Source organism: Dermacentor variabilis, chromosome 6, assembly GCF_050947875.1.
Source record: "Dermacentor variabilis isolate Ectoservices chromosome 6, ASM5094787v1, whole genome shotgun sequence".
Classification (NCBI taxonomy): domain Eukaryota; kingdom Metazoa; phylum Arthropoda; class Arachnida; order Ixodida; family Ixodidae; genus Dermacentor; species Dermacentor variabilis.
This window is the reverse complement of record NC_134573.1, coordinates 61,879,373-62,023,551: the sequence shown is the minus strand read 5'-3', so window position 1 is coordinate 62,023,551 and position 144,179 is coordinate 61,879,373.

Here is a 144,179-nt window from a genome sequence, read left to right as displayed (position 1 = left end):
TTGAAACACGTTGACGGGCGGCTTGGTTTGAATCCCTGATAGAATGTGTAGGCGCTACTGAAAAAGGGCGTAGAAAGAAGCAGACACACATAGACAGCACTGCCTCCGTGTATCTGTTTCTTTCTACGTGCTCGTTGAGTCACGCTTGCCATTTTTTTCATTGTTATTTAGTTAGCAAGCGAATGTTTACGAGTTTATACGTCCGATAAAACTACTATCCATACTTGTTACAGCTATCTGCTGATTTACTATCGCAGCCGGTGCTTCGGCTATGCGCCGGAACTGCCATTTCTTTTTCTTTTTAACGACGAAGGCATTTGTGGCGACTTAGCCCCACTTTTTCATACGGGTTACGTGTCTTTCTATCCTCTTCCTTGGACCGATCCTCGATATCGGGCAGTATCAATTAGACTTTTACGTCGTCAATCACGTGAAATATATTACTTGTAATCAATTACGTTTTTTGGTTATTTTTAAGTGAATAATTATTTTGTTATCTAGGTAACGCTCACGGTAGTGCAGTTTCTTTTTTTCAACCATCAGTTACACGTATCAAGTTACATTTTCTGACAAAACAAATTCAATATTGGACAAAGCTTTGGGTGCTTAAATTTAGGGGAATTAGTTCACCAATATGTGCGAAGAAAAGAGGTTTAGGAAAAATTTATGGAAAAAAAAAGCCCGTGCATATGCTACCCCATTTCCAGAACGGCATCCTGCAGCTTTCCTTTCTCTCTATCTCTCTCCCTGCAGATACGATAAGATCACCGGAGCATGGCAGCGTTGCACATTTGCTAATCTGTCTTGGAAGTCCAACCTCAGCTTTTCACATACAATACATATCGCACAGCCTTTTTTTGGAAGCGTTTTTAAGGGTCGTTGATAGATAGTAGGAGCTGGTACTCTTCAATTTTTTACTGCTTTATGCATTCTATGCCAACTTGATGTCTAGAGATGCCTCTTCCTTTAAACGCATATGTTTATATCTGTTTTACATATACGTGACACATATATGCCTACTTATAGAGTTGCAACATAGAGAGTATTATAGGGGCTAATAATAGACAGTTTTATTATAAACTAGATCAGAGATTTGGTCAGCTTTTCACTTAACGTTAACGTCTGCTGGCATCATTTTCAACTACAATTATATACGGGCTAGCGAGTAAAGGGCACTGCAAAGAGGTCTACCAGATATTGGCCAACAATTCAAACAGCGTTTCTACATAGCGATGCCCACTTCGCATGTTGATTCTTGTAGAAAATCACGTACGGGCAATTTTTGTTTTATTCACTGGACCTGCGTAGATCGCCTTTTCTTAGTCCCGATAACAATAAAACGCATCGTTTCATACACGACATATAGCATGGTGGCACTGAGTAACCACGGTCTTTTAAGCAAGGTGTACGTGCTTTACAACGCAGCCCTTCGCTCCAGCGCGCACAATGAGTGAGTTTTTTTGTATCTGCAGATGTCTCGTCGTCCCCCTTCAAAAAATAAAGAGGCAATAATATCGAAGAAAATCCGAAAGAAATTTTAGTGAAGATAAATAACGCCTCAAAGGGTGCAGAGGCCACACTGCAAAAGCCAAGCCAGCTCGTTTATTTACAGTAATAGTGCTAGGACGGAGGAGAAAACAGGGTAGGAAGTAACGTTAGAGTAATCGGTTACTTTAGCAATTGTTCAGTTCTTCTTGTGCCGCAGGTTTTGGTAATGGTAATCCTTAATATCATTGTAGAGACGTCATTGAGATCGTTTGCTTTATTTGGGTACTGAGTAAGGGTTTGGTGATCGCACACCTTCAAGAACAATGAGCCGGAGACCATAGGTTCTACTGCCTATTCATCATTCTTCGCACGCTTCTAATATGCAGTTTTAATACGCACAGTTCTAATAGACATAGATCACCTGATATAGTGTATACATAGATTAGGGCTTCAGCGTACTACATGTGTATTGTTTATCTTTCTTGGGTGACCGCTTTTGACCGGCTAACATATGCTATGCGTATTTCGCTCAGCGCCGGACACGCCTTTACGTATAGGAAGTTTCTCGAATGTTATCGATGGTTGTACCCGTTGTCCGTTGTCACCGAACATAGTGTTATCTGATTGTATACGCGAAGCGAGGTCTGCAGAACTTTCTGGAAGATACGGGGTTCAGAGGTTTTGATGGAACCTTCGACACGTCATGCATAAAAGCCCACGCGCTGGACTCGCAGCGCGTGGACTTTTATGGATTATTTATGGAATTTGGACGATTGCAGCATATATCCGCCACTATCATTCTGAGTGGGTGTTGTTTTAGGGGGACAAGTTGTACATTGAAGGGTTAGTTTCATGACGCGCATTTACAACACCATATTGTTGCTCAACGTCAGTACAACGCGACACTATGACCACTCATTTAGGAACGTGCGTCGATACCAATACTAAAGTCGTTAGCTGCTGAAGGAGGCGGTTGTCGCGCACTCCTGTATTAAAGGGGCCACTGCTGGTTGCCAGTTTGGGATAAGAGTAAAGCAGTGATTCTCGGCAGTTAAATGATGAGTCAGCTTAACTGTAAGTAGAATTAGACCCATGTACGCAGTCGCATTAAGGGAAGTACCGTCGAGTACGACTGCCATCCTTCGAGAATGGCAATTTAGCTGTGACAATAGTGCGCCGTGTGGCCGCTTCTAATAAAGCGCGCTTTACGAAAAAAATAGTGGTTTATTTCTGATCCTTGCGATCAAACGTCAACAATGTAAAAGGTAAAAGCAATAGTTTTGCGTCCTAATGGCTTATGCTTCAGATCAGCTACGCCAGTAGCAGGCGCACTAATTCGAGGAGTGAACTAGGCCTAATCCCATTGGATCTGTGCAATCGACTTGGGCTCAAACTGTGTTAGTGGCTCGTGAAGACTGAAGCGTGCGCATCCTGCAACGTATCAAAATTTCTCTACCATCACTCTCCCGTTCACGAGGAGGTAACTTCTCGAGAGAAAGCAACATTGTCGCTCAAACCTGCCTCACAATTTTCTACATCTCGGCGAACCTGTTGTCATTTGTTGAACTCAAAAAAAAAAAGCTAAACGAATAATCCCCGTATAATCAGGCAAGTTCATTATTTAGCGGTAGTGGTATCCATAGGACATAGTAACGACTGTACCCTTAAGATTTGTTTTTCTTTTTCGCTGTTAACGCCTTGCATCAGCTATTTGTGACTGGCTCAATATACAGCCGGCACATAGTTCGCTTGGTGTAAGAAAACAGCTTAAAGCGTAGCATATTTTTTCGTATTAAATGTACGTAAGGAAATGTTGCATCATTCGATAGTCAGTTATCAATGACAGTGTGGTAAATACTGAATAATTTGTTAGGTATGCATGTCAGATAACTTTTTCGCAAACAATTGGGGCCCTTGTCGTGACAGCGAAATTGAAGTAGTAACTACCCTACTTACGCGGTCCCTGCAGCAAACATTCCGCTAAATTAACCTCGGTTGCACCTAGAAGTCCTCCAAGAAGGCTGCGTCGAGTAATGTAAGGCAAAGTCAAGCGGAACAACTTTGTTCTTAGTGACACATTACTAGGACGAATAGACGAAAAGTAGTGCTATTCTCGCAATTTTTACTAAGCGCAGCAGCAATCACGTTGACCTTGCAAATTTCTGCAACTGGGGGATGAGCCCACGAGCGAATAAATAAGAAATAATAAATTCATATTTGGTATTTCTCTAGATAAGTGTAAATTACTAATTGCACACTTCCGCAAAACAATATATTATCTCCACTGCGTTGCCTCAGAAAATTTTTTTTCTTTTAGCTTGAAACATATGGGATATAGGCGAACGTAACTTTTATATCATGGTGCCAAATAACACCAATGTTACATTCCTACTTTGTTCAATTGCAGTAGAAAGAGTATACTGAAAGTGCAGATTTCAGCTAACGTATTCTTTCGTGGGCGTGAAAAAATTAACTTGAATACTTTCTCCAAGGGTACTATTTGCTAAATATCATGTTTGCGGTAGCTTTACTTTTGTCCACTAAGTGTCGGAAAAATAATTGGCTGTGCATCCTAACGCTCTTTCTTCATAAGAAACGAACTAGAAAGGACACAGGGTTCGATGTTAAGAGACAGCCGTAGCACAGATAGTTGCGGTCCTGTTCGTTTGTGGATAGCCTTGTGACACCATTCTTCAATTTATTCATTTACTGCTGCTAAGTAGTGCAAATCAAATGCTGTAAGCAGCAGCGAATGCCTTGCCATACTGGTAAGTAAATTAGCCTCCACGTGAAATAAAAGTGATGTTAATCAGGACTATCATTCCGACTGTATCAATGGAGAGAACGGGAGATCCGTGCCCAGCGCCAATGGAGCCAAAAGCCTAACAAAAACTGCACTCTTGCTACGTACAGAAAGCTCCATACTGGCTCTGCAATATTTGCATACGTTCCTCTTAATTTCGCAAAGGCAACTACACATATTGAGAAGGCTGTTGAACGACGCATAGAACAAAACATCGGCAGCAGACGTTTTTATTTTCAGATTTTGTTTTTTTGCCATTGAAGAATGATAGTATTCCTTTTTGCTCTGCAATATGCGTTGGCTAATCCACTATGTACCTTGATAGAGCACTAAGGTAGGGCTTTCTAACGGTCAATCTGCTAAGCGCGTTAGAGTCAAAGCTGGACTAAAAAGGCGCAACCGCAAAGGCACCTGTTTGTTTCTACAATTCCATGTTGTAAGGCTCCAAATATTCAAAGAATTATTAAAAGAACATTCATTTACAAGTTACAGGTACGTGTGGACAATGTGTAAAAAGCGTTAATTTTTCTGAAAGATTGCATGTTGCTTTATAGAATTGTCAGGTAGCATTCACGATTGATTGATTGACTCATTGAGTGATTGGTTGATTAACTGACATATTTATTACAAGGATGGCCTGCGGCCTAAGATGGGTGTAAGGGTGAAAGGAAAGATGTGTGCCTCTTTATCGAAGGACCGCATTGCGTTAATTCTTTTGGTGGCGCCTTCTTGCGGTGCGACCAAGTCTTCGTACGACTCCACCCTTAGATGTCGGGTGTGCTTGTCACTGAAGTTGTCTGGAGCATGACAGCAACCGATGAGATGCTTCATGTCGATGTTGATTACAAGGCTTTTGGGGAATATCACTTCCGTTCCTCTGCACTTGCTCAGAACTTCCGGTGCATTGAATGCTTTAGCTGTTGCCTTGAAGAAGAGAACCTGGGATCCTCTGCCAAGGCGGGTGCGAATGGGAGCAGTCATGCTAGGAGTGGACTCCCACAGTAGAGCCTTACTCTCGTCGTTCGGTTCAGGTCTGGCACAATGACGGATGACGGGGAGCAAGTAGTGCAGCATTGTAGTGAGTTGAGCTCACTACAATGCTGTGATGGCGGTCCTCTATAATTTCCTCACCTGCAGCTTCATGGGCCGCCCTGTTCCTCGCTCCCCTCATGCTGCTGGCTTGTGTCCAATATACGAGAAAGCACGCACGTTTATTATGCCGCTGGTGGCGGCAGGCTTGTTTAATGCGGTGCGCTATGGTAGTGGTGTAGGACCAGGAGTTCTGTTGCTTGAGGACCTCTTGACTCTCAGTGTACATGTGAATCGACGCGTCTGTGTGCCCATCACACAGTTGAATGACTTCTTCCAAGGCTTGCAGTTCAAGTTCGGTGGCTGTCATGTGAGCATAGCCGCTGTGGGTCACGGCACGTGCTTGCTGGCTTTCTGTGTAGTAAGCGTTAGCGTCATACCTTTTGCCGGATAAATCATAGTATTGTAATCCAGCATCCGCGTATATTTTTGCTCCTTGGTGATTATCTTGCGGGTGTGTAATTCTGTTTGTGGTCGGTGTTCCCTGCTTTTGCTTTTGACGTTCGTGACGATCGGTCTCGGTTCCGCAACCTTTATGTCATCCCAGGGTGGAAGGAGTATGCCTAGCTCTGGCACGTTCAGGTTCGTTCAATGCCATCTACTCAGTAGTCGCGAACCATTCCACGTGTTCTTCAATTTCGGTTTGTTTACGGTGCTTGAAATAGTGCGTTCGTCGGCGCCTGAACTACTTTACTACGCCATACAGAGGGAGGCATGGTATCGCGTTGATTGCGCGTCTCATCTGAATCGCATCTCATGTTCTGCGCGTGTGCGCCTGCGCAGAGAATAAACATGGTGACGCTCCTGCAGTTGGCAATTCCAATGCATGGGTGCCATAAGGAGCGTTTCCTCTTGGGTTGATTATATTAACTCTGGCTAAACGTTTCAGGCTAGCTAGTGTGATAATCACCGCAGTAGCTTAGTGGCTAACGCGTCGTACTAGTGAGCTCAAGGTCACGGCAGCCGAATTTTGAAGGGAGCGAAATGCAAGAAAATAAAAAAAGCACTCCTACACTGGTAATTAAGTTTGATCCATATAATTAGCCCACATGGTCAGTGGCGTAGCCAGAAATTTCGTTCGGGGGGGGGGGGGGGGGCGCTCACATTGCAGCTTGGCCTCCTCCTAAGAGGAAACATTAGGTCGGATGCTCCTATCTAAGTACATCTAGAAGGAGAATTCCTTTTTCTCGGCTACCATAGCACCAAATTTGATGAGGTTTGTTGCATTTAAAAGAAAAACTAAAATTCTAGTGACTGTTTGTTTTCAATTTTCGATTTGGGTCATCAATATTTTATTCAAAAGTGGCAATAATTGAAAATTTCCAGAAAACAAAACAATGAAGTTTACAACTCTGTAAATTAGCAAATGAAAATCAGCTGTAAATGAAAATTGATATCACAATTCTGTGATTTGCACATAACGGTACATCTACAGCGGACAAAATTGATATGTTACATATGAGTCTCAAAAAATTAAGTATTATGGAAATACGGCTCTTGCAGAACATTTGTATATAACATAACCAATTCATGTAAGATACAAATAGTCATATCGAACTTGTCTGCTTTGAATGGGGTAATGGATGCCGTTTACAGAACCGCTATATCTCTTTTTGATGCAGAGCTATTTGTAAACTCCGTCCTTCTATTTTTTTCGAAGTTTCAAATTTTTCAAAATATTTTAAACAAAGTTCCGGCCCTAAATCGAAATTCCGCTTGCAACAGACACTAGAATTTAACTTTCTCTCTCAAATGCAGCAAATTTCATTAAAAGCGATTCAGAAGTTATCTCAGAAAAGCGTTTCTGCGTTTTACATGTATCAGAATCAGCCGCGTCGGAGTTGGGCCCAAGAAGCTTCCTCTTAAACAATTTGCCTAGGGATCAAATACATGAATAATAACTGCATTGCTATTGCCAAAGATGCTGCAAACGAATTCTTGAATGCTACGCACTGTCAATACAAGTAAAATATGTATTTTTTCATAAAATATTACACTCGTATGTGCCAAAAATTGTGCCCAACATAACTGATGTCGATGTTTTCATGTTTTTGGTCTATTTAATAAGTAAAGAAAATAACACACGAGCTTTAGAACTACATCAGTTCGAAAGCAGCAAAGCAGTACGTGCCGCTGATATGAAAAATGTAAAGGCCATGAAATGAACAAGTTGAGGACAAATATGTTTATGAAATTTTGTCATTCAAGATCCTTGTTTACATTCTTGTACATATGCAACGGCCAGTGAAAAATATCAATGACGCGGTCACTTGTTCCAATGTATTACGCAGGAGCAGCTGTCAACGGTCATGTATCGTGAGTAATTCCACCGAAATTATAGTTGCAGTAGAGAGCACATATAAAAAGCAGGAATTCTGCAGAATATACGAGGGCGAGTCAAATAAAAGTGAGCCAATGCGAATATACGACAAACGGGGCACTTTATTCAAAAGTAGCCTCCATGAGCATTTAGACATTTGTCCCATTGAGCATCGAGTCGCGTGATTCCTGTCGCATAAAGCTCCTTGGGTTGCCCCTTCAAAACGTCTGCAACTGACTTTTACGTCATCGTCCGTGACGAATCTGGTTCCCTTGAGTTCTTTGTTCGGTTGCCCGAAAAAGTGAAAGTCGCAAGGCGACATATTTGAGCTGTATGGCGGAAATTGCAGCGTTTCCCACTTGAACTTCGCCAATTTTATATTAACCACATTAGCGACGTGGGGATGGCCACTGTCGTGGCACAATATGATCCCATTCGTCAATTTTTCACGTAGTTTGTTCTTTATTGCGACACGCAGCCGATCCGGCGTTTGACAATCTCAGAAACAATCGATAGCCTCTCAAGATTTAGCAAATTCTATCAGTAATGGCCCCTGACGATCGACAAGTAAAAGTCAACAACACCTTTCCGGCGGAGATGATGGCCTTTGCTTTCTTTGGGGGTGGTGAATTCGAATGTTTCCATCGTAAGCTTTGCCGTCGTGTTTCAAGCTCCTAGAAGTAGCACCATGGTTGATACCCGATAGCAATGGCAGACAAGAAATCGTCACCCTTATTGTGATACCGGATCAAATTAGTAAAGGCAGCGCCGAACTTCTCCGTATTCTGGTGGTGGTTAAAAATCTTGAGCATCTGGCCATTGCGCACACAAGAGCCGATAACCGAGATGTTCATGAATTATGGCGTGAACGGTGAAGGTGAAGCGAGCTGTGACTGATGTTCACACGCTCTGCCAGTTCATCGATGCTTATCCTCCGTTCTCGTGTCATCAGCTCATCAACCTTTGCAATTTTGTTAGGGGTGATTGCACGATGGCTTTGGCCTGGTCTGGGCTCGTCTTTATAACTTTCCCATCCTTCTTTGAACCGTTTGTTTTAACGCTTCACAGTGGCCGATGAAATGCAATGTTCAATGTACACGGCAGCCATACGGTGACTAATTTCTTTTTGGGAAACACCTTCAGCTGTCAAAAACCTCACGGCACCACGCTGTTCAACTTCTGGATCGTCCATTACGTCACGCAACCATGTTCAACCCAGTGTATGAGTGCATTAAAGAACATTTATCCTCACACCTGCGTGCCACTTTTGTATATGAGAGATGCCTGCGTGCTACGCGCTGGCCTTGCAGATATTGAACAGAACTATAATCGCGCGGTTGGGTAGGCTCACTTTCATTTGACTCCCCCGCATACATTTGAAATGCGAAGATACAATGGAATATACAAATGCAAAGATACAGCTTGAGAAAGGGCAAGAAATTGCCACTGGAAACAAAGTTCACTGCGCTCCAATAATCTCCAATAGTCTCCAATAAATCCAGGTATCTAAGAAAAAGTCACGGTATATAATGGGCCAAACAAGACAAATAAACATGTTGCGCAATCACAGGTTCGCGGAATCCCAGTTCCCGCCCCAATTCCATCCACTCCCCCCATGTAGCGCGCGCGACGGAAGGCGGCGCGCTTGCTCCCCGCTTTTCTCCTTTGCGCACACAAGACTGAGCCACCATCGTCGGCTCACTCATTCCCCCCCCACCCCCCACACGCTTTCACTCGCACATACAGCATGTGGCGCGCGGTGACGATGTTATCTCCCTTGGACTTTATGCGGAACATGAGGGCGCCGGCGACGGCAGGAATAGAATAGAATAGCGACGGCGACGGCAGTCTCCATAGAATTGCTATCGCAATAATGCAATAAGAGTATCTGGCAGCTGAAGCGTCCCTTGGCCCGTTACTTTCCGCAAGAGAAGTAACAAAAAATTGGAGGACGCTTAAGCTTCGCCTTCAATAGTGCAACGCGACAGCGTTCCCGTCGACCCGCCAAGGGGTGTAAGACAATGGGCTACGGCGCAGCGACTACGCGCCCCGCATCGGACGCGGTGAGCGTCGAGCAACGCAGCGTTCGGCGCGACAATGAAATGTGCGCCTGAGCAAGCGACGGACGCCTGAGCCTTAGAAACAGCTAGTTTCTAAGGCAACACCGCGTTCACTAGAGGCGCTTTTGTACCGCTTTGAAGCAACGAATCGTGGCTCAGTGGTAACGTCTCCGTCTCACGCTCCGGAGACCCTGGTTCGATTCCCACCCAGCCCATCTTGCAAGTTGCTTTTTTATTCATGCAGTGCCTGCTGGGATTTATCACTCACGGTCAACGCCGCCGACGCCGACGACACCGGCTTTTCTGCGACACGAGCTCCTTAACGCTGTCGCGTTAAAATAGACCTTTCACCATGAATCAATTCGCTGCACCGCAACGTTTCTTTTCCCTTTTGTGGGGTGGGGGAACCGTATTGAAAAAAAAACGCAAAGCACGTTGGTCACAATCGAATGCCTACTTTGAGCAACTAATGTGGCTATTAAAGGAATATCGAAGAAAACACGAGACGCTTGGTCCACCAAGAACCATGCGCATACTGCTCGGTATCCTACGCCGGCGAGACAAGACTTTCTGGAGAGGTTGCGCTCAAGCAAACGCCGTGCAATCCGTTGAGGCCCCACAGTGATGGCGGCGAGCGACCGTTGTTTTTTTTTCTCGTCTGCTGGCTAGAAAGCATCCAAAAATCTGCGAGGCCATAATGCACTTGGCCAGAGAAAACCGCACGCGCACCGAAGTTCGCCGCGCGGTGGACGGTGCAACACGAGAAAAACGCATGCGCTCTGGCTGGCTCTGGCAGCTCCCGGGTAGGGGAGCGAGAACAAAAAAACTGAAGAGACTCAATGTGTCCTCGCGATGAAAAGTCATAGTAGAAAAATAAATAAGAACATAGTTACCTTGGCTGGCTTTAGTATTGTCTTCACTGGATGCTTTGGCGCACGTGAAAAGAAATGTTGATATTTTTGATGTCACATGACGGCACGAATGAACCACCGGAACGCTTCGTCTCATCGGGCCTCGCTGCGGGCTTTGTCAACTTGTCTGATAGTGTGTTGATTTGGCTTGTCTCGTTGTATCGCTCGATCAACGCCTCCTATAATATACTATGCCTGGAACGTGAGCCGCAAACGCGCTGCCCTTCCCTCGCCTGTACTGTCCTCCTTTTTGTACGGTGGCGAGCGCCTCTTGCGGCCAGCCCTCGTAAACACGCCGGTGGCGCGGTTACCGGGAGCGACGTCGGCAGCCAAGCGGCTGGCGCATCATGAGCTTTCGGCTGCGGCGGCTGTGGTTGTCATGGGGACCGGTACGGTGGCGCGCGCCGTCCTGCGGCGCATGGTCGCAAGTCTCGGCAGAGAGCTCCCTATGGAAAAGAGAGCGACGTTCCAGGCATATAGTTATAGGAGGCGTTGGCTCGATGTACGACTTTGGAAAAGTTAGTGCACCTTTGGCGTCAAATATTTATGGGAACATTAAACTTACAAAGTTCCGCAATTGAAGATCTAAAACACACGTTTGGAAATGGCAATGCACCTTTCACATGAAAAGTTTTTGAAAACATTATACCCATAAAGTTTTGAAATTGACATCCACGCGCTCCGTAGTGTAGATTTCGCGGCCTCTACGAGATGCCGCGGCGAGCCCGTTCGCTATCACAACGTCCTTGAAACTTTGTGCTCGGATGGGGCTGCTTGCGTTATGTGACTCCCGGTGCATGGGCATTGCCGCGAAATCCAGCCCGAGTTCGGAAATTTCGCGGTGAAATGGCTTTTCGAGCATGAGAAGGACGTTCTAGACAAAATCCAGAATGATTTCCTGCGCCGGGGGTTGCTGCGCGCGGCCTGATAGTGATTGCAAACCGCCTTTTCTCGCAAGGCGCGGCAAACGCAAGACCCGGAGGTGCGATCTTGCTGCTCGTGTTATAGTACAGCGGAACGCGGGCGAGGTCCACGAGCGACGCAGCTATACTGGATATAGGCGGCGAGGAGTTACGGAGTCGCCATCTATCGGAAGCGCCTCGCTGGCGTAGTATGTGGGATCATGCGGCGCGCTCCTCATAGGTTTTGCTGTTAGCGCTCACTGAAAACACCACGCGCGAGCTCTCCCGGACATTTCTATAAGTACTTTCGAAACGAGAGAAGTTTCTTACTGTCTAAATAATAATCTTGGGCAAACTGAAAGCACACAATCGTTTACAGACGCTATCTCCTTACCGAATACGTACAGTGAACGCCACTGCGCGCGGTCGCCGCGATGGAGTCTCCCGAACCGGCTTCTCGCGTGAAAGGTAGGTAAACGCTGAGAGCAAACTATGTGAAATATGTTCTTATAGTGTTTGTATAACTAAATGGAGCGTAATAGAAGGAAGCCTCAATGCAGCGATCGCGCAGATTCGCAGCGACCGACTGCGCGTCTGCATGCTTGTCCGCGCACTGTTTCGCTCTCTCCGCGCGCGCGTTTTCGCACCGTGCCATGCGCTTTAGGCCGCAGAGTATGAGCATTTGACAGTATACAAGCAACCGTTGTTGCGTGGGCGCTATCAGAGCTGTTCAAAAATAATTTCATTGTAGAGACTTCGACGCCTACGGGGACTGTGATGTCCCGTCGCGACGATTCAATCTTTTTTTTTCTTCTAAATTCTTTGACCTTTCAATATTATTTCTTGAGTTGCGTCGCACTGTATGTTTATCGGTGTTCTCAGCGTGCAATTTCCCGCTGCTCCTTTTTTATAATCCAGTGCATTAATTCATAACACAAGCATGACCATATGCCATGCTTTTTTTTAAATGTGCTTCTTACCGCTGCCTTTCCACTCCACTGAACTTGCCAGTATCTATAGCATCGACAAGTTCATAGACCAAACCGTCATGACATTAGTCGGGCAACGGACTCGGGCGAGCGTCACAGTGCGCGTTTTCAGAACATCGCAGACCGGGCGACGTAGCAGAAATCTTCCTCGCGTCTGTGCTTCCTGCATACCCGAGTTGTAGCCGATGACTGTTTGCCGGTTTTATATTTCGCGAGCCAAGCTTCCCGCAGCCTCTTGTGCTGCGGCTACGTGTGAATAAGGCTGACACCGGCCTCCGTTACCTGCGTCCGGCCCTGCGGAACCGAGCAGTAGCCTACCATGTTGCGCGCCTTCAAAGGCAGCCACTACCTACTGTAGTGCTTTGAAGCGTTCTAAAGGAGACACTCGAAGCGGGAAAATTTCGCTACTAAATGAGGACCGCAGCGTACGAGGGAATTTAAACTCGTTTTCAGCTCGCTTCGGCGCGCCCGAAGCAGCCGACGCGGCCGATATATCCACGTGATCCCTCCTAGCACGTCACGCCGACGGTGGCTCCAGCTTTTCCAGTGGTGGAGCTCGAGGCCAATACGCTACGCCGGCGCAGAGCGGGCGCACGACAATCTGCAGCGTCACCGCGCAGCCAGCGTGACAGGCAACATTCGGCGCGCTTTGGCGTGCCAGACCAGGGTGCATCGCGCGCTGGCATGCGCTGGCTTCGCAGGCCGCGTTTCAGTTCGCGTGCAAAGAAGAGGTTGAGCTGAATTTTGCGCCTTTGCCAAATTAAAAAAAAAAGTGCTCGCTCATCACCGCGCCCGTTTGCGCATGCGCTACGGCAACAGTTCATCGCCCGTCCTGCTGTGAGCCGCGTTTAGTGCGATGAATAGCTGAATCTTTTCGGTTCGTCTCGCCGCAGTGATGGGCGATGTTATCTATGATCTAGTACGAATGGTGCTGCCAGTTTCGTGTCGTTTTCCGATATTGCCGGCGTCTCTGCTCTTCGCACTCCGCAATGTCTTTATGCTGTGTGCTCGAGTGTTCGACAACATTACGCATCTTTTTCTTCGCACTGTCGCAACGTGCGCAAGTTTACGAGAATATTCCAAAAGAAGGAGCCGTTGGATTTACGAAACACTGACATAGCCAACCGTGCCAGTTTAGGCCTCCTAGCTGCCCAGGTAAGTAACGTTTTCCACCTGCTGTGAACCTAATTAGCGTTCAACTTTGTGAACCAACCAGGCAAACTTGGAGCACGTTGTAAATATTTACTGGTGGCCATAAAGTAAAATTATCGACGTTTGATCAACTGCGTCATGGCTGCCTGTGACTACTGCGCCTCAATTTATTGCAGACGGGGTGACCCAAATTGTCTCGTTGCACGCCTGTCAAATTAAATGCGAAGCATTTCTTGGCGAAAATTTTCCACTTTGACAGTATCTATTTATAGCTAGCCGCCTACGTCTTGGTGCTCTCATGGCCGTTTCGTTAACATGGCACGTACCAAAATTAGCATTGTATGACAAGAGTGTGTAAATATGAACGATAAATGAGTGTATAAGTTTAAATATAAATGATCGGTCATGACATGAATATCATGACATGCGTGTCATGTAGGTCATGAAACACCTGCCTAAGTCTTGGTGCTCTCATGCTCGTTTCGTTAACTTGGTATTTACCACAATTGGCATACTATGACAAGGCTGTATGACGAAAGCAATTATAGCTCATTGCATGAATGTCATGACATGCCTGTCACGTAGGTCATAAAACAGCCGCCTACGTGTTGGTATGTACCAAAATTGGAATAGTAGGGCAAGACTGTATGAAGAGCATAAATGATTCGTCATAACATGAATGTCTTGACATGCGTCTCATGTAGGTCATGAAACAGCTCGTTAGGTTTTGGTGCTCTCATGGTCGTTTCGTTAACTTGGTATATACCACAATTGGCATACTATGACAAGAGTGTATGACAAAAGTAATTATAGGTCATTACATGAATGTCATGACATGCGTGTCACGTAGGTCATGAAACAGCTCCCTACGTCTTGGTGCTCTCATGGCCCTTTCGTTAACTTGGTATATACCCAATTGCCATAGTATGACAAGAGTGTATGACAAAAGTAATTGTAGGTCATTACATGACCAAGCGTGATGGACGAGCGTGATGGACTAGAATAAACGCGTTCCTCCATCTGCCTCGAGCTGCTGATGTACCAGTGTAGTATTTCGGAAATCCGGCATGCGTGTCACGTAGGTCATGAAACAGCCGCCTACGTCTTGTTACGTACGCAAATTGGCATACTATGGCAAGAGTGTATGACGAGCATAAATGATTCGTCATAACATAAATGTCTTGACATGCGTGTCATGTAGGTCATGAAACAGCTCACTACGTCTTGGTGCTCGCATGGTCCTTCCGTCAACTTGGTAGGCTCCCCGCGCACTGCTTCGCATAGCATCAATTCCCACAGGGAATGGGATCTGCCGGTGCGTTTTTTTCCTTCAAGTTCTGTTAACCGTTTAAGAATTTGCCGTATGTTTGTGTGTTCCCGCACGTTCAAGGTCAATTCACATGGTCGCGAAGGCGAGGGTGAAATGCTTTTCCAGACCAGTGAGCAGCGACCTCAATTATGACCGTGTGGTTTAAGCGTGGCTACATCTCGCGTGGCAAAACACTAGTTGATGAAAATTTCGGATCCAATACGTCGCGAATGGCATTATTTGAAAAACTACAGGCACTATCATTAGAATAGGAAAATGTGAAGTCAGAGGCTGTTTGCTTCCATCCACGAAACTGTGCAGGATTTCTAAAGTTTTCTCGTGGTGATGCGTGCAGTGATATGCCGTGATTGTATTACCGCATTTGACGCTGTCATGTCATAAAAGTTCTAATGCATAGCCACAAAAAACTATGACAATGTATATATAGTGTCACCTTTATAAGATTTCATCAGTAACTATTTTCTGCCTTTTCACTAAGATTATGCTTTAGCTATGGCTTCAGTACCAGAGAAATACTGCAGCTGGCACCAGTGTGGCGTTTGTGAATTATCTGAACATAATGTTGATTTTACCTTAATAGCGAAATAACAGATGTGCGTTGGTGCTAACGACACATCAAAATGCGGACGCATATGAGGACACATGTAATGTATTAATGACACATCACGTACTTCAATATCTGGTTCAACCCATTGCTCTGAATCGATGCATAGCTCTCAAGGATCACCAGTGCAATGGGTGCCGTTATATTACAGTGTAGCTATAGAACGAGGTATATAAATTCAGAGGGCTGTACTTGTAGCAGATTGTCACGCGATGTTGTGGCGAATATTGTCACTCACGCTTCATTTGTACTGCAGTGTGCTCTGTATATGCGATGTGCTGCGAGCTGGCTCAGTAGATGACTTGGCGCAACAGGCCTCGTGCGGCAAACTTCAATTTTTTTTCTTTTTTTTTTCCACGGAGAAGTTGGCCCCGCGAGATGTAAATGGCGCTGCCTCGCCTTGAAGCCGACATTGAAGAACTTACGGGCTTCTACGGCAGCTCCGCTACCATGAGTACCTTGGCACGTTCTTGGCAAATAGGTAGAGTCGTCATCCTTATGAACTTGAAATCGCGAGTTCGCGGCAAATAGCCTAGTCGGCTGTGCGGCGCCGCGAAGAGATGCCAAAACAAGAGGAAAGAACGCCATTCCGTATTCTTCTTGCACCCCCGTACCGATGTTTTATCCTAATCTTTGTAGTAGCGTGCCTGCAGACAAGAGCTATTCTATTTGAATTTCATATGGACCCACTGTATCTGTCGCATGTCCGGAAATAGTGAGCATGACGGCTCACGGACGAAGAGTGGCGACAAACACGGATGCTGGCGCCACGACAAGTGGCAGCAGTCAAACGACGACAAAAAACCTGCGGAGCTGACTTCATGACTGGTAAGTGCGGCTCTCTGGTGGGCGTCTTTGAACGTATCCTCGCTGACACGATGGCATGCGACCGTTTGCGTCGCAGCTCTAAACGGAAACGCTGGTCTGCAGTACGAAACGGATGTGCGTAGCAATTGCGTTTGATTCCTGGTTGCGCGGCGTTTTACGAGAGACGAATCACGCGTGAGCACGCTGCGTTTCTGCCACGGATCGAATTTCCCGGACGTTCGGCCAACATTTCTATCGGACCTTTTTTTTCGGTCGTCTGTGAGGAAAGGATCAGGCGAAGGAAGAGCTTTGCGACGTACGGATGGCGGGTAGCTTCTGGCAGTGAGAGAACGGTCTGTTCGTTAGACCGGGGATAAGTCCTTGTCGCATACCTTTTTGGGAAGATGGCGGGTAAGCGGGATAGATGAGGGTACGTGTTTGTTTGCAGGCGGCGCCAGTGTCTGGCCTATTGCCTGCTGGGACTTTTGTGAGGAGGAGCGTGTCGCCTGCTCGTTAGACCTTGGTCCTCCGGTCTGCTCGTGGTGGCTGGCTCGTGTTTCGCGACGCGGTCTGGGAGGCGGTGTTGTCTGCCGCCCAGTAAATGAGATCTAGAGCAGCACAGTACGTCTTCTCGTTGCCCCGCAGGCCGGCATGCCCGGAACATCAGACGATCCCATGGATACCCTCGAGTGAAAGACCTATGATTCTAGCGGCCTGTATGGGGAGTGTTTCGTTCAGGAATAGTCGACAGAACCTACGTGAGTGCTCATCGAGTCAAAAGTACCAGATTTAGTGCCATCATTCTCATCTAAAGTCTGCCGTGCAATCACTTGAACACTTTGTTCAAAACGAACGGGCCAGCATTTTTTCCATTAAGCAGAAACTTTTCAGCATCTTGCCGCAAACTCAGTGACACGTACTAAACTGACGAGCATGAATTTGGCAAGACGTTCATTGAAGAGCAGCACATACCCAGTGCACTCGTGGCGTAGCTCACTAAAAAGTTGGCGTGAAAGGTTGTCATGGAAACACGGCACATGCACAGTGCAGTTGCGGCTCAGCCAGCTAAAGCGTCGGCTTGCTGTGCTTAAGGAACCCTTGTGTGACACGTGGCTTCCGTTGCATTCCACCGCGATTTTCGACCAGCCACCACAAGCTAAGTAAGGGAAAGCCGACCAATCGCAGACGCCGGCACCCCCCTCTTCATCCGGTTATCGATTTTCAGTGCACTGGCTCTGCCCGAGCGAATCCCTCTCCACTTGAGCGTTCTCCTCGCCTCATGTCAGCCAATTAGATACGACAAGCCGCTCAGTGTAGACAATCTTATACGTTTTAAAGCAAACAAAAGTGACATTCTATGAACGAGGAGAGCGTTTGATTGGTCCCCAGGTGACCGCCCGGTGCTTGCGTCGGTGGTTACGCAAATTTGACGTCAGGTGATTGGAATAGAAACATATTGGAATAGTTTTACGTTATAGGGCCCCAGGTAGTTGGCGCTCGTCCTGTTGGTCAGTGTTTCTTTGTGCTCTTTTTTTGGCGCCATAATACTTCTAGCCACTTCTCCATGCTATCGAGGAAGCCCAGCTTCTGCCTTTTACTCGTCGCGGTCGTGGGAATTTGCATATTAGCTCCGAACGTTTGAGTGCGTTTCTGTATAAAGCAGGATGCTTTTCGAAATTATCCTTTACTGTCAAGGAATACTATGTCCAAAGCGCTTAACTACCCACGATGTACAGTAAGACGGGTTGCTGGTTGATCTTAATAGTGTGCCAGGATGCCACATTTACGCCTGGGTAGGAATCGTCTAAGTCTGCAATGCATATAGCCTTGCCTGCGTATTCCTCTCGGTGAGCCGCCTCAACAAACTGAACAGGCACTTTTTTCAGAGTGGCAGCTTGTAGTCGTACTTGCCTTGACACGGTGCTCTAAGTTTAGATGCGCACTGACGAGGAGCAAGCCGCTACGAATAAAAAGTTGTTTCAGAAGAGAGTTGTTTCAAACACCAGGTTTTTCAAACGCGCACAGCGTTCTGCAAAGGTGGCTGTCCACAGCATTTTACGAGCGTGATGGACTAGAATAAACGCGTTCCTCCATCTGCCTCGAGCTGCTGATGTACCAGTGTAGTATTTCGGAAATCCGGCAGCATTAGGTGCTGCCTTGTCCTAATCCTTAGCATTAGGAGGGACAGAACGTTGGGACGACCAATATGTGTTTTTAGACTACTAGTTGGTGTCCAAATCCACGCCTCAGCGATGGTTGCTTCTGAACGGCAGGAGCACATCTGGAAGGCTCTGATATTTCGTGCTATGCTCTTTACCTATATATTTCTGTATGCCGGAACTACGAAGCAACTGCAGTTCTGTATTGCTAGGGGGTTGCGAGGGCAGCCCTGAAATTTGTAGATAACAGAATAGAGATTGCGCCACTCGTCACCCGATAAGAACTATCTGCTTCAATTGAATAGAACCAGCGAGTGTTACAGCCGTCAGCAGAATTGTCGCATCTGGTAATCATACGCTTGTTAGGGCAAATTTAACTTGTATACCGCCTACACTTTCACGAGACCTTACGCGAGCAGCAATTTCTGCTCTGCAAGCTGTGCACTTCGCTTTGACAAGAGCATGAACGAAAAAGTAATGATATCGTCACATGAGCGCTGATTTTTTTGGAAGTGATTGCGAGTTTGGTTAGATCATTTGGCGGAAAGATGGCAAGAATTGTCGGGGTGCCTCTGCTAGCATTCAAAAATTTGCAATTTACCGTCAAGCTGCCGGCGCACTGTATCGTCTCGTTTTTTTACAGATAAGCGTTGTAATTTTATTTGAAATTCCGAAATGCCAAAAGCTTTATTTCATTCCGTTTGTTTTGGGCATTCAATGCCCATGCGCGAAGAGTCAACATGGCGCTTCCGTGAGTGGATGCCAGATCGACGGCAGTGAAGCATCAGGCATGACCGAAGAAAGAAGCAACGGATACATGCCTCCTGTGCTTAGCTTCGCGGACGAAGCAACCCCAAGTACAAGCCGAGACGATGCGGCCGCCTACACAACGTGAGCTTTACCGCTTGTGAATTTTTCATTGACTACGGTTACCCATAGACATAGGCCCAAATAATAGGCTTGAGCAACTGCATATTTGTTCTCACCTGTATTGGGCTTCATTGACAGCTAACCTGTACTTTTATATTGGTGTATTTCTTGGATTAGACGCGTCGATGCACAGGTGGCGCGAAAATATTACCGTGTTCAGCGCCAAGTCAGCCGTTTAGCGCTCAGAATTAGACTTGTCACAGCGTGCAGCGAATGCATTTAACAAAGAAAATATTCGTTTCTGTATGATTATTGTACTACCCACCTCCCCACCGGGTGCTCTAGTTTGAAGTCCCGGGTGCAAGTCCGGATGTTACCGCCGTATTTCGATGAAAGCGCACTGCAAAGAGGCTCGTGTTCACCAAAATGTAAGTGCTCGTTACAGAAGCCCCGGAGGTGAAAATATATATGCACTTCCTGCTGTAGAGTTCGTTTTATCAGGTCCCGATTCTCACGCGAGCAACCTAGGAATTCCTAGGTTTCAAGCGCATTGGGTCACTTGATTTGCCGAATTCTTAAGTACTTTCTGGACGACACGTCAAACTGCACAACAACGATGCAATTTGCCACCTAAAAAAACGTGTGACCAAACAGGTAGTTCCCGCAAAACAACTTGTTTTATAATACATGCCCTGTGGGCAGAAAGCCACAAGGTGCCTTGAAACGATTGCCAGTCAATTCGCCTGTGTTGCCTAAGGGCAGCCATTGCGTATTAGAGAGAAAACGCGTTGTTGCGCAAGTTGACCTTTTTCCCGCTAGTAGTAATTTTGGCGATGAAGCCACTTCCTGCTTTGTTCTTTTAAGGGTTCTTTTACCACCGAAAGTTAGATTACAGGGCCCTGAATCATTTTATAGACAAAACATTTGAGACTTTATACTACGGTGATAAAGCAGTGAAAAGTCGTGGTATTCTAGGTTACCCTTAACCATTTGTGAACAATTGCAGAAGTACGTCACGTTTCAGCTGTGCACGCTGTACATTGTACCCTTCATCGTTCATTCTTTAAGACGAAAGCACTAGATCTGCTTCAATGTCGCGCTGTAAAGTACAGTTGATTAAAGTACAGTTTATTAAGGTAGCTTTAATTAGGGCACTAGAACCCACAACCTGTAGCATGAAAAAACAAGTAACAAAACGTATCAACGCATTCGAATGAGAATGTCAAGTAATTTGACCGATGTGTCTTGAGTGCGTAGACTTGGGCCTTCACCCTCTATGGCGTATGCCAAAGTGACTTTTTCTTTTCGTGGTGTTCTGACAATAAATTTGATTCTTCAAGTAATTTTCATATAGGCAGCTGCGACTGGCATAGCAGAAGCAAACTTAGCATCGCTTGCAAAGAAATATTTATGAACTCCATCCACACTGATTCTCAATTCATTCAAATTCATTCTCTCCTTCTGAAGTGTTCAAATTAATACTTCGCTTAAAGACACAAATATGTTATGTGGTTAGAGCAAGTCAGTTATGCCCATAATTTCATATATTACCTAAAATATGATATATTCCTCATAGCACCGGCATCCATTAGTCATGAATCTAATTGGCGTGAAAACGTTACATTGACCAAGGTCATGCCGAATCGCATAGGCGGGTACAAAGGTGAATTTTTCTACTATGAGCGCCGGTTTGCACCACAATTGCAGAAAATAGACACACTCTAAATTCTATACTTCAACCTATTTGCAACAATTGTTGCATAGTTGCATGGTCATATATAGCGAAAGCATAGGCGAGTACTCTTGTACACGTCACTAGTTATTACAGCACAATCTTGATATGAGCTGTTGCAATGTGCAACGCTAGAATATAGAATAAAATTGGCCGAAATATAAGTGTAAATGATATTCGCTTTCAGAAATATGTAATACACTGATGCTACAAGCTCTTCTCGCTCCATTATAAATATGCATCTCATGTGTTACACCGAACAAGGAATTTTCTTTTTTTTTATTCGGCTTCATTTTAATGTAGTTTTTTGAGTAAGCGATTAAAGTTTCCGCATTTTGTAACATAGGTTAGTTTCGAGTCTGCCTACTTTAATTTTTTAACATATATTGGGTGTTTTGCAGGATGCATGTGCAGCATACACAACAGTTCTTTTCTTAATTTTTTACTTCTACATCCATGCTAATTCCAAGTGAGTTCTCGTTGCGCGAAAAGTAACGAATACAAAGCGATCAACAAGATGGTCATGCCAATTCAGGTGGGAAAACAGTGCTTAATAAAAATGAATAGAGACCTTGCTGCGTTATGTGTTGTTTTCCACATTCCCAACACTGCAGGATTTTGCATCTGAAAGTAAGAATTCAGTTCGGTTGGACTAATTATGCGATAAACTAAGGGACATAACTCTTTTTGTTTAAACAAAGAATGAAGTTATTATTCACACCCCAGTTAAGAAGGAAGCAGAGACAAGCAAGCATGCTTTATTGAATTCATCTTCATGTTGGCTTCACTCAATACTATGTACATTTCAATGACTATACCGACATGCTGGCCACAATTTTAGAGCAATGCCTTTTTGCGATAGTGAGTGGTGAGTGCAATGCACCATCACTCCGATCACTCATGAATATAAAAAGCCATTAGCATAGGAAAAGGTATCGCTACAAAGTCGCAGTCCTCAACTGTGAATACTGCCACATGCCAGAGATTCTGCAGCACGTATTTTACGACTTCCCTGACTACTTGTGAGAGCAGCACACTTTGCCATCTGTGCTCGCCAGCAGCAGGCAATGATTGTCAGAAGCGGCAATTCTAGGTCCTCACCATGACAGCATGGCAGGAATAATAGCCACGAGTGCTCTTCTGGACCCTTCGCAGAACACAGGATTGTACTTGAGGCTTTAGGGAGAGCATTCCATTATGGAATTACTGTACACATGCACATGATCCTCTATTTCTCAACATCTCTCAAGACATTCGTTGTCCCCTTTCCACCTGTCCTGTGCAAAGTAACGGACATGAACATACTAGTTCAGGCTCTCCTCTACGTGTAATTCCCATGAAAAAAATTTTCCCTCCCCACTTGTATGCTATCAGAACATAGTTATTTGGTACAAATATTTCTGCCTCTGTAGTAGCTGCTGCTCAAGGTGACATTGGGTATTAGATTATTAACACATTGCATTTAATGTAAACTCGCTCAATAGATTTCTGGCTCATAAGGCACTGTGAGTAGGTCATGTGTATGAAAATTAATTTGCCAGTAGTTCCTTAAGGTGCTCGCAACATGATAATTCAGCCTTTACAAAATACATAAATGGACATCTGCAGCTTTTCTCTAAAGGAAATTATTGACCAAGGTAAACTGCAAATCATTCAATGCAGCGCGCGTATACACCAATTTCGTAGTCAGTGGCGTATACACCAGTTTACATGTCATTCAAGACACTCAATTGCGCTCACGTAAAGACCAGATGCGCTAGCAGTGGGAAGTTTGAAAGCATGTTAGCTCGCGCCGATTCGGTGTCGCAGAAGATAACAATGCGAGGGCCATGAGGCCACCATCGTAGTGAATGAATGCTTTATTTTTCAACAGACCTAATACAGAGCCTGCTAGAAGAGCAGAGGATAAAGGCTTAAAATGCTTGACAAAGGCCTCTGACCCTTTACAATTTGGCCAGAGGTTTTAGGCAAAGATAACAGTCACGCTTACATAACAAACAAATAAACAAAAGAAAACACGAAAAAACACAGACAATATAACCATTTCACACTTCTATACGAACAGTGTCATCGTCTATGCATGTCTATATTACTTATATAATGTATGAAGTACATATACACATAAAACATACATTTCACGCGCGTGTTTTTTATTGTGCAACTATATTCATACAGCATACGAAGATGTTTGTACACACACATACGTATCGCACGCGTTTGTACATTTACACACACCAAAAAAATCAATTAGTTAGTGGATAGAGAACCACAGCAAACATTATTGCAAATAGTATTTTAACTTAGAAATAATTATAAAATTTTTTGTTACTTTTGAAAATAGTTCTACTGGTACTGAAATCCAGTTTTTCTTCGACGTTACTTATTACAACAGCTATCTGATATTCCATTTCCTGTCGCCCGTATTCAGTTCGTATTTCGGGAGTGCGTCATTTTTAGAATCTTAGAGAATAGCTACGGATTATTTCATCTTTTGTGCAGAGTTTGTTTTTGTGTAATAATTGCAATAGCTTGAAATAATATAACTGGTCTGCCCGCAGTAAACCGTGTTTTATAAATAGCGGAGCTGTTCTTAAATCTTGCACTTTACCATATTAATTTTCAAAAGACCGTAAAATCTTTTTCCAAGTATAACAAGCTTGTTCTAATTTGTTCTTGTGGTAGTACCCCTGACAAGTAAACCATATGTGAGTTTGGAATAGAAAAGAGAAAAATAAAGAGTTCGCTTTAGCCAATGTGGTATAAGGTGGGCTATCCTGTACAAACATCCAACTGTACTGGCTAAATCTGAAATGAGATAACTTATATGTGTAGTACAGCTTAGTTTGTCTTGAAACCATACCTCGAGAAATTTTTGTTTTTCAACATGTTTAATTAGGCTTTCTTCAAATTTAAGCATTGCATTTCTTTACAATGGTTTGTTTGTAGGACGAAATATGGTGTATTTAGTTTTCGGGGTATTTAATGTCAGCTTGTTCTGTTCTAGCCATCTGGATAGATGAAAAATATCTACATTGGCACCGTCTTCAACTGTTTCAAGTTTATGGGAGGAAAAAATCTATTTGTGTCGTCTGCATACATGATGATGTCAGAGGTACTAGGGATAGAGACAATATCATTAATAAAGACGATGAATAATAGTGACCCAAGTATGGAGCCCCCAGGGACGCCTTCTTTTATTATCATTTCCGTTGAAAATGCTCGGTTATTCTTTGTAAGTGGTAAACGATCAGATAAGTAGCTTCACAGAAAGTCAAGAGCAATGGCTCGGACTGCATACCTGGATGATTTGTTTAGTAATAAGTCGAATTGTATAGATTCAAAGGCTTTCCTGAGGTCTAGGAACAGGCCAAGCATATATTCCATATTTTCCATACTTTCGATGATTTTGTCTTAGATATTTACTAGAGCCTGCTCAGTTGATTTGTGCTTAGGAAAACCATATTGCTTTTCGGATATTAGCTGATGTTTTTCCTAGAATACGAGGAGTCTATCATAAATAACGGCATCAAAAATTTTTGACATTGTGTGAAGTACAGATATGGGACCCTTTATAGATCGCAGTGAATTTCTCCGTCTTTAAGTGGCTCGGAAAAATGCCTTTTTCCAGAGAAAGGTTAACCATGTGACTAAGTATCCCACAAATTAACGGCGCGAGCAATTTTGTTTCAGCTGGGCGTATTTCATCGATCCCTTGCGATAAAGTATTCTTTAATTGTTTTATTACATTTGGTATTTCACCGGGTCCGTAAGTGTAATGCAGATAGATTGACAGATTGTATTTGCATTGAGAGCGCCGTAACAGTCTTCTGTTTCACAAGAAGATACATAGGAACCGGCGTTAATAAAGTGAGTGTTCATAGCATCAGCCAATCTTTCCTCGCGCAGTGTTTCTCCATTTGTGGTAAGCTCCTCACAGACATTAGCAACTTTTTCCTTGAAGTCAGCCAGTTCACCACGACCCATATCTTTCTTTGGTCGTTGTAAATTCTTTCAATCGTTTTCTCGTAGTATTGGTGCTGTGCTTTTTTCAGATCGCACGTGAGGGCGTTTCCGTATTTTTGTAATGTTCGAATTTATCAGGCGCCCACGTCCTCACAACATCATAATATAACTTATTCTTTACTTTGATACAATAATATAAATCTGAGGTAACCCATGGCTTCCTTTGCTTTTTTTTTATTTCTAGAAGATATTTTTATTGGGTACGCAGCATCATAGCAAGTGCGAAGCAACTTTATGAATGCATCATACGCATCGTTCACACTTTCGTTGCAACGTCCGTCGTGCCAATAACTTCTTTAGATATATGAAAAAACGTTTCCCTCGGTTCATAATTTATTAGGCGCTCAGTTATCAGATATTTAGTTGGTCGGCTATTTTTTTCTGGAGCAAACGAAGCAAAAAATACAGGGAGGTGATCGCTTAAGTAATAGGACAGAACTCCAGTTTTTGATTCGCATGGGTTTTACATTCGAAGCACAAATATCTAGTACTGTTACTCTGTGCGTAGTAATCCTGGTTGGTTTTGTGATGTGGTTTGTTAAACCGCAAGTGGAAAAAATAAGTTCTATCTTTTTTGTATATCGGTCATCTGTAATGAAATCTACGTTGTTGTCACCCATAACGACACAAGGAGTATTAGGAGAAGTAGTGGTCTCAAGTAGCGCATCAAGAACTTCTAAGAATTTATTTTATGCCCCTGGGGGGGACGATAAAGCACACTAAGCAACAATTTGCTAATGCAAAGTCTCTACTTCAATCGCACGCCGCAGAAACGGCACGGGTCGCATGCGCGCGGATTTGCAAGGTTAATAAACAATGGATTTCCAACGGACCATTTGCGGCAGCATTTTCGTGGTCGAAACAGCTTACGTAACTTGAAAGTGAAATGACACGGCCCACGTCGTGCTACCGCTGAAGGACCAATGCCTAAAATGTGAAAAATGAAAAATGCATAAGCCGCGCCGCTTCATGTCACAAGCTGCAGTTTCACAGACGTACCTTGGAGGTCGCAGTCTTTCGTGGGTTGGCGGTGGTGTGGGCGACGTCGTTCCTAACGCGAAATGACATCGGTAGCGTCCCGTGCCCGTACGCTCTCGCGCAACGTGCAGCTCCTGTTCGTCAGCGGATGCTTCTAGGCACAAAGGAACTGGGGACATGACCGACATTCGCAAGGAATAATTCCATAGCTACTTTACCGCCTATCAAGGGGCAGGGCGTACCTCGTCGACCTCACGTGACATCCGGTTTCGAGCCTAACCGGGTACAGCCGGCCTGCGGGGAGACGCTTCTCCAGGGGCGGGATGAGTTTGGGTCCGTGGCGCCTCCATGCGGCGGCGGCACGAATGCAATGACACGTGACGGCCCGGCCGGGCTGAGCAGGCGCTGCCGCCACTTACGATTGTTTATTGGTAGTCACCACATTGACAGGGCCCGGCATTTTAACATCTGCACAGCAGTGACGGGGCCCCGCGCTTTAACATCTACATTGCATTGACGGGGCCCGGCAGATTAACATGTATACTACAGTGACGGGGACCAGCTGCTTTTAAGCTCCATTCTGTTATGCTCCATTTCGTTATACAAAAGCGGGCATATTAAGAATCATGACGCACTCCAGAACCGATACACCCAGCAGGCCACTGTTCAATCAAGTAAACATATTCCTGTTCGATCTTATGCGTGAGCATAAAACAACAAGCTACGTAAACAGTGTTGCGAAATCTAATCATTGTTTCCCTGTGTCCATATTTTTTGCATCATCACGTGCCTACCAGAAGCATTGCCGCTGGAAATTTCAACCTGCCTCCTGTACATAATGTATATGGCAAAAGACTACTTGAATTTGTTTGACTTAAAACATGGAACAACATACCCTCCAAAATAAGAAGCACAAAATTTCGGCAAAGCACTATTTATTAACTATACACCAGTCATTTTGTGTCTGTATTCTTGCTTGGCGTTCTATTCTTTGCGCTTTGATAATTTATGTAACTGGTGAGAATTTTAAAATTCCTTTTCTTTCTGTTTTTGATGTGCTAGTGTGTGGAATTCATCCCCTGTATTGATCCCCCTTTGCTAGTACCGAATGTCTATTATATTTCGGATATCCCGACCCGTCCACTAGCATGCGGCTATTGCGTCCAACAGTCTTTTGCATATGCACTGTTACACCTTCGATTATAATGATAAAGAAAGAGAAAAAAATCATTACAGCGGAAAGAGAACGCCATAAGCACATAAAAATGGCATGGCATATGTACGTGCTTGTGTAGCACCAGACAATGAATATTATCACGTTGTAGTGACGTATAAAGAACACAATAGCAATACCGGGAAGAAGCAACTAACATTTTTTAGGCGACACTGTGCCCACGAAAACAGGCTACAGTAAAAGAACGGCGACAGCGATCGTCAAAATCTGATCAGCGGGTCAAGCGCGTCGGCTTTCATACATCAGTGAACGGGTGTTCCAGAGTAATCGCTGGGACCCGCGTGTCTTCCACGAAGTTCTACACCATTCGCGTCGCGCATACATGCAACCGGATTACACAAGCTTTGGTGACAGACAGCGGATGGAACCATCGATAACATTTCAGAAACTTCCTTTACATGCAGGCGCGTCCTGCGCTGTACGGTAACATTTGTTAGGCGGTGAAACGTGGTCACCCGATAAAGACAAACATTTACACGTGTCAATATTGTACTGGATTAAGAAAAAGAAGCAGCCTGTAATTGCTCGCTTAGAAGAGCGATAAATATAAAGTGCGATGCAGCTGGAGAAATAATTATATTGAAGCATCCAACATTTTAGAAGAATAAGAAAACACTGAATCGTCGCGATGGCACAAGTCGCCCTAGGCGTCGAAGCCTAGATATAACGGAAATTATTTTTGAACACCTCTGATAGTTCCCATGTAACAATGGTTGCTTGCGTACTGTCAAATGCTCGTATACTGCCTCATAAAGCTCACGGCACGGTGCGAAAACCCCCTCGCAGTGGAAGCGAACCTTGCGCGCGGACATGCACGCAACCACGCAGTCGGTCACCGTGAACCCATGCGATCACTGCATTGAAGCTTCATTCTGCTTTGCTCCATTTGGCTACACAGACAACTCGCTATAAGAACATATTTCGCACAGTTTTCTCTCAGCGACTGGTACTTTTCACGCAAGAAACCGGTTCAGGAGAATCGATTGCGGCGACCGCGCGCAGTGTCCGAGCTTACTGCGCTTAGTAGGTAAAGAGATAGCGTCTGTAAACCGTTCTTTGCTTTCTGCTTGTCCAAGATTATTATTTTAAAGGTAAAATACTTCCGTCATTTTGAGAGTACTTGCAAAAATGTCCAGGAGCGTAGTATCTTTATTTAGCGCCTTTAGTCAAACCTATGCGGAGCACGCCGCGTTATCCCTCACACTACGCAAGTGAGGCGCTTCCCACTGATGGCGACTCCGTAAGTCCTCGCCCCCATAGTTGTATGAAATTCTATACTCGCCTCCAGTACCGACATCGTTATAGTGACAGCCCCGTCGCTACAGTGTTATTTGTAAAGTGACGGGCCTCGTCACTGTAGTCACTACCTTATTTATTATGTCCAGTAGTTTTTTTTTCTGTTTGCGTTGCCAAAATGTATACGACATGAAAACAAATCAGATCAAACACGTTGGGTTGTTGGGTGCACGAACAGTTACTGAGACATGACTGAGGAGGGTTAAGCTAATTACATCAATCGTTTTTCATCGCGGCCTTATCAGATGGAACGGCGGATAGACTGGATAGGCACGGTCTATAGGCAACGGTACGTACAGTGTCAGCAATTAAAACGCGATAGTCGAAGCGCATGGTCGTCGGCGCTTTCTGCACCGACTGTAAGTGCTGGGGACACTGAGCTGATGCGTCAGGGTATACAGTGAAAGCGAGAACACCAGCGAAGCATGGTGAGTGCATTTGGTCCCAAGGCGATCATCATCATCATCTACATCATCATCATCATCATCAGCTGCAGCAGCAGCAGCAGCAGCCTGGTTATGCACGCTGCAGGGCAAAGGCCTTTCCCACATTTCCCCAACTACCCCGGTCAAGTACAAATTGTGGCCATGTCTTCCTTGCAAACTTCTTCATCTCATCCGCCCACATAGCTTTCTGCCGCCCCCTGCTATGATTCCCTTCCCTTGGAATCCAGTGCGTAACCCTTAATGACCATCGGTTATCTTACCTCCTCATTACATGTCCTCCCCATGCCCTTTTCTTTTTCTTGATTTCAACTTAGGCGTCATTACCTCGCGTTTGTTCCCTCACCCAATCTGCTATTTCCTTATCCCTTACCGTTACAGGCATCATTATTCTTTCCATAGTTCGTTGCGTCGTCCTCAATTTAAGTAGAACCCTTTTCGTAAGCCTCCAGGTTTCTGCCCCGTACGTGAGTACTGGTAAGACACAGCTGTTATACACTTTTCTCTTGAGGGATAATGGGAACCTGCCGGTCATGAACTGAGAATGCTTGCCAAACGCACCCCAGCCCATTCTTATTCTTCTGATTATTTCATTCTCATGATCTGGATCCGTGGTCACTGACTGCCCTAAGTATATGTATTCCCTTACCACTTGCAGTGCCTCGCTACCTATCGTAAATTGCTGTTCTCTGAAGACCGTAGTCTTCCGTAAAGAGAGCAACGAAATCCCAATAAAGAAAGGCGCCAGGCAGGGAGTTACGATCTCTCCAATACTATTCACAGCTTGTTTACAGGAGGTATTCAGAGACCTGAATTGGGAAGAATTGGGGATAAGAGTTAATGTAGAATACCTTAGTAACGCGATTCGCTGTTGATATTGCCTTGCTTAGTGCCTCAGGGGATCAAGTGCAATTAATCAGCAGAAAACTAAAGCAATGTTTAACAGCCTCGGAAGAGAACAGCAATTTACGATAGGTAGCGAAGCACAGGAATGGGTAAGGGAATATATCTACTTAGGGCAGGTAGTGAGCGTGGATCCGGATCATGAGACTGAAATAATCAGAAGAATAAGAATGGTTTGAGGTGCCTTTGGCAGGTATTCTAAGATCATTGGCATCAGGTTGCCATTATCCGTCAAGAGAAAAGTGTATAACAGCTGTGTACTACCGATACTACCGTACGGGGCAGAAACCTCGAGGCTTACGAAAAGAGTTCTACTTAAATTGAGAATGACGCAACGAGCTATGGAAAAAAGACTGATGGGTGTAGCGTTAAGGGATAAGAAAAGAGCCGATTGGGTAAAGGAATAAACGCGAGTTTATGACAAATTAGTTGAAAACAAGAAAAATAAGTGGGCATGGGCAGGGCATATCATGAGGAGGGAAGATAACCGATGGTCATTTAGGGTTACGGACTGGATTCCAAAGGAATGGAAGCGTAGCTGGGGGCGGCAGAAAGTTAGGTGGGCGGTTGAGACTAAGAAGTTTGCAGGGACAACATGGCCACAATTAGCACATGACCGGGGTAGTTGGAGAAGTATGGGAGAGGCCGTTGCCCTGCAGTGGGCGTAACCAGGCTGCTGATGATGATGATGCTTTCGCAGCTGCGAAATTTCGGGAAATTGGGCTACGAAGGCGAACACTAAAATTTGTAGTCACCATTTTGCCGTCTTATCAGCGCATCAGTCTTCCTTTTAGGGTATATTTTCCTTCCTCGCGCTTCCCAAATCTTGTTGTGTCCGGCACATGACTGTTTGCCGGACACGCATTCATGGTCATTCATCAACTCAGAAAACGTGCCTACATTTTGCTTCATTCATCCATTGGCAGGACTCATCTTCTCTGCACCCTATACCAGCCTGGCAGTCACTGGCAACATTCCGACACCGGGACGGCGCAGCACTCCTGTCCTCGCTTGGCCGTCGCCATGGCCGCAGCATAGGATCTGAGTCGTGCCATCCAGCCGCCCGCTGGCGTGCTCGGGATGGTTCAACTGAAGAGAGCCGCATATGACACAGTTGCATCTGTGCGAAGCTTTGAGGCGGACATCAAACACGTTGCAGCCATCATGACACACATGCGCAAATACCTGCTGACGGCGAGCGCAAAGGCAGTGGGGTGTCGCCACCCACGGCTTTTGTTGGGCTAAGCTGTCTGAAATGGACCATTACTGACGATTGGCTTGTTTCTAAGACATTAGGAATGGCGAAGCATTGCAAATATAAATGTAATTACAATTGGCAGTAAACTGGAACTCACCGACACATGTACGATCGAAGAAGCAGCAATCAAGAAACAAGAACATGCAGACGTATTTGTTTTTGCCCATGATTTTATAGCGGAGCTCTTAGGGCGCCCGTTCTTGCGTCGGCGTTAGCGAGCGAACAAGCGCAGTGAAGGATGAGAGAGGGAACACTGAGCTCAGCGGAGCATGGAAGACGGCAATAGCGAAGACAGCACGAAGAGGAACGCGGAGGAGGAGGGTGCAGCGCAACCGGGAGGCCAAAAGCTGAGAATGAGGGTAAGGCGACAGCGTGAGAAGAAAATCGTAATGCCGCGCAAGACGGCCTCTGCGGCGACGACCGCTACGAGTTGGTGCCAGAGTAGCACGCCGTTGTCTGTTCATCGATGTCATGCGGAGAACGCGTCTACCGATACCATATATGGAAACAAAGTGCTGCATTAGCGGAGGTCTGTCGGCGGCGGCTGCTGTGAATCACGCCCACGTGTCACTCACACGCTGCCTCTCGCGATCTTCCGATTAGGTCAGTATTCACGCAACACTTCGTGCCATTTTCAATGTGCCGGTCGAGACAGATATACCGCAACAGCCAATATATCGCGAAATGAAAACTCGTATAGAGCTCGCATTACGGAGTAGCCTAAGCGACGGCGATTTTTTTCCTCCAAAATGAAATGGTACGACTTGTGCCGAACCCGAAGGCAGTACAATGTCTCGCAGCGTCTTTGTAGCGTTCGGATACGAGGGAATGACTGAGGAATGAGAACCGACCCTAAAGGCTGGGTTGCAGTTTAACACAGCTTCCCGAAGCATCAGCTTCCACGAGGCGAGAATGGGACAAACTGACACGCTGCCGCTCGTGACGCAAGGAAGAAATTAATTAGTGCTAGTGGCTGAACGGAAGCTAGAGCGCACACAAGCGCTTTAGCTCTTGCTAAGTGGGACGTGACATAGACGTGCCGGTCGTCCCAAAGAAGTGTAATGCAGTCAACCGCCTTGGTAGCAAAGTGCTTGAGCATCCGAAATCCTTCGTTTTACAGGCCACATTATTTTAATGGTCCCGCGGCGCAGAGCTTACACAAGAACAGGGAAAGTATTATTTCTTTCTTATACAGGTTTTTTCGTCCTAGAGGCGTTCGTTGAAGAAGTGATCGACTCTAGAGAAGTATGCGTACGGTTTGAACAGTCGCGCTGCTGTGTCTGCAGCGTCAGGTGTAACATCCAACCGGACCAATGGTAAAAGTCCTGACCTGCGCAGCCATTGGAGCCGAATAACGCAGGCTTAAGCATAGGTGTTATTGATCACAACCGCTGCACTTATTTTGGTAATCTTTGTAGTCTTCTGACAAACTCTTCGTCAATGCATGATTAACGAGTAAAACCACAGCAGTCTTCGTCAATGGCTTCCGTAATAGCAAAACCATTTTAGCGTAATATATCCCACGCGAAGCCCTTTAAGAGCACAGACGCGATATTGTAAATCATATTTGGCTTGAACGCGCTTTTTTGGGAGCCGAAAAAAAAAACTCACAACGTCGACGCCGTCCCTCATTTGCACGAAAAATCGCATTATATGAATGTCGGTGTGTAAGTGCGTTGCTGCCGTGGTACTTGCTGTGACCCATGTTGCGCCAGAAAATAAGGTTCATTAGAGAGCGGCATATACCCAGCGGGACACACCCAGCGGCCCCTTGGATACATACCGTGTATACATACCTACGGCGAACACAACATCCCGATGGCGCTAACCAAGCGATTACTTTGCCTTGTGCAGGGTATCATTGGTTTTGCCGCGATAACAGCCGGACGCACGCAGCTTGATCATCATTTCCTCCACTATGGGTTACAGCCTGTTCTTGACAATCTTCCGTTCAACCGCACGAGGTTGTCACCGTTCCTCAGCACTACGCTGCTGGCGACACCTTATGGCCCTCGTGATGTGACGTCATCTGGGACTCCCGGTATAAAAGAATCTACGCACCGATTTGACTTCTATGCGCACGGCGTACACAGCACTGCCATGGCGGGAACCAATCGATTACTTTGCCTTGCGCAGGTCAGTTATATTGGTATTTCATTTCATAGTGACAACCGTTGTATTATGACCCTGCCGTGCCCCACACAGTGTCTTGAAATAGCGTACAGCTGTGTCAACGTCTGCAGACTTCTGTTGTGTGGCGACGTTGAGCGAAACCCAGGGAACACTCTGGCGAAATTGCATGAACAACTGCTAGATGGGCAAGCTGGCCTTCCTAATGAGATGCGAGGACTAAATCTCAACTTGTAAAAATGGAGAATGCCATGAGCGGATTGCCTCGTATGTTTGTTCAGTTTGAAAGAAAGCTCTCTGAAACCTCAGCTTTGCCAGATCAGGCAAGTGAAATGCATTCATCACTCCGGTCGATAGAACATTCTCTAAGCATTCAGACTAAAAAGTTGGCAGACCTTTGGGATCGAAGCAAGCAGCCGAACCTTGCTATTCGTGGCATTCCGGAGGGTCCAAATAAAACAGAAGCATTACTCAAGGGAACAGCAGTTAAGGAAGTGGTCCGAGATAAAATGGAAGTGAAATGCGATTTGATAGGGCGTATCCACCGGCTTCATAAACATAGGGGAAAAAGCCTATCCTATTGTATTTACAACACTATAAGGAAAAGAAAATAATACTGGAAAATGCGAATAAACTTGAGGAGTCCATTATCTTCATTCATAAGGATCATTTGCAGTCACCAATAAAGAAACGCAAACTACATTGAAACATCGGAAACCGAGACAAGTAACAAGGAAGGAAAGCAAGCTTGATTCAGGATAAACTTGAAATTGACAGAGTCCTATATATCTGGGATGGCAATCAAAATATGAGGGTAAAATGACAGATCGCCGAAACTATCAGGCAGAAGCATGACGTGATACTGCCTCTGCATGTAAAACGATCCGCCTGTTAAATAGTAATGCCCTTAGCATTAAAAGTAAAACTGAGTTATTGTAATTACTGCTAATGCAGCATGATCTCCAGATTACTATTATAACAGAGACGTGGCTTCATACTTAAATATCTGATGACGTGTTTCCAACTTTTTATACGGTTTTCCGCAGGGATCGCTTAAGTAGGCATGGCGCACTAGCAGTACTTATTAGAAATGAAATAGGTGCTTCTGTACTGAATGACGTTGCCGAACTCGAATGCTTGTGAATCAAACTCTCTTTTTGTAGGCAGACCTTTATCCTCTACGCTTTAAACAGGCCTCCCGACGCCGCTCCAGAATGCTTAGCCAAACTACAGGTGCACATGCATCGGCATCAAAACAATATAATTTTGGCTCGCGATTTTAATCTCCCTGGTTTTAACTGGGATCGGTCTGATGCCGGAAATGACGCAAATGTTATCTTCGTCATAATCTTAGAGCACGATATTATACATGTCGTAAGCCAGCCCACTCGGCTGCATGGCTGTAGCAGTTCTCTTTTGGACTTAGTGTTCCTTCCGCACTGTATTGTTGAATACACTGTAGATACAGAACACGGACTATCTGACCACAAACTGTCAATCTTGCTATGCCGATTTCTTGCCATAAAGTACAAAAAGAAACTGCTGTACATTACTAAAAAGATTACTCACGAGCAGATGATGCGTCAAGCATTGATCACTTGGAAGCATGTTTTACGGATTTTGATAGCGGTGTTGTTGGTCTTTTCTGCAAACGTTTTGAGAGCATGTGCCGGTATTGCCTTGATAAGTTTGCCCCGAACAAACGAAAGCAGGTACACGAGGAAACGCCGTGGATTACGCGAGACATCATCCGTTAAAAACGCAAAGGGAAAAGATTAAAAAATAACCGCGCGCAACCTAACGTCATAGTACAATCCAACGGAAGCCTTGCAAGAGCATTGCATCATTCAAAGGAATATTACTTCAGCACAACGCTACAAAGCTTTAATAAAACCGACTTCACTAAATTTCGGAACTACTTGAGAGATAAAAAGAAAGCAGTTTCACAGATTTCTGCTGACGGCGTTATTATTAACGAACAAAAAGGCATTGCGGAACAATTCGATATATGCGTCAAGAGCGTACTTTCTGCTGCAACTGGTGGGCTTCCGCTGCCGCAGACACTGTAACTACAAATTTTTCAAATAGTATTAGTTACCCTGGAATTCTCTCAATGCTACTTAACTTGAAAACTAAGATTTCTTCTGGACCCAATAACACACCAAATGTTTGTCTTCGCCAATATGCCAGACCTCTCACAAAGTACCTTGTCTTCATATTTCCTGCTTTCTTGTCGTGTTCCAGTTTGACAAAGCACTTTAGCACAGCCCGTGCGGTGCCCATTTTTAAAAAAAGGTGGCCGGATACTTTTACAAAACTACCGCCCCATCTCACTAACGTCAAGTTGCTGTAAACAAATTGAGGATATTGCTACGGAGTATTGCAACAATACTGTTGCAAAATCCCTCCATGAATTTCTTGAGAAGAACCAAATTCTAACCAACTCTCAACCTGGTTTCAGAAAAGGATATTTTACTGTATCACAACTAGTCGTGGTCATTCACAGTTTTGTTTTTTCCATAGAAAATAACAACTTAATTCATTAAATTTTTCTGGATTTCAGTAAAGCTTCCGATAAGGTACCTGATTCCAAACTAATATTTAGGCTAAAAAACTATAGCATACCTGAAGTACTTGCTTCTTGTACATACGCGAGAAAAACGCATGCGCTCTGGCTGGCTCTGGCAACGCTCGGATTGCGAGAACAAGAAAATTTAAGATGTTCACAGTGTGCTTGCGAATAAAATTCAAAGTGAAAAATAAACAAGAACATAGTTACTTTTTCTGGCTTTAGTATCATCACATGGCTGCGTTGGTGCATGGCAAAAAAATGATAATCTTTTCTGTGGCGTGATGGCACAAACGAACAACCACAACACTTCATGTCATTAGACTTCGCAGCATACTTTGCAAACTTTATATTAGTACACTGCAGTCAACTTCTCTGATAGTGTGTTGATTTGGCCTGTCTCGTTGTATGGTCCGATGTAAGACTTTAGAAAAATCAATGAAACCTTGACGTCAGAAGTTTATAACAAAATTAAACCCCCAATGTTCCCGAATTGAAAATCTAAAGCGCAACCTTGGAAATGTGAATGCACCTTTTCCATAAAAAGTTTATGAGAAATTTATACCCTTAAAGTTTGGGAATTCAAATCCATGCGCTCCGTAGATTCCGCGTCTTCGGCGAGATGCCGCGACGAGCACGCTCCCCATCGAAACGCCCTCGAAAATTTGTGCTTAGAGGCGGCTCCTTGAGTTATGCGACTCCCGGTGCATGGGCGTTGCCACCAAATGCAGCCAGAGTTCGCAATGATGGCGCTGAAATGTGTTTTCCAGCAGGAAAAAGACATTTTAAACCAAATGCAGAACGATTTTCGTTAGCGCGGCTGTTTTGGTCGGTGGTGCATCAGAGAACGAAACGATTTCGATAGAGGGGGTAGGCTGAAGCCACATCACCACCCCTCCTATCCCCCCCCCCCTGGCTGCGCCACTGCACATGTAGTGTTTTTGTGGTGTCCTGGAAGAACAGAATATGACACAAATTGCGCAGCTATCCAAGAGGGCCCCAACCTCACAGCGACGTTGACTGGTCCCCCGGTAGTCCCGGGTTTTTTTTTTACTATTGCCAGTAAGTACAGTGTACAACTAGATTTCCCGAGGCACTACCGGAAGTGCCCGACGTTTTTGCTGAGGCGCGAATAAGAGCGGGTATGAGAGAGAAATTCGGGGCATTTTCTCCTTGAATATCTGAGTTTGCCTAGGCATTATGGAGAAGTTTCTTAGCGCGGGTAATATACTTTGGTTCCTAGGCGTGCCGGCATTCCGGAATGGGGTCGAGTTTGTTTACGTTTGGACGCTAGCTCCTGACGCGGTGAAGCAGTGGGACGGACGCCCCATATGATGATCACTGTGTCTGAAGGTACGTTGGACAGACATTATCGCGCCTGCGGCGCTGATGCTGAGTCAGTCATGCCGGGTTTAACCTTTGTCGCCCCTTTGCGCTTTATGTTCCATAAAAAACATCACTGATTTTCTAGGGGGAGAAGTACGATCCGTAGTAGAGGCCAGGCCAGTTCTCCTGGTGCAGTATCTTCGCTCTTGGGAGGCTTTTCCTATGGTCCTGTCCGCGACTTTTCAGGAGCATTTTTGAGTGGTCCCATTTGAGTGAAATAAACGCACGGCGCCTTCGCAACCGCGGTTAGACACCATTGCCTGATCAGCGGACTCGTGTGCATGTACCGAGGGGAAGCGACAGTCTCAGGATGTGCTTCTATTTCTTGTGTTTTCCTAAGTTGTGCGTCATGGCATACGTTATGACGCGATTTTCGAAATCTTTAAGGTTGATCCGCCACGTGATGGCGAAAAAGGAAACTGAACCAAATGTCCCTAATTCCTGCGCATGCGAATGGAGACAGGCTTGGACAAGCGACCATTACCAATCAAACGAGTTCAGAAATCATGATAGTCATAGCCCACATTGACACCTTTAAATATAATGAAGCCGACGATATCATGTTCGAGAAATGAAAACAAAAGAATCACGGATCCTATAAAATGCCTTAGTTAAGTCTACTCGGAGCATTGCTAGTGCTTCATGAGAACTGGAACAATGTTTCAATAATTTACGTGCGATGGGCATGTTTGTCTGTGTTGAGCGGCCTTTCAGACATCAAGTCCCGTGAGATCCAATAGAATCTACATTGTAAATTGTAGCCTGTTTCAAAATACACTTGCAGAAATTGTACAGTATAGATTAGAAAGTGTAATAGGCCTGTAGGTTTCAACAGTTCACAATATATGTCTGTCGGTGTATATTGGTATCAACAGTGTGTGGCTTCTAATGAATGGTGCAGGAGGAGTATTCAGATCAAGACCAATTCTGGAAAACTAGAGTAGTGCACGACAAAGTAAAGATCGAAAGGATATATATATATATATATATATATATATATATATATATATATATATATATATATATATATATATATATATATATATATATATATATAGATCCTGAAATGGGCCACTAAGACCAGAAGACCAGGCGTCATTTATATCAGTAGTTGGTCAATAGCTCCTTATGTTCCTCATTGAGTGAAAGCAACAGAATGACAGCACACTCTTGTTGAGTTAAATTGGTCACAAAGGATAGAAAACGTACTTCCAGATCCAGATATTCTTTATCAGAAGGGGCGTTAAACAAGGTTGTGCAGTAAGGCTCAAATTTGCACATAATTTCCTTAATGTTAGAGACTACCGAACCTTTTGAATAAATATCTGGTATCAGCCTGCTTTGTTCATTGCGGTATTCAGTGAACAAACATTCACGTTTGGCGTCTTCAGAATGCAAAGTTCAAAGGTCACGGGCAACATTATGACGTATTGTGTCCTATTCCTGGAGCACACATTTAGCAGTAGTAATTTGGTTCATATAAGAGCCAGGTGCCTCACATTTTAGGCTATAGAAGTTATAAAGACTTTAAGGTGTGCTATTTATTTTATTTATAATGTACTGCAGGCCCAAGCGGGCCCATGCAGGAGGGGTAAGATTACAAAGAATAATCGTACATGCAATCAGAAGAAAACACTGCTGCTTAAGAATGGTAAAGGTAGTATGCTCCACTCTTCAATAGTGCTGCGAAGAAGGAAAACTTCAAGCAATTAGTTCTTGTTCGATGGGGAGTTAAGTATTTAGAGGGGTCATGTCTCGTTTGTCTTCTGGTTAATGGTCGGTCATATGGAGGAGTATTGATCGAGAGTTTGTTATTTTTTGAGTAGAATTTTATTCCTTAGAATTTTTCCGCCATAGTTCTAATGTATGTATACCATGATCATGCTTGATAGTTGTTGGTGAGTCATTTACACGGTATTTGAAAAAAAATAAACCGAACTGCTTTCAACTGAGTCATTACCAATGGAATCATGTATTGTTTATTATGTGGGTCCCAGACGGTCCATGCATATTCCATATTCGGCCTGATGAGTGATTTTTAAGCATGAAGTTTAGTTTCTGGGGGCGCTTGTTTTAGATTATGACAAAGAATACAGTTTCCGAAATGATGCAGCACATACATTTGAAACAATAAATTCCAACTTAGCTTGTTAGTTATTCTCACGGAAAAATATATTTATTCTTATGCTTCAACGAGAGGATGAGTAGGAAAACTATAGGGAAACGCCCACCGACATCTTTTATTTTGTTATCTGCATGCATACTTATTTTCTTCATTCTGCTACATGTGCGATTCTTCGCACCATTAATAAATGTTACGAAAGTTAGTACTGAAAAGTTCTTCATCCTCTCAGCAAGCAATTTCATGAAACAAAATTCAGTAGTCTGCAAACAAACGTATTTCTAGTGGTTCAGTAATAGCGCCAACAATGGATGGATGGAAACAACTTTATTTTGAATCCGGCAAATTTGACGACCCGGGCTCACGTCTCCCATGAGGGTACTTCGAGGCCTTGCCTCGTCGCCGCCTCTCGGGCTTGCTGGACAGCCCACTCTTGTGTCTTGAGGTTGGAGCTGCGCAGAGCGGCGGCCCACTTCGACGCAAGAGCCTCCGGAGCTACTGCTATTGTAGCTCACGTAACCCGACACTCCCACAACATGTGTGACAGCGTCGCTCTAGTTTCCTGACATAATTTGCAAAGAGCAGTCGGGAATTGTGCGAGGAAAATGTGCTGCAATCGCGCCGGACTTGGGAATGTTTATGTTTGCAATTGTCGCCAGATGCCTGGGGACGCTTCAGCATGGGCTGAGGTGGGGGCAGCAACCGCTTGCCTAGCTGGTAGTGCTTGGTAACGTCATTGTACCTGACCAGTCGTTCTCGCGTGTTTTGAACCTGGAGTTCCGAACTCGAAGAGGCGGTCTCCGATTCTGCGCGGCGGGTCAGTTCTCGCGCAGAGCGGTTTGCTGCCTCGTTCGCGTTAATGAGGCCCTCATCGCGGGGGGGGGGGTGGCGACGTGCGCTGGAAACCATATGATCGCGGTGTTATCGAAGTGCTGTCGACCAGCTTTCCTTAGAATCTGGAGAGCTTCGGAGGAAATGCGCCCCCGCGCCTAGTTACGAACTGCGGATTGTGAGTCGCTAAAAACTACCTCGCAGAGGGGGTCGGTAAGCGCAAGCGCAATCGCTACCTCTTCTGCTGTTTCGGGGCATTCCGTTGCTACATTACACGCGTGCGTACGCCGGGAGCTAACGTCTACGACTACCGCCGTGAACCCGTCTTCTCGTGTGTATTCTGTGGCGTCTACAAAGCGCGTAGTCCTCTTTCCACCCAAGGAGCGCAGGATTGCCTTGGCACGGGCCTGGCGTCGGCCCCGATTAAATTCGGGGTGCATGTTTCGAGGAATAGGGGCGACAATCAGCGTGTCGCTGAGGTGCGGTGGAATGACCTTTTTCTGACCGTGTTGGACGTGGTAGTTGAAGCCGAGCTTCTGCAGGATGTACCGGCCCGTGACTGTCAGAGACATGCGTTCGAGTTGAGATGTTTTTTGCGCGTACACGATTTCCTCAAGCGTGTTGTATACCCCTAGCTGTAGCAGACAAGCAGTGCTTGTGGACTCCGGTAGGCCAAGGGCGATCTTGTAAGTCTTGCGTATGAGGGTGTTGATTTTCTCCCTTTCAGTGACATTCCAGTTGTGAAAGGCAGCCACATAAGTGATGTGACTGATTGCGAAAGAGTGTATGATGTGCATGACACTGTCCTCCTTAATGCCCGTGTGCTTCTTTGTAATGCGTTTGATAAGGCGGGTAGCCGCTGTAACCTTGCCTTCGATTTTGCGAATAGCTTCTATATTTGACCCGTTGGCTGTTATATGCATGCCTAGGATGCGTATCTTCGGGACTCGGGGAATGCAGGAGCCGTCTTGCGTATAGAGGATTATGTCGTCACATTGGTGCGATTCGGCTGTAGGCTTGGGCCGGCGGCGCGGGCGGTAGACGAGCAGCTCCGATTTCAGTGAAGATAGTCGGAGACCTGTGTCTTGTAGGTAGGTTTCGACTGCAGAGGCCGCTGCTTGTAAGGTGCATTCTATCTGACCGTCATGGCCCTTGTTGACCCACAGGGTGATGTCATCTGCATACAAGGCGTGATGGAGGCCATCGATCTCGTCGAGGTAGGCCGGGAGACCCACCATCACGAGGTTGAAAAGAAGCACGGATTTGACCGATCCTTGAGGAGTGCCGGTGCTTCCTAGTGTATGTTCGTCGCATGTCATGCTGCCGACGGCGAGGGTGACTGTGCGGCGCGACAGGATGTCTCTGACGTAGTTGTAGCTTCGCTCACCCAAGTTGAGCTTGTTTATGCGGCTCAGGATTGCTGCATGTGCTACATTGTCAAATGCCTTTTCCAGATCCAGGCCAAGGATGGCCCGGTTGCCACTAGTTGGGTCATTGATAATCTGGGGGTAGAGTGCGAGCATGACGGGAAGCCCACCATAGTGGGTGGGTAGGCTCCAGTGTCCTCGAGGTGGTGGTTGATGCGGGAGAGGAACGCGTGCTCCATCACCTTGCCACCGCAGGATGTGAGGGAAATGTGCCGCAAGTAATCGAGGCTGGACGGCTTGCCTGGCTTCGGTATCAGGACTGCTTTAGAGCGTTTCCACGCCTCTGGGATGCAACCTGCTCGCCAGCATTTGTTGATGTATGCCGTAAGAGCGGTTATCGAGGCATCATCGAGGTTTTTTAGTCTTGTTCGTAACCTTGTCGGGACCAGGTGCTGATTTGCCATTAAGGTCTTGGAGAGCTGCCCGGATGTCTGACTCGTGAAATTCTTCATCGAGTGTCACAGTTGTCTCTCCAGTGTAATCTCCGCGCTGAACATCGGGCCGTTGAGGGAAGTGCTTTGCTAGCAGGCGTGTAACGAGCTGGTGATCACTCGTGGTAGCCTGTTCCTTGTGCAAAAGGCGCTGCAGGTTTGCTCGCTGAGCGGACTTGCTCTGCGTTTCCCCCAAGAGGTGACGAAGGAGACGCCACGTGCTACCATTGTGGAGCTGCCCATCTACTGTGTTGCAGATGTCATACCACTGTTGGCGGCTTAAGGCCCGGCAATGTTCTACCATCTTGCGTTTAGTGACGTCTTGGCTTCCCAGAGGTGGGCTAGTCGGCTGTCGATCTTGTCAACCTGGACTTCGGGTGCGAGCGTCTGCGTCGCCTTGTTCATGTCGTCGTTGAGCGTCTCCATCCATGCCTCGATATCATCGATGTTCTCCTCACCTCTCTGTTCAACTCGCTGCTTTCGGAATTTGTCCCAGTCCGTCCTGAATAGCTTAGAAAAAGGGGGTGTACCCGCCTGAGGAAATCGTGTTTCTATGATCATGTGGTCACTACCGAGATCTTCGAAAGCATTGCACCACATTGCTTGAAGGATGTTACGGACCGCCGTCAGGTCTGGTGTCATGTCCCGTGCCGTAGAGGTGCCCGTGCGGGTCGGTGCCGTGGGATCGGTAATAAGAGTTTATTCGGCATCATGCAGGTCCTGCCACAGGCGTTGACCTTTGGCGGTAGTGTAGCCATAGCCCCAGGCCTCGTTCGGGGCGTTAAAATCTCCCCCCACCAGAAACGGGTTTGCGCCCGCCAATCCAAGCACCCCTCGGAACAGAGAGAGGAAACGAGCCCGTGAGTGAGCCGGATTACTATATACGTTGAGGAGAAATACACTGTCGTTGCTTGTTCTATTGGGAAGGAGCTCTACAAGCATGTTTTCCGCATGTGTGCCGCTTACACTGTGTTCTTGCACTACTATCCCTTTCCGAATTAAAATTGCAAGTCCGCGATCAACGGGAATCGGCAAGGCATGCACAGTGTAACCTGGAAGCTTCGTTACGGTACCTACTGTTTCTTGTATCATTATGATGTCGGGTTTGGGTTGCACGTGTCAGACGTATTGTTGCAGCAGTGGTTGATTCTTAGTGAAGCCCCGACAGTTCCACTGTCACACCACGAGCTCGTTAGTGGGGCTGGCCATCGATGTGCTGTATTTGTGCGTTACCTGAAATAGGGCTAGGGTGAATGACTGTAGGGCCCATGGTGGACATCATTTCCATGCATAGGCGAAAGCCTTTGTGAGTCTCGATTTTGTCTATATGGGTTTCAACCCTGTCTGTTCGAGCAGTGAGGTTATTGACCGCATCGCCGATGTTGCGGGTCCAAGTTTGAATTTCTGAAAGCAGCTTCCTCATTTATCTTGTTCTTTCCGCCAGCCATTTATCGTGACATGTGCTTTGCGCCAATCACTTACTGCTGATTCGAGGTTCTCGAGCAATTGAGGCTCGGAACTGGCCGCCGCGCGTTTCTTTGTGGGCGGCGCCGCACTGTCGTTACCGTTCGTAACGGGAGTCGGGACTAAAGCAGGTTTAGGTAAAGATGTCTGCTCCATCGACTGTTTAATCTCTCGAATTTCTTGGGTTAATTGTAGCACGACCGTGCGTAACTGTGCGTTTTCGCGCTGCATTGCTTCTAATGCCACATCCCTAGGGTCCCTCTTATAGGGTTCTGAGGCAGTAGCTCCCTGAGCCTTGCGTCTCAGCGAGCCCTTAACCGCATCTGCCCAGCTCACCTTGTCAGGTAGGTCCGAATCTTGCTGGCCGGCTTGCTTCGGACGCCGAGCGCTCGAACGGCCACGGCTCGGCCCAGGGGTTTTTCTGCGCACCCGGCTCCCAGACCTGCTCTGCCGGCGGGATGGAGGCCCCGCAGCCGAGCGAGACCGGGCCCGGCCTCGAGAGCGGGAGCGGGAGGCTGGTTGGAAATGGTCGTCGTAGTTCTGTTGCTGTAGCTCGAGGGCGGCGTCCGCCGCTGCCCTCTCTCGGTGTCCGCGTCGTTTCTTAACAAGATAGGAGTTCTTGAATGGAGCCTTGCAGGTCTTGTCCGCAGTGGGATGCGCTCCCCCACAAAGGTGACACCTTGGCGTGCATGTGTGATTGGGGTCTGGGTTCGAGGCTCCGCAGCCTCTAAACACATAATCTTGGGGGTTCGGGCAGACGTCCATGCGATGGCCGACGCGTCCGCACTGGTGGCACACGTCAATCTGCTTTGTGTACAAGGTATACCTGAGCATAGCACCCCCTTAGTACACCCACGTTGGTACTCGGCCACCATCGAAGGCGATGATGACCGACGTGGTCTTGCTGAGTCTTTTGGCCGCTAAGGCATTCGGGTTCCTCTTGTCGACGATATTGAGGAGAATGTCCTTCGCGTCTTCTTCGAGAGGAATGCCTCGGACGACTCCCTTGACTGTACAGTCGGGCTCAGTTTCATATGCCCGTACCTCGAACTGGTATCCCTCGACCTCAAAGCTGTCGAGTCGGCGGTACCGTTCTGCATTAGGAGAGTGAGGGGTACTCACAACGATGAAGTTTTGCTGCATATTTGGGCAGACAATGTCGTCCGTGGCGTCTTGTGGAGATACGTTTGATGCCCTATATAGGGCCGAAGCGAGGCGGACGACCCCGACTGTTGCAACGTTCAAGCCGCCCCGCGGCCTGATAACTACTTTGTGGTGATCACGTGGAAGGGTGGGCATCTTCCCTGCCTTCAGAACTTGCTGCTTGTGAGCGCGCGGGCCTCGCTGCGCCTTGTTCGTGCCTCCAACGCCGGTTTGGGAGGCTGATGCAATGTTAGGGTTAGCGCGCTTTCCCCAAGGAGAAAGTTGTTCGCGCGGGCCAATGGTGCACCATCCTGCTTCTTCGGAAATCTCGGTGGGTGAGATATCAGTTCCTTTAACTTGTTTTTCCATGGTGGCTTGAAGAAATTTGACGCGCAGCCGTAACTGCGGCTCATGTAGCGGCCGGATCACTAAGCTTAGCAGTAAGCTTAGCTCGGCGGTGCAGCGGCTCGGCAGAAATGGTCCAATAAAGCGGTGAAAAAGCAGTTCCTACCTTGAAGACGAATATCGGTAGAGTCAGGGTAACTTGCGGGAGGTGATGGTGCAAAATTACAGGGATATTGTGCAAAAGCACTGTGAAATCATTTACGAAAGACGGAGCCGGCGTTAAGTGCATCTGCGCCCTTCGGCTTCTTCTTCTTCCTCCCTAGCGCCAGCAATATCATTACCCAAATCAATAATAAGAGTCGTCGCAGTGCACTACTTTGTGGTGCTCCGGAAGTAACTGGCAAACGACGCGAGTGGTGACCATTAACATAAACCGACTGTGTGCGGCTTACTAAGTAGCCGGAAATCCAGTTTATTATGGTAGAGGGGATGTAATTTAGCTTTAAGGTTAACATTTGAGGTGAAACCTGGTCGAAGTCTTTTCGAAAGTAAGAAAAGAAAACGACGTCAATTTGACTAGAATTGTATATACCGCTTGCAAAGTTGTGAACTACTGTGGTTAGTTGTTACCTTAAAAAAGCCTATTCTAAAACCGTGTTGACTAGAAAAGGGAATGATGTTATCTGTTAAACACTTCATTATGGAATTTTACGACAATATGTTCAAGCATCTTCCGGCTCAAAGAAGTCAGAGATATAGGACGATAATTTGAAATCAGCGATGTGTCGCCTGTCTTGTGTATGGACACCACACGCACCATTCGCCAGCTAGCCGCTAGATCCGCAGATTTTATGGATGCGAGAAAATGGATGAAAGGAATGGGGCGAGCATTTCCGCGTAGCGACGCAGGAACGCATTTGGAAGACCACCAGGGACACGTGATGCTTCAGTCTTCACGTTAAGAAGCACAGCCCCAACACCTTGTTGTGATACAATATATCCGAGATTAGAGCACGATACAGGGGTGGTGACTGACTGTTTTAGAAGGGACGGAAGACACGCTGTGAAAATACAAATTAAAATTCTCCGCAATGATTTCCATGTCAACAATTGAAACACCATCGAGTTGTAAGTCGTCAACAGACTTTTCCTTGTGATGCAAAGTGTCCCCGAATAAATGAGGCGATTCTTTTTAAAAAATGGTAGGTTATGTTGAAAATACTGCCATTTGGAACTTTTCAACGCCTCATTAAACGCCGTTCGATTGGCTTTAACAACGAGTGTAGCTGGTGATCTTTTTTAAGGCGCTTAAGTTTTCTTTTTTAAGTGAGACGTCTCTGTTTATCCAGGGATTTGGTTTCTTATATTGTTAGTTTTGTTTGGCAGCAACTTATCCAGACAGTAAGCGCATATCTGTTTAAATTAATTCCAAAGCATATTAACATCTGAGCCTTGAAAGCTGCTGAATTTTAATTCGAACAATCCATGACACTCTCATCCTTGGCACGCGAAAGATCTTTTCCATCAACAATTTCAGAGAGTGCAATACAAGGTTTTCAAGACTACACGATAACAGCACCATTGCATTATCAAAAATACCGGGATTCCCAGAAAATGTATAATATTAAATTGTCCTAGAAGCAAAAGCAAGATACAGGATTGAAGACGATAAACCACAAACTCGCGTAGGCTCGCTTGCTACTTGTTGCACATCTACGTTAAGCATTATATCAAGCAAGGATCCAACAACTGAGCGCTGATATGTATCTTCAAATGGATAAGGCTACTCAAGAGAAGGTAAAATAAAATCGGCAACAATTATTACTTGTTTGCAAGAAAATTACCATAAACGCTCACTTAGATCTATCAGAGTGGCGGTTTAACATCCGGTGCTCTATAAGCCGCGGACAATAATACAACGCGCCCTGAACAGAGCAATTTCAAAATAACACATTCGTGATTATCTATTTCACGTAGTAGGCTTGTTCGAATGCCATATTTTATCGAGACAGCGACCCCGCCATCTCTAGTAGGTCGATCACGGCGAAAAACTTGATATGAGGGTGGAAAAACATCAACGTCATCAATGCCGTCTTGAAGCCAGGTCTCCGTGATTAGAACGTGAGCATCTTAATCTAACAAGATGACTTCCAGTTCTGTTGATTTGTTAACGACGCTACGCGCATTTATGTTAATAATTTTAAGTTAATTAATAGAAGGTCGTACAGTTCAGACCATCTTAGAGTTAGCATGAAAGAAAGGAACCTTTATTCTAGTTTGGGTGTCTTCATCCCACATGAACAGCTCCCAATTTACGCGCAGCTTATCGTTAATGAGTGAAATATTCTTTCATTGTTGTTTTTGATCCTTAGAACTTCGCCATAACAGTTTTTTTCTGCAGTGTCTCACGCGTGTAATCATTTTGGATGGATATTTTTGGCCCTTTAAGCTTGTGTGCGTTTTTAAACACTGCTTTCTTCTGATTATTGTCCAGAAAATGAATGGCATTCGATTTCAATCCCAATTGTACGAAGAATTGTCAGTACATATTCTTTGGAAACCTCCCAAGCAGAGAATAAAGGCATACCAGCAGACGAAAAAGCTTTATGTGTCAAACGCGCATGAGAAATAGTCTCCACAATTCACAAGCGAACAGTAGAGTTTCGAGAGCAGCCAGTTCGTCTGAAATATTAACGAATGTTTTTGCCAAACTGCGAGATGCGAATGCAATAATCATAAAAAGAAACATGTTCTGCTTTACAAGGTGTTCTAGGATATATAAGAACCCATGAAACATAAATGCAATCAAGTCGCGTGTGAGTGTTACCATATGTATGCATATAGGAGGGGAGGTGGCTTACTGTCCCTGTGTCAAGAAGCCCACTGTCCTAAATTATAACAGACAAAATTTTGGCACTATTATCACCAGGCTAGGCCCAGTACGGTCACTCGAATTACACACAGAATGGAAATCACCCATGGATGCAATGTTTTGGTCACAATGGATATTGTGATACCCTAGATATGTTTAAAAAAATGAAAGCGTCGCGGCGCGTAAAAAAAAGGCACACGCTTTTAGTAAGCACCATGGCAAACCATGCCACATAAAATCTGACTATCTAAATCGTCTCTCATTGTTAATAGAGAGGTTTAGCTTGTACGGTATTCGAGTAAACACAGTGTATTCTGCTTTGCTGCTGGTCTGAATATTCGCCAATGGCGTATTCGTGTTGTCGGAAATTCACGCCCACAGCAAAGTAAAATTCACCTAGTTACTGCAATATTAGCTGTTTTTGTCTGTTCGAGCACTGCGCGAGCAGGTGACCACCATGCAGGCCGCTTCCCTTTACACCTCCACCCCAAAGCCCCCACGCACCGTCCGCCTGCGTTTATACAACTATCGGATAAGCTAAACCTCTTAAATAATAAATGCTACAGCAGAATATGGTGCACTCTTCCTGAGATAGAAGAACCAGCCCGCATAAAGGCTGTTACGATCGCCCAGCGGGGGAAGCGCCCTTCCAGCCTCCCCTGCACTACGGCGACGAATCGTTTCTTAAGACTCACGATACGTGACCTCGGGCAGACCATCGACGACAACAAGCCGAGCCACGTTTGAGGGCTGCAGGGTTTACGTATTGCACTTGGTCGCCTACTACGACGTTGAGACTAGGGAACTGCTGTGAAAGCGCGTTATACGCCGCTTCGTTACGCTAGCTGCTAGGCTATATCAGAAGCCAAGACGCCTAATTGAAGTAAAACATGACACGCCTGCCCTCGAGAATCCCCTTCTTTCTCAAGGACAGTGAGGCGTGTGCGCCCAAGGTTCTCTGAAGGTTCTCTGACGTTCTCTGAAGAACGGTGCTAGAATGTGCTAGTGTGCTGTGGTGTGCTGACATGCTCTGATATGTGCACGCTAGAAAGATGTAGCTTGCTGACCTGGATCTCATGCTAGGGCAACGATGTACTGCGCTCCCTGCTCCGGCAAGTACAAGTATCCCTTGTTCTGTAGATAGGTCACATTATTCGATGTAAATAAACCTTGTTTTCCGTTCCTGATTCTCTCATCCTCGTAATCTGATAAAAAAGCGGTCCCCGTCATGTAAGCTCGGACGCGAGCGTGGGCTATGACGCCCCGGTTGCGTAGGGTACATAGCGATCCTTTTTGGGATGCCAGACTCTGAGCCCACGATAGCCTGCTCGTACAGCTGGTGAACAGTTGTGAGATTGACCCCACGGTCCGTGGACGTGGTGAGTGACAGGCATTCCGATCAAGTTGGGGGCCAGTTGGGATTGACTACCTCTCACAACTGAATGGATACGGCGGAGGACTGGTGACATGATGCTGCTTCTGTGGGTAAGCGTTTGGTTTTGGGTGCACGGTTCACCACGCTTCAATTTGTCTGGTCTAAGATATTTAAATCACTCGTGATTACTTGTATTCTGATTTGCATGGGTATCACACCCAGTATTGTGTGACAGCAGAGCCAACGCTTAAAGTAGCGACTATGCTCCTGTTGTGTTTGACGAGACTTGTGGTTGTGTGAGGAGCTCGAGATAGCCGCACAGGGGGATTTAACGGAAGCAAAAATTCGTAAAACTATTCTCTAAAGCGACAATGATTTGAAACTCATCGAACATCTAGGTGTAAGAATTCTAAGCAACAGACCAGAACACGAAGCAATTAGGCAAGCACAGGGCGAAATTATGCAAGAACTGGAATAAAGGAAGAAGCAACGGAAAAGGATTTCGCAGAAAAGTGATAGGCCCGACGAAAGGGAAGTAACGAGGCAGGTAAATACAGCATTGGGCAAGAAGATTCTAGGTTTGAAAAGGCGGCTTGAAAAATTTGTAGGTTGGACGCAGTGTCAGTGGGAGGAAGTCGATAGCAGATCTTTGTCGAAAGCCGAGCAAACGAGTAGGAGCCGTGAGGTGAGCAGCATGTTCATGGGTGAACTCCAAGTGCAAGCCGCTAACGATGCCCTAGTGCTAACATAGGCTGTTGAAAGCCGTAGTAAGAGCGACGACGTATTGTGTTAACAGAGTGCTGTAAAAACAGAGAGGCCAGATGTGAGCGAGCTGGCACAGTGGCCATTTGTGTGTCGCAGGTATCGTTAATCAAGTACAGAGTACTGCTGATTCGGTAGACACGACCACCCATGCCGAGATAACGGCACAGTAAGATGGACAAGCCGAAGTGCAGTACCTCCTGGACGATGGAGTTGTGAGCAGGTCACTAGGTTCCGAGCTGTGTAGCCCAATGGAAGACAGCTGCATTGTACGGGGATCAGTTAAGCTGTCCGTCAGTCGAGGCAACGAAAGAGAGGATTTAAGTCAAAATAATGCGAATGTGTGAGTAAGACAGAGATCTGCACCGAGGATATGCGTAACGGTCAGCGCGAAGCGCGAGCAGATAGTTCTGAAATGAACACTTGGATGAAGCGACGTAGAAAGAAGTGTGGGAAAGGTCGGCATGTGGTGAATAATGAAGCACAGCCAAAGAAAGTGGCAGAAATAAAAAGGCAGGTAGCGAAGGAAAGGAAAGGGGCGGTCATCCTTTACGGCGTTTGCGTATCAAGCACGTTCAAGCTACCGGTCCAAAAGAGACCGAGTAGCATGTGCGCGCGAAGGTGGACGAAGGGCACCGGCAATTGTGCTCCTCGTCGTTCCTTCTTTCTTTTCGGGGCGCAGCATGTAGTGCGAAATTCCGCAAGGCACCTGGACGAGATGAGGTGGTAGAGTGGCGCCACGTGGTCAGACGAGGTCATGGTGAAAGCTCGTCTCCAGGCAGCAAATTGGAAGGAGACTGTAACGTCTCGAAAGAACTGATAGGATTTAAAGCCTTTTATTTTTTTCTGGATAGCCAGAATAGCTATCGAGCCGCGACCATCCCGAGTATGGCTGAAAAATAGTTTTTGTATGATATTCTCGAAGCAACTGCCTAAAAGACGGTTTCCGCGGAAACAACAGTTTTGCTTGTTGATTTTCGAACATTTGAGAATTTTCGCGATTTGAGACTAGTGTTTTCTTCAGTATGTTGGTAGGAGCTTTATTCGTGTTTTCGTTTGAGAACCTCGGAAGTGTGAAAAATGTGTTTTGTGTGAAGCTTTAGTTTCTCGAAGTTTTAATAAATGTGCAGTTAGGACTTCTTAGTATCGTGAGTGGCTTCAAGGGTCGAGGCCGATGGTAAGACGCGTGTGTATCAATTATGCTTTGTTAAAAAGTGCAAGCTTTTCTTTTAAGGTTAAGCGCGCAGGTTCTCAGTAAGCGCATAATTTGCACTTTCACGCGTTGTTAGTTTTATGAGCGCGTGTGATACGCGAACTGAAAGAAATAGAATATGTTCACTGGGGCACCCGTATTTCTTGAGGGCGGCAGCCTTGTGACTATTCTAGTAAGCGTGCGTGGAACTAGTTAATATCAGACGCGTTTTTTAAAGGTTTCTTGGTATTGTGTAAGTTACACCAGTTCAGTTTAGTTGTTCTTTTAAGGTAGGTGTCTTTCATGAATTAAAGGAAAAAACATCAGTAAGCGTTAGGCAACGTCTGTATGAGGCGAAAGTATGCGTCAAGTTGTGACCACAAAGTTAGCGCGATTTTTTTTACGTAGTGGTACAGCTCACGAGGCTGTTCAGTGGCAACAGTAGGGGAGATAAGTATGCCACTGCGGTAGGGTATGAAATGGCTGTTCGTGAGGTTAGGCAGCTTAAGGTATGTTGAAGCATTTCTATTTGGAGCCCTCGGTTTCATTGTACGTATACATTTATTCTCGTGCAGCGTGACAGTCGGGATCGGTTGAACTGGAAGGGAGCGTGAGCGCTCGCTTTAGCCGCACAAGATTTTGGGGCCCGAATCGGCAGTCCCTACTCGAGCAAATTATATTGAAATTTTGGTAGGGAGCCTGATAGAAACAGCTGATTCCAGGTAGTTTCACGCGGTGTGGTGCAATGTTGCTGGGGTCGGCTCTGCCGTGCCGGTTGTGAGATGGTCGGAGGCATTGTGAGTTTGCAATTGTTGCAGAGAGCCAAGCCGTCTTCTTGGTCCCCAGTGATTCTCATCCTCACCAGCGGTTGTCAGAGTTGGTCAGTGGAGACTTTCTGGCCCCAGTAGGAGCTGTTACGATCCGCCATCAAGGGAAGCGACCTTCCAGCCTCTCCTGCCCTAATGCGACGAATCGTTCAGTGAGGCTAAGAATACGTAGCCTTTGGCAGGCCAAAGGCGATACCAAAGCGAGAAAGGCTTGATGCCTACGGGGTTGATGAATGGCACTTGGTCGCCGACTATGACGCTGAGACCAAGAAATTCTTATGAAAATGCGTTAGCCTTTTAGTTGCGGTCACGGCTACACCATACCAGGAGCCAAGACGTGCAAATGGGGTCAAGTGGGATATGCCTGTCGGCCGAGCATCGCATTCTTTCTCTGGGACAGCGAGCCGTGTCCGCCCGGAGGTGTTTTTCCAATGTCGTTGCATGAAGAAAGGTGCCAGAGTGTACTAGTGTGCTGTGGTCTGCTGAGGTGCTGTGATGAGTGCTCGCCAGAAAGACGTAGCCTTCTGACGTGTAGCTCATGCTACAAGAACGATGTACTGCGCTCCGTGCTCCGGCCAGTACAAGTATCCCTTGTTCTGTAAACAAGCTCGCGTCTCCTATGTAAATAAAGCTCGTTTTGCGTGTCTCATTCTCTCGTCCTCGTACTCTTCGGTAAAGAAGCAATCCTCGTGATGTAAGCTTGGACGGCGGTGTGTGTCCCTTATCCTTCATGTGACGCGCCAGCAGCGTAGGCCTGCTTCCTGTTACGAGACGCAATGGCGGCGTGGGCTTGAGAGCGACCCTCTGTGTGAAGCCAGACACCGAGGCCACGACCCCCGCCTCCTACAAAGCCCACAGCGTGCCCCACAAATACATGAAAGGCAGAGAGAAATGGCTACAATGCCTCCTGAGTCTCCTCACCACCATCAATATTCGATTCTTGAACGGCTACAAATTTAAAGTATATCTCCAAAACAGCAACCGGCGTAGCTGCATTTGTTTCTGGCCGGACCGAAGGTCAATTGCGTTGTCCATTCCAAAAGTAAGTTGCTGGGACGGCGGCATGGCGACTACAAGTGTTGTCTCGTTGGTGCATTGGGGTAGATGGAGTCGAATCCTCCCCGTACAAATTCTAGGATTCCTTGATCTCGAGATTCTACACTTCGTCGGATGGTTTGATGAACTTCGATGACGTGATTGTCTAGGGTCGCTTGTTGAGTAGGTTTATTCCCTCGTGTCAGTGTTGTCCGATGCAAGAGGCTTAGTTGCAGGTATGTTAGTGCCACCACAAACGTCTGCAGTGGCTACAGGAAGAAGTTGATGTGTATTAGGCGGTTCTACCTCTGAACTTTCCGAAGGAGTAATCCAACTGAGATTCTCCTGCTCCCTAGCCATTGGTTCAAGTGCCATGCGTGTTTCATTTTAACAGGGAACAATCACATCTGCAGTTATTGCCGTGTCGTCAGACATCACGGCAACGGTGCAATCACGTCCGATGCCTTGTCGACAGCGATGGCTTCGGATACCGCACCACATTGAAGGTCACCCGTTGCATCTAGGACCTCAATAGCATCCGTGATATGATCTTGCAAAAGATCATCAGGTGATCTTGTGAGATTCCGTAGTTTACCAGCGTACGTCAGAACACATTCTTCGGTCGAGTGTCCTAATCAGTGACAATCCTCGCATCGCGGTCCCGGGCAGTGTCGACAAGTGTGTCCGACTTTATAGCAACATAGGCATTATGGTGGCCTGCCAGGAATAAGTACAAAACTCTGTAGGTCATAGAGTCGGTAGAGGTGGAACGTCACTGACTCGAGTTCCATCCGCAAGTGATAGTGCGTCTGGATTAGGTGCGAATGCGTTCAAGGCGCAATAGCAACTTCATCCTCACTTGTGTAGGCTCGGGGTGTATAAAACACAGCGGCGGCCTCGAGCTAGAAATTACCCACAAGTGACTAGCTTGTTTTTTACCCAGCGCTGTCTTGAAAGTCACCATCTACACATGTGATATTTGCACTTGGCCGATGGAGTTTATGTTCTTGAGTTGAACAGAATTTCGGAGAGCACCTCTAAAGTCCAGTGCCGGGTACGGACGACCAGCAAGGTCGGTATGCAGAAAAACGTAGTCGGCGATGAGCTCATCAGTAGGCAGACGGGGCAGGACGATACGGTATTCATTACTGTTGGCAGAAACCTGTGCAGTACCTTGACGTGAAGCACTGAGCCCTTTTGGCGGAGAACATCAAGAACGTGACTGTTTATAACGGCATGTTCTTTTTCCCCTCAAAGCCACCGCTACCGTGGAAACTTGTCAAACCGCTTTTCCAGTTGTCGTAATAACCGTCACCTCCAAATTGAACTATCCCTGCATTATTTTTGTTGATTTCGACGTTTAGACGGAAATTTTTGTGCGTTTTTCGTACAGTACTTCACCTCTCGCCTTACAATATATTTAACGCCTACACCATAAGAATGTTTGGACCTCTAAGGGTGCTTTCTTGTCACACTGGTAACACCCTTAATTACCGTTTGGATATTACAAAATTTAATAAAAGACGACAACGGAGCTCTAACTAGACGTGCGATGACAAAACACGTAGTTAAAAAACTGCGTAATGGTTCGTACAGCCTTGGACGCACAGAAACCTCTGACAGGCGAGTTTCATATCTACCCACCATGGTTGCTCAGTGGCTACGATGTTGGGCTGGTGAGCACGAGATCGCAGAATCAAATTCCAACCACGGCGGCCGCATTTCGATGGAGACGAAATGCGAAATCACCCGTGTACTTCGATTTAGATGTACGTTAAAGAAACCCAGGTGGTCGAAATTTCCGGGGTCCTCCACTACGGTGTGCCTCTGAATCAGAAAGTGTTTCTGACACATAGAACCCAATGATTTAATTTTTTTTAGTTTCATGTCTCTCTCTGTGAAATTCTCTCGTCGAATATTTGGATGGGCCCAAGGCTGTGAAAACTTATACATAGTTTTTAACTACGCGATCGGACCTCTAGTTAGAGCTCCGTTGCCGGTTATTATAATTTAAGTTACAAGTGCATTATAATATAAGTTCCCAGTGCGACAAGAAAGCACCCCTAAGGGTGCAAACATTTTTACAGTGATAGAGCCGCTTCTGAACACCTGGGGTCGAATTGACAGCTTTTCGTTCGTAAGGGCTATTTTTCAGTCGCTAATCATCATCACTAGTAATATGTCCTACTTTACTATTGACTTGCGCGTACACCTCTAGATGAAGAATGTTTTGTGTATATGGGCCCTGTTTCGTTATAACAGCGAGCGCTCCGCAGCGCTAGCATAGATTGACGGCAAAAATCACTAGAGCACGTATTCCTCCCTCTTGTTTGCGCAAGTTTTCAGCCATCCCATATAACGAAGGGGAGAGTATGAGTGTATGATAAGCAGCTTTATATTTTTTACCACTATGTTCTTAAGTTAGTTCGAGGCTCGCGCAGTTCGCTTGCCGAAGAGCGTTGTTGTGCTGACGGATCCGCGATTCCACCGTATTTTCGTGGCGACTAACTGGATCGTTCACACATGCGTCCAACGTAGCTTTAGACACTTCGTTTAGAGAAATCAACTGGGCAGCTCGACTTCGGTAGCGTTACAACTTGGTGATTAGGCACGCTTGGTGGGGGAACCGGATTGATCACGCAAATTAAAATGGCAGCTGAATGATCCTCTGATACGATATCTTATGAGTAGAACGCGGGGACTTATGCACACTGAAACGAGCCTACCCGAACATTTGGAGGTCTTTATTACCAGTGGCAGCAGTATGCGATGACTATGAAAGATTGAGTTTGAAGTGTAATTCTAGATACCTGTCGCATTTAACCCGAAATATGACAGAGTTGTTAATCAGAGTTTCATGGTTTGCAACTGAATGAAATTAATTTGCGCTTGCTTCAGTTTAAGATCATTTGCAGCTTTCCAATCACCACACTGTATAGCAAGATGATCGTTGTATAAGATTATTCTTCAGTAAAGATTATTTGAATGAATATTAGTGTACGGATCAATATTATTGACTAACTTTGCCGTGAGAAAGCCTCCAATTTACGTCAGCCAATGCTGAGGCACCGTTATTAATAATAATACACATAAATTTGTGACATTACGCTAAAAAGATCTAATGCGAAATAAAGTAGCGGTGTCTAGTTCGTGGTAATTTCATTTTGAAAACAAATGACAATGCTCAATGGGGTGGAAAGCTTTAAAAATACAAGAAATATGTTGCCAATTTGGAAGTATTACTGTGGCTAGAATGCATGCCGGTTGTAAACTCATCTAACTTCGCATCGCAGGACAGCCTATTTTTTAACGACGTGCTGAATAAGAAAAAAAGAAACGGTTATAGTGAGAGAGAGAGAGAAAAAGAGCGAGAGAGAGAGAGAGAGAGAGAGAGAGAGAGAGAGAGAGAGAGAGAGAGAGAGAGAGAGAGAGAGAGAGAGAGAGAGAGAGAGAGAGAGAGAGAGAGAGAGAGAGAGAGAGAGAGGGCTCTTTATTCGAAAAAACAGAGAATTTTGCCGGTGCGCATATAATCGCTGGCATGCTACTCTGTATAGGGATGGGGAATGGGATTAAAAGATTCCAGAAAAGAGTGGGAGAAAAAAAGGATAAAAATAAATATGAAATGTCCTCGTGGCCCTGATACTAATATTTACAGGTGACATGGTGGGTAAATTTAGGCTTTCGTATAGGAAGGATGCAATTTTTAAAGCTTTCCTATTTGACCAATTTCTGTCAGGTATTGGAACAATAAATCCAAAACCCGTCGCTGTGTTGAAGGGCCGGGCAATGGACCTAAGATGCTCGGTAACGTTAACGGTTCGTGGCAAAGCATGTCCATTTGGTGCTCAAAAAATTGTCTCTCGTCGCGGTACGCGGGACATTCTAGTAATATGTGCTCAATTGTCTCTAAGTTGCGACAGTTATCACAGTATGGGTTAGTGGTAAGTCCTATGCCCTATGTCCTGTGCCTATGTTAGTGGTAAGTCATGTCCCGAAATGCTGGCATGGCCAGGTATCCACTGGAACTTTATGCAATGCCCAGCAATCTTAGCCCTGTGGTGAAGATAAGCAATGTCAAATGCTGCTGGTTGATTATTGCAGCGCTTGTGCCTGTTCCACATACTTTGTAGGGCTGCTTTTGAGTCTGTAAAAATTACCCATGTCTTTGGCGGCTGCTGTCGAAGTACATACACAAGGGCCTCCTTAATGTCATATAGCTCCGCTGAAGTAGATGACGTCGCTCGCTCAAGACGAAACGAGAATCATTGCCCTGTAGAGGGAACAAAAAGTCCGCATGATGAACGATGTGGAGTTGTAGAGCCATCTGTGAAAATGTACATCTGCCCAAAGCTAGATGTAGCACGGGTTCTGGAAATAACCTTTAATAAGTGAGTCGTCGTATGAATGACGTGGCGGAGGTGTATCCTAAGTGTCTCCTGCGAACATAGCACTTCCAGAGGCAGGCATCCAGCTTCTGCTACAGTCCCTGAGTGGGACGACCCCTTCGGAAGGCCAAGACATACGCGAAGGCAGTTTTTTCGTGCTGCCTCGAGTTTTCTCTTGCTTGTGGGAGATATTTTGTGCAGGATCGGGAGGTAATATCGTAGTGTTCCGTCGACGTAGGCCTTATGGAGGAGCACCATTGATCGACAGTTGCTGCCCCACAGTGATGCGGCTGAAAATCGGAATACGTGCGACGCCGAGGAAATCTTCTCACTCAGTTTATTTTTTCACTTGCGGTGACCATGTGAGGTTCCTATCGATCGTCACTCCAAGAATCCTTTGCGTCTTGCGTATGGAAGGGCACGACCACTCAACACTAGTGGGTATTTTTCCATACACCTCCGCGTGAAAGCCTTGTCAAAGCTTTTGTCGGGGGACAATTTCAGACCCTTCTGGAGTACTACAACGCCTCATGGATAACTGGGGAGGTTCCTGCGGAATGGAAGCTTGCAAAAGTCATTCCTATATTGAAACCAGCGAAGCAGCCAACAAATTACGCCTCCTTCAGACCCATATCTCTGCTTAGCTGCGCGGGAAAGCTATTCGAAAAAATGATCTACAAACGACTAAATTGGTTCCTGGAAACTGCAAAAGTTTACCCGGAGGAAATGAATGACTTCCGGCAAAATAGATACGCAATTGATAATGTCATTGCCTTGGTCTGATCAATTGAAGAGGAATTGGTCTCTGGAAACATACCTTCTGCATTATTTTTAGACGTTAAGGCAGCATATGATTCCATCTATCATAAAGCAATACTTGACGCTTTGGAAACCCTTGGTCTTGGAGGACGGCTCTATGCATGAATTGAAGACTATCTTCAAAGAGAGTACCCGCCGTGGTTGCTCAGTGGCTATGGTGTTGGGCTGCTGAGCACGAGGTCGCGGGATCAAATCCCGGCCACGGCGGCCGCATTTCGATGGGGGCGAAATGCGAAAACACCCGTGTGCTTAAATTTAGGTGCACGTTAAAGAACCCCAGGTGGCCAAAATTTCCGGAGTCCTCCACTATGGCGTGCCTCATAATCAGAAAGTGGTTTTGGCACGTAAAACCCCAAATATTATTATTATTATCTTCAAAGACGCCAACTTTTCATGTATACCCCGGATGGCCCCACGGCGCTTTATGCCGTCGAGAAGGGAGTGCCACAAGGAGCTGTGTTAAGCCCGGTGTCATTTAATTTAGTCCTCATCCATCTGAAAAGAAACCTGCCCCCTGGCGCTAAAAAATGACACTGTATCCGGACGGCATCTGCATTTGGAGTGCGGCGCGTTCCCGCAGTACCACCCAACACCACCTACAGAGAGCGCTAGCAAATATATCGGCCTACCTAAATGATTATACTTTTGTGTGTTTTAGTTGTGTGAGGCAATGACATGCTGAAGGAACTTGCACCAAATGCATGTTAATAAAGGTGAGGTCAAATTAACAGGCGCATTTCTCTTTTCGGCTTTGTAAACCAGAAATAAGTTAGGCACCACGCAATCTCCAGGCGATTGCCCGGCTGACAACGATTTTCAAGATATGCAACACAGTGCGAACACTCTTTTTATTATCTTACCATTCAGATTATATATACTAGAAGAAGCAGACAATTTTGTTATTTATAGGGTGCGTAATAAAGTCTCGTGATATTTCCACGGGTTTCATACAGGGAGTATCTCGGTTTTGATTGACAGGCAAACTCGTGCTAAACTCGTACATTGCGAAACCTCCTCCAAGTTCGACTCGGGAACATGGCGGCGGCAGCAGCACCCTGTGTCATTGCATCCAGCTGCAGGAAGTGTCAGTATGACCGTCCGGACCCGTTCACGTACGTGACCTACGTGGAGTTTTAGCGTCATTTTCGCCTGGCGAAGACATCAGTGATCTGGCTGTGGGACGAGCTAGGCGAAGACTCGTCTGTGGAGACAGCGTGGCGGGCTTCATTCGGTCACCGTCGAAGAGCAAGTCCTCTGCGCCCTCCGTTTCTACGGGACTGGGAGTTTTCAGGGAAGCGTCGGTGCTGACTGTTACATTGGACATCATCGAACTACTGTGAGACGCTGTGTCGGAGATGTGTCTGACGCGCTAATCGATGCTACAGTGCGTAAGCGGTGGCTGACTTTCCCGAAGAGTGCGGCTGAGCGGTCATACATAAAAGAATGCTTCCTACTTCGCGGGAACATTGCTAAGGTAGTCGGATGTGTCGACGGAACGTACGTAGGAATTAGGGCGCCCTCAATGTCAGCGTTACTGTGATTAGCAGTGAAGCAATGTCTAGACACGCCATATTGCCAACTTTTCACTTCTGTGTAGCCGACTTAATTTTGGGTTATCGACATTTCACATGCAGCTGCCTATAATACTGACTTTTTCGCTGGTTGCTGACTTTTTGCCGATTGTTCTACTTGTCTGTCAGGGTGCCTTCCAAATGGCTCACTTTCTTGGAAAAGTTTAATTAAGCATATATAGATAAATGGATATCACAAATTGGGTGAAGTATCCTATGAATGCTAATCTCATAAATAACTTGGGGTTCTTCATTGGTGAAGTTACTTAGTATACATAATGCTGAATTTTGGTCATGCGCCATCTATTGGCCGCACTATGAAATAGCGAGGCATCGCATGATTCAGTGCAGCGCAACATACCGATGTTGCTTCAAGCCGGTTGTGCCTATGGATTTGCGGCAAAATGAAAATGCATTGACATTTTTAGTGTGCTCGCTTGCATGAACAAAATACTTCAGGGTGTTTGCTCTGTTCACTGTTGGTGCATGTGCCAGAGGTACAGCGTATATTTCTTTCTTTCTTTTTTTGGGGGGGAAGCGTTATTTGGATGGACAAATAATATATTTTTGTCTCAAAATGGGTCTCTAATCCTTCAGCAGTAGAACAATGCGGATCCAATGTTCTGCAGAACTCGGTGTGCGTGAGGATGTCATGATCCACAAATGCAATATTACATATCGGGAGAAATCTGGTACAGATGCCAATGAAAAGTGGGTTGTTAACCCGCCATGATAAAAATAAAAATTTCAGAGCAAGTAGACCTTTTGTACAATTTTAGAGCAATGCTTATACGAAACGTAATACGCTTAAACGTGTAAAAGCTTGTCGCAATGCCAAAGTAGGACGAGCGACATGCAGCATATTTTGGCAGTCAGCATGCCTTGTAACTGCTATTTTTATTGTAAGCCTCGCTGCCACGCCTTTCCCTCCGGCACTCCCTTTACTGAAACGTTGCACTCTTTCCATTGCTGTCATCACGATTATGGTAACGACAGCAGTAAGGCTGGTTAATGCTTGCCCCTTTGATTTCTGTGAGTTTAGTGGCAAAGAATATGGCACGTTCATACACCTGTGCTGCTAGATTTAATGCTTGTGGTGATATTTAGAGCTAACTTGTGTTGGGACATTTCAAACATGTGCGCCATTGTGGCCTAATAACTAGGGCATTCGTGAGGTTGAAGACTATGTGTATTGGTATAGGAGCTTGAAGTTGAATCGCACAATTAGACGGGACACGCAGAAGAGAAATACACACAGCAGAACGCTCTGCTATGTGTGTTACTCTTCTTTGTGTGCTGTCGAATTGTTGCGCGACGTAACTTCAAATAGAACACCCTCCGTGGTTGCTCAGTGGCCATGGTGTTGGGCTGCTGAGCATCAGGTCGCGGGATCAAATCCCGGCCACGGCGGCTGCATTTCGATGGGGGCGAAATGCGAAAACACCCGTGTTCTTAGATTTAGGTGCACGTTAAAGAACCCCAGGTGGTCAAAATTTCCCGAGTCCTCCACTACGGCGTGCCTCATAATCAGAAAGTGGTTTTGGCACGTAAAACCCCAAATAATATTATTATATTCAAATAGAACACTGGGCTCATTTGCTGCATACCGAGGAAGTGCGAGCTATTCGTCAGCATGCCAGTGCCTTGCCACACAATTATGGAAGTCTGAAGGTCTGCAGACAAAGCTTTGCTTTCAAATGTACCTGTTCATCTTATACAAGCACTGATTCAACGAACCTTCATACAAAGATAGTGGTGAAATGAATGGCCTTTGAAAAATGTAATTTGTATATTGACATTGTTTACATAATAGCTGCCACACTGGACTCAACCATTGTACTGGACAGAGCAGTTTGTTTCCTATGTGAAGCACAAGCTTCAATTACATGCTGTGCAGATAACCAAGCTGAGTTTGTTTTGACGGGGTACACAACATTTACTGTAATCTGTTTTTGATTCTAAAGAAGTACCAAACACCACCTCTTCTTCAAGAACTTAATGGGAATATTTGGCGAGACGTTTTTGCAGCCCCTCATAACGGAAGTATGGCCAGCCAGCTTTGCTTGGATGCCTTTATAGATTTCTGTTCCTCATCATTGTGTGCTATCGCTGTGTGCTATCTGTGCAAGGCATTACGGGATTCTATAGTCATATACAACTTTAGGAGGCCGCAGTATCTTCACTTCAAAGGCAGGTGAACACAAGCCTGCACAAATGGGCACGCACTCTAGAATGACGTCGTGCCGCCGGACGCACTATACGCGCTCGTTGGAGAGGGACAATTTCTTTAGACGTGGAAGCAATCGGCTGCTGCGCTTTGCTCATCCGTGCTGTCTCCTGTCTTCTGAAGTTGTATCCGACTGTAGGGGGTGCCTCCTCTCGGGCAACACAAAAGGTCAAAGCGTACAATTATTTGGCCTACGAAACGGTACATCACAAGTGAGCTACGCATGGGCTTCAGCTGCGCGAAAATTAGTACATGAAAATATATGACATTGTTAACGAATATCTGCTATCGAACATGTATGTAATGGTACGTTTCAATTGGGGAGTGTTGCAATCATCTGCATAGTCTATAGGTGATAGCATTATTAAGCTCCTGCGGTGTTTCCTGTCTTTTCATTGTGACTTATACACAGAGCTCATCTTGTGGCTAATCAACACGCACTGTATTCTTACACATAGAAAGAACAAACAGCACAATGGCATGCATGCTGCATTAGTATTTCTTCATTTACCTGGTCCTAGAGTCGCACAGGTTGTCTTAAGTTTTTGCCCATTTTGAAGAGACACAAAGTGCATGTTACAAGTGTCCTAATATGCACAGCACAATGTTTAGTGCAATAATTTATTCATTCTCGTGATTGATAAGCAAAATAATAAACTCAAAGCTCCTTTATGAGGTGTCTTATGGGGGCTCGACTGGAGAGCAGTGAAGGCACCGATACTGCTGTTGCAGAATGGACTCAGGACCTTTGCCACACGTCCAAAGAGCACGTGCCGCCTGGCGCTCGCCTGCTGCCACCAGGCGGTTGACTGCCTCCAGCAGAATGTTTTGCTGCAAAAAACAAAAAGTGCATTGTTTGAATGAATCAACCGCATGTACACCATTAATTACAAAGACAAATCCTCATTGCACTGTTGGTACTAAGCTCCCTTAACTGTGGTAGCCTTTAGTGTAGTATGCATAATACAACAATATGTTGAGATAACGTTGCTTTATTTTTCATAACTGGGGTTGTATTTTTCTGAGCCAATTGTTATGTTGATTAGTGTGCCAGCAGCTGAGGTTTCCCCGCACCTTGACGAGTCTCTTCTGTCAGCGCCAGAAACCTACTTTTGTTCCCTGGAAAACAAATGCCTCTCCCTAAAATCCCATCTTATGCGAGCTGATTGCAGCCTATGCCTACAAACATCATATTTTGTCCCATAGCGGAATTTTGTACCATCCTCGGCTGCAGTTCTGTTTCCTTGACATCCATTCTGTCCAACTTATGTAATCGCCTGTTATGAATTGGCAACAAGTGATTGAAGACGTGCATGGCCTGCCCGCCGACTCCATTTTTTTCTTAATCTTAACTAGCATCTCAGTTGCCATGGTTTACTATGCCACTGTCTTCCTGCCTTAACGCTATCTTCAACAATTTTTGTTACTTTGCTTTCTGAACATTCCTCGACTTCTCTAGTTTCCTTAACTTCCAGGTTTATGTCCCATATTGCATACCCGCAGAATGCAATGAATCAAACTTTTTCAAGGATATCGGTAACGTGGCGATCGCGATTCGGCAACGCCTTCCATGGGCTGTTCGACCCATGAAATTTTTGTATAATTTTCCTGCTTTATATCAGTACCTGCAATTGATATTTCACCTGGTTAAAGTTGCTCTTCCCTAGATTCTGCGGGCTGATGGTCACTCATGAATTTTTTTTTATCTCACTAAGTTAGTGAAGGTTACCTTTATCTTTTCCATATTAGTCAACCTTCCAATGCTCACTCTAGGTCTAGACACATGACGCGCCGACATAGTCTTTTCTGCTGCAGGTGTTGCGAGTTCGCTTTCCGCCATGCTTCTGGCTATGGCATATGCCAACTGGTGGAGTGGCATGGCTTCGAAGCTCGAGCAAACACGATCACTCTAAAATTTTCGCGGGCCCACTTGCACGTAAAAGCGCGAACACTCATTGGTTCTCAATGCCTTTTTTACACTGCTGGACATTCAGTTCGTTGCTACGAAAATGGCTTAATCCGTGCACTACTATTATGCTAAATATGAAACAGTAGAAATATACTTATCTGCAATTTGTCGATGTCTCCTTCACTGTGTTGGTTGCGAGATCCATCGTCGGCGCCACCTCCTCGTCGCATCGTAGCTATATAGGCTGTCTTCCTTTTGCACGCACTATGTAATATTCGTGACGCTCGCAGTCACGCAGAGTGGAGGAACGGAGCGCACTCGCAGAAGCAGCACCGTACAAGTTGTTTCTTCAGCATAACGGCGTGAACAATAGTGCGCATTGCGATCTGTAAAATCGCCGAAGCTATTGGCAGTCTTTCGGGATGCACGGAAAGATTGCTCAAGGAGGAACAGAACTATCCAAGTGGCCATCGTCGAGTCTGATCACTACGTCGTGCACTGCAATTCGTTGTACAAGATTGTTTACACTGGGCCTCCGATGCTTAGCTGCCATGCTTGTCCGGTGAATGGATGTGATGACGACACAACAGCGTTCCCTCGTGGTATAATGCGAAGCGTACTAAATTATAAATTAGTCAAATACGCATTCAGTGTACATATTGTAAGTTTTATTATGTTTCTAAACCACGTTAATGTAACTAATAATATGGTACTAAAGGCATTTGTTTTATAACTTGCTTCTGCATGTGATGCACTCGGTGGAACAACAAACAAGTGAAAGAAGGCACGACCATGCACCGAGGATATGATCATGGGAGCCCCAGTTTTTCGGTCGCCCAGAAGGCGACGCCCAAGGAATGATAGCTATCCAGAGTGAATCTAGAACAACCACTGAAACTGGGGGCTTGTTGAAAGATAAACTGTGCCTCGGTACCATTTATGCATTCATCTTCGGGTGTCACCAGAGCTCGTGAAGATCCCGAGTTTCGCCAGACTCGGCGCATCCTGCATAGCACCCCAGTGCATTTGTTAACATCTGCAGGTACAGTGACAGCTCGCCGTTTGCTTAAGATGTATAATGCTAGCCGCTGATCAGTGAATTGAATTGAGTTCTAAGGTTTTACATGCTAAAACAACGATTTGATTATGAGGCACGCTGTAGTTGGGGATCCCGGAATAATTTTGACCACTTGAAGATCTTTAGTGTGCCCTCAATGCACGGGACACGGGATTTTTAGCCTTTCGCCCCCCCCCCCCCCCCCATGGAAATGCAGCCGCCGCCACCGGGTTTTCATCCCGCGACCTCGTGCTTAGCAACGCAACACCGAAGGCGCTAGGTCACCACGGCGGCTGCTCATCAGTGTCATAAAATAATGTCAGAACACAGCAAAACACGCAAGCCTTGTCCATGTAAACACCGTTGCAGCCCTCTCTCAGTACCGTTTGCGTTGAATGGGAAGGGATGAGGAGCGAGGAGAAAGTTGATATCAAGAAGGGACTGAGATAGGGGTACCCATGATCCCCACTGCTGTTTATGATGCACATGGTAAGGATGGAGAGGGTGCTAGAAGGACGTAATATCGGGTTTAAGCTCTCATGCAAACAGGCGGGTACAGTAGTAGAGCAGAAGCTTCCAGGTATATTTTAGCGCAAGACATTCTGCCGCTAGCTCAGAGGCAAAATAATTTTAAACATGTGGCTTATATCTGTGGAAAGGAAGGCAAAAATATAGGTTTGAAATTTAGCGTAAAAAATCGGATGTTCTTGAATTTAATGAAAACAGTGGACAGACAGTGGCGACACAAGACAGGGAAATACCTCGAGTAAAAAAATATAAATACCTTGTCATATGGATAACCGAAGGCAATAGATATATGGAAAAACAGGAAAGAACAATAACTGTAGAACGGAAGCGAAATGCAGCCATACTGAAGCACAGAGCGCTTTGGGGATACAATAGCTACGAAGTGCTCCGGGGTATGTGGAAAGGTGTAATGGTTCCGGTACTAACTTTTGGAAATGCGGTTGTTTGCTTGATAACAGGGATACGATCAGGACTCGATGGCAATTAAAGTTCAGTGGGACGCCTCGCATTGGACGCTCACGGGAAGACTATAAATGAAGCTGTGCAGGGTGATTTGGGCTGGACAATATTCGAAAAAATTGATTATAGAGAAAGACTGAGGAATATAGAAGAATGTATATAGGCTGGGATAGTGTTGAGGTATTTCTACAGAAAAAGCATTAGTTCACAGTGGAGGTAAAGAACTAGCATGCTTACCAGCATGTATACGTCCTGTATGATGACCTACATGGCAACAAGGAACGTCAAGGGGAATGCTATAGAGGCCAAGATAAACCCATGGGTCAAGATAAACCCATGAAAGAGAAACCTGCTATGAGTAACTACTTAAGAGGAAAAAAATTAAATCAGGAAAGAAACAGTTTACAACTCAAACGGAAGCTCATCAGTTTTTGAAACGACATCAGCATGCCTTAGAACACTCACTTATGAAGGGATATATAAGAAGGAAGAAGAAGCATGTGCTTGCTGAGGAAAACCTAGGGAAACGGTGGAGCATGTTTTATTATAATGTGAAAAATCTGCCTAGTGGTCGATTTAGGCTCCACTGGCCTACTTGAAGCCCTTGAATACAGCGAGAGCAGGGGGACAATAAACATGTGCGCAATACACATTAGTAAGAAGCAATCGCAAGGTTGGTGGAAGAAAAGTGGGGGAACGAAAAAAAATGGAGACGTACAAAAGCACAGTTCGCAATAGCGGATCAGAAAATTTGGTTGTGGGAGTTAATACTGTTTTCTATTTTTTTACTGTTTAAAATAGGTAGCACATTAGGCAGTATAACAGCAAAAGATTTGTGGCGCAAACAATAACCTTGTTCCAAAGGGGACGCCCATAACATCCATTCATTCATCCATGGACTGGACACGGGCGTTTTTGTATTCGCCTTCCATCGAAATTTCATCCCGCGACCTCGTGTTAGCAGCGGAACACCACAGCCACTCAGTCATGACGGTGGCTGCCCATCAGTGTATTCAGTTAATGTCAGAACTTTGCAGAACACGCAGATATTATCCATGAATGCACCGTTGCATCCCTGTCAGTCGCGCTGATATGAGCTACTATACACACCTCCTAAAACAGCGACAGAAAGAACGTAGTACAGGAGCGTTGTTATGCTGCCTCCTTATAATTCTTCGTATTCTCTTCATGCACACAATTAATGTGTTCCGTAAGGTGGACACGGATTAAGACTTTGCCAGTTGGACTCTTTAAATACAGATCGTGTTGTTTGCTCGCGGAAACGACGATGCCATTGTTGGCACCGTTGACACCGGAACAAGGTAGTTTGTTACGCTGCTTCATCGGAGGGACCTCGGCTTGCTGCCCATTTGGCATACCAGGCAAACAGTGCACCTTGGAAGCTGAATAATCGGTCAGCATAAATATACGTAAAAATACACCAATGTACGAAGTTACACTTATCTTACGCGAGTGTCTGCGAGTACGAGTTGCAGCCTTGGTGAGTAGCAACGTGCGTATGTTGATTGCGCGCCGTGTCGTCGCTTCTAGCTTCTTGTGTGTGTACTGTACGGAATGAAGAATGGTTTATTTCAAATGCACATGGACGAAACTGAACTGTGGAAGCAGTTTTCTTCATTTTAATGACTTAGTTAGCTTGAGGTCAGTCAGTCAGGTCAGCCAGCAGTAGACGCATGAGCTCGGCGATTGCGATAGGCTTAACGTCGGCGCAAAGCGATCGACATTGGCTCAAACTGTGTTTGTACATGGCAAGAGCTGAAGTTCAGGCAGCCGCCAAAGCAACTCCAGATGCCTCCCATCACCTGCTCCTCCACTCAGACAGTAACTGTTCGCGACAATAACTTCTAACCTACCGATTTATGCCGTTGCGATTTTGCACCAGTCACCGCAAGCTAAATAAGGGGAAGCGGACCAATCACCGACGCCGGCACTACCCTCCTCGTCCGGTTTTATATGTTCACTGCGCTCGCTCGTTCCCATGAAAACCCATAGACTTGAGCACGCTTCTCGCCTCTTGTCAGCCAATTAGAATAGAGAAACCGCTCAGTGTAGGCAATGTTATTGCTTTTGCAAGCGAACAAAGGTGACCTCCTAAGAAGGAGGTGAACGCTTGATCGGGCTGCTCGAACAACGCTGCGGGCCCCCGCCCGAAATTCGCGTCGGTGGTTACGTAAGTTTGATGTCAGAAGATTGGAATAAAGACAGATTGTAATAGTTATACGCTGTAGGGCCACAAGTGAACAAGAAAACGGTACTCAACAAAATAAATTCTAAAATACACAAGAAGCTTGCGACACAAGTGAACAAAAAAAAGGAACACAACAGAACGGTGTTGCGAAATAAGCAATAAAAGAGATTTTGATTGCAATCGAATTTGCTTAGAAACGCATCAATAATTTGACGGAATCAATAAACGAGGTACCGAAGCCGAAACGGATAGTGTCTTCGTGTGAAATCTTGATGGCTTGAAGACTGCAAATCCTACACTACCATATGTCAACACCAAGAACGCGTACTAAACACGCAGTAAGCATGGTTCTAACGCCGAAAATAGGGAAGTTGACGACATCTTCGGTCCACAGCGGGAGCTTTTTCGGCTACTTCGAACTAGATAACGTCGATTTGAGCAACGATATGAGCGTCGAAGAATAGCCGTTTGCTTTTGACCCGCAGCGCAAAGCAGCTGACGTACTCAAGCTCAACGCATTGTGCTGAGGCAAGACGAAGGAAATAACCGGTTATCAAGTCTGTCAAAACGATGGTTGTCAGCCGGTGTCTCGTGGAAAGAGAAGCCAGTTTCGTCGTTTGTGGGTGAAGTGGCGCTGTAGTATCTGACGTCAAAAACACAGAGTGGCCAGTAAAATGTCATACATTAGTGAACGTGAGTTGGACCTGCTGTGGTTGCTCAGAGGCTATGGTGTTGGGCTGCTGAGCACGAGGTCGCGAGATCGAATCCCGGCCATGGCGGCCTCATTTCGATGGGGGCGAAATGCGCTAAAAACACCCGTGTACATAGATTTAGGTGCACGTTAAAGAACCCCAGGTGTTCAAAATTTCTGGAGTACTCCACTGCGGCGTACCCCATAATCAGAAAATGGTTTTGGCACGTAAAACCCTATAATTTATTTTTAACGTGAGTTGGAAGTCTGAGCCAATGCTTGTAACTCCTTTTCAGGGAAGCTAATTAAGTTGCAGTCATATCGTTTGCCACAGATAAGCAAAGTGCAATACACTTATTTTCGAAATTTTTTAATAACGCAACTGGACATCGAGAAGTCGAAGGAGTTTGCCTTTAAGTCCTTTGTATGGACGATAGTAAAGGCCTAATAATAGGTTAACCGGATGAGCCCAGCAACTAGCCTATATGAATTCATGACGAGAATTCGTGTGACTAATAGAAAATGGGATCTTCTATTTAATGGCCAGCAGTACCCCTCTGCGCCTTTTTTGTGTATGGTCATGATGATAAATGGTGTAGGCTTTCTCAACTAGTAATTCATGATCCTCAATCATATGGCCCAACCCATTAGTGCTATAACGCTATAGTGCATTAGTGCTATATGGCACAACTTCATTAGTGCTATAGGACGTCCGATTCGCTATCATCAGGGCAGGAGGTTGCTTGAATGCATTTAGTCAAAAACTCGTCATGTCACTAAGTGATACTGATAACGAGTGAGCGTTGGACGATTTTGATGCGTTTTTGCTAACGCGTATGCTGTCCACAGCTGCTCTAGGTATCGCGTAAATAAGAAAGTTGCTTGAATGGTCGTAAATGTACGTCGCGTTGACAATTCTAGGACTATCACCCGCTAACGGAAAGGCTTTCGTTAGTGCGCTGGCGAATTCTAGCAATCTTTCCTGGATGCGCGTGTCGAAATTCAAAAATCTTCCTTTATTGACAAAATAGGTGCCTTTCAATTTTGGTGTGGAGGCCAAAATGTTTTGCTTAACCTTGGATAATGTCAGCTTTACAATTATTGGTTTACATTTATTCTTAATGAAATGATCCACAATATGTATTCGCCCAAATCGCGAACTATTCCTGGTGGGTTGAAGCTTGTGGGAAAAAAATTGCATTGTTTATTTACACACCGTTCAAGAATCCTTCGCAGTGTCTTTAATACATGAAAAAACGTTTCGAGTGGTGCATCCTGCTTTGGCGTCATCGCTTCGTCACGTCATGCTCCTTCACTGATTGGTGATGTCAAAGAAATTAGGGGCAATCGAAGTTAATTCCTAAGACCCGAGCAGAGCAAAAGCTGGCTCCGGAGTTGCAACGCTGTCACAGAAGAGTTTAATTTCCGACACAGTGGCATCCTGTGTTTCTTTAAAGCCCTCAATGGTAACATGGCAGTCTTTTGCTCGACATTGCCTTTGCATTCAATTTAAAGCAGGTCGTGCAGGGGCCGACACGTATTGCATCAGGGGCAAGCTCGTTTCTTGATCTTGTGATTATTAGCGATGCCATTGAGAGAATCGGTTTCTATATGGATATCATCCCAGGTATTTCTGACCACGAAGCACTGCTGTTCAAAAGCAACATGGTGCGGCTGCCTGCCCTTGAGTTATAAAACCGTTTCTCGACTTTAACAATGCCCTAGACGAAAGTATTTTAGATTTATTGGAGCAAGACTACGATCAATTCACCGAAAGACATGCGGCTGATCTGATGTCAATGACCTATGGGTGCACTTCAAGGCTATTGTACATAAATGTATCGCAAGAAACGTGCCGAAGAAATATGGTAAAATTATTCGCACTAGTCCACGCTTGAAATGATCCTGCTTAAACGTCGCATCAAGCGCCTAGGATCCACACGATTTAGAACAGGTCAGGTTTCTTTGCAGCCCCTTCGCATAGAGCTGCGCATGAAAATAAAACAATCCAAGTATAACTTTTTAATGCTTAAAGTCCATAAGTTCCGAACCACAGACCCCGCAAAATTTTCGACATACTTAAGACAGAAGGATCCAGTTAGTAAAATTCGTTCTGATCACAGGAAAATTAATGATGCGTATTGCATTGCATCACCTTGCGATGATTACTTTTCTGTAGTGTTTACTATGGATAGTACGTACACCCCAGAATTTCAGTCTTCATGCCTTATCTTGCCAGACTTACTAATATCTATCGAAGGAGTTGTTGCTGCCCTACTTAATTTAAACGCAAGAAAGGCTCCTCGACCAGATGCCATCCCAAATATATTTCTCTCCCGCTACGTAGGATGGTGTGCTAGATTACTTGTGGTCATTTACAATGAAAGCCTTTTAAATTGGGAAGTTTCAACTGATTGGAAGGTTGCGAACGTCGTCCCGATTCACAAATCTGGCGACAAACTTTGTGTAAGTGACTACAGGCCAGTTTCACTATTATGTACTTCGGGTAAGATTCTGGAGCATTTCATTTTCAAGCACTTCAGTTCTTTTTTAGAAAGAGGAAACTTATTTTCTAGTAGCCAACATGGGTTTTGGCGTCGCCCGTCCACTGTAACACAACTACCTAACACAACCAATGAATTCTTGGCATGCCTTGATAACGGTGACCCGCCGTGGTTGCTCACTGGCTATGGTGTTGGGCTGCTGAGCCCAAGGTCGCGGGATCAAACCCGGTCGCGGTGGCCGCATTTCGATGGGGGTGAAATGCGAAAACACCCGTGTACTTAGATTTAGGTGCACGTTAAAGAACCCCAGGTGGTCGAAAAATCCGGAGTCCTCCACTACGGCGTGCCTCATAATCAGAAAGTGGTTTTGGCACGTTAAACCTCATAATTTATTAATTTTTGATAACGGTGGGCAAAGAGACGCAATTTTTCTAGATTTCGCGAAGGCGTTCGATCGTGTTTCGCACCGTAAGCTCATGGTAAAACTCCCACATCTACTGAAAAATCAGCGTCTTGTTCAGTGGCTTGACTCCTACCTTTCTGAACGGCATGAGTGCGTCTAGATATCCGGTTCCGATTCTCCACCGGCTTCAGTTCTTTCGGGAGTCCCCCAAGGCTCCGTGCTTGGTCCACTTCTGTTCCTTATTTATTTAAAGGACTTGAGTTTTGATTCCCCATTGTGATGCCATTTTTTCGTTGACGTCTGCGTTGTCTACCTGCCTATTCAAAATGCTGAGGATCATAGTATACTAAACGATTACCTGTGAGAGGTTTCGAAGTAGTGTCTGTCCTGGCAAATGTCATTAAATACCTCAAAGTGTGCAAAAATGATAATTACACGCAAGAATCATGTTCATAATTACACATAGAAAATTAACGGCACAGCCATTTCTCATGTAAATGAACACAAATACCTGAGGGTTGTACTTAGCAGCAACTTAAGCTGGAGCTCGCATGTCGGGCATGTGGCTTCAAAGGCGTCACACAGGATTTTGCTGTTTAGAAAACGCCTAAAGCAATGCACAACAACAACAATATTAACATCATACAGTGCATTAGTACACCCATTGCAAAAATATGCAGACGTTCTTTAGGATCCGCATACCCAACTAGATATAAATCGCATCGAAGGCCTTAAAAAGACAGCACTAAGATGTATCTATAACGCATGTGGTAGACATGTGTCTGTCACTAATCTTCTAAGGCAATCTGAACTCCAGACGCTTCAATCCCGCCGCTAGTTACACCGTTAAAACTACTGTATGGTATTAATAATAAATTAACAAACAAAAATTTGACTCTTACATGGAACATAATACTTCTTGCTCAATACGCGGCAAACACAACTCGACAATAGTAGTGCCACGATGCCGAACTAAAGCTTACCAGCTTTCTCTCTTTCCAAAAACAATATCAGAATGGAACGGGCTTCCGCGGGACGTGGTCAGCTTCACAAACCAAGATTCCTTCTTATCTGCTGTCGCGTCTCTGTTATATACGCAGTGTGTTTGTTCATGCTTTTATTTTTGCATTTTTTTCAGAAACGCAAAATATTTTTTCTTGCCCCTGTGCCGCTTTTCTATTGTGTGCGCGCTCGCTTTGTTGCATAGCGTTGTACAGCGATGTGTGCTTGTTCCACTACTGCCTTGGCTACCAAATGGCGGCTGGCAGTATTTAATAAATAAATAAATGTTCATGCTGTATATTGATGTGTCGTTTAATCCCACGAACTATCTCAAGCACAGAAGCATGTGAAACTGATGTAGCTGCTTTGTCGGGTCGTGTATTCGCTTCCAAGTGGGCAGCAATAAATCGTACAGCCATATATCCTCAGGATAGGTCGCCGGACGTTGATAGACTGCGTCATTGGACTAACGGACCTGCCTAAGCAACACCGGTAATCGCGCAATCGTGCTAACGGGGTCGCGTGCAAGGGAGGACCTCTGAAGCAGCCTTTTATATACCGCGTTGATGTCTGTAGTGATAGCTGTCAATTACCCACTTTGCCAGACTGGTTGGTCGAGAGCAACTGCGGCTGGCCAAATGAAGTTCGCTCAAGTTGGCTGCATCAGCTTGTCCGCTTGAATTCCAAGGATCCGTTCGGAGGCCGTTTGGAAGGAAAGGGTTAGGAGCCGCAAGGAAGCGTAAACAGCGTAAGCAGCAACGGTAAGCCCACCATTGGGCTCACGTTGTCGTAATGATCCTATGTAGGGGACCAAGTAAACCTATGCTTCAGAATTTGGTCGTAATACCATTTGAAAGACTACCTTTCTGACAATATCTTTTAGAACGCTGAAAGCAAGGTGGAAGAAGAGCCCGACGTTGGGCAGAAGACGACAACGTGAGTCTTCTATGACAGTCGCCTAAAGGCGTGGTTGCTTAGTGGCTATGGTGGTGGGCTACTAAGCACGAGGTCGTGGGATCGCATCCCGGGCATGGCCGTGCACTTAGATTTAGGTGCACGTTAAAGAACCTCAGGTGGTGGAAATTTGCGGAGTGCTCCACTACGGCGCTCCGTAGGGGGGTACTCCGGTTTTTTAACAGTCGCCACAGTGACGCGAACTTCCTTCCTGTGGACCTTGCGCTGCTATGATCTCCAACCCATCACGTCGGACTATCGGAAAAGTTATTGTCGCGCTACGCCGGCCCTTGCCGGATCCTCCGCCAGGTGGCAGATGTAACATACAAAATCTCTCCGGGCATGAGTCCTGCTGTTCATGCCCAGCCATCACGTGGCGTCCTCCATGTTGGCTGCCTTAAACGCTGCCAGTCTTCGTCCACGCTAGATGCACCCTGACGGTGCTTTCACGCCGTAGGGACATATGTTACAACGTTGAAAGCAAGGGGGTAGAAGGACAGCACGAGCTGGGGATGAAGACGGCAACGCGAGTTACTACCCTGGCCTGCCTGTCTTTTGAATAAAGGTTGCCCATATAAATTGAGCCAAAGTTTTAAAAATTAAAGGCACTCGCACGCATGTTGAACCAAAAGCATAATGTTGGCACGGGCCTAGACTAACTCAGGCTATTTTTTATTTTCCCCTTAACTAAGAGATTAGTTATGTTTATTTAATCAACTTTTAAGAAAATGGCTGCAGATCCTAAGTGTGGTACGCAAATTGTAGAGTATCTTGAGAAACCTCTCAATAAATTTTTTTCATGACGATATATCTCACGTCTAGGCGAACAGGCCGCCATTGGAATCTGAACCTGGCAACGTTTAACGCTCGAACGTTATCTAGTGAGGCAAGTCTAGCAGTGCTATTGGAGGAATTATAGGGCGGTAAATGAGATATAATAGGGCTCAATAAGGTTAGGAAGACAGAAGGAACATATAAAGTGCAAAAAAGTGGGCAGGTCCTGTGCTACCGGAGCTTAGCGGAGAGACGGGAACTAGGAGTCCGATTCCGCATCAATAAGGATACAGCTGGTAACATACAGGAATTCTATAGCATTAAGGAGAGGGTTGCACGGCTTGTAAAACTTAAGACGTGCAAATTGAAGGTCGTACAGGTCTACACCCTTACATCCAGTCATGGTGACCAGGAAGTCGAAAGCTTCTATGAAGACGTGGAATCGGGGATGGGTAAAGTCAAAACAAAATACACCATACTGGTGGGCGACTTCAATGGCAGGGTAGCCAAGAAGCAGGCTGGATACCAGTCAGTGGGGGAATATGGCATGGGCTCTAGGAAGAGCAGGGGAGACTTATTAGCAGAGTTTGCAGAACAGAATAATATGCGGATAATGAATACCTTGTTCAGCAAGCAGGATAGCCGAAAGTGGACTTGGAGGAGCGCAAATGGCGAGACTAGAAATGAAATAGACCTTATACTCCGCGCAAACCTTGGTATCGTACAAGATATGGACGTGCATGGCAAGGTGCGCTTCAGTGACCATAGGATGGTAAAAACTTGAATTAGCCTAGACTTGAGGAGGGAAGGGAAGAAACTGGTACTTAACAAGCCGATCATTGAGTTCGCGGTAAGAGGAAAAATAGAGTGATTCCAAATTTATTTTTATTTTATTTTATTTACTTTGTGATATTGTCAATCTCATCAGGGATCTTTACAGGAGTGAGTTAGAAGGGTCTGCAGACATAGTAGTACAGTAGTAGTTTTCTACCGAGTACAAAAGGGCACTTGGCAAGAGTAGTTTCATGGACCTACGTTAACAGCAATAAGTATGGCAAAAACATAACGCACAAAGAGCTTATTTCAATTACATATGATGTTTTGCAAAGAGACAAAAAGGAAGAAGGATAAGCATATGGTTATACAATTGGTAGCACTATACATCATTTCACATCACACATTTCTAAAAACATCTGGTAATTATTACAATGATAAAGACAATGTTGATAAAATCATTTAGTAGTGATTGACAGTACAGTTGCGCCAACGATTTCAGCAAATTTGTCAACAGTGGGCTGTGCGACTAACGTCTGGGCTAAAGCATTCCAATCGCGAACTGCTCGCGGGAAGAACGAAAAGCTGAATGTATTGTTAGTGCAAGAATATTCTTGGAGTGTTAGGTGATGCTTGTGACGGGGCTTCTCTGGATGTGTTATAGGAAATATAGGTGTTAGAATCCACATGTACCTTATTTTTCAGGATGAGATACAAAAATTTGAGTCGGTACAGTATCGCACGACTGCTTAGTGTGTGAAGGTCGATTTCAGATAGCATCTGAGTAGGCCAGTCGGTGCGCCGAAATCGGTTACAGATAAACCGCGCGGCTTTTCGCTGGACAGCGTCAAGAGCGGTGATTTGATTTTGGGCAAAGGGAAACCACGCCACATTCGCATATTCTAAGATAGGGCATATTATTGTAACATAGGCCAAGAGATTGGCCTCCTTCGTAGAGTATCGCAGGGCCCGTTTTAGGAACATAAGCTTTCGCATCGCTTTGCTTGCTAAGGGCTCTACATGAGCCGACCATCCTAAGTCTGATGATATGATAACGCCCAAGTACTTGTACTGAGTGACAGTGGTAAGTATAGTATTATGACAGCCGTATGAAAAAGTAAGCTTGGATTTCTTTTTTGTTACTGACATTGAAACTGTTTTATCGAAGTTGATGGCCATTTGCCAGTCTTCACACCATTGGACTATCAAAGAAAAATCCTTCTTAAGACTAATTTGGTCTTGCCGGTTTGATACCTCTCTATACAGGAAGCAATCGTCTGCAAATAACCTAATTTTGGATTCCATCTGATTAGTTATGTCATTTATGAACAAAAGGAACAGGATAGGGGCCAAAATGAAACCCTGGGGTACACCAGAAAGTACCGGTACAGCTTCAGAAGCGTGGGAGCCTAACTGAATAAACTGACGGCGGTAGGATAAGTAATTCCTAATCCAACGAAAATTGGCCCATCTCCTAGTGTATTTTTAAGCTTTAGGAGTAGTTTAGCATGGCAGACACGGCGATAAGGCGGCACTTTCCATATCCTCTAGAGCAATGTTGGTGCCAACGACGGACACAGAGGCTCCCATCGGTGTGCCGAATACTTGCTTGGAATACTCCTTGTTAAAGCGAAGTACGCATTCTCAAGGCAAAATTTTAGGATGTTGCAAATGACGTGGGATTAGAATCGCGTGCGTTTGGGCAAAGAATAGTCAGCCTCGAGTAGTTTCCTGCAGCACTCGACCGTGTGGTCAACAGGCACACACATAAACATTGACTCTACGTCAAAGGAGATCATGACTTCGGCATCTTCAATGCAGGTGTTCTTATTGCCTCAATGAAGTGAGCGGAGTCTTTGACGAAAGTGGGCGTGAGCTCTGCAAGTGGCCTAAAAATACGGTGCAGGTAGCCGGACAGTTCATACAATGGCGAGCGTGTGTAATCCGCAATCGGCCATACCGGGACGTCCGGCTCGTGAATTTTCAGCAGTCCAAAGAGCGCGGGAGCCAATCCGTTGTGGCAGAGCAAACTGTAGTAGAGATTCTTTCATTCGGGAGGGGGACAAACTTGAAAACTTCAGTACGCAGATTCTGGAGCTCCGATTCCACCTTCTTCTTTGGATCCCTAGCCAGTTTGGCATAGGTCGACGTGTCCTGGAGCAGCTCATTTATCTTGTTGACGTAGTCCACACGGTCCAAAACCAGAATGGCATTTCCCTTGTCCGCGGGGAGGATGACTGTGTACTCGTTTTCTTGTAACCGTTTCAACGCGCTAGTTTCTGATGCCGGCAGGGTCGTAAAATTTGTCCTCGCAACCTTCGAGACGACCCCAATTGCACGCGAGCGAGCTTCTTCCCGTAGACTGGGCTCAACAAGTCGTACCACTTGTTCCACAGCGCAAGTCAGCTGGCGCACATTTGGTCGTGTGCCGATGTTATACTTAACGCCGCGGCTGAGCAGAGCATGCTCTCCCGGGTCGAGCCTTTATGAGGGTAAGTTCCGAACACCTAGTGTGCCCCAACTCTCGGCATTTCTTCGTAAAAGAATGGAGAACTTGGAATCCTGGCACGCTGACCTTTTTTTCCAGCGTGGCAGCAGCAGGAGTATTGTTGGCGCGAAGTAGAACACCGTGGAATTGGATGTGAAGCTGGTTTCGAGGTGACGTTGAGCAAAGATGTTCTCCAGGCGTTTGATTGTTGCCTTTGTTTCGAAAATTCGGCCTGTAGAAGGTGTTCCTCGGCTTTAGCAACAGTCCGCTTCCCCACGGCAGTCTTGACAAGGACCGGGGGCCGCAGGGACTGCGGAATGAGTCCATGAATCTTGCAGCGCATGTGGAACGGTCGCTGGCGTTGGAACGAGGCAAGTCTCGTTTTCAAATTGATGAACGGACGCATTTGCGGTATGGCTGCAGTCCCATGCTTCTCTCGAAGACCAACATAGTGAAGTGTTCGACGACAACTCGTCTGGCGAGGAAATCTAATGGTGCCAAAAAACGTGCACTCGCCAAAAATAAAATAAAAATAAAAAAATAAAGAACCGACGTTTCGGGCCCCGTACGGGTCTCTTGATCACAATCAAGATGTAAGCATCAGCGCGCAGCTATTTATGGGTGAAGTGGCGCAGTGTTCGGGCGTATATCTCGGGAAGATTACCCCACGTCCTGTTTATCGTGTGTCTAGTTGATTGGATGTAAAATTATTCTAAAAGCAAACGGGCAGATAAGCGTTTTTCTTTTGCGATGATGGCTGCCGAGTCCCAGTCAATTACGGGACTCGGTAGTCATCATCATCATCGGACTCGGCCTGGTCTGGTGTAGAATTCAGCTGGGCCAGACCCACGTCTATGCTGGCGCCGTCTACAGACCACCGCAAACCGAAGTCTCGTATCTCAAGTAGCTTGTAGAGTACATGTATCAACACATGCTGCGGAACGCCATAATAATGGGAGGAGATTTTAATCTTCCAGAGATTAACAGGGACTCACTGAGCCCATCCAATGTAACAAATAATACCTTGCTGAGCTTTCTGTTTACCTTCAACCTGACCCAATTAGTATCCAAGCCCACCCGTATCCAGGGCACTTCAAGTTCCATTTTAGACCTTATTTTCATAAGCGATTTCTTTCAAAAGAAGATAACAAAGTCGAAATTATTGAAGGACTACCGGATCATAACATGGTTTTTTGCACGCTCACCATTCCAAAACGAATCCGCCAACGTAACACTAGAAAGCGCGTGTACGCATTTAACAAAGCAGACGAAGACGCCATTATGACCTGCCTTGCACACGAGTACTACGACTTTAACAAGCTAATCTCAAAGGGTTCGGCCAACATCGACGAAATTTGGTTGCTGTTCAAAGCAAATGTTATGCACTGCTTAAGCCAATTTGTCCCACAAATACAAAAGAACACAAATAAGCACAACCCATGGATTACACGTGACGTAATTAATTTAAAACGTAGAATAAAAAGGTTGCGCAAACCTAACAAATTATGCCCAGTTCCAGACTTCTGCCAAAAACTAAACTTGTTAAACAGATTACTAAAGGAAGCAACAAAGGTAGGAAAACAGCGCTTCTGCTGTACAGCGCTTAGCAACTTTATCAAAGACTCACCCCAGAAATTCTGGCGTTATGTCAGGCAAAACGATAACCGTACAAAACCGTTATCACCGACAGAAGAAAAGAAACAAGCGGAAGCGTTTAACGCATTCTTCCATTCTGTATTTACCCCCGACAATGGCATTACGCATGCTTACAGGCCAAAAATATAAAGCACAAACACTGAGCGCTCCAGTCGTAACTGAAGCAGGCGTGTTCGCACTATTATTAAATTTAGACGACAAAAAGTGCAACGGTCCTGACGGAATCTCGAACTGTTTCCTGAAACGTTATGGCGAGCCTGTAAGCAAATCCTTATGCCTTATTTACAATAAATCAATCTCCGAACAATGTATCCCAGCAGAATGGAAAATTGCTAAAATAGTGCCCGTCTACAAATCGAGCACTATTTCTTGCCAGTCAAAATATAGGCCTATTTCTCTCACATGTACATGCTGTAAAATCTTGGAACATATTATCTTAATATCCGTTACACAGTTCATTGAGGGAAACAATGTCCTCCATCCATGCCAACATGGCTTCAGGACTGGTCTGTCTACCGTTACCGAACTCGTTGAGATATTACACGATTTCTCCAAAGCAATTAACGACCAGAAACTAATAGATGTTATTTACCGAGACTTCACAAAGGTCGGAATCGTCGGAATCGGAATCGGAATCGGTCGAGTGCTGCAGGAAACTACTCGAGGCTGACTATTCTTTGCCCAAACGCACGCGATTCTAATCCCACGTCATTTGCAACATCCTAAAATTTTGCCTTGAGAATGCGTACTTCGCTTTAACAAGGAGTATTCCAAGCAAGTATTCGGCACAGCGATGGGAGCCTCTGTGTCCGTCGTTGGCACCAACATTGCTCTAGAGGATATGGAAAGTGCCGCCTTATCTTCATTCGGGACGCGACCAAAGCTTTTTCTAAGATACGTGAACGACTGCTTCTGCATTATGTCTCGCCGGCATGCAACACATTTCCTCGACCTCCTAAATTCTTTTAAGCCGAGTATACAGTTCACGGCTGAAGAGGAAAACACTCGGCTAATTCCCTTCCTGGATGTCCTCATAGAGAGGACTTCAAGCGGCTTGAGGACTAGTGTCTACAGAAAGACAACGCACACGCGAAAGTACCTGAGCTTCGACTCGGCCCACCCAATTGGGCAAAAGCGATCCGTCGAAGCAGCACAATTCTCCCGGGCATTCCGCCTCTGCTCCAACCCCACAGAACGTAGGCAAGAGCTGCAGGTTGTTAAAAGGAACCTGTCGAACAATGGATACTCTCGACAACTGCGCAGAACGCAGGAGTGCAGAGCAGCGAAACCCCGCCGTGAAACGGCAAAAGAAATGGTGAAGCGCGCGGCAGCACCGTAGACATATAGAACAAGCGAAGCCCTTGCACGAATTTTTAAGGGCTACGGTGTTCAAATCGCCCACGTGCCTTTCCTTAAAATTGGCCAACAGCTTGTACGCGCAAAACACCCTTTGCAACAGACGGACTACCTGGGAGTGATAAACAACATACCTTGCAAGGAGTGTGACGTGTCATACATGGGCGAGAGCGGAAGTTTTAAACGGCGCTTGAAACAACACACGAATGAAGTCGCCAAGGGAAACAAAGCAGCGAACACCCTGGCGGAACATAACGAACTAACCAGAAACACCATTGACTGGGACTCGGCAGCCATCATCGCAAAAGAAAAACACTTATCTACCTGTTTGCTTTTAGAATAATTTTACATCCGATCAACTAGACACACGATAAACAGAACGCGGGGTAATCTTCCCGAGATTTACACAACACTGCGCAACCTCACCCATAAATAGCCGCGCGCTCATGCTTGCACCTTCATTATGACCAAGGGACCCGTACGGGGCCGGAAACGTGGGTTCTTTATTTTTATTTTATTCTTGGCGAGTGTGCGTTTTTGGAACCATTATATTCCCTCGCCAGACGAGGCCAAGAATAAAATAAAAATAAAGAACCCACGTTTCGGGCCCTTGATCACAATGAAGATGAAAGCACGAGCGCGCGACTATTTATGGGTGAGGTTGCGCAGTGTACGAGTGTAAATTTCAGGAAGATTACCCCGCGTCCTGTTTATCGTGTGTCTAGTAGATTGGATGTAAAATTATTCTAAAAGCAAACAGGTAGATAAGTGTTTTTTCTTTTGCGATGATGGCTGCCGGGTGCCAGTCAATGATGCGTCCGGTTAGTTCGTGATGTTGTACACTGATGGTGTTGATGACCGCAATCTATTTCAGCTTTATTTGGTATTCATAGGCCGGCAAAAATATAAGTGCTCTAGCTAATAAAACCATCTTCTTCATGCATTAGTAGATGCAAACTGGCAGTCTTTCAAGAACAACATGTTGGACATGGTTGGCGGGCATATCGCCTTTTGTTCCATTTCGCACGATAACAAAAATTCATAGTTGAGGTCGTCATTCCGCAGACTAAGAAATAAAATGACACAGCCTAATGAAACTGCCAAGCGCTCGTTGAACCCATAATCTTGGCCGAAGAAAAGGTATGTTTGAATTGTTACCGTTCAGATATATAACCCTGCTAAGGACGAATACATCACGTATGACATTCGCTACCTTTTACGTTCAAATTCAAGTCGGGCTTCGCAAACCATATCGCCTGATTGTGACTCGTGACCTATTAGTCTCCCGAAAAGTAGGAACACATTTTAATCTGATGCGCAGTGCTCGTCCAAGCTGAACAAATTTTCGTCTTCTTTACTAACTAAGTAAAATCTCGGGGAAAGCGGTAGTAACTGGGCCGTTAATCCTAAAAAGGGCGCTTTCGTCCCTCAAAGGACTAACTGCATGAATTTCCGTGCCGTGTGCAAATTTCTGAGAGTAAATGTTTAGTCTCAGGTCGGAAAGAGAGCAGCAGGAGGACGAACAGCAACAGTTACTTCCCGTGCACTTAGCTGTTTTCGCCCGTGTCATAGAGCGATGCGTCGAAAACGATATTGTCTATAAATCATGAATAGTTGGAAGTTCGTGCACATTCTATTGAGCTATATGCATAGCAGCACCTTGCTTCTTCGTGAGAAAATTGCGTTAAACTTAGAAGCTACAATATGAAGAGTCATGCCCTTTGTGCGCACACCATAAGTGAGCGTAAGTCATTGACAGACAGCTAGATTTTCTTGGTCAATAGCACCTAAGTTCCTTCCGTTCCAAGTACGTTGGGAACTGAAGTGATGTGTAACTGAAACGGGACAAGCTAATCGACAGAGAAATCGGCCTTCTCTGTCGTCTTGGGTGCCCCGTTTGAGCTCGCTACACGTATACATCGCGTAATGTTTCAGTTTAAATCACCCTATGAATGCTCGGGCTCATTTCTTTTCGCAGTCGCTTACGGTTGCGAGTGCACTCAACGTTACACTCTCACTGCATAGCATGCAGAAAATGCCAAGTCGCTTTTAGATTGCCGCACTTGCGTTCCGATGCTTAACTTCGTCTAAATATCCGTTTCTGTCAACCGATCACCGTGGTGAAGTGGTTAGAGTGCCTGACTTGAGTGCGTGAGATCGAATCCTACTTTTGGGCACGTTTCTAAATTTTTTTTTCAGCTTATTATTTTTCCACGAGAGTATAAATGCCTAATTTCATTTAGCCTAACTTTGCAGAGCATCGGAACGAATTACCGTTACTCCCTTGAGGAGCATCAGAAAAGGGCAACTGTTAGTCCTCGAAGGAGTAAGCGCATGGGGAGTAAGAGTTCATACTGTGTCAGTTAGTCCCCAAACGGAATAATGGTCGTGGCAAATCAGTTACTCCCCAAAAGGACTCACCTCCCAACACCTTTTAGACCTTTTTTTTTTCGAGTGTAAGATCAACAAAATATAGCCTCCGCTCCGGAAGTAGATATTCCCTGTATGAAACCTCTGAAAGTACAAACGTAATGTATTGGGTGCCTTATATATTAGCTTATAACGTTCTATATCTCTTATATATATATATATATATATATATATATATATATATATATATATATATATATATATATATATATATGTACATATATATATATATATATCTATATATATGTACATATATATATATATATATATATATATATATATATATATATATATATATATATATATATATATATATATATATATATATATGTATATATGTATATATGTATACGTATATATATAAAGTGTTCTACTTCTGCGACTATATTTATTCTGAATTATAAAATAATAAAAATGTTGACACTGTGTTACATATGTAGGCAATCGTTGTTAGCTGTGCAATCATCGGCAGATTGCGTGGTTGTTGAAGTTATTCTGGTTTTCAACGTTGGACAAAGAAATACGCCTGATAATTTGACCTGGTTCTTATTACCGTGCATTTGTTGTAAGTTCCTTGAGCATATCATTGCTTCACACAAATACAACTAACTAAACCATAATCATTTCTTTTTTTTTTCTCGATTAGCAGGTCGTTGGAAAATAGCTTGTCCTGGGATACCGAGTTGCTTGAGTTTAGAACCAGCTTGCATTCTATCAAGGATAATACCTCCCAAACTGGGAACACGTTCTTCATTTTGTAAAGCTTTCTACCGCATTGCCCATTGCCAGTTGCTTTCAAAATTAAGTTACTTCTAACTAGACTCTGCTAAATTATGTCGCATTAGATTTTTTTGGGATCATGGCACCGATATATGTTTTTAATATTATTAACGGTGCCTCAGCTTTGGCTGGCGTAACATTGGGGGTCCCTCACGGCAAAGTTGGTAAACATTAATGACCCATCCACTAATATTCCTTCACATATTATTCACTGAAAAATAACCTCATCCAATGATCACCTTCCTATACAGTGCTGGAAGTGAGAAGCTGCAAATGATTTTGATCTCAGGCAAGCCCAAGCTAATTTTATTCAGTTGCAAACCATCCAATTTTGATTAACAACTTTGTCATCATTATCAGCCTGGCATCACCAACTGCAGGGCAAAGACCTTTCCCATACTTCTCGAACTACCCCCGTCATGTGCTAATTGTGGCCATGTTGCCCCTGCCAACTTATTAATCCCATCCGCCCACCTAACTTTCTGCCGCCCCCTGTTACGCTTCGCTTTTTTTGGAATCCAGTCCGTAACCATTAATGGACATTGGCTATTTTCCCACCTTATTACATATCCATCCCATGCCCATTTCTTTTGCTTGATTTCAGCTAATATGTAATTACCTCCTGTTTGTTCCTTCACCCAATCTGCTCTTTTCTCATCCCCTAATGTTACACCCATCGTTCTTCTTACCATAGCTCGTTGTGTCGTTCTCAATTTAAGCAGAACCCTTTTCGTATGCCTCCAGGTTTCTTCCGCGTTGGTGAGTACTGGTAAGACACAGCTATTATACACTTGTCTCTTGAGGTATAATGGCAACTTGCTGTTCATGATATGAGAATGCCTGCCAAACGCACCCCAGCCCATTTTTATTCTTCTGATTATTTCCGTCTCATGATCCGGATCCGTCGTCACTTCCTGCCATAAGTAGATGTATTCCCTTACCACTTCCAGTGCCTCGGTGCCTATTGTAAATTGCTGTTCTCTTCCGAGACTGTTGAACATTACTTTAGTTTTCTGCAGATTAATTTTTAAACCCACTCTTCTGGCTTGCCTCTCCAGGTCAGTGAGCATGCATTGCAATTGGTCCCCTGAGTTACTAAGCAAGGCAATATCATCAGCGAATCGCAAGTTACTAACGTATTCTCCATTAACTTATATCCCAAATTCTTTTCAATCCAGGTATCTGAATACCTCCTGTTAAGAAGCTGTGAATAGCATTGGGGAGCTCGTATCTTCCTGCCTGACGCCTTTCTTTATTGGGATTTTGTTGCTTTCTTTATGGAGGACTACGGTGGCTGTGGAGCCGCTATAGATATCTTTCAGTATTTTTACATACGGCTCGTCTACACCCTGATTCCGTAATGCCTCCATGACTGCTGATGTATTGATAGAATCTAAAGCTTTCTCGTAATCAATGAAAGCTATATATAAGGGTTGGTTATATTCCGCACATTTCTCTATCACCTGATTGATAGTGTGAATATGGTCTATGTTTGAGTAGCCTTTACGGAATCCTGCCAGGTCCTTTGCTTGACAGAAGTTTAAGGTGTTCCTGATTCTATTTTTTCTTGCCTTAGTAAATAGTTTGTAGGCAACGGACAGTAAGCTGATAGGGCTATAATTTTTCACGTCCTTGGCGTCCCCTTTCTTATGGATTCGGATTATGTTAGCATCCTTCCAAGATTCCGGTACGCTCGAGGTCATGAGGTATTGCGTATGCAGGGTGGCCAGTTTCTCTAGAACAATCTGCCCACCATCCTTCAGCAAATCTGCTGTTAGCTGATCCTCCCCAGCTGCCTTCTCCCTTTGCATATATCCCAAGGCTTTCTTTATTCTTCCGGCGTTACCTGTGGGATTTCGAATTTCTCTAGACTATTTTCTCTTCCATTATCGTTGTGGGTGCCACTGATATTGTATAAATCTCTATAGAACTCCTCAGCCACTTGAACTATCTCATCCATATTAGTAATGATATTGCCGGCTTTTCTCTTAACGCATGCATCTGATTCTTTCCAATTCCTAGTTTCTTCTTCACTGTTTTTAGGCTTCCTCCATTTCTGAGAGCATGTTCAATTCTATCCATATTATACTTCCTTATGTGAGCTCTCTTACACTTGTTCATACACTTCGAAAGTTCTGCTCGTTCTATTCTAGCTGTAGGGTTAGAGGCTTTCATACATTGGCGTTTCTTGATCAGATCTTTCGTCTCCTGCGATAGTTTACTCGTATCCTGCCTAGCGGAGTTACCACCGACTTCCACTGCACACTGCAAGATGTGGACGTGCTCGGCAAGGTGCGCTGCAGTGACCACAGGATGGTAATCACTCGAATTAGCCTAGACCTCAGGAGGGAACGGAAGAAACTGGTACATAAGAAGCCGATCAATGAGTTAGCGGTAAGAGGGAAAATAGACGAATTCCAGATCAAGCTACCGAACAGGTATTCCGCTTTAACCAAGGAAGAGGACCTTAGTGTTGAAGTAATGAACGAAAATCTTGTGGGCATCATTAAGGAGTGTGCAATGGAAGTGATGGCTAAAAACTTGCGCAAACAAGAGGGAGGAATACGTGGGCTAGTGATTTTCGACGTCAGTCGAAGCTAGCGCCGTGGAACACTCGCTGTTCTAACGAAACAGGGCATATAGTCACAAAAAGTTCGTCATCTAAAGGCGTTCACGGCAGCCAATGGTAAATTAGGAGATATTACTAGTGAAGACGATCAGCGAATGAAAAACAGCACTTACGGACGAAAAGCTTTGTCAATGGGCCCCAGGAGTTTGGAAGCGGCTCTACACTGTAAGAATGTTTCCCCCCTTAATGGTGTTCTCTTGTCACAATCGTCAGGTTGCGTTAGGGCCTTGCAAAAAATTACAAACGCCAACAACGGAGCTCTAACTAGACGAGCGATGACGTAGCTAAAAACTATGTAATCATTTTGACAGCCTTGGGCCCACACAAATATCCGACAAGAGAATTTCACAGCGAGAGATATGAAACTTTCTTCTCAGATGTATCTGTGCGTCGAAGGCTGCACGAACCATCACGTAGTTTTTCAACTACGTCTTTTGTCATCGTATATCCAGTTAGAGCTTCGTTGTCATCCTCTATAAAACGTTGTAAGGCCCTAACGGTAGCTGTATTACCAGTGCGACAAGAAAACACCTTTAAGGCTGTAAACATTCTGACGGTGTAGTCGTTAAATACATTATAAGGGCTTAAGTACTGACCAAAAAGTGCATAATAATTGCCCGTTGAAACGCCGAAATCAACAAAAATAATGCGGCGATAACTCAATTTTGATGCCACGGTTATCACAACTGGAATAGCGGTTCAGCATATTTCCATGGTAGCGGTGGCCTTGAGGGGGAAAAGAAGAAGAAGATGCCGGTATAAACAGCCATGTTCTTGATGTTCTGCGCCACAAAGGATCAATGCTTCGGGCTAAGGTAGTGCACAATTATCTACCAGCATTAATGATTACCGTATCGTCCTATCACGTCTGCGCACCGGTGAACTTGTGGCCGACTCCATTTTCTTCATGCCGACCTCGCTGGTCGTCCGTACCAGGCGCAAGATTTTAGAGGTGTTCTCCGAAATTTTGTTGAACACAAGAACATAAACTTCATCGGCCAAGTTGAAATATCACATGCGTGGATGGTGACTTTTGGGACAGCACTAGGTAAACACTAGCTAGTCACTTGTGCATAATTTCTGGCTTGAGGAAGCCGCTGTGTATTGATGCACCCTAACCCTACAGAAGTGAGGATGAAGTTGCTGTGGCTGCTTGAACGCATGGACGATATTAACATACGTGAAGCGCTTCAGCTATTTGGGAAGATTACACTATATCTACAGAACCTTTGAGAATGTCCGTTATGGAACACATTTGCACACTTAATCGCGACGTCGTACTGTCACTTGTGGATCGAATTCGGGTCAGCGACCTTCCACATCTACTGGCTCTTTGTGATCTACATAGCTTTGCCCTTATTCCTGGAAGGTCACCATAATGCTTATGTTGTAACAACGTCCGACACACTTGTCGACACTGCCGGAGACCGCGACGAGAGTATTGTCCGCGGTTAGGGTACTCGTCCGAAGAATGTGTTGTCAGGTACGCCGGTTAACCACTGAATCGCACAAGACCACGTCATGATCTTTCGCAAGATCATGTCACAAATACTGCAGAGGTACTAAATGCAACGGGTGACCTTCAAGGTGCGGCGGTATCCGAAGCCAGCGCTGCCGACAAGGCATCTGATCGTGAGCGCACCGTTCCGGGGACGTCTGACGACCCGGCAGTAACTGCAGATATGATCTTTCTCTGTGAGAAGGAAACTCCCATGGCGCTTGAACCAACGGCTAGGGAGCAGGCAAATCTCAGTACGGTTACTCCTGGAAAATTTTCGGAGGCGGAACCACCTAGTCCACATCAGCTTCTTCCAGTAGCCACGGCAGGCGTTTCTGGCTGCACTAACATACATGCAACTAAGCGCCTTGCATCGTGCAACATTGATACGACTGAAGAAACGGTCTCAACAAGCAGCCCCAGAAAATCACATCGTCGCAGATAGTCATAGCATTCGAAGAAATGTAGTATTTCAAGATCAAGGAATCCTGGAATTGGTACGAAAGAGGATTCGACTCCACCTTCGCCAATGCACCAATGAGACAAAATTTGTAGTCTCCATGCCGCTGTCCCGGCAAATTATTTTTGAAAAGGTCAACGTATGTAACCTCCGGTCCCGCCAGAAACAAATGTAGCGACACCTGTTGCACTTTTGGAGATATTTTGAATTTGTAGCCGTTCAAGAATGCAATATTGATGGTGATGAGGAGACTGAGAAGGCATTGATGACATTTCGCTTTGCCTTTCATATATTTGTGTCGCACGATCTGGGCCTTGTAGGAGCCCGCGGTCGTGGCCGCGGAGTCTGGCTTCAATCAGAGGGTTGCTATCTAGCCTACGCCGTCGTTGCGTCTTGTATCGGGTAGCTGGACTACGTTACCGGCGCGTCGGCCGAAGGCTAAGCGGGCCCACGCCGTCGTCCGAGCATACATGACGAGGATTGCTTCTTTGCCGATGAATACCAGGACGAGAAAATGAGGAACCGAACAAGGGGTTTATACATAGGAGAGGCGAACTTATTTACAGAACAACAAGAGATACTTGTACTGGCCGGAGCATGGAGCGCAGTACATCGTTCTTGTAGCATGAGCCACAGGTCAGAAGGCTACATATTCCTGGTGAGCGCACATCAGAGCATGTCATCACACCATAGCACACTTGCACACTGTGGCACCTGGCATACTGGTTGGGGGAGCTGGGGTCGGTGATGAGTGTCAGGCCTGTCTCCTATATGTCCTGCCATAAAGCCTTCAATTTTGCTCTCTTAGAGGCTCCGTGCGAGTACATTCGTCTCCAGTACACCACTGTACTTTGTTGGGCATTTTTAATGAATACTGAAATTATATTACCCACGAAGTGTCCAAGCATATTTTAGAAGAAACTTTAGAAACATATTTTTGTGACCACGTGGACAGTGGCATTGCCATAAACTTCGCTCCTGGAGGGGCGGGGGGGGGGCGGTGCCTCACGTCGCAGCTGGGCCGCCTATATATAGAATTTTTTGAGGTATAAATAAATGAATAATAAGTCCATTGGCATTGCCAAAGATGCTGCAAACAAATTCTTGAACGCTACGTACTGTCAAGACTAGTGAAATATGTATTGTTCATGAAAGAATGTACTCGTATGTCCCAAAAATTGGGCCCGAAGTAACTGATATTAGTTCTTCGATGTTTTTGTCTATTTAATCAGTATATAAAATATTGTACGAACTTTAGTACTACGGAGTTCGAAACGAGCAAAGCAGTGCATACCACCAATATGAAAATACCAAAAGGACATGAAAACAACAAGTTGACAAAAATATTTTAATGAAAATTTGTCATTCAAAAACCTCGTTTACATATTTGTGCATATGCAACAGCTAGGGAAAAATCGCAATAGCGCTGTCCTTTGTTACAATTTTTTGCGCAGGAGCAGCTGTCACCGATCGTGCATTGTGATTGCACCGAAATTATTGTCTCAACAGAGAGCACATATAAAGAAGAGCGGTACTGAAATATATATGAGGGACAGGGAAATGAAAGTGAGCCAGTGCGAGTACATGGTAAACGGGATACTGTATTTAAGGTAGTCGCTATGAGCATTTAGACATTTGTCCCACTGACTAACGCGTCGCGGGACTCCGGTTTTATGAAACTCATTGGATTGCAACTTCAAAATGTCTGTAACTGACACTTTTACGTCATCGCCCAAGACCAATCAGGCACTTTGGAGCTGTTTTTTTCAATTTCCCTGTGATGTGGAAATCCCAAGGTGGCAATTATGGGTTGTATGGAGGATATTGCAGTCTTTCCCACTAGAAGTTTGCCAGTTTTGGGTTAACCACATCAATGACGTGAGGACTGGCATTGTCATGGAGCAAGATGACACCATTCGTCAATTTTCCACGTTGTTTGTTTTTGATTGCGACGCGCAGCTAATTTGGCGTCTCTCAATAACGAAAATGATTAATAATCTCTCCAGGTATAGCAAATTCGATCACTAATGGCCCCTGACAATAGAAAAATGTCAACAGCACAATTCTAGCAGTAATGACGGCGTTTCCTTTCTTTGGAGGGGGTGAATTCGAATATTTCCACTTTAAGCTTTGCCGCCGTGTTTCAGGCTCGTAGTAGTGGCACAATGATTCGTCCACGGTCATAGTTGCAGAGAAGACGTCATCACCCTCATTGTAATACCGGACCAGATGAGTCACGGCAGTGCCGAACCTCGCCGCCTTCTTCCGGTGGTTCAAAATCTTGGGCATCCATCCCACACAAGTGCCGATAACCGAGATTTTCATGAATTATGGCGTGAACCAAACTGTATATGATGACCACACGCTCTGCCTGTTCATTGATGCTCATCATCCGTTCTTGCCTAATCAGTTCATCAACCTTTGCAGTTGTGTTGGGGATGATTGAACGGTGGCATTGGTCTGGTCTTGGATCATCTTTGCAACAGTCACGTCCTTCTTTGAACTCTTTGCTCCAACGCTTCACAGTGGTCAATGCAATGCAATATTCAACGTAAGAAGCCGTCATACAGCTACGAATTTCTTCTTGGGAAACACGAGCGTTCCGCTGTCAAAAACATCAGGACACCTCGCTCTTCAACTTTTAAAGCGTCCATTATGTCACGCAACCATGTTCAGCCCAGTGTATGAGAGCATCGAAGAACATTTATACTCAGGTCTGCGTGTCATTTTGTAAGCGTGGGATGTCAGTGTGCTATGCGGGTTGTCAGTGTGCTAAGCGCATGCCTCGCAGATAATGACCCTAACCATTATTTCGCGGGCTTGTTTGACTCACTTTCATTTCACTCGCCCTCGTATATTAGAAATGCGAAGATACAGCTTGATAAAGGGCAAGAAAGTGTCACTGGAAACAAAGTTCACTTTACATATACAAAAAACCTCGCGCGATAAATCAAGGTATCTAAGAAAAGTCATTGTATATAATACGTCAAAGAAGGCAAATAAACATTTTGCGACATCAAAGATTCACAGATCACAGAATCCTACGTACCCCCCTTCACTCCCCCCGAGAATCGCGCCTTACGGATTGCACGATCCCCTTGCCCACACAAGACTGAGCCACCATCGTCGGCTCACCCATGCCACCACACCCCTCTACGCTTTCACACGCACATGCAGCATGCAGCGCGCGGTCAGGATCTTGTCGCCCTTGGATTTTACATGGAACATGAGGCAATGGCAACGGCAAGGATACGCCTGGAATGTCCACCTAATGCTATCGCAATAATATGATAAGGGTATCCGGCAACTGAAGCGTCCCGTGGCCCAATACATTCCGTAAAAGGAGGAGTAACAAAATAAAACTTCCACCATGCGGCAGTTCGCTGTGCCGCAGCGTCCTTTTTTTTCTTTTGTGGGGCAGGGGCATCGAAACGAAAAAAAAACGCGGAGGAAATGACGTTGGCCACAATCGATTGGCTACTTTTGGCACCTAACGAAGGAATATCGAAGAAAAGGTGAGACGCTCGGCCCTCACAGAACCCATAGGCATACTGCTCGGTATCCTACACCAGCGAGATTTTGCGGAGAGGCTGCGCTCAAGCGACCATGTTGCAATCCGTCTTCTCCCCACAGTGATCATTGTTTATTTTTGTCGTCTGCTAGCCAGAAAGCGTCCAAAAATTGGAGGATGCTTAAGCTTCGCCTTTAAGAGTGGAACGCGACAGCGTTCCCGTCGACTTGCAAACATGTGTAAGACAATGGGCTACGGCGCAGTGATCACTTACGAGGCGCCCCGCATCGGACGCGGTGAGCGTCGAGCAGCGCAGCGTTCGGCGCGGCAAAGAAACGTGCGCCTGAGCAAGCGGAACGAACCAAAGAACTCGGTGTCTCGGAGGGGGAAACGATGCACGCCAGCCAAACGTCCTGATCGGCACGGGTAGAGAGATAGACAGATAGTGATCTAAAGAAAGGCAGGACGCTTGATTCTGCAACCTGGAGGGAGCAAGGCGAAGCGTCGTCAGGGGAGAGGGAGTCCGGGCCGTGACGCGCCTCGCACCGGCCCCCGCACAGCCCCAATGCGCGCGTGGCGCGCCTCCTGTCGGGGCAGCGCCGTACATTGAGAGGAGGGGGTCTTCTGTGTTTGACGCAAGATGGCTCTGCGTGTGCGGAAAGCGCAGAAAAAATGTAGCGGAAACGCACTTCGCTACTCGTGTAACTGCGACTTCTGTAAGTTACGTGTTCATAATTACCGATATACACTGCAGTATGACTTTCTACGGCTCGTTTCTAAGGCAACACCGCATTCACTAGAGGCGCTTTGAAGCATCGAACCCGTGGCTGAGTGGTAGCGTCTCCGTCTCACACTCCGGCGACCCTGGTTCGATTCCCACCCAGCCCATCTTGCAAGTAGTTCTTTATTCTTAAAGTGCCTGCCGGGATGCACGGCAGGCACTTTAAGATTCTTAATGTGCCTGCACGGCCAACGCCGCCGACACCAGCTTTTCTGCGACACGAGCTCCTTAACGCTGTCGCGTTAAAACTCCGCGAGGCGAAAATCTACTCGTCCAGAGCAAGTCGAACGCGCACCTATGTGCGCCGCGCAGACATCTGGGCAACACGAGAAAAACGTATGCGTTCTGGCTGGCTCTCGCAGCACGTGGGTAGCGAGAACAGGAAAATTGAAGAGGCTCAACGTGTGCTCGCGAATAAAAGTCAAAGTAGAAAGATAAATAAGAACGTAGTTACCTATGGTGGCTTTATTGTCTTCACGTGGATGCTTTGGCGCAGGTGAAATATAAATGTTAATATTCTTTTCTGTGACATGGGGGCACAAACAACCACAACACTTTGATCAGACTGTACTGCATGGTTTTCTCAGCTTTAAAATACTACACCCTAGCCAGCTTGTCTGATAGTCTGTTATTTGGCCTGTCTCATTGCGCGCTCCGACGTACGACTGTAGAAAAACTTCCCCCGATTTCAAATGTTTATAACCTTAAAACCACAATGTTCCGGAATCGAAAATCTCAAGCACGACATTGGAAATGTCAATGCACCTTTCCCATCAAAAGTTTATAATATTGCACCGTTATAGTTCGGGAATTTAAATCCATGCGCTCCGTAGATTCCTCGGCTTCTGTGAGATGCCGCGACGAGCCCGCTCACCATCGAAACGCCCTTAAAATATTATGCTCGGATATGGCTCCTTGCGTTATGTGACTCCTGGTGCATGGGTGCTGCCACGAAATCCAGCCAGATTAGGCAATCATCGCGCCGAAATGTCTTTTCGAGCATGAAAAAGACATTCTAGACAAAAGTCAGAAAGTTTTGCGGGGGCGGGGTTTGTTCTGATTGGCGTTAAGCATTTTGGTTCCCATAATGCTGAAGCCTCATGATGTGCTTCTTTTCGTCGTGCTTTCTTTTTTTGTGCGTCATGACGTAGATCATGGCGCGATTTTCGAAATCTTTAAGGTTCATACGCGAGGTGGTGGCAAAAAAGGAAACTGAACGAAATCTCCCTAATTTCTGCGCATGCGAATGGAGACAGGCTTGGACAAGTGACCATTACCAATCAAACGATTTCTGAAATCATAATAGTCATTGCACAGTTTTACACCTTTATATATAATTAACTCGACGTTAGCATGTTCGAGAAATGAAAACAAAGGAATCACAGGTCATATAAAACTCCTTAGCTAAGTCTACTCGGAGCATTGCTAGTTGATCATGGGAACTGGAACAATGTTTCGGCATTTTACGTGCGATGGGTATATTTGACCGTGTTGAGAGGCCTTTCAGATATCAAGTGCGGTGAGAGCCAATAAGAATCTGCATTCCAAATTGTAGCCTGTTTCATAATACATTTGCGAAAACTGTATAGCCTAGATTAGACAGTGTAATAGGTCTTTAGGTTTGAACAGTGCACAGTATCTGTCTGTCGGTGTATATTGCAATCAACAGTGTGTAGCTTCTATTGAATTATTCAGGAGGAGTATTGACATCACAAGCAACTCTGAAAAACTAGCCTAACACATGACAAAGAATCTAAAGGCTTTATATATATATACATGTATCTTCAGAAATGACACCAAGACCAGGTGTCTGATATCGGTAGTTGTTCAATAGCTCAAATATAGTCCGGGTTGAGTGAAAGAAACACAATGACAGCGCACTCTCCTTGAGTTAAATGGGCCCCAAAGGACCCAATCCGTGCTACCAGATTATCACACTCTTTATCAGAAGGGTTGTTAAACAAGGTAGTGTCGTAAGCCTCAAATTCGTACATAATTTCCTTAGTATTAGAGATTAAGGAATCATTTAAATAAATTTCTGGTATCAGCCGGCTTACTGCATTGCGGTATTCATTAAACAACCGTTGACGTGTGGGTTCCTCAGAATGCAAACTTCGATGGCCACGCGAAAGAACATCGGCACCACTTTGGCCTGTTGAGTCACAATCCTGAAGCGCACATTTAGCAGTAGTAATTTCGTTCATATAAAAGCCAGGTGCCTTAGATTCTATGCCAAAGAGGTTATAGAGACTTTAAAGTGCTTTGTTCATTTTATTTATTTACACTGTACAGGAGGCCCATGCGCGCCCAAGCAGGAGTTGTGAAATTACAAAGAATAATCATACATGCATTCAGAAGAAAACGAACAAAACGTCGACACCTCGTGATTTAAATTATCAGATCAAAAATTAATGGGATCAGTTGAGTCGGTTCTCCTTAAGAATGATAATGGTTGTGCGTTCTGCTCTTCAAATGTACGGGGGAAAGGAACATTTGAAGGCATTAGTTCTTGTTTGGATGGAGTTAAGGATTCAGAGTGGTGATGTCTGGTTTGTCTTGTTGGCAATGGTCGGGCGTATGGAGCCGGATGGATCGAGAGTTTGTTATTTTAAGTAGAAAAAGCAGATTTCATCCCTGGAATTTTCCGCTGTAGTTGTAATGTCTGTATACCATGATCGTGCGTGATAGTTGTTCGCGAGTCAGTTATACGGTAGTTGAAAAAATAAACATAACTGATTTCAACTGAGTCGTTACCAATGAAATAATATTGCGTTTATTGTGTGGATCCCATACGGTCCACGCATATTCCATATTCGGCCTTATAAGTGATTTGTATGCATGAATTTTAGGTTCAGGGAAACCTGTTTTAGTTTATGTCGAAGTATACAGAGTTTCCGAAATGATGCAGCACATATATTTGACACATTAAATTTCCAACTTAGGTTGTTAGTTATTGTAACATCCAAATATTTATGTTCATATACTTCAACGAGAGGATGACTAGGAAGACTATAGGGAAACGCCCACCTACGTTTTTTTTCGGTTATCTGCATGTCTACTGTATTTTCTTCGTTCTGCTACATGTCCCATTCTTCGCAGCATGAATAAATGTTATGAAAGTTAATATGGAAAAGTTCTCCATCCTCTCTGAAAGCAATTTCATCAAACAAAATGCAGGCAGTCGTCTGCTAACAAACGTATTTCTAGTGGTTCAGTAATAGCGCCAACAATAGCATTATAAAAATCAAGAACAAGAGTGGCCCCAGTACTCTACCTTGTGGTATTCCGAAGTAACTGGCAAACGACACGAGTGGTGACCTATAACGTAAAGCGAATGTGTGTGGTTTGCTAACTAGCGGGAGTTCCAGTTTATTATGAAAGAGAGTATTTATCTTAGCTTGAAGATTAACTTTTGATGTGAAAGAAGATCATATGCTTTTCGGAAGTAAAAAAGAAGGAATGATGTCACAGCAGACTTGTCGATAACACTTGCAAAATTGTGAATTACTGTGGTTAGTTGATTGACCGTAGAAAATCCCTTTCTAAAACCATGTTGAATAGAGGAGAGAATGGGGTTATCTGTTAAATATATGTTCAAGCATCATACAGCTTACAGCGACCATATATTCAACGATATATCTTACAGCGACAATATGTTCGGGAACCTTACAGCTCGCAGAACTCAGAGATGTAGGACGATGATTTGAAATCAGTGATGTGTCCCCTTTCGTGGGTCTTGGCACAACACGCGCCGTTCACCAGTCAGCCTGTAGATCCGCAGATGATATGGATGTGCGAAAAATGCATGGAACAAATATGGCGAGCCTTTCAACATAGCGACGAAGGAACGCATTTGGGAGACCGTCAGGGCCAGGTGATGCTTCAGCCTTCAGGCTGAGAAGCATAGTCACAACACCTGGTAGTGTTAGAATATCTTCGAGATGAGAGCACGATACAGGGGTGGTGACTGACTGTTTCAGAAGGGACACAAAATGTGCCGTGAAAATATAAATGAAAATGTTCCGCAATGGCCTCCTTGGCAACAATTCGAACACCATCGGGTTGTATCTTGTCAACAGATTTTTTTATGGTGATTCAAAATGTCCCAGAATTTCTGAAGTGACTCTATTAAAAAGTTTGCCAGAATATGTTGAAAATAACGACATTTGAAGCGTTTCAGCGCCTCATTAGGCGCCGTTCGATAGGCTTTAACAATGTTTGACGCTGGTCATCATTTTTAAGGCGCTTAAGCTTTCTTTTTAAATGTAAGACGTCTCTCGTTATCAAGGGATTTGATTTTTTGATTTTGTTAGTTTTGTTTGGTACGAAATTATCCAGACAGTAAGTGCATGTCTGTTTGAATTGATTTCGAAGCATAATAATGTCTGAGCCTGGAAAGCTGTTGAATTTTTGTTCAATATTATCGACAACACTCCCATCCCTGGCACGAGAAAAACCTTTTAGGGAAACTATTTCAGAGGGAGCAATACAAGGTTGTCCAATGCCATTGCAATACCATAGCATGATCAGAAATACCGGGATTTACAGAAGCTGTATATTCTTCAATTGTCCTAGAAACAAAATAAAGATCTAGGATTGAAGAGTATAAACCACAAACTCGTGTAGGCTCGGTTACTACTTGTTGCACATCCAGGTTAAGGACAATATCAAACAAGGATCAAACATCTCAGACTTGATCAGTATTTGAATATAGATAAGGCCAATCAAAAGAAGGTAATTTAAAAATGGCAACAATTATTTATTGTCTGCAAGTAAATTACCGTAACCGATCGCTTAGATCTTTCTGAAATCGCGGTGGAACATGCGGTGCTCTATAAACCGTGGACAGTAATTAAGCGCGTCCTAAAGAGAACAATTTCAATGTAACACTTTCGTGATTGTCTATCTGACTTAGCAGTGATGTTCGAATGCCATATTTTAGCAAGACAGCAATGCCGCTGCCTCTAGTAGGACGCTCACGGCGAAAAACTTGATAGGAGGGTCACAAAAAGATGACAGTCATCAATGCCGCCTTGAAACCAGGTCCCCGTGATAGCAACAACATGGGGATCGTAATCTAACAAGATGGCTTCGAGTTCTATTGATTTGTTAACGACGCTAAGCGCATTTATGTTAAAAATTTCCAGTTGATTATTAGAAGGTCGTATAGGTCAGACCATTTTAGAATTGGCATGAAAGAAAGGAACCTTTATTCTCGTTTGGGTGTCATCGTCCCACATGAACAGCTCCCCATTTACTCGCACCTTGTCGTTAATGAGTGAAACATTCTTTACTTGTTGTTTTTTCATCATTAGATCTTGCCCATAACAGCTTTTTCTGCCGTGTGTCACACGAGTAATTATTTGGGATAGATATTTTTGTCCCTTTAAGCTTGTGGGCATTTTAAACACTGCTTGCTTCTCATTATATCCCTGAAAATGAAATTATTTCCATTTCAATCCAAATTGTACGAACAATTATCCGAGCGTATAGTTTGAAAAGCTTCCGAGGGGCGAATAAAGGCATACCAGCAACCAAAACAAGTTTTAACGCAATAGTATTAAGGAGCTCATGTCGCAGAAAAGCCGGTGTCGTCGTCGGCGTCGGCGGCGTTGGCGGTGAACGAAAAATGGCAGCAGGCAATTCATAAATAAAACAACTTGCAAGATGGGCTGGGTGGGAATCAAACTAGGGTCTCCGGAGTGTAAGACGGAGACGCTACCACGTAGCCATGAGTTCGATGCTTCAAAGCGAGACAAAGCCGTCTCTAGGGAATGTGGTGTTGCCTTGAAAACGAGCCGTAGAATGGTATACTGCGGTGTATGTCGGTCATTATGAGCAAGTAAATTACAGAAGTCGCAGTTAAACGGGTAGCGAAGTACGTTTCCACTACATTTCTTCTGCGCTTGGCGCGCACGCAGAGCCATCTTGCGGCAAACACAGAAGACCCCCTCCTCGCGATGTACGGCACTGCCCCGACAGGGGGCGCCGTACATTGCGACATTGCGACTGATGGCACCGTACATTTCTCGGGGACAGTGAGCCGTGTGCGCCTGGGACTATTTCAACAATGGCGTTCCGTGAAGAAAGGTGCCACAGTGTGCAAGTGTGCTATGGCGTGATGACATGCTCCGATGTGCGCTCACCAGGAATATGTAGCCTTCTGACCTGTGGCTCATGCTACAAGAACGATGTACTGAGCTCCATGCTCCGGCCAGTACAAGTATCTCTTGTTGTTCTGTAAATAAGTGCGCCTCTCCTATGTATAAACCCCTCGTTCCGTTCCTCATTTTCTCGTCCTCGTATTCTTCGGCAAAGAAGCAATCCTCGTCATGTATGCTCGGACGACGGCGTGGGCCCGCTTAGCCTTCGGCCGACGCGCCGGTAACGTAGTCCAGCTACCCGATACGAGACGCAACGACGGCGTAGGCTAGATAGCAACCCTCTGATTGAAGCCAGACTCCGCGGCCACGACCGCGGGCTCCTACAAGGCCCAGAGCGTGCGACACAAATATATGAAAGGCAAAGCGAAATGTCATAAATGCCTTCTCAGTCTCCTCATCACCATCAATATTGCATTCTTGAACGGCTACAAATTCAAAATATCTCCAAAAGTGCAACAGGTGTCGCTACATTTGTTTCTGGCGGGACCGGAGGTTACATACGTTGACCTTTTCAAAAATAATTTGCCGGGACAGCGGCATGGAGACTACAAATTTTGTCTCATTGGTGCATTGGCGAAGGTGGAGTCGAATCCTCTTTCGTACCAATTCCAGGATTCCTTGATCTCGAGATCCTACATTTCTTCGAATGCTATGACTATCTGCGATGATGTGATTTTCTGGGGCTGCTTGTTGAGACCGTTTCTTCAGTCGTATCAATGTTGCACGATGCAAGGCGCTTAGTTGCATGTATGTTAGTGCAGCCACAAACGCCTGCAGTGGCTACTGGAAGAAGCTAATCTGGACTAGGTGGTTCCGCCTCCGAAAATTTCGCATGAGTAACCCAACTGAGATTTGCCTGCTCCCTAGCCGTTGGTTCAAGCGCCATGGGTGTTTCCTTCTCGCAGAGAAAGATCATATCTGCAGTTACTGCCGTGTCGTCAGACGTCACCGGAACGGTGCGCTCACGATCAGATGCCTTGTCGGCAGCGTTGGCTTCGGATACCGCAGCACCTTGAAGGTCACCCGTTGCATCTAGTACCTCTGCAGTATTTGTGACATGATCTTGCGAAAAATCATCATGTGGTCTTGCGCGATTCAGTGGTTAACCGGCGTACCTGACAACACATTCTTCGGACGAGTATCCTAACCGCGGACAATACTCGCGTCGCAGTCTCCGGCAGTGTCGACAAGTGTGTCAAACGTTGTTACAACATAGGCATTAAGGTGACCTTCGAAGAATAAGGGCTAAGCTCTATAGATCACAAAGAGCCAGTAGATGTGGAAGGTCGCTGACCCGAATTCGATCCACAAGTGACAGTACGACGTCGCGATTAAGTGTGCAAATGTGTTCCATATCGGACATCCTCAAAGTTTCTGTAGATATTGTTTAATCTTCCCAAATAGCTGAAGCGCTTCACGTATGTTAATATCTTCCATGCGTTCAAGCAGCCATAGCAACTTCATCCTCACTTCTATAGGATTAGGGTGCATCAATACACAGCGGCTGCTTCAAGCCAGAAATTAAGCACAAGTGACTAGCTAGTGTTTACCTATTGCTGTGCCAAAAGTCACCATCCACGCATGTGATATTTCAACTTGGCCGATGAAGTTTATGTTCTTGTGTTCAACAAAATTTCGGAGAATACCTCTAAAGTCTTGCGCCCGGTACGGATGACCAGCGAGGTCGGCATGCAGAAAAACGGAGTCGGCGACAAGTTCACCAGTGCGCAGACGTGATAGGACGATACGGTAATCATTATTGCTGGTAGGTAATTGTGTACTATGTTAGCCTGAAGCATTGATCCTTTGTGGCGCAGAACATCAAGAACATGGCTGTTTATAACGGCATCTTCTTCTTCTTTTCCCCCTCAAGCCCAGCGCTTCAATGGAAATATGCTGAACCGCTATTCCAGTTGCGATAACCGTGGCGTCAAAATTGAGTTATCGCCGCATTATTTTTGTTGATTTCGGCCTTTCAACGGGCAATTATTATGCACATTTTGGTGAGTACTTAACCACTTATAGTGCATTTAACAACTACACTGTCAGAATGTTTACACCCTTAAAGCTGTTTTCTCGTCGCACTGGTAATACAGTTACCGTTAGGGCCTTACAACGTTTTATAGAGGATGACAACGGAGCTCTAACTGGATATAAGATGACAAAAGACGTAGTTGAAAAACTACGTGATGGTTTGTGCAGCCTTGGACGCACAGATACATCTGGGAAGAAAGTTTCATATCTCTCGCTGTGAAATTCTCTTGTCGGATATTTGTGTGGGCCCAAGGCTGTCAAAATGATTACATAGTTTTTAGCTACGTCATCGCTCGTCTAGTTAGAGCTCCGTTGTCGGCGTTTATAATTTTTTGCAAGGCCCTAACGCGACCTGACGATTGTGCCAAGAAAACACCATTAAGGGTGGAAACATTCTTACAGTGTTGAGCCGCTTCCATACTCCTGGGGCCCATTGATAAAGGTTTTCGTCCGTAAGTGCTGTTTTTCATTCGCTGATCGTCTTCACTAGTAATATCTCCTAATTTACCATTGGCTGCCGCGAACGCCTTTAGATGAAGAACGTTTTGTGAACATGGGCCCTATTTCGTATGAACAGTGAGGGTTCCACGACGGTAGCTTCGACTGATGTCGAAAATCACTAGCGCACGTATTCTTCCCTCGTGTTTGCGCAAGTTTTTAGCCATCACTTCCATTGTACACTCCTTAATGATGCCCACAAGATTTTCGTTCACTGCTTCAACACTAAGGTCCTCTTCCTGAGTTAAAGCGAAATACATGTTCTGTAGCTTGATCTGGAATTCGTCTATTTTCCCTCTTACCGCTAACTCATTGATCGGCTTCTTAAGTACCAGTTTCTTCCGTTCCCTCCTCAGGTCTAGGGTAATTCGAGTTCTTACCATCCCGTGGTCACTGCAGCGCACCTTGCCGAGCATTTCCACATCCTGCAGTCTGCAATGGAAGTCGGTGGTAATTCAATAGGCAGGATACGAGTAAACTATGGCAGGAGACGAAAGATCTGATCATGAAACGCAAATGTAGGAAAGCCTCTAAACCTACACCTAGAATAGAACTGGCAGAACTTTCGAAGTTAATCAACAAGTGTAAGACAGCTCACATAAGGAAGTATAATATGGATAGAATTGAACATGCTCTCAGAAACGGAGGAAGCCTAAAAACAGTGAAGAAGAAACTAGAAATTGGCAAGAATCAGATGTATGCGTTAAGAGACAAAGCCGGCAATATCATTACTAATACGGATGAGATAGTTCAAGTGGCTGAGGAGTTCTATAGAGATTTATACAATATGAGTGGCACCCACAACGATAATGGAAGAGAAAATAGTCTAGAGAAATTCAAAATCCCACAGGCAACGCCGGAAGAAGTAAAAAAAGCCTTGGGATATATGCAAAGGGGGAAGGCAGCTGGGGAGGATCAGGTAACAGCAGATTTGCTGAAGGATGGTGGGCAGATTGTTCTAGAGACACTGGCCACCCTGCATACGCAATACCTCATCACCTCGAGCGTACCGGAATCTTGGAAGAACGCTAACATAATCCGAATCCATTAGAAAGGGGACGCCAAGGACGTGAAAAATTATAGACCTATCAGCTTACTGTCCGTTGCCTACAAACTATTTACTAAGGCAATCACAAATAGAATCAGGAACACGTTAGACTTCTGTCAAGCAAAGGACCTGGCAGGATTCCGTAAAGGCTACTCAACCATAGGCTATATTCACACTATCAATCAGGTGATAGAGAAATGTGCGGAATATAAACAACCCTTATATGTAGCTTTCATTGATTACGAGAAAGCGTTTGATTCTGTCAAAACCTCAGCAGTCATGGAGGCATTACGGAATCAGGGTGTAGACGAGCCGTATGTAAAAATACTGAAAGATATCTATAGTGGCTCCACAGCCACCGTAAACCTCCATAAAGAAAGCAACAAAATCCCAATAAGGAAAGGCGTCAGCCAGGGAGATACGATATCTCCAATGCTATTCACAGCGTGTTTACAGGAGGTATTCAGAGACCTGGATTGGGAAGAATTGGGGATAAAAGTTAATGGAGAATATCTTAGTAACTTGCGATTCGCTGATGATATTGCCTTGCTTAGTAACTCAGGGGACCAATTGCAATGCATGCTCACTGACCCTGAGAGGCAAAGCAGAAGAGTGGGTCTAAAAATTAATCTGCAGAAAACTAAAGTGATGTTCAACAGTCTCGGAAGACAACAGCAATTTACAATAGCTACCGAGGCACTTGAAGTGGTAAGGGAATACATCTACTTAGGGCAGGAAGTGACGACGGATCCGGATCATCAGACGGAAATAATCAGAAGAATAAGAATGGGCTGGGGTGCGTTTGGCAGGCATTCCCAGATCATGAACAGCAAGTTACCATTATCTCTCAAGAGAAAAGTGTATAATAGCTGTGTCTTACCAGTACTCACCTACGGGGCAGAAACCTGGAGGCTTACGAAAAGGGTTCTACTCAAATTGAGGACGACGCAACGAGCTATGGAAAAAAGAATGATAGGTGTAACGGTAAGGGATAAGAAAAGAGCAGATTGGGTGAGAGAGCAAACGCGAGTTCATGACATCTCAGTTGAAATCAAGAAAAAGAAATGGGGGGGGGGCATGGGCAGGACGTATAATGAGGCGGGAAGGTAACCGATGGTAATTAAGGGTTACGGACTGGATTACAAGGGAAGGGAAGGGTAGCAGGGGGCGGCAGAATGTTAGTTGGGCGGATGAGATTAAGAAGTTTGCAGCGACGGCATGGCTACATTTAGTACATGACCGGGGTTGTTGCAGAAGTATGGGAGAGGCCTTTGCCCTGCAGTGGGCGTAACCAGGCAGATGATGATGGTGATTATGATGATAAAATGCGATATAACAGGTCTCAGTTAGGTTAGGAGGTTAAAAGAAGCATATACAGTTCTAAAAAGTGGACACGTCCTGTGCTACTGGGGCTTAATCGAGAGATGTGAACTAGGAGTCGGATTCCCCATTAATAAGGATATAGTTGGTAACATACAGGAACTCTAGAGCAATAACGAGAGCGTGACTGGTCTTGATGGGAAACGTAATAAGAGGTAAAAATTGAAGGTCACAAGGCTTACGCCCCTACATCCAGTCATGAAGACCAGGAAGTCGAAAGCTTCTATAAAAGACGTGGAATTAGCTATAGGCAAAGTCAAAACAAAAGACATTATACTGATGGGCGACTTGAATGCCAGTGTAGGCAACGAGCAAGCTGGAGTCAAGTCAGTGGGGGAATATGGCATAGGATTTAAAAATAGCAGGGGAGAGTTATTAGTTGAGTATGCAAAACGTAAAAATATGCGGATAATGAATACCTTCTTCTGGAAGCTGGACAGGCGAAAGTGTACGTGGAGGAGCCCGAATGGCGAGACTACAAATGAAATTGACCTCACACTCTGCGCTGACCCTGGCATTATACAAGATGTGGACGTGCTCGGCAAGGTGCGCTGCTGTGACTATATGATGGCCAGAACTCGAATTAGCCTAGACTTGAGGGGGGGACGGAATAAACTGGTACATAAAACGCCGATCAATGAGTTAGCGGTAAGAGGGAAAATAGAAGTATTCCGGATCAAGCTATAGAACAGGTATGCGGCTTTAACTTAGGAAGAGGACCTTAGTGTTGAAGCAATGAGCGACAATCCTATGGCCATCATTAAGGAGTGTGCAGCAGCAGTTAGTGGTAACCTCTTTAGACAGGATACGAGTAAGCTATGCCAGGACACGAAAGATTTGGTTGAAAAACGCCAATGTATGAAAGCCTCTACCTCAAATGCTACAACACAAATGGCAGAACTTTCCGACTTAATCAACAAGCCCACGACAGCTGACATAAGGATGTATAATTTGCAAAGATTTGAACATGCTCTCAGGAATGGAGGAAGCCTAAAAGCAGTGTAAAAGAAACTAGGAGTTGGCAAGAATCAGATATATGCGTTAAGAGACAAAGCCGGCAATATCATTACTAATATGGATGAGACAGTTCAAGCGGCTGAGCAGTTCTATAGAAATTTGTACAGTGTCAGTGGCACCCACGACGATAACGAAAGAGAGAAAAAGTTTAAGGAATGTGACTTCGCACAAGTAGCGCCGGAAGAAGTAACGAAAGCCTTGGTAGCTATGCAAAAGTGGAAAGCGGCGGGGGAGGATCTGGTTACAGCAGATTTGTTTAAGATTGGTGGGCAGATTGTTAAATAAAAACTGGCCACCCTGTATTCGCAACGCCTCGTGACCTCGAGCGTACCGGAATCTTGGAAGAACGCCAACATAATCTTAATCCATAAAAAAAGTGACGCCAAAGGCTTGAAAAAAAAAAGACCGATCAGCTTACTGTCCATTGCCTACAAAGTATTTACTAAGGTGAGCGCAAATAGAACCAGAAACACCTTAGACTTCTCTCAACCAGAGGACCTGCGGGATTTCGTTAAGGCTACTCAACCACAGACCACATTCACACTATCGATCAGGTGATAAAGAAATGTACGGAATATAACCAACCCTTATATATAGCTTTCACTGATTAATAGGAAGTGTTTCATTCAGTCGAAACCTCAGCAGTCATTGAGGCATAATGAATCAGGGTGTAGACGAGTCGTATGTAGATATGCTGAAAGATAGCTATAGCGGCTCCACAGCCACTGTAGTCCTCCATAAAGAAAGCACTGAAATCCCAATAAAGAAATGCGTCGGGCACAGAGAAACGATCTCTCCAATGCTATTCGCAGCGTGTTTACAGGAGGTATCCGGAGACCTGGATTGGGAAGAATTGGGGATAAGAGTTAATGGAGAATACCTTAGTAACTTGCGATTCGCTGATGATATTGCCTTGGTTAGCAACTCGGGGGACAAATTGCAATGCATCCTCACTGGCCTGGAAAGGGAAAGCAGAAGGGCTGGTCTAAAAATTAACCTGCAGAAAAGTAAAATAATGTTTAACAGTCTCGGAAGAGAACAGCAGTTTACGACAGGTAGAGAGGCACTGGAAGTGGCAAGGGAATACATCATTGCCAGGGAAGTACATGTCGCGCATACTTGCACCGATGTTAGAATACATAATAACCTTGGCGTTTTCCTCAGGAGCTTTCCCGAAAAAGCTACAGATTGCCAACATTACCGTAATTTTTAAAGGAGGAGACGAAAATAACTTCTCAAACTACCGACCTATATCGATCTTGCCAATTTTTTCGAAAGGTTTTGAAAATATTTTACTAGTGCGCATTACAAGCTTTATTAACAAATACAAAGTCATATCAGCTTCCCAGTTTGGTTTTGTCGCAGGAAAAGCAACAGAAACAGCATTATTAACTACGAAGGAAATTATATTAGAGTCATTTGAAGAAAAAGAACTAACTCTCAGGGTTTTCGTGGGTTTTTCCAAAGCAGTCGACTCCATAAATCACAAAATATTATTCCTGAAACGTGAGCACTATGGATTTCGCGGCACATTCCTTCAGCTTTTAATAACATATTTAGAGCACCGCCAGCAACAGGTTGTAATTAACAATTCTTCATCGCTCTTTAGATCCATTCATTCTGGCGTGCCGCAAGGCAGTATTCTTGGACCTACACTCTTTAACATCTATATTAACGACATTGTGAACATTGACAACAGGGCTAAATGTTTAATGTATGCAGATGGTGTCAGCATATTTTTAGGGCTAAAACACTTATAGACTTGGCATCAAACGCTAATGAAACTCTGCACAAATTGATCGAATGTAGTACTGAATTTTTATTGAAAATTAACGCTACCAAAACTAAAGCTGTACTTTTTAGACCTAAGACCAAACCACTAGGACATTTACCTACACTAACACTTGGTTTTCGAAGCATTGAAATAGCGGAGTCAGTAAAGTGCCTAGGTGTGACACTGCAGTGTAATCTTTCATGGGACATACACATCGACAATCTGGTTAAAAAACTTGCAAAATGCACAGGCATGTTATATAGAGTCCGCCCTCTACTACCTCTGAGTGTTAGACTTTTAGTTGATAATGCTCTATTTTTATCTAACATTTCATATTGTCATCTGGTGTGGGGTACAAGAACATGGTCAAATACATATAGGTTACAGAAAATACAGAAAAAGTCATTCTTATCATTGCGAATGCCCTGTTTACTGCTCACACTCAACCTCTTTTCGTATCATTAAAAGTAACACCAATTAATGACCTATATAATTTGTTGCTAAGTAAACGATATGAAAGAAAACGGAAAAATCATGACGCATCCTTTGATGACACAGCTAACTTACGCCCCAAAGCTAATTGCTACCCAACACGTAACAACGACGTCTGGTATGTGCCATCCTTTCGTACTAATTACACTCGTCAGATGCTCCGACATATAATTCCAGCTCTTCTTAATCAGCGCAATGAACACTGAGGACCTAACGATACGGTTTTCTTTTTGCATTTTGTTTTTACTGCAGTTTTACACCTCCTTTCTCCCTTTTTGTTTTCTTATGTTATTCTTTGTTTTGCATTCTTTAGTGATCCTGAGCTTTTCGTGTTAATTCTTACGCCTTCATTTATTTGTTATCGCAAGAGGATGTTGACTAGTTTTTATTGAATATGATGTTTACCTATGCACTGTAGTCTTTTATTGTTCTGTCCGTGTTCTGTTGCTGCCGGTTTTTATGTAGGGGGGAGCGCCCCTCTGTCAACCCAGTCATAGGCTTTTTGGGTGCACCCCTAACATCCCTGATGTTGAAATAAAAGTATTTGTATTTGTATTTGTATCTACTGAGGGAAGGTAGCGACCGTGGATCCGGATTATGGGAGGGAAATAATCAGAAGAATAAGAATGGGCTGGGGTGCGTTTGACAGGCATTCTCAGGTCATGAACAGCAAGTTAACATTATCCCTCAAGAGAAAAGTGTATGACAACTGTGTCTTACCAGTACTGACCTACGCGGCAGAAACTTGGAGGCATACGAAAAGGGTTCTGCTTAAATTGAGGACGACGCAACGAGCTATGGTAAGAATAACGATGGGTGTAACATTAGGGGATAAGAAAAGAGCAGATTGGGTGAAGGAACAAACAGGAGGTATTTACATATTAGCTGAAATCAAGCAAAAGAAATGGGCTTGGGTTGGATATGTAATAATGAGGGAAAATAACCAATGCCCATTAAGGGTTACGGACTGGATTCCAAAAAACCGAAGCGTAGCAGGGGCGGCAGAATGTTAGGTGGGCGGATGGGATTATTAAGTTGGCAGGGACAACATGGCCACAATTAGCACATGACGGGGGTAGTTCGGGAAGTATGGGAAAGGCCTTTGCCCTGCAGTGGGTGTAGCCAGGCTAATAATGATGACAAAGTTGTTAATCAGAATTGGATGTTTTACAACTGAATAAAATTAGCTTGCGCTTGCTTGAGATCAAAATCATTTGCAGCTTCTCACTTCCAGCACTGTATAGGAAGGTGATCATTGGATGAGGTTATTTTTCAGTGAATAATATGTGAAGGAATATTAGTGGATGGGTCATTAATATTCACCAACTTTGCCGTTAGGGACCCCCAAAGTTACGCCAGCCAAAGCTGAGGCACCACTAATAATATTAAAAAACATATATCGGTGGCATGATCTTAAAAAAATCTAATGCGACATAAAGTAGCAGAGTCTAGTTGGAGGTAACTTAATTTTGAAAGCAACTGGCAATGGGCAACGCGGTGGAAAGCTTTACAAAATCAAGAACGTGTTGCCAGTTTGGGAGGTATTATCCTTGATAGAATGCAAGCCGGTTCGAAACTCAAGCAACTTGGTATCCCAAGACAAGCTATTTTCCAACGACCTGCTAATCTAGAAAAAAAAGAAATAATTATGGTTTAGTTAGTTGTATTTGTGTGAAGCAATGATATGCTCAAGGGACTTACAACAAATGCACGGTAATGAGCATGAGGTCAAATTATCAGGCGTATTTCTTTTTCCAACGTTCTAAACCGGAATAACTTCAACAACCACGCAATCTACAGATCAGTGCACGGCGAATAACGATTGCCTATATATGTAACACAGTGTTAACATTTTTTATTATCTTACAATTCAGAATAAATATAGTCGCAGACGTAGAACACTTTATACATATATATATATATATATATATATATATATATATATATATATATATATATATATATATATATATATATATATATATATATATATATATATAACAGAGATATTTAACGTTATAAGGTTATTTATAAGGCACCCAATACATTATGTTTGTACTTTCAGAGGTTTTATACAGGTGTAATAAGATGATTTATTACGAGGCACTAGGCACAGTCTAGTAGCACTGGCAGTAGATGAACGCTGATCATGCGCACAGCCGACACAAGAGCGCCTTCTTCGTCTTTTTCTTCACCACAATGGCCCCCGGGAGAGAAGAGGAGCCATCCTGGCGACTTACGGCGTAGGTAGCATGAGGGGGTCATAGTACGGCTTAAATCGGTTGACATGAACCGTGTCACGCCCGCGATGCCTATGGTCGGGTGAAGGTGTCACAGGTTCTACAACATAGGTGACAGCGGAGGGACGGTCTATGACGCGGTAGGGGCCATCATAGCGTGCGAGGAGTTTGGTCGAAAGGCCAGGGCTGTGAGGCGGGACCCACAACCAAACAAGAGAACCAGTCGGGAAAACTGGTGTAAGCGCATCACTGTCACGCCGCAGCTTTTGACGACCTTGAGCAGCGGTCGTAAGGGTTCGCGCGAGCTGCCTACAGTCCTCGGCGTATTTGGCGGCTTCAGACACAGGCGTGCATTCGGAAGCATCGGGTCGGTATGGGAGCATTGTGTCCAAAGTACACGAGGGCTCTCGTCCATACAGCAGAAAAAAAGGCGAAAAGCCAGTGGTAGCTTGTGTGGCCGTATTATAGGCATACGTGACGAACGGCAAAACAGTGTCCCAGTTACTGTGATCCGAGGCGACGTACATAGTCAACATGTCACCGAGTGTGCGGTTGAACCTCTCTGTCAAGCCATTCGTTTGCGGGTGGTAGGCTGTAGACTTGCGGTGAACGATGCTGCATGCAGCGAGAAGGGCTTGGATGACTTCGGACAAGAAGACACGTCCCCTGTCGCTGAGCAGTTCGCGTGGTGCGCCATGTCGAAGAACGAAGTTCCGCAAGATGAAGAACGCAACTTCGCGCGCAGAGGCTGCCGGGAGTGCGGCAGTCTCGGCGTAGCGCGTCAAGTGGTCGACACCTACAATTATCCATCGGTTACCCGCGGAACTGCAGGGAAGTGGCCCGTATAGGTCTATGCCGACGCGATCGAAGGGCCGAGCCGGGCAGGGTAGCGGCTGTAGCTCACCAGGAGGGCGAGGTAGAATTTTACGCCGTTGGCACGCCGTGCAAGCGCGTACGTACTGGCGCACGAAGTGATACATGCCGTGCCAGTAGAAACGCTGCCTTAGCCGAGTATACGTTTTCAGAACACCGGCGTGACCATTATGAGGAGCAGCATGAAAATAAGCGCATATGTCAGAACGCATGTGTCGTGGTATCACCAGGAGCCATTTGCGACCATCAGGCAAATAATTTCTGCGGTAAAGAACGTTGTCGCGGACAGTAAAGTGAGCGGCTTGGCGACGAAGTGTTCGAGAAGAGGATGTGGCGGATGGGTCGTGGAGGAAATTCAGCATAGTTGAAAGCAGGGGATCCTTACGCTGCTCGTCCGGCATCTCAGCGACGTTGAAGGCTGACATGGATGCGAAGAGCGGAGACACTGAAGCCACATCACAAGGTAGCGGCGATCGGGAAAGCGCATCGGCGTCAGAGTGCTTTCTGCCCGATCGGTAGACAACGCGGATATCATATTCTTGTAAGCGGAGTGCCCATCGCCCTAGGCGACCTGACGGATCCTTCAACGAGGACAGCCAGCAAAGTGAATGGTGGTCGGTGACAATGTCAAAAGGGCGACCATATAGGTATGGACGAAATTTGACGAGCGCCCAAATAATGGCCAAGCACTCCTTTTCGGTTACTGAGTAGTTGGCTTCTGCCTTCTTTAAAGTTCGGCTCGCATACGCGACGACGTACTCGTCATAGCCGTCTTTCCGTTGTGCGAGGACTGCACCAAGTCCGATACCGCTGGCGTCCGTATGTACCTCTGTAGGTGCTGTGGGATCGTAGTGTCGAAGAATCGGTGGCGAAGTAAGTAGGCGACGTAGTTGCTGGAAGGCTTCGTCACAGGAAGTTGACCACGCGGAGATGCCGTTGGTAGCGGTAAGCAAATTGGTCAGTGGTGCGATGATAGTCGCGAAATTGCGCACAAAACGCCGAAAGTAAGAGCAGAGCCCTATAAAGCTGCGGAGCGCCTTAAGAGTAGTGGGCGTCGGAAACTCTGCGACCGCGCGAAGCTTGGCTGGGTCAGGAAGCACGCCGTCCTTCGATACAACGTGACCCAATATTGTTAACTTGCGAGCAGCAAAACGGCACTTTTTGATGTTAAGTTGGAGGCCAGCAGAGGTGAGGCAGGTCAGTATCTCACGCAAGCGAACGAGGTGCGTCGGGAAATCTGGCGAAAACACCACGATATCATCAAGGTAGCACAGACATGTTTTCCACTTGTAGTTGCGAAGGATGGTGTCCATCATACGCTCGAAAGTAGCGGGCGCGTTGCATAGCCCGAATGGCATTACGGTAAATTCGTACAAGCCATCGGGCGTGATGAAAGCTGTCTTCTCACAGTCATCATCTGCCATCGGCACTTGCCAATAGCCGGAGCGAAGATCCAAAGATGAGAAGTACTCTGCGCCTTGCAAGGAGTCGAGGGCGTCATCTATCCGAGGCAGCGGATAGACATCTTTACGAGTGATCTTATTGAGTCGACGGTAATCCACACAGAAGCGTATTGACCCGTCCTTCTTGCGTACTAATACTACAGGAGACGCCCAAGGACTGTGGGAAGGGCGAATGACGCCACGGTGCAGCATGTCGTCGACCTGCTCGTTAATGATCTTCCGCTCGGCTGCCGACACGCGGTATGGTCGCTGGCGTAACGGAGGATGGGAACCAGTGTGTACGCTGTGAGTGACGGTTGCCGTACGCCCCAGAGATGGTTGGTCACAGTCAAACGACGAGCGAAAATTCTGAAGAAGCGCGAAGACTTGCTGGCGATATGGGGGCGGCAAGTCGGCGTCTACGACAGATTCAAGAACGTTTGACGACGACGACGTCAATGATGATGATGATGTGCATGGCACAGGAGAAGTGAGGGCGTCGAGGTCATAACAGGCAGTGTCGTCGGAAACATCGAGAATGTGAAGCGGGTCAAGGGGCTGAACACGACCGAATGATTCGCCGCGCAGTAACGACACATGGTAGTGAGACGGGTTACACACAAGCATTGAGGATAATCCAGACACAGTGGTGAGGACTGCAAATGGGAGAGGTAGGGCCTTGCGACGTAGAAAAATTGGCGACGGTGTAAAAAGTATTGTAGCGTCTGGCGCGGTAGAGCAAGAGACGGGCACAAGCACACACATGTCGGGTGGTATGTCCGTATCGGACACAATAGTGAGCTTGGAGGCTTTTTGTTCAGAAGGGTCAGGCAGCGGGGCATCGGCAAGCGGGAAAAGCGCTACTTCGGCCCGGGCGCAGTCGATGATGGCACGATGGTGAGACAAGAAGTCCCAGCCGAGTATAATGTCATGTGAACATGATGACAACACGAGAAATTCAACAACGTAGACAATGCCTTCGATGACCACCCTTGCAGTACATTGAGCGACCGGGGCTATATGCTGCGCAGTCGCGGTGCGTAGAAGCATACCAGACAACGGCGTTGTGACCTTATGGAGGCTGCGACAAAGCTTTTCGTCGATAACAGAAACTGCAGCCCCAGTATCAATAAGCGCAATTGCGGCGGTTCCTTCGACCAAAACGTCCAATAAATTGCGTGGCGACTGTGCAGGCCTTGTAGAAGTCGCGAAGCTTGCAGTTCGTGCCTGCGGAACTGCAGCAACTAGTTTCCCTCGCTAGGTGACTGGCGGCGACGTAAGGGCGAAAGTGAGCGACGACGTGGCGATGGCGAACGATGGGTGCCGACAGGGCGTCGAGGAGGCGGCGAAAACTCGTGGTCGGGAAGCATCGCATACCCGGCGGTATCGTGGGAATAGGCATATCCAGGTGGTGCGACAGGAGCGTTAGCAGCTGGCATGCGACGATGGCAGAAGCGCGCAACGTGGCCGGCGACACCGCAAGCGAAGCATATGGGTCGGTTGTCGCGTGTGCGCCAAGAGGTCTGAACTGGGCGTCGAGATGGAACGGGAGGCGACGCGGGAGGAGGTGCAGCAGGAAGTCGCATTGGCGCCGGAAACGAGAACGTCGGCGGCGCAGGTCGCGCGGCGACTTCGGCATAAGTCAGAGGTGCAGCCACGGGAGGGCAGGGTTGGGCGAAAGGTAAAGACCCAGCAAGTTCCTCGCGAATGGCCCGCCTAATGGGAGCAGCCAGAGATGTTTCAGGCAGGGGAGGTCCATCGTTGAGAGGCAGCATAGACAATTGGCGCGCCACCTCCTCCCGAATGAAATCCTTTATCTCAACAGAGAGCGATGCTGCTGGCGTGGTGTTTGAGCGAAGCGTGAGGCCCGCGAGAGAGTCGCCAGGTGCGAGAGCGCTGCGCGCAAGGACCCTTTGTCGACGCAGCTCATCGAAGCTCTGGCAAAGAGTGACGACAGCTGCGACAGAAGTAGGGTTCCGCGCCAGGAGCATTTGAAATGCGTCGTCCTCGATGCCCTTGAGGATGTGCTTCACCTTGTCTTCTTCAGTCATGGTGGAATCGACGCGGGCGCAAATATCAACGACATCCTCTATGTAACTAGTATAAGTCTCGCCGGGCTGTTGAGCGCGCTGGCGGAGGCGTTGTTCAGCACGGAGTTTTCGCAAGGCTGGGCGACCGAAGACTTCCGCGAATGCAGTTTTGAAAGCGGACCAGGTTTGCAGCTCCCGTTCGTGATTGTGGAACCAGAGGTTCGCAACGTCAGCAAGATAGAAGATGACGCTACGGAGCTTCGTCGGGTCATCCCACTTGTTGTGTTCACTGACGCGCTCGTAGGTCGAGAGCCAATCTTCTACGTCAGTCTCACCTGAGCCGCTAAAAACAGGAGGGTCCCGCTGCCGTTGCACGGCGCCGCACATGACAGGAGCGGCACATGCGCCAAGCGGATTGTTGGGAGCGGCGTTCATAGTAGCGGCTGGAGCAGATGTTAAAGTGCGGCTGCGAAGTTCCAGGGTGAGGTCGGGGAGTGCAGCACCTTCCACCAAATGTAATAAGTTGATTTATTACGAGGCACTAGGCACAGTCTAGTAGCACTGGCAGTAGATGAACGCTGATCATGCGCACAGCCGACACAAGAGCGCCTTCTTCGTCTTTTTCTTCACCACACAGGGAATATCTACTTCCGGAGCGGAGGCTATGTTTTGTTGAGGTTACACTCGAAAACAAAGGACTAAAAGGGGTTGCGAGGTGAGTCCTTTTGGGGACTAACTGATTTGCCACGACCATTATTCTGTTTGGGGACTAACTGACACGGGATGAACACTTACTCCCCATGCAAGTTAGAATAGACGAAATTAGGCATTTATACACTGATGAAAAAATAATAAGCTGAAAAAAAAATTAAAAACGCGCCCAAAAGTAGCATTCGATCTCACGCACTCAAGTCAGGCACTCTAACCACTTCACCACGGTGCTCGGTTGACAGAAACGGATATTTAGACGAAGTTAAGCATCGGAACGCAAGTGCGGCAACCTAAAAGCGACTTGGCATTTTGTGCATGCAATGCAGTGAGAGTCTAACGTTGAGTGTACTTGCAACCGTAAGCGACTGCGAAAAGAAATCAGCCCGAGTTTTCATCATCATCATCATCATCATCATCATCATCATCAGCCTGGTTACGCCCACTGCAGGGCAAAGGCCTCTCCCATACTTCTCCAACAACCCCGGTCATGTACTAATTGTGGCCATGCCATGCCTGCAAACTTCTTAATCTCATCCGCCCACCTAACTTTCTGCCGCCCCCTGCTACGCTTCCCTTCCCTTGGGATCCAGTCCGTAACCCTTAATGACCATCGGTTATCTTCCCTCCTCATTACATGTCCTGCCCATGCCCATTTCTTTTTCTTGATTTCAACTAAGATGTCATTAACTCGCGTTCGTTCCCTCGCCCAATCTGCTGTTTTCTTATCCCTTAACGTTACACCTATCATTCTTCTTTCCATAGCTCGTTGCGTCGTCCTCAATTTGAGTAGAACCCTTTTCGTAAGCCTCCAGGTTTTTGCCCCGTTGGCGAGTACTGGTAAGGCACAGCTATTATAAACTTTTCTCTTGAGGGATAATGGCAACCTGCTGTTCATGGTCTGAGAATGCCTGCCAAACGCACCCCAGCCCATTCTTATTCTTCTGATTATTTCCGTCTCATGATCCGGATCCGCCGTCACTACCTGCCCTAAGTAGATGTATTCCCTTACGACTTCCAGTGCCTCGCTGCCTATTGTAAATTGCTGTTCTCTTCCGAGACTGTTAAGCATTACTTTAGTTTTCTGCAGATTAATTTTTAGACCCACTCTTCTGCTTTGCCTCTCCAGGTCAGTGAGCATGCATTGCAATTGGTCCCCTGAGTTACTAAGCAAGGCAATATCATCAGCGAATCGCAAGTTACTAAGGTATTCTCCATTTACTTTTATCCCCAATTCTTCCCAATCCAGGTCTACGAATACCTCCTGTAAACAAGCTGTGAATAGGATTTGAGATATCGTATCTCCCTGCCTGACGCCTTTCTTTATTGGGATTTTGTTGCTTGCTTTATGGAGGGCTACGGTGGCTGTGGAGCCGCTATAGATATCTTTCAGTATTTTTACATACGGCTCGTCTACACCCTTATTCCGTAATGCCTCTATGACTGCTGAGGTTTCGACAGAATCAAACGCTTTCTCGTAATCAATGAAAGCTATATATAAGGGTTGGTTATATTCCGCACATTTCTCTATCACCTGATTGATAGTGTGAATATGATCTATTGTTGAGTAGCCTTTACGGAATTCTGCCTGGTCCTTTGCTTGACAGAAGTCTAAGGTGTTCCTGATTCTATTTGCGATTACCTTAGTAAATAGTTTGTAGGCAACGGACAGTAAGCTGATCGGTCTATAATTTTTCAAGTCTTTGGCGTCCCCGTTCTTATGGATTAGGATTATGTCAGCGTTCTTCCAAGATTCCAGTACGCTCTAGGTCATGAGGCATTGCGTATACAGGGTGGCCAATTTCTCTACAACAATCTGTCCACCATCCTTCAACAAATCTGTTGTTACCTGATCCTCCCCAGCTGCCTTCTCCTTTGCATATCTCCCAAGGCTTTCTTTATTTCTTCCGGCGTTACCTTCGGGATTTCGGATTCCTCTGGACTAATTTCTCTTCCATTATCGTCGAGGGTGCCACTGGTACTGTATAAATCTCTATAGAAATCCTCAGCCACTTGAACTATCTCATCCATATAAGTAATGATATTGCCGGCTTTGTCTCTTAACGCATACATCTGATTCTTGCCAATTCCTAGTTTCTTCTTCACTGTTTTTAGGCTGCCTCCGTTCCTGAGAGCCTGTTCAATTCTATCCATATTATACTTGCTTATGTCAGCTGTCTTACGCTTGTTGATTAACTTTGAATGTTCTGCCAGTTCTATTCTAGCTGTAGGGTTAGATGCTTTCATACATTGGCGTTTCTTGATCAGATCTTTCGTCTCCTGCGATAGTTTGCTGGTATCCTGCCTAACGTAGTTACCAGCGACTTCCATTGCACACTCCTTAATGATGCCCACAAGATTGTCGTTCATTGCTTCAACACTAAGGTCCTCTTCCGGAGTTAAAGCCGAATACCTGTTCTGTAGCTTGATCTGGTATTCCTCTATTTTCCGTCTTACCGCTAACTCATTAATCGGCTTCTTATGTACCAGTTTCTTCCGTTCCCTCCTCACGTCTAGGCTAATTCGAGTTCTAACCATCCTGTGGTCACTTCAGCGCACCTTGCCGAGCACGTCCACATCTTGTAGGATGCCAGGGTTATCGCAGAGTATGAGGTCTATTTCACTTCTAGTCTCGCCGTTCGGGCTTCTCCAGGTCCACTTTCGGCTGTCCCGCTTGCGGAAGAATGTATTGATTATCCTCATATTATGCTGTTCCGCAAACTCTACTAATAACTCTCCCCTGCTATTCCTAGTGCCTATGCCATATTCCCCCACTGCCTCGTCTCCAGCCTGTTTCTTGCCTACCTTGGCATTAAAGTCGCCCATTAGTATAGTGTATTTAGTTTTCACTCTACCCATCCCTGATTCCACGTCTTCATAGAAGCTTTCGACATCCTGGTCATCATGACTGGATGTAGGGGCGTTTTCATTTCAATCTTCATTTTGTACCTCTTTTAAGTTTCACAACAAGACCTGCCACCCTCTCGTTAATGCTATAGAATTCCTGTATGTTAACAGCTATATTCTTATTAATCAGGAATCCGACTCCTAGTTCTCTTCTCTCCGCTAAGCCCCGGTAGCACAGAACGTGCCCGCTTTTTAGCACTGTATAGGCTTCTGTCGACCTCCTAACTTCACTGAGCCCTATTATATCCCATTTACTGCCTTCTAATTCCTCCAATAGCTCTGCTAGACTCGCCTCACTAGATAACGTTCTAGCGTTAAACGTTTCCATGTTCATATTCCAATGGCGGCCTGTCCTGAGCCAGTGATTCTTAGCACCCTCTGCTGCGTCGCAGGTCTGACCGCCGCCGTGGTCAGTTGCTTCGCAGCTGCTGGGGACTGAGGGCCGGCGTTTGATTGTTGTGTTCATATAGGAAGTTGTGGTCAAGTACTGCACCAGGGTGGCCAATCCTGCTCTGGTGGGTGAGTGCGTTACCGGTTCTAGTCACCGGGATCAGGCCACACTCCAGGCCTGCTTGCGCAATTTTATCAACACGCGGATTTTTTTAATCCGGTGGAAAATTGCCGACACCGGGATTCGAACCACGGACCCCTTGCACGCGAGGCGGGTGTTCTACCTCTACGCCACCGCTTTTACTATTCCTAGGGTGATTTAAACTGAGACATTACTCGATGTATACGTGTAGCGAGCTCAAACGGGGCACCCAAGACGACAGAGAAGTCCGATTTCTCTGTCGATTAGCTTGTCCCCTTTGAGTTACACATCACTTCAGTTCACAACGTACTTGGAACGGAAGGAACTTAGGTACTATTGACCAAGAAAATCTAGCTGTCTGTCAATGACTTGAGTGTTTAATGTGTATCGCTCACTTATGGTGTGCGCACAAAGGGCATGGCTCTTCATATTGTAGCTTCTAAGTTTCACGCAATTTTCTCACGAAGAAGCAAGGTGCTGCTATGTATATAGCTCAATAGACAGTGCACGAACTTCCAACTATTCATGATTTACAGACAACACCATTTTCGACGCATCGCTCCATGACACGGGCGAAAACAGCGAAGTGCGCGGGGAGTAACTGTTGTCGTTCGTCCTCATGCTGCTCTCTTTCCGACCTGAGACTAAACATTTACTCTCAGAAATTTGCACACGGCACGCACATTCATGCAGTTAGTCCTTTGAGGGACGAAAGCGCCCTTTTTAGGATTAACGGCCCAGTTACTAGCGCTTTCCCCAAGATTATACTGAGTTAATAAAGAAGACAAAAATTTGTTCAGCTTGGACGAGCACTGCGCATCAGATTAAAATGTGTTGCTACTTTTCGGGAGACTAATAGGTCACGAGTCATGATCAGGCGATATGGTTTGCGAAGCCCGACTTGAATTTGAACGTAAAAGGTAGCGAATGTCATACGTGAAGTATTTGTCCTTAGCAGCGTTATATATCTGAACGGTAATAATTCAAACATACCTTGTCTTCGCCCAAGATTATGGGTTCAAGGAACGCTTGGCAGTTTCATTAAGCTGTATCATTTTATTTCTTAGTCTGCTGAACGACGACATTTACCATGAATATTAGTTATCGTGCGAAATGGAACAAAAGGGGATATGCCCCCCCAACTATGTCCAACATGTTGTTCTTGAATGACTGCCAGTTTGCATCTACTAATACATGAAGAAGATGGTTTGATTAGCTAGAGCACTTATGTTTTTGCCGGCCTATGAATACCAAATAAAGCTGAAATAGATTGCGGTCATCAACACCATGAGTGTACAACATCACGCACTAACCGGACACATCATTGACTGGGACTCGGCAGCCATCATCGCAAAAGAAAAACACTTATCTACCTGTTTGCTTTTAGAATCATTCTACATCCAATCAACTAGACACACGATAAACAGAACGCGGGGTAATCTTCCCGAGATTTACACAACACTGCGCAACTTCACCCATAAATAGCCGCGCGCTCGTGCTTTCACCTTCATTGTGATCAAGGGCCCGAAACGTGGGTTCTTTATTTTTATTTTATTCTTGGCGAGTGTACGTTTTTGGAACCATTAGGTTCCCTCGCCAGACGAGCTTTCGTCGAACACTTGAATAAGAACTGGTAGTGGGCTTTAACGCAGGTAGAAGACCTTAGTGTTGAAGCAATGAAGGACAATCTTATGGGCATCACTAGGGATTGCGCAAAGTCGGTGGTAACTCCGTTAGACAGGATACCAGTGAACTACCGCAGAAGATGAAAGATCTGATCAAGAACCGCCAATGTATGAAAGACTCTAACCCTATAGCTAGAACAGAAAACAGAAGTGGCAGACCTTTTCAAGTTAATCAATAAGTGTAAGACAGCTGACATAAGGAAGTATAATGTTGATAAAATTTAACATGATTTCGGGAACGGAGGACGCCTAGAAGCAGTGAAAAAGAAACTAGGAATAGGCAAGAATCAGATATATGCGTTCAGAGACAAAGCCAGCAATATCTTTAATACGATGGATGAGATAGTTCAAGTGGCTGAGCAGTTCTATGGAATCTTATACAGTACCAGTGGCAACCACGACGATAATAGAAGAGAGAATAGTCTGGAGGAATTTGAAATCCCACAAGTAACGCCGGAAAAATAAAAAATAGCCTTGGGAGCTGTGCAAAGAGGCAAGGCAGCTTGGCAGGATCAGGTAAGAGCAGATTTCATTAAGGATGGTGCGCAGATTGTTCAAGAAAGCTGGCCACCCTGTATTCGCAACGCATAGAAACCTCGAGCGTACCGGAATCTTGAAAGAACGCCAGCATAATCTTAATTCATCAGAAAAGCGACGCCAAAGGCTGGAAAAAATAAAGACCGATCAGCTCACTGTCCATTGCCTACAAAGTATTCACTAAGGTGAGCGCAGATAGAACCAGGAACATTGGAGAGATACGATCTCTCCAATGCAATTCACAGCGTGATTACAGGAGGTATTCAGAGAACTGGATTGGGAAGAATTGGGGATAAAATTTAATGGAGAATACCTTAGTAACTTGCGATTCGATGATGATATTGCCTTGCTTAGTAACTCAGGGGACCAAGTGCATTGCATGCTCACAGACCTGGAGAGGCAAAGCAGAAGGGTGGGTCTGAAAAGTAATCTGCAAAAAACTAAAGTAATGCTTAACAGTCTCGGAAGAGAATAGCAGTTTACGATAGGTAGCGAAGCCCTGGAAGTGGTAAGAGAGAGCGAGAGAGAAAGGCAAAGGAAAGACAGGAAGGTTAAACCGAGATTATCTCCGGTTGGCTGCCCTGTACTGAGGGAGGGGCAAGGGGATGCAATAGGTGAGAGAGAAGGATAAAAAAAGAAAAGAAAAACCTAAACACACACATGCACGTACACACGAACTGTTTCTACGGGCACTGCCATGCAGTCCGCAAAGGCGCTCCTAGTCTTACGCAGAGTCACCGTATAGTCCTAGGTCACAGAGTGTACATTCACAATTTATCAGAAAGTCCCGTGTGGTAAGGGAATACATCTACTTAGGGCAGGTAGTGACCACAGATCCGGATCATGAGACTGAAATATTCAGAAGAATGAGAATGCACTGGGGTGCGTTTGGCAGGCATTCTCAAATCATGAACAGCAGGTTGCCACTATCCCTCAAAAGAAAAATGTATAACAGCTGTGTCTTACCAGTACTCAGCTACGGGGCAGAAACCTGGAGGCTTACGAGAAGGGTTCCACTCAAATTGAGGACGACGCAACGAGCTATAGAAAGAAGAAGGATGGGTGTAACGTTAAGGGATAAGAAAAGAGCAGATTGGGTGAGGGAACTAACGCGAGTTAGTGACATCTTAGTTGAAATAAAGTAAAAGAAATGGGGGCATGGGCAGGACATGTAATGAGGAGGGAAGATAACCGATGGTCATTAAGGGTTACGCATTGGATTCCAAAGGAAGGCAAGCGTAGCAGGTGGCGGCAGAAAGTTAGGTGAGTGGATGAGATTAAGAAGCTGGCAGGGATAACATGGCCATAATTAGTACATGACTGGAGTAGTTGGAGAAGTATGGGAGAGGCCTTTGCCCTGCTATGGCGGTAAGCAGGCTGCTGCTGCTGCTGCTGCTGCTGCTGCTGATGATGATGATATCTAATGTGGTTATTTCTTCCACGTTCCAAGGAAAGCCCACAAAATATGAAAAAATATACTTTGTGACGAGGTGATTGCACACCGTTCTTTTGCTCCTCATAAGCTTGCGATGGATGAACAAGATAGGCTGCAGCAAATAAAACTGAAATACATTGCGGTGATCAACACCATCAGTGTACAGGACTACGCCTTGCGTTCCGCGAACTGTCGTATGCACTAAATCCAGGGCGCTGTACCACGCGTAGGTTAATTCTTGACCAGTGGATTGTTAAAATTCAACATTACGTTAACGAAATCCGTTGAGATAGGGATGGTCGACGACAAAACGAACCAGCCAATGATAGGAAAAATAACATCTACGCAACAGTAGCCATACTTCGTAGGATGCATGAATGTCATGGCAGAAGGGCTGTCTTTACAAGGGGCCCCCCCGTCAAGCCTCTGGCATTATCAATGTCGCGGAAGTTCAAGAATAATTTTAGAAAACGCGGGAACGGAACCGTAATGTGCCCGAGCAGCCGCAGTCAACCTCTTTATGTGACGTCACGAGAGGAACACCAGCGGGGAAGTCGCGCAAGGCATGCCGGTTGCGCCCGCGGAGCGAACAAAAGCGGCGAAGAGCAGATGCTCAATGGGGTCCGTATTCACAAAACCTTCTTACGCTACAAGCGTTCGTGATAGCCAATAGTGATGTAGGAGATATTATGAGCGAAGGCTATCAGCCAATGAAAAACACCACTCACGAACGAAAAGCTTTGTGAATTTGGCCCCTGATTTGTGACCGAGCCAGACCTTCGGGTGGCAAGGACAGCTGCACCAGCCCTTCAGGTCTGTCATACCGTGATAGCGACGATTCCGACGAATTTAATAGCCTCGAATCGCCTCTCGAATTCGACCCGCCACCACGACAGCCAGCGCCCATGCGTAACACATCACGCTGCAACATGAAGACCAACATTAGCCCGAAGCACTGGTTTTATACGCGCGGAATGCTATTTTATGTATTTTACCCCTGCCTGTGGAAGCGTTTCGAAAACTCAGTATAAGGTGTGAATCACGACTTCCCCCATCTACATCCCGCAAGAAAGCCGCTGAGAATCCAATGCACCGAGCGGGGCATTTGTCTAGATCTGCAGCTGGAGTGACAGCTCATCGTTAGCTTATGATATAAAATGCTAGCTGCTCATCAGTGAATTGAATTGAATTCTGGAGTTTTACGTGCCAAGACCACGATTTGATTATGAGGCACGCCGTGGTGGGACACCCCGGATTAATTTTAATCGGTAGCTGATCTTTAACATGCCCCCAATGTACGAGACACGGCGTTTTATCCAACACGCCCCCCATCGAAATGCAGGCTCCGCGGCCGGGATTTCATCCCGCGACCTCGTGCTTAGCAGTGCAACACCAGACCCGCAAGTCATCACGGCGGCTGCTCTTCGGTATCATGAAATAATGTCAGAACATAGCAAAACAAGCAGATCTTCTCCATGTATGCACAGTTGCATCCCTCTGTCAGTACCGTTTGCGCTGAATGGGAAGGGATTAGGAGCGAGGGTAAAGTTGATATTAGCAAGGGACTGAGGCAGGGGTGCCCTTCATCCCCACTGCTGTGTATGATACCATGGTGAGGATTGAGAGGCTGTTAGAAGGACGTAATATCGGATTTAAGCTCTTATACTAACAGGCGTGTACAGTAGTAGAGCAGCAGCTTCCAGGTTTATTTTACGCGAACGGCATTGTGTTGCTAGCTAACAAGCAAAGTGATTTGCAACGTCTGGACAGGAAGTCTGGACAGGACAGGATTTGCAACGTCTGTGGACAGGAAGGCTAGAATTTACGTTTGAAATTTAGCTATGAAAATCAGATCTCATGGAATTTAATGAAAACAGTGAACATACATTCGCAATACAGGGCCAGGAAGTACTTCGGTTTAATGAATATAAATACCCCGATATATGTATAAATTAATACAATAGATGTATGGCACCACACGAAAATGCAATAACAGTAAAGGGGAAGCGAAGTGCAGCCCTAATGAAGCACAGAGTGGTATGGAAACACAATTGCTGCTAGGTGCTCCGGGGTATGACGCAAAGTGTATTGGTTCGAGGACTTGTGTAAATGCGGTTCTTTGCTGGAAATCAGGGGTACAATCAGGACTCGATGGCAACCAAATGTCAGTGGGAGGCCTCGCAGTGAGCGCTCACGGGAAGAAGCTGTGCAGGGTGATGTGGGCTGGACAATATTCGATGTGAGGGAAGCTCGCACTAAAATTGATTATGAAGAACGACTGATGAATATAGAAGAAAGTAAATGGGCTGGGAGAGTGCATTTCTACGGGGAAAACACTGATTCACGGTGGAGGAAAAAATCCAGGATACTTACCAGCAAGTATACGACCTGTACGGTGACCCACATGGCAACAAGGAACGTCACGCGGAAAGTCAGAGAGGCTAAGAAGAACTCATTGAAGGCGGCAATGGAAAGAAAACCTGCTGTGAGTTACTGCTTAAGAGGAAAAAGCGAAATCGGGAAAGAAACTTGAAGGGAAGCTTAGTACTTCTTGAAGAGAGATAAGGATGCCTTAGAACGTGTGCCTATGAAGCCAGATATAAAAGGGAGAAGAAGCATGTGCTTGCTGAGGTAGAGCTAAGGAAACGATGGATCATGCTTTATTATAATATGAAATTTTTGCACAGCGGTCGATTAAAGGACAACTGGCATCCTTGAAGCCCTAGAGTTGAGGGAGAGCAGGCGGAAAATAAACATGTCGGCCATAGAGATTAGTAAGAGGCGATTGGAAGGTTGGTGGATGAAAAGTGGGGACATGGCAAAAAGCGGAGACTTACAAAAACAAAGTTCTTAATAAAGGTTCAGAAAATTTGCTTATGACAATTCATAGTGGTTTTTTTTCCGTTTTTTATAATCTAGGGAGGACATTAGGCAGTTAATAGCCAAAGGTTGGTGGCGCAAACCACAACCCCGTTGCAAAGGGGACGCTCATAACATCCATTCAACCATGCTTGTACGGGAGACGGGCGTTTTTGCATTTCACCTTCAATCGAAATTTCTTTCCTCGACGTCGTATTAGCAGCGGAACAGTACAGCGACTAAGTCATCATGGTGGCTGCCCATCAGTGTCTTCAGTTATTGTCAGAACTTTGCAAAACATGCGGATATTGTCCATGGATGCACCGTTGCATCGCTGTCAGTCGCGCTGATAAGAGCTTCTATGCACACCTCCTAAAACAGCGAGCGGGAGATAGTAGTACGGGAGCGTTGATATGCTGCCTACTTACCGTTTTTCGTGTTCTCTTCATGCACACAATTAATGTGCGCCGTAAAGTAGACACGGATTAAGACATTGCCTGCCTGATCCTCTGTCTAGAGAATGCGTTGTTTACTCACGGAAATGCCGATGCCAGTATTGGCACCGTTGGTAGCTCAACAAGGCAGTTTGTTACGCTGCTTCATGGAAGGGGCCTCAACTTGCTGCCCATTTAGCATACCAGACAAGCAGTGCACCTTGGAAGCTTAACACTTAGTCAGCATAAAAATACGTAAATATACACCAATGTACGAAGTCACATTTAACTTACACAAGTGCCGGCGAGTGCGAGTTGCAGCCTTCGAGAGCAGCAACCTGCCGATGTAGATAGCGCGTCGTGTCCTCCCTTCTAGCTTCTTGTGCGTGTACTGCACGAAATGAAGAATGGTTTATTTCAAATCCACGTGGTCAAAACTGAACTACAGAAATAGTTTTGTTCAATCTAATGGCTTAGTTAGCTACAGGTCAGTCGCCCAGGTCCGTCATCTGTAGACGCATGTACTCGGCGACTGTGATAGGCTTAACCTCGGCTGAAAGCATTGGCTCAAACTGTGAGCGTAGATGGCGGGGCCTGAAGTTAGTTTAGGCAGCCGCGAAAGCAATACCATTTGCCTCCCATCGCTTGCCCGTCCACACAGAAAGTAACATTTCGCGACAGTAACTTCTCACGCTAAACACTAGCTCACTATCACTAGCTCACATTCCCGCCCTGTCGTCTATAATTCATTTCCAGCATGCTCTGCGTCCACAGCTTTTTCCGCCATTAGACAATGTGGCTAAAAGCTAAGGAGTAAGCAAGTCAATGTGTGAGGATGAATCAACAGAATGAATGTATAAAAAAAGGCAGCACAAATCTCAAGCCTGACATTCTCAAGAAATGACAGAAGCGTGCTGAGATATGCACTTTGCAGATTTATTTAGGGTCCACTGAACTCAACAAATCAACGGAGTTGCCATTTAAAGGACAACTTCGGCATGTCTTTAACTATATTAGAATACTGTTATGTTCAAATGGCATTGACAGTCTTTTACCCGACGGGACGGTTCAATGTTTTAGTTTTATTTATATTCATTTAAACATACCTTACAGAGCCAAAAGGGTATTCAGTGAGTGGGGTTTAGTGATTACAATGAAAGAACGACCATACTCGTAATGATCATGGTTACAAAGCAAGGGCGCTCTAATGCAAAACTATTCCAAACTTTTCTATTCCAATTCCAACAAGTTTTGATTCCAATCTCCTGACGTAAAATTTGCGTAACCACCAACGCAAGCACCGGGTGGTCACCCGCAGGGTTGTCTGAACAGACCAATCAAACTATTCTCCTTGTTCATAGGAGGTCACACTTGTTTGCTTGAAAAACCAGTAACTTTGCCTACACTGAGCGGCTTGTCTTATCTGATTGTCTGATCAAGGGGCGAGCAGCACGTTGGTGCGGAGAGGGATTCGATGGGGCCGAGCCACTTCACTGAACATGGGTAACAGGATTGGGGTGGTGCTGGCATCTGCGATTCGTCCGCTTTCCCTTACATAGCTTGCTGTGGCTGGTCGAAAATTGTGGCGGCATGCAACGCAAGCTTAGGAATAACGCTAAAACTGGTCCTCAACAAAGAACCGTTGGCACAACGAGGTTGTAAACGTGCTGACAGTGCTCGAAAGCACGGCACCGCCGCGCAAAGGTTTATTATACGCAATTATTATACGCCTGAAGGGGACGTGTACGAGTTGTGGATGCATTAATATTGCGAAGAAAACAGAATTTTTTTCTGAATAGCCTAAGACTAGAAATAGCGCGGAATGCTATTTTATGTATTTTACCCCTGCCTGTGGAAGCGTTTCGAATACTCAGTATAAGGTGTGAATCACGACTTCCCCCATCTACATCCCGCAAGAAAGCCGCTGAGAATCCAATGCACCGAGCGGGGCATTTGTCTAGATCTGCAGCTGGAGTGACAGCTCATCGTTAGCTTATGATATAAAATGCTAGCTGCTCATCAGTGAATTGAATTGAATTCTGGAGTTTTACGTGCCAAGACCACGATTTGATTATGAGGCACGCCGTGGTGGGACACCCCGGATTAATTTTAATCGGTAGCTGATCTTTAACATGCCCCCAATGTACGAGACACGGCGTTTTATCCAACACGCCCCCCATCGAAATGCAGGCTCCGCGGCCGGGATTTCATCCCGCGACCTCGTGCTTAGCAGTGCAACACCAGACCCGCAAGTCATCACGGCGGCTGCTCTTCGGTATCATGAAATAATGTCAGAACATAGCAAAACAAGCAGATCTTCTCCATGTATGCACAGTTGCATCCCTCTGTCAGTACCGTTTGCGCTGAATGGGAAGGGATTAGGAGCGAGGGTAAAGTTGATATTAGCAAGGGACTGAGGCAGGGGTGCCCTTCATCCCCACTGCTGTGTATGATACCATGGTGAGGATTGAGAGGCTGTTAGAAGGACGTAATATCGGATTTAAGCTCTTATACTAACAGGCGTGTACAGTAGTAGAGCAGCAGCTTCCAGGTTTATTTTACGCGAACGGCATTGTGTTGCTAGCTAACAAGCAAAGTGATTTGCAACGTCTGGACAGGAAGTCTGGACAGGACAGGATTTGCAACGTCTGTGGACAGGAAGGCTAGAATTTACGTTTGAAATTTAGCTATGAAAATCAGATCTCATGGAATTTAATGAAAACAGTGAACATACATTCGCAATACAGGGCCAGGAAGTACTTCGGTTTAATGAATATAAATACCCCGATATATGTATAAATTAATACAATAGATGTATGGCACCACACGAAAATGCAATAACAGTAAAGGGGAAGCGAAGTGCAGCCCTAATGAAGCACAGAGTGGTATGGAAACACAATTGCTGCTAGGTGCTCCGGGGTATGACGCAAAGTGTATTGGTTCGAGGACTTGTGTAAATGCGGTTCTTTGCTGGAAATCAGGGGTACAATCAGGACTCGATGGCAACCAAATGTCAGTGGGAGGCCTCGCAGTGAGCGCTCACGGGAAGAAGCTGTGCAGGGTGATGTGGGCTGGACAATATTCGATGTGAGGGAAGCTCGCACTAAAATTGATTATGAAGAACGACTGATGAATATAGAAGAAAGTAAATGGGCTGGGAGAGTGCATTTCTACGGGGAAAACACTGATTCACGGTGGAGGAAAAAATCCAGGATACTTACCAGCAAGTATACGACCTGTACGGTGACCAACATGGCAACAAGGAACGTCACGCGGAAAGTCAGAGAGGCTAAGAAGAACTCATTGAAGGCGGCAATGGAAAGAAAACCTGCTGTGAGTTACTGCTTAAGAGGAAAAAGCGAAATCGGGAAAGAAACTTGAAGGGAAGCTTAGTACTTCTTGAAGAGAGATAAGGATGCCTTAGAACGTGTGCCTATGAAGCCAGATATAAAAGGGAGAAGAAGCATGTGCTTGCTGAGGTAGAGCTAAGGAAACGATGGATCATGCTTTATTATAATATGAAATTTTTGCACAGCGGTCGATTAAAGGACAACTGGCATCCTTGAAGCCCTAGAGTTGAGGGAGAGCAGGCGGAAAATAAACATGTCGGCCATAGAGATTAGTAAGAGGCGATTGGAAGGTTGGTGGATGAAAAGTGGGGACATGGCAAAAAGCGGAGACTTACAAAAACAAAGTTCTTAATAAAGGTTCAGAAAATTTGCTTATGACAATTCATAGTGGTTTTTTTTCCGTTTTTTATAATCTAGGGAGGACATTAGGCAGTTAATAGCCAAAGGTTGGTGGCGCAAACCACAACCCCGTTGCAAAGGGGACGCTCATAACATCCATTCAACCATGCTTGTACGGGAGACGGGCGTTTTTGCATTTCACCTTCAATCGAAATTTCTTTCCTCGACGTCGTATTAGCAGCGGAACAGTACAGCGACTAAGTCATCATGGTGGCTGCCCATCAGTGTCTTCAGTTAATGTCAGAACTTTGCAAAACATGCGGATATTGTCCATGGATGCACCGTTGCATCGGTGTCAGTCGCGCTGATAAGAGCTTCTATGCACACCTCCTAAAACAGCGAGCGGGAGATGGTAGTACGGGAGCGTTGATATGCTGCCTACTTACCGTTTTTCGTGTTCTCTTCATGCACACAATTAATGTGCGCCGTAAAGTAGGCACGGATTAAGACATTGCCTGCCTGATCCTCTGTCTAGAGAATGCGTTGTTTACTCACGGAGATGCCGATGCCAGTATTGGCACCGTTGGTAGCTCAACAAGGCAGTTTGTTACGCTGCTTCATGGAAGGGGCCTCAACTTGCTGCCCATTTAGCATACCAGACAAGCAGTGCACCTTGGAAGCTTAACACTTAGTCAGCATAAAAATACGTAAATATACACCAATGTACGAAGTCACATTTAACTTACACAAGTGCCGGCGAGTGCGAGTTGCAGCCTTCGAGAGCAGCAACCTGCCGATGTAGATAGCGCGTCGTGTCCTCCCTTCTAGCTTCTTGTGCGTGTACTGCACGAAATGAAGAATGGTTTATTTCAAATCCACGTGGTCAAAACTGAACTACAGAAATAGTTTTGTTCAATCTAATGGCTTAGTTAGCTACAGGTCAGTCGCCCAGGTCCGTCATCTGTAGACGCATGTACTCGGCGACTGTGATAGGCTTAACCTCGGCTGAAAGCATTGGCTCAAACTGTGAGCGTAGATGGCGGGGCCTGAAGTTAGTTTAGGCAGCCGCGAAAGCAATACCATTTGCCTCCCATCGCTTGCCCGTCCACACAGAAAGTAACATTTCGCGACAGTAACTTCTCACGCTAAACACTAGCTCACTATCACTAGCTCACATTCCCGCCCTGTCGTCTATAATTCATTTCCAGCATGCTCTGCGTCCACAGCTTTTTCCGCCATTAGACAATGTGGCTAAAAGCTAAGGAGTAAGCAAGTTAATGTGTGAGGATGAATCAACAGAATGAATTTATAAAAAAAGGCAGCACAAATCTCAAGCCTGACATTCTCAAGAAATGACAGAAGCGTGCTGAGATATGCACTTTGCAAATTTAATTAAGGTCCACTGAACTCAACAAATCAACGGAGTTGCCTTTTAAAGGACAACTTCGGCACGTCTTTAACTATATTAGAATACTGTTATGTTCAAATGGCATTGACAGTCTTTTACCCGACGGGACGGTTCAATGTTTTAGTTTTATTTATATTTATTTAAACATACCTTACAGAGCCAAAAGGGTATTCAGTGAGTGGGGTTTAGTGATTACAATGAAAGAACGACCATACTCGTAATGATCATGGTTACAAAGCAAGGGCGCTCTAATGCAAAACTATTCCAAACTTTTCTATTCCAATTCCAACAAGTTTTGATTCCAATCTCCTGACGTAAAATTTGCGTAACCACCAACGCAAGCATCGGGTGGTCACCCGCAGGGTTGTCTGAACAGACCAATCAAACTATTCTCCTTGTTCATAGGAGGTCACACTTGTTTGCTTGAAAAACCAGTAACTTTGCCTACACTGAGCGGCTTGTCTTATCTGATTGTCTGATCAAGGGGCGAGCAGCACGTTGGTGCGGAGAGGGATTCGATGGCGCCGAGCCACTTCACTGAACATGGGTAACAGGATTGGGGTGGTGCTGGCATCTGCGATTCGTCCGCTTTCCCTTACATAGCTTGCTGTGGCTGGTCGAAAATTGTGGCGGCATGCAACGCAAGCTTAGGAATAACGCTAAAACTGGTCCTCAACAAAGAACCGTTGGCACAACGAGGTTGTAAACGTGCTGACAGTGCTCGAAAACGCGGCACCGCCGCGCAAAGGTTTATTATACGCAATTATTATACGCCTGAAGGGGACGTGTACGAGTTGTGGATGCATTAATATTGCGAAGATACAGAATTTTTTTCTGAATAGCCTAAGACTACCCCGTTCCGCAAGGAATGGAAGATGGCTGCCCGCCGATTCGTCAGGCTCTCGCTACGGACACCTGCTGGTGAGAATGGATTTATTTTTATATGATAAACCAGTTCGCGTGGCAGTAAAACGACATCGAGCCCTTTGTGTCCGTATACGACATTGCTCTGCCAACTCATCTTTTCTGAGGCTTCGTTTTAGCCGCATACATAACGTTCCGATGCACGGCGCCGCGATTTTAGACCAGCTACTGCAAGCTAAGTAATGGGATGCGGACCAATCACCGACGCCGGCACCTCCCTCCTCGTCCGCTTTTAAATCTTCACGGCGCTCGCTCGGTCCCATAATAACCCAGACACTTGAGCGCGCTTCTCGCCTCTTGTCAGCCAATTAGAATATAAAAAGCGCTCTGTGTAGGCAATGTTATTCCTTTTTAAAGCGAACAAAGGTGACCTCCTCGGAACGAGGTGAACGTTTGATTGGGCTGCTCAGGCAACCCTGCGGGTCCCCGCCAGAGGCTTGAGTCGGCGGTTACGTAAGTTTGATGTCAGAAGATTGGAATAACAACATATTGGACTAGTTTTACGCTGTGGGCCACAAGTGAATAAGAAAACCGTACGTAACAAAATGACTTCTAAAATGTAAAACAAGGCTTCGACACAAGTGAAAAAGGAATGTAACACAACAGAATGCGTTTGCGCAATAAGCACTAAAAGAGCGTTTGATTTCAAGCGAATTTGCTTAGAAACTCATGAATAATTTCAAATAACAAATAAACGAGGTACCGACGCCGAAACGTGCCGCTGCTTCGTGTGAGGTCATGGTGAATCGAAGTCGTGAGATCCTACACTACCGTTATGTAAACACAAAGAACGCGTGCTAAACACGCAGTACAGGTGGTGCTAACATTAAAAAAAGGGAAGTTGTCGATGTCTTCTGACTACAGCAGGAGCTTTTTCAGCTCTTTCGAACTAGATAGTGGCGATTTCAGCGACCATTTGAGCGAAGATATGAGCGCTGAAGAATCGCCATTTGCTTTTGACCCGCCGCCGCCTCGCGAAGCAGCTGGCGTGCTCAAGCTCAACGCACTGTGCTGTGGCAAGAGAAAGAGAAGCACGGGTATGACGTCTTATTGTCGTGATCGGTTATTGTCGGCCATTGTCTCATAAAAAAGAAACCAATTTTGCCGTTTGTGGTCGAAGTGACGGTGTAGTCCCTGACGTCACAAACACAGGGTGGCCAGTAAAATGTTATGCATTCGTGGACGTTAGTGGCGAAGACGGAGCAAATATTTAAAATTCATTTTCACGGAAGCTTACAGACTTGCAGTCATACGAATTTGCACAGATTAGCAGAGTGCAAATGAGAATACGTTTTCGAAATTGTATTTGTGCCAGTGGACATCGAACAGTCGCCGAAGTTGCCCTTAATGTCCTCTTATATGGACGACAGTAAAGGCCTAATAGTAGGTTAACAGGAGAAGCCAAGCATGACCCCCATAGCAATTCACGATTAGAATTCCTGTAACAGAAAACGGGATCCTCTATTTAAAGGCCAGCAGTATCGCTCCGCGCCTCTCATGTCATGGTCATGGTCATAAGTGGTGTACGCTTTCTCAACTAGTAATTCATGATCCCCAATTATATGGCGCAATCTAGTCTCCATTAGTGCTAGGACTTCCGATTTGATATCATCACGGCATGAGGAGACTTGTATGCATTTAGGTGGAAAACTCCTTATGTTAGTAAATGAGACTGATAACGAGTAAGCGTTGAATGATTTTGATGTGTTTTTGCTAACGCATATGTTGCCCACTTATGGTCTAGGTGTCGCGAAGATAAAAGAGTTGCTTGAGGGGTCGTAAATGTACGTCGCATTGACATTGCTAAGCTTATCTACCGCTAGCGGTAAGGCTTTTGTTTGCGCACTGGAAAATTCCAGCAATCTTTTCTAAGGCTGCGCATGACGAAAGCGAAAAATCTTCCTTCATTGAGAAAATAGGCCCTTCCAGTTTTCGTGTGGAGACCAGAATTGTTTGCTTGTCCTTGAATTATGTCAGTTTTACAATTATCCGTTTACATTTATTGGAAACGAAATGATCCACTGTATGTACCCGTCCAATTCGCGAACATTCCCGGTGAGTTCAAGCTTCTGGGAACAGAAATTTTGCATTGTTTATTCACACACCGTCCAACTTTCCATCGCATTGCCTCTAATACCTGAGAAACGCACATTCGCATACCTTGTAATTTGATTTTTTTGTTTCTATAATCCTTGTTCCACAATGTTTTATTGTAATTTATTGCAGAAGCTCCGTCAAACCAAATAGGTAACTGAAAATATAGTGCCATTCAATAGCGGCTTAGGGACGCAGATCAGTGACTCAGGCACAAATAAAGCCAGAAAAGAGCAAGCGGAACATGTATATACATCGCGTTCTTTTTCACATTTAGTTGTGAGTACATCACTGTAGTTCGTTGCGCATTTTCAATGAATACGCAAAATATATAGCCCACGAAATGTCGATGCATATCTGCGGAGAAGCTTTAGAAACATATTTTACAGACCACATGGAATGTTTCTGGGTGGTCCTGGAAGAACCGAATGTGACACAAGGTGCACAGCTCTACAAGAGGGCACTAATCTCACAGCAACTTTGACTGAGACGCTAGTCAGCGGTGTATGCCGGGACAATTTTTGCAATTGCTAGTAAGTACGGTGGGGCGTGGCATTTCCCGAGGCACTTTCGCAAACGCCCGATGTTTCTGCGCAGGCGCGAGTTGGAACATGTGCGTGAGCAAAATCTGGGGACTTTGCTCCTTGAATATCTGGCTTTGCCTAGGCAGTTACTTTGTTACTTATAATCATCTACTAATTTTGTGCCGCGCAAAGTAATCATGAGGCATGGTGACACTTGTACGCGCCAGATGTCTTCGCAAACCTGTGTATGTGCATATGCGTACACCTATTGTAAATGCGTACAATGTATCAGTGTATGTATATACATTTATCGCTTCCCTGTATTTATTTTTTTTCTTCCCTTTCTTTCTTGATATTGCAACAGTTTGTACGCTGCCTGTCACGCTCTGCCAGTCAAGCCCAATGTGGCTTTGGCAGGCCTGATGAATGTATTAGGTTTTATAGAAATAATAAAAGAGTTTATTATTATTATTATTATTATTATTATTATTATTATTATTATTATTATTATTATTATTATTATTATTATTATTATTATTATAGTAAGGATAAGTTTCTTAGTGTGTGTAGTATGCGTTTGTCCCTAAGCGTGCCGCAATGCGGGGTGGGGTTGAGTTTCTTTACGCTTGGACGCTGGCTGCCAGCGCGGTGATGCAGTGGGTACGGACGCCCCATTTGGTGATCGCTTTGTCAGAATGCACGTCGGACAGACTTTTTCGCCCCTTATGGCGCTGTACCTTAAAAAAACTCATTTTCCCGCGGGAGCAGAAGGAGCCGTAGTAGAGGCCAGGCCTGCTCCCCTGGTGCAGTATCTTCCCTCTTGGGAGGCTTTTCATATGCTGCTGTCCGCGACATTCCGGAGCCTTTGTGAGCGGTCCCCTTTGAGTGGAATAAACGCACAGCTGCTTAGCGACCGCGGTTGAACGCCATCGCCTGATGTTACGCCGCGAGGATTATTGGCTTTACGTTTCGTCCACATTACTTTTGCTTAACTTAGTTTAGGTTAGGTTATCGTAAAAGCCGTTAGGGTGGCGTGGCGTAATCTAACAGCGGGTACGCTGCGTGAATGATTTTATTTGCGTCTCAGCCACGTTAGGTTGGGTTAGCGTAAAAGGCATTAGGGCAGCGCTGCGTGTTCTCAACGCATTTGCAGGGGCTTCGAGCGTAAGCGGGCGCCTTTCAGCGACTCGCGCCTACCGCGATTGCTAAGGCGCTCTACCTTCCAGAGTTTTAATATATACTGCCTGGTTCCTACTGCGGTCCCTGCTAGTCCCACGGAAACATCTAGCTGTGATGTAATTTTTACGTATATCGCCATAATGAGCGAGAAACGTATCCGGCACGACTGACTTAGCACGAACGCCGCAGGTGCGAGACAGTCTGTCTGACACAGCGGTCGCCAAATGGGGCGTCGCCGGCAGCTTCACCTGTTTCGCCGCTCCGGCAGCCAGCGTCCGAGCGTAAACACACTTCACCCCACTCCACAATGCCGGCACGCCTATGAACAAAACGCATAGCACACACGCTAAGCGACTTCTACTCCGTAGTGCCTAGGCAGAGTCATGTATTCAAGGAGCAAAAGCCCGCACTTTTTCTCTCTCGCACCTGCTCTTAGTCGCGCAGGCGCACAAATGAGCGGCGCCTACGGAAGTGCCACCCACGCTGTACTTACTAGTAATTGTAAAGCCGCATCCCGATGCGCAGCTATGAAAGTAGCGACATCATGCACATGGTCCCTTGTCCTGCCATGGCATAGCAGGTTATTCCACTACGCTCCCAGTAGCTTCTACTGCTTATTCATTCCAAACGCAAACACAGAATAGCGCTCGCGTGCGCACGATCCTTACAATGAGCGGTCGCAAATAATAAATAAAGTAGACAAAAAATTGCTGGCTGTCTCGTAATCGAGAGTGGATGTAAGCATGAAACAGCTACCGCCAAAGCAGATTGGTTGCAGATGGTACTAGCGACAACCTTTAAATCGGTGTTGTGCATGTTCTCAACGCCCCACCCCACCCCACCACGCCATACTGCGCACTGTTTCACATGAACGTAATTGTGTCCAGTCACACACACTGAGAGGAAATAATTGTGCCCATATGGCGTCTTTTGCTGTCTGAGGTGCCGCCACCTTCAATCACTTTTCTTCTTGTCTAATTTTTCTTGTTGTCGCATCGAATTGGTCGGCTGCTAATGTGCGGCCTTACGTATGTGGCCGCGGTCCGTGACTGACCGCGGCCACATACATCCGTCAATTTCGTGAACGGTCGCATAATCCTGGAGTTATCAGCAGAGTGTAGTCGTCTTTTTCTCTGGCGTGTAACTCGCTAAGGGATAGGTTTCCAAAAAAACGCTTGCTACTTCTTCTTTCACTGGTCTGTATTGCTCGGCTTAAGAATTTGTGATGGCGACCTCATTGAAATGAAGAACGATGGAGAAGCGTATGCAGCCATTACGTGACGCAGGCCTGAAAGTTTACTCAGGCGAAATCAAGCTGTTTTGAACTGAACCGCATTGCGTGTCTCTTCTCGGCCAAACAACCATCCGCGGTGCGTCTTAGCTGCTGGCTTGATCGCGCAACGTGGCGCCATCTCTCGAGGTGGCGGAAAACCCGCGCTGCGGAACTCACGTACCACTAGCGTTGAAAAGAGCACATGCAGGGAACTTTGTCTCAGCGCGGAAAGATGAGAATCAAGTGTATGGTGCCTTCTATCTGCCTTTTGAACGTCACAATTGGAAATGACGAAGTAAACTTCATTGTACTAGAAGTTACAGCTTGAGTGCTATCGTAAGCAAACTTTGCAGAGAAGTCAGAAGCGATATTTTTGCAACTTGCAAGTGACAGTTACCCAAGTTGCGCACCTAGTGCGAAGAGGGACTAACAGAAAGCACAGCCTGTAGGAGGAGAACATGATAAAGTTAATACGAACCGCAATAATCAGCAGAGGCACTTACGGCGCCCCGTACCTGGGTCTCAAGAACAGCGAGAGGGACAAATTGAACGTTCTCATATGAAAGACTTACAGACTGGCACTGGGGCATCCCGTGACGGCGTCAACGAAGAAGCTTTTCAGCCTGGACATCCATAATACTTAGGAGTAACTAGCGGAGGTCCAGAAGACGAGTGAGATAGAGTGGCTCAAGCTGACCAGCACGGTCGGCAACCCGCTAAGAAGACTGGGTTACCCAGTTGAATAATGAATACAGAACACAGCCGGTCCCTCTACCCTTGAGAGAGAAGATCGCGGTGGCCAGCATCCCGAGAAACATGCACCCGGAACACAACGGAGAAACGAGGCAAGCGACAGTACAATCTCTACGCAAGGCCTACGATGTACCAAGAAGTGGAGAAGTCAAATACAGTGACACGGCAAAGTACAAGTACCGAGCAGCCCATGCTGTCAGCGGGATCAACGGCCAGGGAGAAGAGGGAGCAGTAGCCTCGGTGGACACTCCAGTCATGGACTCCGAAGAAGAAACGGCGATAGCTGTGACAGCTTCGACGGGCAAACAACAGGAAGATCATATCCCACTCATCATGGACTCACAAACAGCGCGCAGAAATTACCAAAAGGGCCGCATCATTTCTAAACAAGCTTTGAAAATCCTAGAGAAACTGGATAATTTTCAACAAATATACATTTTCTGGGCCCCGGGACACGATTACTTTGTCGGTAATCTAGCGGCTCACACCACTGCCCGAGTTCACATTCTCCGGGCTGTCCCACCGGGTCCACGAGCCCCGGTAAACGTACACGACGGCGTTCCGAAAATATACAGCGACATCCTGAGACACTGCAAACTCGGTAAGAGGACCTGCCCACCCCCGCATCCCACGCTGACTAGAGAAGAGGCGGTGACCTTCTGCAAACTAGAGTGGCACATTCCCGCATGGCACTCGGCTGCATGACATGTGTTCTGTGAGTTACACTTACAAGTGCGCCTTCTGCTCTGCGCCCAATACCCGCTACCGCAATGCATCATAGTGTGGGCACAACCCATCGACACCTCACGCAACCCAGCCAAATGTCGAGCAGTGTGAGGTCCAGCTGACGAGCCCAATCCTTGAATACCAGCGTTGTCTGGTGAGCAGGGCCAAGCTATCGGCTCACGCCCACGGCATCCTGGACTAGGGAAACCAACCACCTCGGATGACTCCACCTTCATCTCATTTTTACAAATAAAGTTTATTCCTCTTCCTCTTGATTGGGGCAGTAACTAGCGTGTGTAATGTGGCCCTGAACAACGGATTGGGAGCCAGAGAGCGCATTTTCTTATGTTTTGACTGGTTGCCCTCATCTCGTTTTGTTTGCTCAACGATGTCCGTACATTGTCGTTTTGTTCTCGCTCCATTCTCGCTCCGTTCTCGTCTTGAGTGCCGGATAACAGTTCTGGCTTTTGGCTCAAGGTCTCCTGAAGGTTGCCGACAACGAGAGGTGAAAGCGTTTCATGATTAAAACTGATAAGCAACAGGAGCTATGCGTTGTTCAACAAAATTGCCTAGATGGCAGACTATGCTCGGACACTACGACGCTCTGGTAACATGCGGGGAGCCTCGCTACTTATGCAGGTGTGCTGCGTGACTCAGGCTGCTGAACATGCCGTTCGACGCTTCTGTGGCGTTACTACAATATTGTACAAAAAATGAATTCTTGGGTTTTGCGTGCGAAAACCACGGTTTATTACGCACGCCATAGGGGGGGACTCCAGATTAATTTTGACCTGCAGGGCATCTTTAATGCGTTCCCAATGATTAGGACACGGGCATTTTTAATTTTGCCTCCATTGAAATTTAGCCATTCCATCAGGGCTTTGATTCTGCGGCCTCCTCCTTAGCTGTGCAACACCATAGCCGCTAAACCACTGCGGTGGGTACCGCAATATTGGAGGGATGTTGATTTGGCGCCACCAGGCAGCATTCACTGATGACGTGCGGGTGAAACTTAAGGTGCACGTGTCTGCTATTTCCGAGCTATAAAAACGCATTTGTGCACGAGCTTCAAATCATCATGCCTCAAATATACGCAACATTTTTCCGGGTTCTGAGATTCGTTAATATGGTAACGTGATCAAATTTGTGCGCATGGATGGTATGGAAGGGTGAACTGCCGTGAAAGTTCGTAGTTCGCTGGTAAAGTGCAAAATTAGGAAATATTTATAGGTAATAATTTATGTACATTTTCATGCTTTTTATAAAGCACGCGGATTGTTGCCTCAGTGTCGTGAGAAAACTTAATTTGATACTGAGACTGAATATGTAGATAGCGAAAGGCATGTGATGGGTGATGTGCGAACAAAGTTTACATCGCGTGAGGTAATTGCGCCTTCGCAGTAAGTTACTCGAACGCCCAGAAGACCTTTGTATTTTACGATTGCCCTCGGGCGTTGGGCTGAGTAATGCTAAAGAACAACAAAATGACGTAAATGAAACGCCCCTAACATAAAAAATGCTGTTCAACAAGTTCATAAACACTACGGGAAAACTTTTACTATGAACAAAAATGAAATGAGTGTTGCATATAGGAATATAAAATCAGGCGATTATATTCAAAAGAGAACTCAGTGAGAAGAAACTGAGAAAAATTAGAAGTACGGAGTGTGCTTGTTTTGCCATTTTTGTCTGAATTTTTTTCCTGCCCTGCCTGATGTGAAAAACTAAGATTTGCAGCCTGCCGTACGCAACTTCACGCCTGTCACTCAATTGAAGACTTCTCTTCGTGCTATAGCCTTCGCATTTTTCATTACGGGAATTGGAGAACGCGGCGTTTCGACAAACATGGTTAGAAACCTACCGTTGGACCAACTTGGGTCTCTGGGTATGTCTTACTGGGTATGTGCTGCTCTTTACTAAATGTATTTGACGCCAACTTCGCTGCCTGGGTACGAGGGTACGTGCCCCAGGGTACGCGTCACTGTTCAATGAACAGTTTTGATGCAAGCTTCCGTCGCTGGGTATTTGCAGCTCTTCAATGAACCCCTGACACCAACTTTAGTCATGGGTGATGTGCCAATCGGTGTGTACCGTTCTTTATTAAACGACTTTCATACGAAATGGAGTGGCTGACATTAAGCATTTGGGCCTGTGGCACTGTTCAATGGCAAAATAATCATTTAAAATTGGTCCGCTACAGCCTAGCCTGAATACATAGTCACACAGGAGCCACGTGCGTATTCCTCGTTGCCGCTCCATGTGAACACCTCGTTTTCAGCGAGAAACAAGAAAGGTGAACGCGGCTGCATACAGGCTGTATAAGAACGTGCACTGCTTTCATGCTAACCTCAGTGACGTTGACATTCATCGTGAAATAAATCCTCCTAAAGTTTCTTCGGGCATGTTCTCTTCTAGAGTGCATTGACGGGGTTGTTAGACGCAGTTCTTGTTCTGTTGTTCATCTGCTTCTTCGTCGCGGGTCATGTGTTGTATGTTTGTATAGGTTAAGTTCAGGCGCATATTAGCTTCTCTGTCTCTCTCTCTCTCTCTCTCTCTCTCTCTCTCTCTCTCTCTCTCTCTCTCTCTATATATATATATATATATATATATATATATATATATATATATATATATATATATATATACCCAACAGAACTTAACTTACAGGTGTGCGGTATGTAAAAACCTTTCAAACGAGTTTATAGCTCAGAAAAGGTGCCCTGTATATAAACTTCTACCAGAATTTTCTTTAGGTAAGCGGCGCTACTTACACACAACAGTTACATTGTTAAGTCCTCTAGAGATCACGTGGCCTGCTACCCTACACTCGACATATATAACCACATGCCCGTTTCCATTTTGTAGGTGTGTGTGCTTTGTGAGAGAAATCAGTTGCGACGAACAACCATATAGCCGGTGGCGAAAAATACTCAGAAATCTGTACCTGCCTGGTAAGTTGAAAGACGACTTGCATTCTGCGAATTTGTTAGTGAATGTGTGTGATCATGATTTTCCGGATAACGTGGTCGCTTCAATATTGCGGAAGACCCCTCTAGCATAGTTTACGAAATGGCTTTTCTACTGTGACGCAATTAACTACTATTATTGATAATTTCACTAGGATACTGGACAAACCTTGTCAAATTTGAACAAATTGACGTCATTCGTTTTGGATTTCATAAAAGAAATTGACCTCGTCACATCCTGAAAGATAATAAAAAAAACTTGCTGCTTACCTTACTTATCGCAGACGATTCGTTGTTATTGGTACTTACTCTACTAGTGAACTTCCCGTTATTTCTGTTTTTCCTCAAGGTAGTGTTTCAGGGCCATTGTTATTTAGTATATGTATTAATGACATCGCTGACACTGTTACACCGCCTGTAAAAACTAAGTTTTTTGCCGAGGACTGTTTGCTCTCCGCCAAAATTACCTGCCCTCAAGAACAATTGACATTATTGTCGCGTGGTGGTGACGTTAAATAACACAGTAGCAATACTGTGAACGACAAAACTAATTTATATTGGGCGAACCTGTGCCCACAAAACAGTCTACACTTATAGCACAACGATAGCGGCGAACACGCTCGGCGATCGTCGAAAATGTGATCAGCGGGTCAAGCGCGTCGGCTTTTATACAGCAGTCATCGAATGTTCCAGACTAATCGTTGGGACCCGCATGCCTTCTACAAAGTTCTACGCCATTCGTGTCAACCGATGAAATCAGATAACACAAGGTTCGGGAACAACAGACAGTGGATAGAAGCATCGATAACTTTCCAGAAACTTCGGATACATGCAGGCGCGTCCCACGCTGTGCGATAACATTTCTTAGGCGGCAAAACATGTCGCCCGATAAAGACACGTGCACGTGTCATTATATTCCAGTCTTCGAAACATTCAATCTTGGTGCGATCATTGGAATAATTTGTACTTAATATAAGCGAAACAGTCGCCATGAAATTTACGCAATAAAATATGCTATCCTGCAGTCTTGCATCTCAACCACTTACGGAGCTTAGCGAACACAAATACTTGTGCGTTGCTTTAACCAATAACGCTAGCTGGAACTACCACATTTCTTTCTTATTCTACCCTGCTCTCCAGAAGCTTTGCCGGCACAGACACAAATTAAAACAAGCTCCCGCTGAAACTCGTTTAATTGCTTATAGGCACCTTGTCCGTCCGAAACTGGAATGTGCAGCTACGATATGGGATCCTTGCACTAAAACTAATGTTAAAGGCAGAGAAATGATTGATAGTGATGAAGTAAGGTTTACCCTTTTGAACTATCGTCTCACTCCCCAAGCCAACTAATGGTCGAACATAATATTCAGACCTCGCAATTAAGAACGAAAACACACAGACTTAAATTTCTTTTTTTACCTAATAAAGGCAAATTGTCTCTTTCTCCCCAGCCTTCGATAGATCTACTTACGGCCCGCAGAACAAGGCATCGTGACTCTGCCTCACTAACACCTTGCGGTGCCAGTGTTAACGTTTTCAGATATTATTTCTTGTTTTACAATAACAGAATGCAACAGTTTGCTCATTAGCAACTGAGCAGCATGGGCTTCATTGAAAATATATCAAATTGAATTGTCTCAGTTTTTCACGTTTTATTAGGCTGTGGTAGAGCTTGCTGCCTAGTGCACCTGGTATTGCAATATTGCCATTCTATTTCTATTTTATTAATCACTTGTACTTTTGCACTACTGAAGCTGTGTTGCATAAAATTATTTTGTTGTATTGTTCTTTTAATGTTACAGTTTATTTTTCTAACATGCTTGTCGCAATATGTTCGCGTTGTACTTAGATTTTACATGTACTGCTTTACTGAATACGTAATTTTTTCCTGCTGCTTAGGCCTTCCAAGGTCTGCAGCGTTTCATAAATAATAAATGAATAAAGGAAGTGTAGTTTATGTAATCATTACCGCAATTTGTACTATGTAGAATAATTTATTTTTTTTGTTCAAAGGAATTTTGCGTTCTGTTCACATGTGGCAAACCCGAAACTATCGGATTATCTACCGGCGGAGCAGAGCGGGCACTTGATATCCCCCCCCCCCGCCGCTCTCAGAAATGGGGAGGGGGGCAAAGCAGGCCAGTTTCTTCATTCCTTCCTGTCACCATCGAAAGCCGGGAATGCCAAGCTTGGAATCACGACCAAGATCACTCGAGGCTACAGCAAGTCGCTTTAAGCCCTGATGAGGGGGTTTGGCCTCTCCACCATCTGCACGCGTAGTCACAGCCACATTGGTTTTTCAAGGCACTTTTCACAGCTACCTATAACACAGCGCGTCTAATCGGTTCGAGCTGGTAAATTTCCGCACCGCTACAAATCTGCAGTAGTCTTTCAAAATTTGCTCTAGCCATTGATTTGGGCTACTTGGTCACCTCAATGGGCTACTTGGGCACCTCAACGGACCAGGAGCCACAATGGTCCGGTTGAGGTTCCCAGTTATTTAAGACTGCTTTTATTTATTTGGCATGAAAGGTTTTTCTCGCGCTGAAACTAGAGGCAGCACGAAGCGTTGGCTTCTCTCTGCTAGCGCCCTGTCAACGAGTGCTCGTGGTCATCGAGTGAAATGTGTTTGTATTAGCCTGTGCGTGCATGACGCCAAGCCTGTCATAGGCGTATCTACCTTTCCGAGGTAGGCATGCTTCCCTCCCCCCCCCCCGCCCCGGCCTCTTGACTGTCAGAAGTGGAAAGGGAAAGTAGGCTATTAGCACCCCCCTACACACACCTACTTGTGAAAGCGGTCACTGCCAGATGCACACTGACAAATCCTACAATAGCTGATGCCAAGTTGTCTTTTAGAATTCCGCCGACATAGGCGCGATATCATTATTGCGTATCCCCTGCTTGGGCAGCTAGGATTGTCTTCCGGGCATCACCGCCACGCGCTGCAGCAGATGACGCTCGGTTTGCCGCACTGAGCAGTTAACGGTCACCGTACCTCGCGGTGCGAGACGCCTGCAGGCCGTGCCTACCAAGCCTGTAATGCCGAGAAAGCGGTCGCTAGGCGGTCCAAACAATGTTTAATCCTCGATCCCTTGCATCAACTCGTGTTTGTTGGGGCTGTCGGTTAAGTAACCATCTTTGTAAGCACAAAATCACATTTGCAGTTTATTATTGCACGGTATTTATTCAGTGCTGCCAGTTTAACGATATTGTCCCTAGATTTAGCGAATGGTTTTGCCTGTTCACGGTGAAGATACCTACTCAGCAATCAGTGAATTCTTTAAAATAAATTGAATGAACAGTTGTCGATATTTTCAGGACCTATAGGTTGGAAAGGTCGCCTAAAATGGCCTTCTCGAACGCAGTTTGATATTTGTAAGCTATATCTTAGTCGCCCAAACTTGCTGTACGACGCATGCGCTCCGTAACCACGATGA